This window comes from Ovis aries, chromosome 8 (assembly GCF_016772045.2).
Source record: "Ovis aries strain OAR_USU_Benz2616 breed Rambouillet chromosome 8, ARS-UI_Ramb_v3.0, whole genome shotgun sequence".
In the NCBI taxonomy this organism is placed as follows: domain Eukaryota; kingdom Metazoa; phylum Chordata; class Mammalia; order Artiodactyla; family Bovidae; genus Ovis; species Ovis aries.
In genome coordinates, this window is record NC_056061.1 from 27,025,842 (window position 1) to 27,138,284 (window position 112,443).

At 43.2% G+C, this 112,443-nt stretch overlaps 2 protein-coding genes across 10 annotated transcripts; both read left to right on the plus strand.

Moving 5' to 3' along the window:
- Nucleotides 1-32,746: 32,746 nt before the first annotated feature.
- Nucleotides 32,747-66,051, plus strand: SLC22A16 (solute carrier family 22 member 16). 2 transcript variants are annotated; one of them, XM_042253315.2, is made up of 9 exons: nt 32,747-32,843; nt 37,484-37,963; nt 41,602-41,719; nt 46,661-47,012; nt 47,115-47,192; nt 51,372-51,499; nt 53,917-54,026; nt 55,353-55,452; nt 65,680-66,051. In XM_042253315.2, exons 1-9 carry the CDS (start codon nt 32,791-32,793, stop codon nt 65,875-65,877), a joined length of 1,617 nt encoding a protein of 538 aa, XP_042109249.1. In that variant the 5' UTR covers nt 32,747-32,790; the 3' UTR covers nt 65,878-66,051. The 2 variants fall into 2 exon arrangements, with proteins under 2 accessions (XP_042109249.1, XP_004011255.2); XM_004011206.6 differs by having other exon boundaries at nt 46,661-47,192.
- A 7,170-nt stretch (nt 66,052-73,221) lies between these two features.
- DDO (D-aspartate oxidase) lies at nt 73,222-91,212 on the plus strand. Of its 8 annotated transcripts, XM_027972372.3 has the most exons (7): nt 73,222-73,329; nt 73,730-73,930; nt 74,131-74,254; nt 75,311-75,486; nt 80,102-80,210; nt 82,000-82,176; nt 89,785-91,212. In XM_027972372.3, exons 4-7 carry the CDS (start codon nt 75,315-75,317, stop codon nt 90,350-90,352), a joined length of 1,026 nt encoding a protein of 341 aa, XP_027828173.2. In that variant the 5' UTR covers nt 73,222-73,329; nt 73,730-73,930; nt 74,131-74,254; nt 75,311-75,314; the 3' UTR covers nt 90,353-91,212. The 8 variants fall into 8 exon arrangements, with proteins under 8 accessions (XP_027828173.2, XP_042109251.1, XP_027828175.2 ...); XM_042253317.2 differs by lacking the exon at nt 75,311-75,486; XM_027972374.3 differs by lacking the exon at nt 74,131-74,254.
- Nucleotides 91,213-112,443: the final 21,231 nt, after the last annotated feature.

The following is a 112,443-nucleotide window of genomic DNA, read 5'->3' on the forward strand; positions in this document are numbered from 1 at the left end:
TACTCCCCATTCTTCAGGAATTTATGGCCTAAATAGGGGATTAAAAACATACATGGAAAAGAAGCCACCATACAATGCAGTGTACAAGGACCATCTATGTAGAACTATTTTTTAAACAAAGGATCGGTATGGTCATGTACATTTTCCCCATCAACTTCAACAGATTTTGCTTTGGGCCTTGAGTGTGAGCAGGACCTGTGGCTCACTTCTAACCAATAGAATATGGCAAAGTTGATGGGACACACATGAGTATGTGTGATCATATGTCTATGTTACTTCAGATTTCAGCAGCCACTTTGCTACAGTCTCTTTCTGGCTTTGAGGAAGCAAGTGATCATGCTGTGAAACCCTATGTGGTGAGTAATGAACTATGGGCATCATTTAGCAGCAGGGGGTGGCCTCTGGCCAATAGCTAGCAAGATACGAAATCCTCCGTCCTACCAGGAAATGAATTCTGTCAATAACTGTCCCCAGTGGAGCCATGAATGAGGTCACGGCCTGGAGGATACCTTGACTGCAGCCTTGTGAGCCTCTAAGCTGAGGTGTCACCCACCCATTCCTGGACTCCTGTGTTAGTCATTCAGTCATGGCCAACTCTGTGTGACTTCATGGGCTGTAGACCCCTAGATTCCTCTGCCCATGGAATTCTCCAGGCAAGAATATTGGAGTGAGTAACCACTCTCTTCTCCAGGGGATCTTCCCAACCCAGGAATAGAACCCAGGTTTCCTGCATTGCAAATGGATTCTTTACTGTCTGAGCTACCAGGACTCCTGACCCACAGAAATAGTGAGGTAACAAAATGTATGTTATTTTAAGCCCCTAAGTTGGTGTTTGGAGAAGGCAGCGGCACCCCACTCCAGTACTCTTGCCTGGAAAAACCCATGGACGGAGGAACCTGTTAGGCTGCAATCCATGGGGTCGCTAGGAGTCGGACACGACTGAGCAACTTCATTTTCACTTGTCACTTTCATGCATTGGAGAAGGAAATGGCAACCCACTCCAGTGTTCTTGCCTGGAGAATCCCAGGGATGGGGGAGCCTGGTGGGCTGCCGTCTCTGGGGTCACACAGAGTCAGACACGACTGAGGTGACTTAGAAGCAGCAGTAGCAAGTTGGTGTTAATGTTGTTGCTCTGCAATTGATAACTAGTACAATTATCTTTTAGAAGTTTTATAATTTTAACTCTTAGGTTTAGGTCTTCAATCTATTTGCAGTTAATTTTTATAGATGGTGCGAGGTAAGGATCTTTCTCTTTTTTCTTTCAATTTCTTTTTTTCATATGGCTAATCCAACTATTCTATCATCAATTGTTAAAAATACTATCCTCTGCCCACTGAATTGCCCTGGGATCTCTGTCAAAGGACACCTGACTGTACATATGAGAATCTATTTCTGAACTTTCTGTTCAGTTGTTCTAGTTACCTTTACACCAATGTACTCTGTCTTAATTCCTGTAGTTATATATTTTTTAAATTCCAGTATTTGTATAAATAATTCTTAAACTCCTTCAACTCTGTCTTTCAAAGACTTTTGGCTATTCTAAGTGCTTTGCGTTTCCATGTAAACTTTAGAAAGTAGGTTCATCACGATACAAGAGCACCTCCTTTTCTTGCCCTGTTGCCCCACAAGTACCACAGCCTCTGCCTTGAGCTTCCTCAGCCCTAAATTACTTACCTATGTCCCACGATTTCAGGGGACACTTATCAAGCTCTTTGAGAGATTTCCTGGACGTTCCTCTTCTTAGGGTCGTAAGAAGGTGCCATTACCTTCGGAAGATAGTAGCCATTCTTGCCAAGAAACCCTTTCCACCAGCCCACTCAGTGGAGCTCCAGGTGGAGAATCACCGGACTGCTTTATGTCTCCAGTGTGGGTTGTATTCCTGCCCTGCTGTGTTGAACATCTTCATCCTGGTCTGTCCCAAAACTTGATTGGTGTGCCAGACAGTTATCATATCTTTGCATCTTACTCAAACCCCCAATTTAACATTTTGTTATACATTTTAGATAAATTATAAAACATTTAAATAATTTCATCTGGCATTTTTTGTTTTATAGGCAGAGAGTCGTCCAGGGAATCAAGTGTGCAATACTGCCAGAGACAGGAAAGTGAAAGCGTTAGTTGCTCAATCGTGTCCGACTCTTTGTGACCCCAGGGACTGCAGGCCGCCAGGCTCCACTGTCCGTGGAATTCTTACTTGGAGAGGTAGGAGAAATAGAGGAGGACTTTGCCTTCTGAATATATTGGAAGGAAGAGAAATAAGTGCTCAGAACCCAATAAACCTGAATTTTTCCAAGTTCTTTTCAACCCTTAAAGGTAGCTCTTGTTAGGGCTAAGCCCCAGCTCCCAGCTGGGCAGTGTTATGCAGCAGCATTTAAATGAGAGATGAGCAGTCCTAACCACATGCTGGTTCTGAGGCAGTTTCATACAAAATGACTACATAAATCCAGGTGAGTGCTTGTTAAACACACAGTTACACACCCACAGAGCTGGGCTGAACACACGTAGGCAGGAAGAAGCACAACAGGCATGGTTTCTTAGGATTAATAACACGGCTATCAAAGAAACAGAGGATCTCCCCTCTTGTCATTTTTAAGTTTTCTTAAAAAACCAATTGGTCTTTTCTTAAAAGACCAATATTTATGCTGAAATGTCTTCACAGATTGGGGCACATTTTTATTAAAACAAATTAATACACCACAGATGTAGTACATATACGTATGTACCCTGATTTGGGCCAGTATTATGTTCTATAAGCATGTAGCACAGATCCAAGGAAAAAATTCTGAACTAGTAATTTACTTGAGTTTTTAAAACTTGCTGATGGGGGAAATAATGAAAATAGTAGCAACAGAAATGTAGATAGTAAAGGTAGCATTTGGTCAGTGGAGGAAAAAAATGCATTAGTCAGTAGATGGGCTTGAGACAATTGGCAGTCATTTGGAAGAATGTAGTATCCCTAACCTCACTCTTCATTACCAATAAAGATTTCCAGTAAAGTTTTATATATGAGTAAAATCATAAACCAACCAGCAAAGCTTAAGATGCCAGAAGGAAACATGTATGTAAGTATGTGTGTGTCTTTTTGCATGAACACATACATATAATCATGATCAAAATTTTGCAGCACCCAAGAATGTTAGGTGAAAAATAAACATCTCCTTTCTGACCTAAACCCCATGTTCTATTTCTCAGGAGAAACCAATCTGTCAGTTTCTTGTGTAAATATTCTGTATATGTTTAGGCAGACGTATTCGGGCTTCCCTGAGGGCTCAGCGGTAAAGACTCTGCCTGCAATGCAGGAGACACAGGAGATGTGGGTTTCATCCCTGGGTCGGGAAGATCCCCTAGAGGAGAAAATGGCAACCCACTTCTGCATTCTTGCCTGAAATATCCCATGGACAGAGGAGCCTGGTGGACTGCAGTCTAAAAGGATCTCAAAGAGTCAGACATGGCTGAGCGCATACATGTATACCTTTTATTAAAAGACATTCATATTAGACAAAAAGAATCCTATCCACTTTTTCACATTATATCTTGAACTTCTATTTAGTACATATTGTTCTACTTATTCATTATTAATGACTGCCTAATATTCCCTTGACTAGATGCACCATAACTTATTTAAGTCCTTTCCTAAATTGCTTTTTTCTCATAGCAAAATGTTTTCAAGGTCTCTCCATATCTCCTACATTAATCTAATTCACTTCCCTCCTGTTGCATAGTTTTCCACAGCAGGAATATGACACAGTTTACCCACTGACAGGTTGCTTCCAATTTTTCTCTGTAACAAACAATAGAATTTCTAGTCCATGTCCTCGTGTGAGAGTTTCTCGAGGGCAGCAGTCCTCGTATTTTCAAAAGATCACACTGGCTGTTGTGCTAAGAACAGACTTGGGTCTAAAAGCAGGGAGACTGGTTGGGAGGCCACTGTGATAGTCCAGATGAGTGGTTAAGTGGCTTAGTGCCACCAAGAATGGTGAATGGTGGTGACAAGTGTTTGGAATGAGGTACACTTTGGAGGTAAAGGTAACATGACCTGCTGATGTTCAGACATAGAATATGAGAGGAAAAGAAAAGTCAACTAAACAACTAAGAGATTAAAGGTATCATTCACTAAGATACTGATCACTGGGGGATGAGCAGCTTTAGGGAGAAGATCAGTATTACAAAATCTGTTTCGGAAATATTAAGGTGGTCCATCAGACTTCCCAGTGGAGATGTCAAGAAGTTGGAGTTCAGGTAAAAGCTCGGCACCAGAGATACTGACTCGTGAGTCGTCAGTGTGTGGATGCAATTCATAAGGATGATATCTAAAACCAAGATAGCAAGACAGAGTGAGTGCAGACAGAGAGGAGGTTCGTGGCTCTTCTTAGAGCTTTCCAGTATTAGAAACTGGAAAGAGGAACAAGATCTAGAGAAGGATACATGAAGGAACAGTCATCAAGACGGGAGGCGACCTGGTTTCCAGTTCGATAAATGCTGCTAGTAATGATCCAGTAATATCAAGACTTGACAATTGCCTATAGGATTGACACAGAGGAGCTCACTGAAGTGGGCAAAAGCTTGACAGGATTGGTATCAAGAGAGAAAGGGAGAAGAACTGAAGACTCCTGGAGGAATTTTTCCTTAAAAGGGAGCAGGGGAAAAAAGGGACATTAGCCTGAAGGGATGTGAGACCAAGTGAGGATGCTAAAATCAAGATATCACAACTTCTTATAAAAAGCAGACAGGAGATCCCAAGTAGAGAAGGAGATGGGTACCTCCCACACACACTGCCAGGCTGCCCAAGTTAGAAAAGTTTGTCCTTCACGTGGTGGAAAAGCAGAGTATGTGGGATAAATGAATAAAAGGAGAGAGATTATATGTGGTGCAGGGAGTGAACATTCTCTATTAATTTTTCTCTGTTATGGTCTCAGTGCAATAAGAATATCGAGTCAGCTGAGACTGAGGCTGGTTGCTTGAAGACAGTCACCCAAGAGGAGAGTGAGAAGTGTTGCCTGCAACAGAGGGCAGCTGGTCAAACTGTGCCATTAAAGATAAGGGAATCTGCAAGTCAAGACCATCATGCCTACCAGCCAGGCCAGGCAGGCTGGTATGGCATCTTAGGAAACGAAAGAAGTTTAAGGCCAGCTGAGTGGGAAGGGGTTGGGGTGGCTTTACTGAGCAACTCAGCTACCTTCTGTGGTACACATTTCCTCAACAAACACTGACGGAGAGCCCACATCAGACCAGGAGGTCAAGACAGACCCCTTATGGATCATACGGCCTATGAGGTATACTTTTCTGTAAGAATAGGTCTCAGTTTTACCCTTGCTCTAAAAGGGAGATAATGCGATAGTCTCAGGTACCTGGTGGGGGTAGGTGGAGGGAAGCGAGGCTGTGAGAACTGATGAGTTCATGTGCAGGGGGATGGGAGGCAGCATGCATTTTACAACTTGGAACAGACTTCCTCCTTAGGCTCCACTATCTTTTTTATCAAAGTTATGCAGCCATCAACTTGCTGGTGCGGTCTTCAACAGGTGTCTTAATTTACGGGCAAAGTGCATCCTGGATGAGGTGCTCTTTGAGGCCCCGACAACAGTGCCATGATTCTGCCATGGAACCTATTTTTCCATTATGAGCAGCAACTAGGGAAAGTGTTTTGAGAAACTGCTGAAATGAAAACCCACCCCAAATAGTAACTGTTTTTGTATGCTTCTCAATTTGAGGAAGGAGACAAATGAGCTCCAGTTAGACAATTTGCCTCCTGTTTATGTTTTGAGACAAAGATTACAACAGGAATATGACAAGCAGCTTGAGTTTGTCACCTCTAGATGCTTCAAGATAACAAAACTAGCAGGAACAGAGAGGGGTAAGCCCAGTATTGGGAAAAGATAGAGAGTCCACCTATTTCTCATCCTCAGGGTCAAGGAGACCTCCCAGACTATATAGGCACAGGGGGGTTCCTCAGGGGAGGGAACATTAGGCTATCAGATGTTTTGTTAACCTCCCAGACACCCTCACACTGGAACCCATCTTGGCTAAAAGATGAACATGCACACGGGGAGGGCCCTTAGTCAGAACAAATATGGACCCGGAGCCAGACAGACAGAGCAAGATGACTGGCTGGAGGAACCCCGGAAAACTGTCTCCATTTAAGTGATTTAAGTCCCCCCAAAGGTGCGACTCTCTGAGACCGCCCAGGTGCCTATCTGCATGTATCTTTCTCAGATAAACACTTTATCTGTTTCTATGTTCCATCTCTTAGCTAAAAAAAAAAATTTTTTTAAGAGAAGACAAGGGCTCTGCTTCTAGCCACCAGCAGCTAGAATTTGGCATTCTCCCCGTCACAAGTCTGGCTCTGCTTCCCACTCAGGGAGCTGAGATCCTGTTTCAAACTGCCACACACAATGCCCACCCCCAAGATCAAAGTCATCCTGCCTCCTTCCTCCTTTATGGTTCCAGGTAAATCCTGGAAGGTCATCACTGAATGAACCACAACTGTAAAGGATACACTAAAGCTTAGTGGGCTTGGCCTTTTCAGCTTTTTAGGTGGCAAAAACAAAAGACTGCATTGGATTCTGCTCTAAAGCAATTCAATTCCAAATGCAGCTATTCTGGGGGCTTCTTTCTGTCTCATTCCCACCAGAACCACACTGACCTCACACACTTTGAAAATGACCGTTTGTTTCTCTACGCTACAGACAGAATTTTCTATTTCAGATCTATTATTGCTTTCCCATGGCACATTTACGCCTCAAAGCTACATTACCGAATGCTTATCGCAAGCTAGGGTTTCTGCTTACTTCTTTGAAATGCCCTTTCTTAATGGATTTTAAGTAAACACAGCTTTTAGTTAATTAAGCCTTTCCCTACCATTTTTTCATCTTTACACAGATTATTTCCTGATTCCACTGTAAACAAAGCAGTACTAGGTAATGATTAATTTTAGGCAACCACATCAAAGGAGCCATGTAACCTTTTCCCACTAAGGGCTAATTATTAAACACTTGTTAAAAGCAGTAACAATCTTTTTGTTGTATTCCGACATAACAAATTTTTTTTTTCCCCATATCCTTCTATGGCTCAATTATATTCATCACACAGTGCTAGAAGTTAAGAAATGACTCTAAGTTCCTTCTGCTAATGGAGGTGTAAAAATGTTACCAGCCATATCGGTACAAGGGGTGTTGCAGCCCTCAGGCAGCTCCTGCGGCTCGGACAGTGAGCCATGAGGGAACTGACCATGGAGACAAACGGGCTGTCTATTGCCAAGCCCTCAGCCACTGAAGCCACCCCCCAGCGGTGCACCCTGCAGGCACACAGGATGGGAAAGAACAGGATACTGGCCTGGAAAGCTAAAGTGTCAATCAAAGCAATGATTTCAGTGAACCCAGACTCTTACATCTTTTCATACATTAAAAAAATACCAAATTCATTAACTTGAGCTATCTTGGTTTTCTTTAATTAACAGTAATATTTTGATGTACTGACTACTTGGTCTTTGTTGCAAAAACTCCTATACACCCTGGCTTCTCCCTTACCTCTTTGGTGCAGTCCCTCAGAGCTATCTTCAGAGGTTACCTCCTGGGCTTGAAGTCCTCAGAAAGTCTGTCTCATAAAATACAATTCTAAACTTTTAGGCTGTGCAATTTTTTTTTTTTTTCAGTCGACAGAGGGAATGTCTGTGTGACCACACAAACCACTCTATATTTTGCAAGCTGGGATAAACCCTTGAGCGATTTTCTTCCTCAGCTGAGGTCCACCTATCCTTAAAGCTTATTATGAGCTTTTCTTATATCTCTGTATAAATCAGGATTCTATGTCCCCAATAATTCAAAGTAGCTTAAATAATAAAGAGAAATATCAGGTTATATAACAGAAGAGTCCAGAGATAGTTGGCTTCAGATAAGGTTTGGTCCCACAAACAATGTCATGAGGAGAAAAGGATTTTAGAGAGTGTCAGAACATTCAGGGGGAAAAAAAAGTTTAGTTTGCAGATTTCATGAGTTTTTTTTTTTTTTTTAATTAGTCAGCTTTTTGAAAATTATAAGGTATTGTGACTTCTTTTCTTACTCTAAATATTAGAATTTTGTATTTGTAACCTTTGTCCTCTAAAGTGGTTTCTGCAAACTGTATAAACTTCAAGCTTCACAAAACTTGAATCTGGCCTTCTTGAAGAGAGGGCAGAAGATTGCTTTCAGAAGAAAAACTTTTATTAAAATGAAGGTGAAAGGACATTTAATGACAAAAACATGATCATTGAAGTTTTAAATCCGTTTTCAATTTTCTTTTTCTCTTCTTTAAAAAAGTTTTTGGCTGCACTGAGCAGCGTGTGGGATCTTAGTTCCCTGACCAGGGATGGAACTGCACACCCTGAAGTGGAAGGTGGAGTCTTAACCACTGGGTTGCCAGGGAAGTCCTTGTTTTCAACTTACTTAGCTTTCAGTTCTGCCTGTGTGAGTCTGATAAATGTTTTTACTGGTAATGAAGCTATTTAAAAGCAGGGACTATGTTTTAAGACCTTGTCTGGCTGTGCCTCCAGTGATCAGTGAACTAATCTGTATGTAAAAACATATTGGCTTGCCATTTCCTTCTCCAGTGGACCACGCTTTCTCAGAACTCTCCACCATGAACCGTCTGTCGTGGGTGGCCCTACAAGGCATGGCTCCTAGTTTTATTGAGTTAGATAAGGCCGTGATCCATGTGATTAGTTTGGTTAGTTTTCTGTGATTGTGGTTTTCATCCTGTCATCTGAGTGCCAAAGAATTGATGCTTTTGAACTGTGGTGTTGGGAAAGACTCTTGACAGTCCCTTGGACTGCAAGGAGATCCAACCAGTCCATCCTAAAGGAAATCAGTCCTGGGTGTTCTTTGGAAGGACTGGTGTTGAAGCTGAAACTCCAATACTTTGGTCACCTGATGCAAAGAGCTGACTCATTGGAAAAGACCCTGATGCTGGGAAAGGCTGAAAGCAGGAGAAGAGGATGACAGTGTCTGAGATGGTTGGATGGCATCACCGACTCAATGGACATGAGTTTGAGCAGGCTCTGGGAGATGGTGATGGACAGGGAAGCCTGGCATGCTGCAGTCCATGGGGTTGCAAAGTGTTGGACATGACTGAGTGACTGAACAACAACAAAAACATTGACTTGCTAATGTTTCTTTCCAGTACTCTGATTCCAAAATAATTATACTTTCTTTTTATTTGAACTAACACAAAAGTCCAGGCTGGAGGAGTTAAACTATATAGACTTACTGGTTTATAGTACGTCTATGTTTATAGTAAAACTATATAGATATACAGTATGTTTATAGCATAACACAATGACCTAAGCCTTGTCCATGGACTTACTTATTTTGAATAATTATTATCTATTTGTTGAAACAGAGCTTTAAATAAAGTAAGAAACCTTGCCTGAGGTAAGACTCTTAGTAATGTAAGAAGTGTTAAATGCAACCATGTTTTCTACATCCTTAAGAGTATATGTTTATTTTAGAGGTTGCTCTAGGAAAAATGCATTCTAGGAAAGAGTTCATGTAAAATTACTCAGGAAGGAAATACTTGAATTATACTGTTCATGCTGGCCTTTCCAGGAGAGATTTGGGATTCATGTTGTTTCGTCACTAACTGAAATTCATCCTCAGTGAGAAAGTCTGTCAAAATGAATTTGGCCAGCTTTGTCTAGAGATCATTGTTATTGCTCTGAGGAAAGAAGATCCTGTGGCCTCTATGGCTTCTTCTAGAACTTCATTTTTCACTTATGTGTGACACTTTTAGTTCAGTTCAGTCACTCAGTTGTGTCCGACTCTTTGCAGCCCCAGGGACTGCAGCACACCAGGCCTCCTTGTCCATCACCAGCTCCCACAGTTTACTCAAACTCATGTCCATTGAGTCAATGATGCCATCCAACCATCTCATCCTCTGTCGTCCCTTTCTCCTCCTGCCTGCAATCTTTCCCAGTGTCAGGGTCTTTTCAAATGAGTCAGTTCTTCGCATCAGGTGGCCAAAGTATTGGAGTTTCAGCTTTAGCATCGGTCCTTCCAATGAATATTCAGGACTGGTTTCCTTTAGGATGGACTGGTTGTATCTCTTTGCTGTCCAAGGGACTCTCAAGAATCTTCTCCAACACTACAGCTCAAAAGCAATGCTTTGTTACATTATTAAATAACACAGTTTTAGGCTTCTTGGGGTCTATGGGGACAAACGCAAATAAACCTGCCTTTATCTTTTGTACTTTTCCTATTTGCCAAGTCACCTCTCTCAGCACAGCATCTTCACTGGTGAAAACAAGAGTATTGTTCCAGAATGATCTCGGAGGTCTAAGTAGTTGTGACATTCTGTTATTCTAGGATCCAACTCTCTATATTTTCAGACAAATGTTAAAGTCTTGACTAAATGGGAAATAGTTTCCTGAAACTGAGGGATCTTCTTAAACTTATGTGAAGGTTCTGACTTGAAACATTTCTGGGAATTTTCTGGGAAGAAGTAATGTTTTCCAAGATTTCTTAGAAAGGAGGAGACTTTTCTTTCCTCCCAGCAGTTACACCTTGCCTCAGAAGTCATCTTGGATTGGAAATATTTCTAGAAGTGGTTGAAAGGCCTCAGAACCACTTCAGTTCAGTTCAGTTGCTCAGTCGTGTCCGACTCTTTGCAACCCCATGAACCGCAGCACGCCAGGCCTCCCTGTCCATCACCAACTCCCGGTGTTCACTCAAACTCACATCCATTGAGTCAGTGATGCCATCCAGGCATCTCATCCTCAGTCGTCCCCTTCTCCTGCTCCCAATCCCTCCCAGCATCAGAGTCTTTTCCAATGAGTCAGCTATTCCCATGAGGTGGCCAAAGTACTGGAGTTTCAGCTTCAGCATCAGTCCTTCCAATGAACACCCAGGACTGATCTCCTTTAGAATGGACTGGTTGGATCTCCTTGCAGACCAAGGGACTCTCAAGAGTCTTCTCCAACACCACAGTCCAAAAGCATCAATTCTTCGGTGCTCAGATTTCTTCACAGTCCAACTCTCACATCCATACATGACTACTGGAAAACCATAGCCTTGACTAGACGGACCTTTGTTGGCAAAGTAATGTCTCTGCTTTTGAATATGCTATCTAGGTTGGTCATAACTTTCCTTCCAAGGAGTAAGCGTCTTTTAATTTCATGGCTGCAGTCACCATCTGCAGTGATTTTGGAGCCCGAAAAAATAAAGCCTGACACTGTTTCCACTGTTTCCCCATCTACTTCCCATGAAGTGATGGGGCCAGATGCCATGATTTTCATTTTCTGAATGTTGAGCTTTAAGCCAACTTTTTCACTCTCCTCCTTCACTTTCATCAAGAGGCTTTTTAGTTCCTCTTCACTTTCTGCCATAAGGGTGGTGTCATCTGCATATCTGAGGTTATTGACATTTCTCCCAGGAATCTTGATTCCAGCTTGTGCTTCTTCCAGTCCAGCGTTTCTCATGATGTACTCTGCATATAAGTTAAATAAGCAAGGTGACAATATACAGCCTCGACGTACTCCTTTTCCTATTTGGAACCAGTCTGTTGTCCCACATCCAGTTCTAACTGTTGCACCCTGACCTTCATACAGGTTTCTCAAGAGGCAGGTCAGGTGGTCTGGTATTCCCATCTCTTTCAGAACTTGGGGGTTTACTAAACACAGACTGCTGGTTCCCACTTGCATGCTGTTGTTCAGCTAGTTTAGGGCCTAAGAATGTGAGTATCCCACAGGTTTCTAGGTAATGCTGATGCTGCTGGTCTGGGGCCAAACTTAGAGAACCAATGGTTCACAGCATTCAAATTTAAGGTCTCTGGCCATTAAGTAGAATGAGGTCTACATATTCTTGACTCTATAAGAACACCTCCTCTCTCCCTGCACTGTGCCTCCCACCGACCCAGGCCAGAGGGAAAGCTGTAGTACTAGGCAGCCCAGCCAGATGGCAGATGCAGTTTCCACTCACTTGCCTGAAGTATGGGTGGGGACTAGACAATACTTTGTTTTCACCAGTGGTTTATACTGGGAAATTTCTAATTTTAGTGGGCTGAAGTCAGGTAGCATTCCTGACCTTCCATCCAGTTAATCATAAAAAAGATTCTTTTTTAATCCCCTAATATGGAAAGAGATGGGAATACCAGACTACCTGACCTGCCTCTTGAGAAACCTATATGCAGGTCAGGAAGCAACAGTTAGAACTGGACATGGAACAACAGATTGGTTCCAAATAGGAAAAGGAGTACGTCAAGGCTGTATATTGTCACCCTGCTTATTTAACTTATATGTAGAGTACATCATGAGAAACGCTGGACTGGAAGAAACACAAGCTGGAATCAAGATTGCCAGGAGAAATATCAATAACCTCAGATATGCAGATGACACCACCCTTATGGCAGAAAGTGAAGAAGAGCTAAAAAGCCTCTTGATGAAAGTGAAAGAGGAGAGTAAAATAGTTGGCTTAAAGCTCAACATTCAGAAAACGAAGTTCATGGCATCCGGTCCCATCACTTCATGGGAAATAGATGGGAAACAGTGGAAACAGTGTCAGACTTTATTTTGGGGGGCTCCAAAATCACTGCAGATGGTGACTGCAGCCATGAAATTAAAAGACGCTTACTCCTTGGAAGAAAAGTTATGACCAACCTAGATAGTATATTCCTAAGCAGAGACATTACTTTGCCGACTAAGGTCCGCCTAGTCAAGGCTATGCTTTTTCCAGTGGTCAGGTATGGATGTGAGAGTTGGACTGTGAAGAAAGCTGAGCGCTGAAGAATTGATGCTTTTGAACTGTGGTGTTGGAGAAGACTCTTGAGAGTCCCTTGGACTGCAAGGACATCCAACCAGTCCATTCTGAAGGAGATCAACCCTGGGATTTCTTTGGAAGGAATGATGCTAAAGCTGAAGCTCCAGTACTTTGGCCACCTCATGCGAAGAGTTGACTCATTGGAAAAGACTCTGATGCTGGGAGAGATTGGGGCAGGAGGAGAAGGGGATGACTCAGGATGAGATGGCTGGATGGCATCACAGACTCGATGGACGTGAGTCTGAGTGATCTCCGGGAGTTGGTGATGGACTGGGAGGCCTGGCGTGCTGCAGTTCATGGGGTCACAAAGAGTCGGACACGACTGAGCGACTGAACTGAACTGAACTGAACAAAACAATAAGAAAGCTACCTACCTAAATACCTAAAAAAGAATGTGAATTGTTGAAGGAAAACATCGAAGATTCTTAAGTATATGAAAAGATACTCAATTTCACACATAAGAAAATTAAAAAAAAGAAGAGAACCTTAAATAACTAAAATTTTATAGGTCAGTTTGGCCAGTCTCATAAATTTGCTAACATACTGTGTAACTGAAAGTGAGGGAAAATAAGCATTATTACACATACTGAATGGAGTGTAAATTGGCACAATGACTATGAAGGACAGTTTGGCAATGTCTATTAAGATTATAGATATGAGTATACTTCCACCTAGTAATCACTTCTAGGCATTTAGCCCACAAATAGATCTCATACGTGCAAATGATTCATTGCAGCATAATCTGTAATTATGAAAAACAGGAAACAATCTAGTGTTCAGCAACAGAAGTGTGGTTAAATGAACTATGGTATAGTCCTGTAACAGGAAAAGATGTCAAGCAACTATTGAAAAGAAGAGATATAGTGACTTGGATTATTCTTCAAGATAAAGTATGGCAAGGTACAGAACCATTTGTGTGAAAAAAGTAAGGAAACTAATAGAAATGTATTTATTGTTGATTGTTTACCCATAAGATATTTCTGAGTGGATTCTCGGTATCTTATGACTAGACTAGATGACATAGCCTAGATGGTTTAAATAAGAGAAATGAATTTTCTCACTGTTCTGGAGGCTGAAAGTATGGGGATCAGGGTGCTGGTAGTCAGGTTTTGGTGGGACTCTCTTTCTGGCTCTAGATGGCTCTCTTCTCCCAGCAGGCTCACAAGGCTGAGAGAGGGTAAGCTCTCTGGTGTGTCTTCTTATAAGGGCACTAATCCCAATATGGGGGGCTCTATTTTCCTTATCTCATCAAAACCCAATTATCTCCCAAGGGCTCTATCTGTAAATACTGTTACATTGAGATGGAGGTAATTAAGGTTTCAACATATGAATTTGGGGAGATACAATTCAGTATTTGATAATAATTACAACTAAGTAATTGATAATAGTTGTCTCTGGGCCCAAGGAGGGAAACAAGAGCTAAGGAATAGGACTATAAAGGTGATTTTTCACTGTTTTTTATACCTCTGTAATTCTCCAAGACCAACTGGGTGTCCACCAATTCCATTCAATTCTGATACTATTAATATTTGCCTAGAGTTAGCATCAGATCCCACAAGTTCAAGGGCTCAGTTCCACAAACCTGCCCTGACTTCAGATGCCAATCACAAGTCCCAGGCCACTAGAACTTCTGGCCAACCAGCTATAAATCGGAGGTTCCCATGACCCCCTCCTTGGGTACAATAATTTGCTAAAATGGCTCACAGAACTCAGGAAAACATTTACTAGCTTAGTGTAAAAGATGCAAATGAACAGCCAAATGAAGAGGCACACAGGCGAGGTCCAGAAAGGTCCTGAGTGCAAAAGCATCTGTCCTCATGGAGTTGGGGTGCTAGGTGCTTGTGTGTGTGCTTAGTCACTTCAGTCATATCCAACTCTTTGTGACTCTATGGACTGTAGCCTGCCAGGCTCCTCTATCCATGGGATTCTCCAGGCAAGGGTACTGGAGTGGGTTGCCACCGTCTCCTCCAGGAGATCTTCCTGACCTAGGGATTGAACTCACAGTTCTTACATCTCCTGCAGTGGCAGGCAGGTTCTTTACCACTAGTGCCACCTGGGAAGCTCTGGGTGCTAGGTGGCTCAGTGGTAAAGAACCCTCCTGCAATGCAGGAGACACAGTTTCAATCCCTGAATGTGGGAAGATCCCCTGGAGGAGGAAATGGCAACTCACTCCAGTATTCTTGCCTGAGAAATTCTGCGGACAGGGAGCCTGGTGGGCTACAGTCCATGGGGTCCCAAAGAGTCAGACACAGCTGAGCACACAGTGCATCCTCCCAGCATGTGGATGTGTTCACCAACCTGGAAGCTCTCCAAGCCCTGTTTAGGGATTTTTATGGTGATTTCATTGCAAGGGTATTATTGATCAAATCACTGGCCATTGGTGATTGAACTCCATCTCTAGCCCGTCTCCTCAACCCTCTGCAGAGGCTGAGGCGGGTGGGGTGGGAGTGAAGTTCCAACCCTCTAATCAAGGCTCCGTCTTTCTGGAGGCCACTCCTGATCCTGAAGCCATCCAGAGGTTCATGAAGAGTCACCTGATGAGCACAAACTCGGTTACGGTTGAAAGGGGCTTGTAATGAATAACAAAAGACACTCTCTGTCACTCAGAAAATTCCAAGGGTTTTAGGAGCTCTGTGCCAAGAGTGTGTGGAGAAGGACACAAAGACCAAACATATACTTCCTATAGTATCATAATACCTTTTGAATTTTGATCTACGTATACCCAGGCACATACACACTAAATAGTCTTAAAATATTGGAGAGGGGGGAATGCTCAAGAAGCCTGAGTTAACCAAGTTCACATAACTTGTGAGGGTTAGACCTGGGCCTCAGATTTCCTTACTTCTATTTAAAGATGCTTTACAATATGTCATGATTATTTTTAATTTCTTTGGAGATGTTTACTGCTTTTGTGACTTCAAGATTCTGACATTTCTAGTTTTCATGTTTTAAAAAGATGAGTCCTCCAGACTTTAGAGAAATGGGACACTTGAGGGAGATCAACATTCATGCAGTTTTTCTCCAACGATCAGTGCAAGACATAGTATACAGAGACAGCTATTTATATTATGCAGATTGGAAAAGACTTGGAAACTGTCCCATCCAAAATACCTCTTTACTACTCTGTTCAAAGACCTGAAATAAATCCTATTACCGTAAACCTCTTAAGAGCAATGCAGATATTTCTAAGGGAGGTACGTCCACACTCTGAATAATCATTACTAACTCTTGAAAAAATGAATTTATTAGGTTCCTCCCTCCAGGTCAGATTTTAAGAGCAAGTTCCTACAGGAATAGGACTAAGCATAATAAATTTTGGTAAAAAAGAAACTTCTAAGAATCAGTTTAATCATCTGTAAAATGAGTGAGCTGGACTGGTGTGTCCTCAGACTTTCTTCCTACAGGGCTCTGCTAAATACCTTATTTCATCTATTCCATGGAAAAACTGGGATATGTGGGAAAGGGAAGGTTGCTTTTCTCACTCATCAGATAATGAAACTGAGGCTCGAAAGAGGTGAATCTCTTGTCCAAGATCACCAGCCAAGGATTCTGTTTCGCATGATCATTTAACTCCAGGTTCAGTGACCTTTCCACTGTATCATACTTATTCCTCCATCTTTTGAGCCATATTACACGGTATGGTGCTGGGATTAAAAACTGAAAGATGAGGCTCCTGCCCTGTTGGGGTCTGCAGCCATTAGAGAAGACAAATACTTAGCCACATTGTCAGCTCCCTGCTAGAGAGAGAGGGAGAGAGAGAAAAGGGGGAGAGAGAGAGAAAAGGAGAGGGAGAGGAGGATGGAGAGTTGGGAGCGGGGATCTGCAAAAGCGTCACAGAAGAGGTATATCACTGCAGCTGAATTAGGAAGGATGAGCAGGTGTTTGGTATAAAGAAAGGTTGCCCCAGTGCTCTCAGGTGAAAAGACTTCAACTTAAAATGGAACACAAGGTGCTCCGTCAGTTGTCTGCCACGGATAGGCAGAGAGAAACTGTGGGGGCAGAGGGGCCTTTCAACCCCTTTTGGATAACATCATTTGTCATCCCCTTGTTCAGCTCTGTGCCAGACTGTTGAGGGTCATAGGCTCCTTCTAACTGGCTCCTCTGCCACCACTGTGCTTAGTTGCTCAGTCCTGTCTGACTCTTTGCGACCCCATGGACTGTAGCCCGCCAGGCTCCTCTGTCCTCGGGGATTCTCCAGGCAAGAATACTGGAGTGGGGTGCCATACCCTTCTCCAGGTGATCTTCCGAACACAGGGATCAAACCCAAGTCTCCCACATTGCAGGCAGATTCTTTACCATCTGAGCCACCGGGGAAGCCTCCTCTTCCATCCCTGTGTGGTCCTTTATTTAAAGGGCTATATTATGAAAGAAGATGGAAAGTGACAGACAACTAACAGACCATGCCATAACTTTTTCAGTTGCTTTACACTTAGTTTTACTTCCCAGATTATGAGGTAGGGGATTGGAAGCCCTCTTGAAGTCTTCACAAGACGCAGTAACACACCCAGATAACAAGTGCAAGACAAGAACAAGTTTTCATCATTGATCAAAAAAAGAAATCCATCATGGCTACTGCCTGGACCAGCTGGAGCTTTGGGTGAGAGCTTCTGGAACAGGTTGCTACCTGATGGTTTTGAGACATCTCATTGTGCAACTCTCCCTTTAATATCCCATTCTCATAAGAAACATGCTTCAGAAGCATAACTAAGAAGCATCTTTCTTCCCTCCCTCAGACTTGCTTCAAAAAACAAGTTTTGACCACTTTGGTTAGTATCATGCTGACATACAACTGCCTCCAAGGTGTCAGTGGTTCTCTAGCTCACTTACAGACCTGAAAACACACACACACACACACACACACACACACACACACCTCTTGCACCTCCTTGAACGAAATCCATCTTCTGCTACACTCTTTACATTTCTAACACAGATAAAATACTCAGGGTTCCTGGTCAAAACTCCAATTCATTTCATGCTTTTAAAAGAGACACAGGTTATTCCAAATCTTCTGCAGGCTCTACAAATGCCGTTTGTTTGCTTGCTTGCTTTTATGGCAAGAGGGGAACATTGCATTCACCAGAATCTTTAACACATTTCGATTGTTTATAAATCAGTACTTTTATTTATTTATTTATTTTTTTAGTTTTTTATTTTTAAAATTTTAAAATCTTTAATTCTTACATGTGTTCCCAAACATGAACCCCCCTCCCACCTCCCTCCCCATAACATCTCTCTGGGTCATCCCCATGCACCAGCCCCAAGCATGCTGTATCCTGCGTCAGACATAGACTGGCGATTCAATTCTTACATGGTAGTATACATGTTAGAATGCCATTCTCCCAAATCATCCCACCCTCTCCCTCTCCCTCTGAGTCCAAAAGTCCGTTATACACATCTGTGTCTTTTTTCCTGTCTTGCATACAGGGTCGTCATTGCCATCTTCCTAAATTCCATATATATGTGTTAGTATACTGTATTGGTGTTTTTCTTTCTGGCTTACTTCACTTGTATAATCGGCTCCAGTTTCATCCATCTCATCAGAACTGATTCAAATGAATTCTTTTTAATGGCTGAGTAATACTCCATTGTGTATATGTACCACAGCTTTCTTATCCATTCATCTGCTGATGGACATCTAGGTTGTTTCCATGTCCTGGCTATTATAAACAGTGCTGCGATGAACATTGGGGTACATGTGTCTCTTTCCATTCTGGTTTCCTTGGTGTGTATGCCCAGCAGTGGGATTGCTGGGTCATAAGGTAGTTCTATTTGCAATTTTTAAGGAATCTCCACACTGTTCTCCATAGTGGCTGTACTAGTTTGCATTCCCACCAACAGTGTAGGAGGGTTCCCTTTTCTCCACACCCTCTCCAGCATTTATTGCTTGCAGATTTTTGGATCGCAGCCATTCTGACTGGTGTGAAGTGGTACCTCATTGTGGTTTTGATTTGCATTTCTCTAATAATGAGTGATGTTGAGCATCTTTTCATGTGTTTGTTAGCCATTCGTATGTCTTCTTTGGAGAAATGTCTATTTAGTTCTTTGGCCCATTTTTTGATTGGGTCGTTTATTTTTCTGGAATTGAGCTGCATAAGTTGCTTGTATATTTTTGAGATTAGTTGTTTGTCAGTTGCTTCATTTGCTATTATTTTCTCCCATTCAGAAGGCTGTCTTTTCACCTTGCTTATATTTTCCTTTTGTTGTGCAGAAGCTTTTAATTTTAATTAGATCCCATTTGTTTATTTTTGCTTTTATTTCCAGAATTCTGGGAGGTGGATCATAGAGGATCCTGCTGTGATTTATGTCTGAGAGTGTTTTGCCTATGTTCTCCTCTAGGAGTTTTATAGTTTCTGATCTTACATTTAGATCTTTAATCCATTTTGAGTTTATTTTTGTGTGCGGTGTTAGAAAGTGATCTGGTTTCATTCTTTTACAAGTGGTTGACCAGTTTTCCCAGCACCACTTGTTAAAGAGATTGTCTTTACTCCATTGTATATTCTTGCCTCCTTTGTCAAAGATAAGGTGTCCATATGTGTGTGGATTTATCTCTGGGCTTTCTATTTTGTTCCATTGATCTATATGTCTGTCTTTGTGCCAGTACCATACTGTCTTGATGACTGTGGCTTTGTAGTAGAGCCTGAAGTCAGGCAAGTTGATTCCTCCAGTTCCATTCTTCTTTCTCAAGATTGCTTTGGCTATTCGAGGTTTTTTGTATTTCCATACAAATCTTGAAATTATTTGTTCTAGTTCTGTGAAAAATGTGGCTGGTAGCTTGATAGGGATTGCATTGAATTTGTAAATTGCTTTGGGTAGTATACTCATTTTCACTATATTGATTCTTCCGATCCATGAACATGGTATATTTCTCCATCTATTAGTGTCCTCTTTGATTTCTTTCATCAGTGTTTTATAGTTTTCTATATATAGGTCTTTAGTTTCTTTAGGTAGATATATTCCTAAGTATTTTATTCTTTTCGTTGCAATGGTGAATGGAATTGTTTCCTTAAAAATCAGTACTTTTAAAGCTACTCCAGAAAGAGTCCTTGGTGGGTGTGCGAGTGACATATACCCAAGAAAGACTGTGCTGTCTAGGTTAAGAGAAAATTACATAGCTCTCGAAAGAGAGCGGGGAGGGAGGGTTAAGGCAAAAAAGAGGAAGGAAGAAAAGAGAGGAATCTGAGTGGCCAGGCCACCATCTTCCCTGTCACGCAGGTTTATAACCTCAGGGACTGCTCACCTCCTGACATTGATGTGCCCTCCGCAGGCAGTCAAACCTGCCATTCTTCCTTCTCTGCCATTTAAATGGGAATTCCCTTCATTCTGTTCCTACTATCACATCTGTAACCTGGATCCTCAACACTGAACTCAGAATTTATCAGCTTCCTGGCTGACCTTCCTATCACCAAATTTTCTACCCTCTGTCACACTCCCACTATCAGACCAATCTTCCCAAAACATTTTGTTTACCACATTGGACAAAGCCGTCAGTGGCTCACCACTGCCCTTTAACTGCCGTTTTAGCCTAGAATTCAAGGCCTCATGCGTGTGGCCCTAACTTGTCCTTTTTAGCCTATTTCATAGCATTAACTTTTAGTAAACACTTACCAAGGGTCAGGCACTCTGTTAAAAACTTCTAAATGTTACTTGTCCTGTTGGAACCCCCTTCCAGGCAAGGCATTATGACCCCCATGTTTGTGAGATCCTGTCGGGTGGCCATTGTGGGGGGCTGAACATGTGATGCAGCCCAGCCAATCAGAGCATTCCCTGCCCCTAGCAGGCCAACCAATCAGAACATTCTACTCGCCGTTTTTCCCCCCCTCCCCCCATCTCCAAACCCAGCTGTAGGAAATTTGACTTTTAGGTGTGGGAGGGAGTGGCTGCTTTCTTCTGGGGTTAGATCTACACAGAAAAGCAGAAAAGAGAAGAGATAAAGAATGAGAGAAGGGGGGAAGCCTGATGATATTGTTTGTCCCTCTGGATCCCACCACACTGGCAGCTAGTTTTATATCCTGACTTTTCCCATAAGGAGTCAAAAAGTCCCTTCTTTACTTAAGCTTGTTTGAGTTAGGTTTGCTGTGAGAGATGTGACTTGCTGGAGGTCTCACAATTTTTAGTGTGGAGATATTTTCAACCAGGCCTTTAATGGTGTCTTCTAAGACCCTTCAGGAAGACATGCCCAGTGCTTCTGTGTGCCAGGAACCAGGCTGAGCACCACACACTTCTGCCATCCAATCTGCTGCTATGCTGCACACTAGGACCTCACACAGGTCCTGACTTTTTACACCCGGGTCTTTACTCAGGCTATTTTCTCCACTTCAGATATGCAGATGACACCACCCTTATGGCAGAAAGTGAAGAACTAAAGAGCCTCTTGATGAAAGTGAAAGAGGAGAGTGAAAAAGTTGGCTTAAAGCTCAACATTCAGAAAATGAAGATCATGGCATCCTGTCCCATCACTTCATGGCAAATAGATGGAGAAACAGTGGAAACAGTGGCTGACTTTATTTTGGGGGGCTCCAAAGTCACTGCAGATGGTGATGGCAGCCATGAAATTAAAAGATGCTTACTCCTTGGAAGGAAAGTTATGACCAACCTAGATAGCATATTCAAAAGCAAAGACATTACTTTGCCAACAAAGGTCCGTCTTAGTCAAGGCTATGGTTTTCCAGTGGTCATGTATGGATGTGAGAGTTGGACTATAAAGAAAGCTGAGTGCCAAAGAAGTGATGCTTTTGAACTGTGGTGTTGGAGAAGACTCTTGAGAGTCCCTTGGACTGCAACGAGATCCACCCAGTCCATTCTAAAGGAGATCAGTCCTGGGTGTTCATTGGAAGGACTGATGTTGAAGCTGTAACTCCAATACTTTGGCCACCTGATGCAAAGAGCTGACTCATTTGAAAAGACCCTGATGCTGGAAAAGATTGAAGGCAGGAGGAGAAGGGGACGACAGAGGTTGAGATGGTTGGATGGCATCACCGACTCAATGGACATGAGTTTGGGTAAATTCCAGAGGTTGGTGATGGATAGGGAGGTCGGGCGTACTGTGGTTCATGGGGTTGCAAAGAGTCGGACACGACTGAGTGACTGAACTGAACTGAGCCTGGTCCAACTCTGCCTGGCTATATTTACTTATCCTTCAAATTTGAAATCAGATGTCAGATCCTTCTGGAAGTCTTTGAGGTTACCCCACCTGGAAGAAATTACTTCCTCCTTTGAGTTTTAAAGACTTTGACTTGAACGGGGGGCAAATGGGTGTCTTCCGGAGCTTACTGCCTAGTAACTTGTGGGCATTTCTTATGGAGGTTCAAGGACTGGTGGTTTGAAGTCACCAGATTTCCACTCCAGTCATTTCAACGGTAACTCTGCAAAAACCACACTTTTTAAAAAACAAGTAGCGCCAGTGCTGTCATGAGCAGTAGCTTTAGAGTAAAACCGGGCTACACTGGAACCTGGCTCTGCAACTCTCAAGCTTGGGCAACCTTAAACAGATTGCTTATTCTCTGGGAGTCACATTTTTCTTACCTGAGTATGAGGATGAGAACAACTTTGATCTTTGAAAGATATGAGAAGTAAATGAGATAACCAACATTAAGTTCTTAGCATAGTGTCTGGCATATAGCATATATATCTATTCCTATATCTATCAAATTTTTATGTAAGGGATCATACCTTCTACTCATGTTGCCTCCACACACAGAGCAGACAAATAAAACACATATTTACTAAATGAAGGACCAGTCTTACAAATAGCCGCTCCCTTAGAACTTCTCCCAGGCTTCTACCGAAAATGACCAATAGCAGGTGCTTGAGGAAATGAAAAAGAATTGGAAGAAGCAAGCTGGGATAGAGGTCGGGGGAAGGAAGAGGGAAATGGTGGTCAGGAAATGAAAGCCCCTTCTAAGAAAGAGTATCCTAAGAGCAGTGAAGGTAATCAGGGTGAGCAAAAACCAGAATTATTTTTGTTCCTTAGACTACCCCCTCCATCTCTTACTTGTCTTCTCTCAGTGGATATCAGGTGAGATAGCCAGTGACATAGGCTCTAGTATCTTTTGAAATTGTGCAGCATTCCCCCTTCAGTCCTCCTCTTGTAAGTGGGCACAAGGCAGCTGTGCTGCAGTGGTTACAGCTTACAGTGCTTGCAGCTGCAGCAACTTCCTGATCTCTGGACTGCAACTAGGGTGGTGTGACCTTGAAACAAATATTCAGGTTGTGGCCCCTGTGTTCTCCTCCAGCCCTTCAAACAATATTGAAAGTATATAGTCTCTTATTGTATCCCTCCCTTCTTGAAATACCTAGAGAGGTTTCTGTTTCCAGCACTAACTTCTGCTCAATACATGTAATATATTTTTAAAAAGCATATTAAAATTAGTTTTAAATGTTAGTCAATTTAAAGTTTATTTTAAAATATGTTTATAAAATTATGATATATAGATAAATGGTCACCAATGGCTGGATACTAAAGAAAGGACTTGGAGCTTCATTTTATTGTCCTCAAGAATCTGACATCGAGAAGTAGCTGAGCTGTGTCCTGAAGAATTATATTGATTTGGCCAGAAAGTGGGGTACTGGGGTGAGGTCAGCTTGAACATATACATTTGGGAGTCATCAGTATTAAGTTTTGAAAGCCAGAAGACTAGATCATGGGTTTGCAAACCCATGCAAACTTTTTTCTGTAAAGGGCCAGATAGTAAATATTTTAGGCCTTGTGGGCCAGTCTGTCACAACTACTTAGGTCAGCCATTGTTGTTTGAAAGCAGTTATAGACAATCTGAATGAATGAACGTGACTATGTTCCAATAAAACTTCATTTGTAGAAGCAGGTGGCAGGCCAGATTTGACCTGTGGACTATAGCTTACCAGCTCTTGGACAACACGATGCTACTAAGGAAAGTGTAAAAAGAGATGAGAGCTCAGAGTCCTGGGGTTCTCCAACACTTAGAGAAAATTGGAAGAGGAAAATAAAGAGGTTAGGACGGCATAGAAGCAAAGGAAGATGTTTCAAGGACAGTATGATACTGTGGTGCTAGTAAACATTCTGAAAGATTTTGAAATGTCCTCTCAAAAAAAAAAAAAAAAAGAAGGATATCTATTTAATACCCTTTCTTAGGGTTATCTTCATATTTCATAGTCTTTGAGCTTTTTATAACTTTGTAAGTTGTCAATAACTTACAAAAACTTAATAATGCAGTAATTCTTGTCCATTGAAATGAATTGTTTCCTGTGGAATGCATTGATCGTGTTGGTGGTAATGGAGAAATGCAGTTACTCTTTGGAAAGACCATTTCTGCATCTATTTGTAAACTTGTTAGAGTATTCCTTATTGCTTTAAAACATGGACTTTATTGAATTCTTCTTTGAACTGATTGTAATATCTTATTAATTTCCTTATTAAATAATGAGTAAAATAAAATCATTGATAAGTATTCATTGTATATTTGTATGTGAGCCATGGTTTTAATAATTATTTTTTAGCAGTGGAGATTGGGTAAAATAAGGATTGAAAATTGACCATTGAATTTGGCAACACAGGTCATGGTGACTTTAATAAGTTACTTTGGAGGAAGGAGTAGTAAAAGATTGGAGTAGATTGCATAAAACTGTAAAAATAAAGACACAGGCACAGGAAAAATAAATAGACCAACGGAACAGACTTAGAGATTACAGAATAAACCCACAGGTGAATAGAAACTTTATAGGTGACAGAGGTGGAAATGTAGCAAAAAGGATGGACTATATTCAATAAATGGTGCTGGGACAATATTTTACCAGTATGGAGAAGCCAAAATTGAAACTCTGTGTGTGTGTGCTACGTGGCTCTAGTTGTGTCTGACTCTTTGCAACCCTATAGACCATAGCCCACCAGACTCCTCTTTACATGGGAAAACTGAATCTTTACCTCAAATCAAATAATCTGTTCTAGTGGCTTTAAGACTTACCTAAGAAAAGCCAAAGGCTAAAACTTTCAGAAGAAAATATAACAGAATATTTTTTGATTTCATGGTAAAGCCAAAAATTTAAAACAAGGTGCAAAATCACAAAGTATAAAGGAAAATATTTATGAATTTGACTTCATTAAAATAAAAAATACCACTTCTGATCGCCAAAAAACCATAAAGAGATCGAAAATACAATTATTTCCAGTGCTTAACTGACAAGGGTATCTGGACTATGCAAAGAACTCTTACAAATCAAAATAAATAAAATGAATCTGGTAGAAAAATGTGCAAAAATATGAATAGGCAATTCTCAGGAAAAAAAATCCAAATGATCAATGAACATATGAAAAGATGTACAACCTCAGTACTAATAGAGGAACTGCAGATTAAAACTGCATACTGGATGCTTGGGGCTGGTTACTGAGATGACCCAGAGGGATGGTACAGGGAGGGAGGAGGGAGGGGGGTTCAGGATGGGGAACCTGTGTATACCTGTGGCAGATTCATGTTGATGTATGGCAAAACCAATACAATATTGTAAAAGTAATTAACCTCCAATTAAAATAAATTTATATTAAAAAAATAAAAAAGAAATAAACAAAAACAAACAAAATTACAGCAATGCATCTAAGCACAGTGTACACACTTTTGTATTAATAATTTTATAATAATTTTATATGAGAAACACAAATTAATATGTATATTAAAATATGTTGTCCATTTAAAAAAAACTGCAGTGCAATACCATTTCACATCTCTGAAACTGACTAATATTTAAGAATTTAAGAGTCTGATGAGCCAAGTAAGGTAAAGGTACAGGGAAATTAGAATTTTTATACCCTTCTGATTGGAAGTGAAGTTGGTGAAACCACTTTAGAGAGCAGTTTGGCGATAGTTGCTAGTTGATGCATGTGCTTCACTACACAACTCCATTCCTAAGAATATACTTTGGAAAAACTCCAGTATATGCACATAGGGACTCTGTACAGCAGCATTGCTGTAGTAAAAATCAGAATGCAATCTTCAAGTCCATCAATTAGAAAACTGTTAAGTAAATTGTGATCTGTTGAAACAATGGAGTAGTAAATAGCAATGAAAACAAAATGAACTAGTTGTTGTTTAGTCATTAAGTTGTGTTTGACTCTTTTGCAACCCCATGGACTGTAGCTCACCAGGCTTCTCTTTCCATAGGATTTTCCAGGCAAGAATACTGGAGTGGGTTGTCATTTCCTTTTTCAGGGGAACTTCCTGACCCAGGGATCTAACCTGAGTTTTCTGCATTGGCAGGTGGATTCTTTATCATTGAGCCACCAGAGAAGCCCATATTTAGGTAACCGAGTTGGTATTTGCAGAGTTGGAGAATTAGATGCTGGTATGAGGAAAACACCCACACATTTCATGTCAGAAGTGTTCTATGATATATAGAAAACTATACAACACTGATGAAAGAAATCAAAGGTGACACGAATAGATGGAGAAAATACCATGTTCATGGATTGGAAGACTCAATATAGTGAAAATGAGTATACTACCCAAAGCAATCTATAGATTCAATACAATCTCTATCAAGCTACCAATGGCATTTTTCACAGAACTAGAACAGACAATTTCCATAATTTGTGTGGAAACACACACACAGAAAAAACCTTGAATAGCCAAAGCAATCTTGAGAAAGAAGAATGGAATGGGAGGAATCAACCTGCCTGATTTCAGACAGTACTACAAAGCTACAGTCATCAAGACAGTATGGTAGTGGCACAAAGATAGAAATATAGATCAATGAAGCAAAATAGAAAGCCCAGAGATGAATCCAAGCACCTGTGGACACCTTATCTTTGACAAAGGAGGCAAAGATATACAATGGAGAATAGACAATCTCTTTAGCAAGTGGTGCTGGGAAAAGTGGTCAACTACCTGTAAAAGAATGAAACCAGAACACTTTCTAACACCATGCACAAAAATAAACTAAAAATGGATTATAGATCTAAATGTAAGACCAGAAACTATAAAACTTCTAGAGGAAAACATAGGCAGAACACTCTCTGACATAAATCACAGCAAGATCCTCTATGACCCACCTCCCAGAGTAATGGAAATAAAAGCAAAAATAAACAAATGAGACCTAATTAAGCTTAAAGCTTTTACACAATGAAGGAAACTATAAGGAAGGTTAAAAGACAGCCTTCAGAATGGGAGAAAATAATAGCAAATGAAACAACTGACAAAGAATTAATCTCAAAATATACAAGCAGCTCATGCAGCTCAATACCAGAAAAATAAATGACCCAATCAAAACATGTGCCAAAGAACTAAACAGACATTTCTCCAAAGAAGACATACGAATGGCTAACAAACACATGAAAAGATGCTCAACATCACTCATTACCAGAGAAATGCAAATCAAAACCACAATGAGGTATCATCTTAAGCCAGTCAGAATATCTGCCATCAAAAAGTCTACAGACAATAAATGTTGGAGAGGATGTGGAGAAAAGGGAACACTCTTACACTGTTGATGGGAATGCAAACTAGTACAGCCACTATGGAGAACAGTGTGGAAATTCCTTAAAAAGCTGGAAATAGAACAACCATATGACCCAGAATGACCATCCCCATGGAATAGACCATCCCCATGGAAAAGAAATGCAAAAAAGCAAAATGGCTGTCTGGGGAGGCCTTACAAATAGCTGTGAAAAGAAGAGAAGTGAAAAGCAAAGGAGAAAAAGAAAGATATAAGCATCTGAATGCAGAGTTCCAAAGAATAGCAAGAAGAGATAAGAAAGCCTTCCTTAGCGATCAATGCAAAGAAATAGAGGAAAAGAACAGAATGGGAAAGACTAGAGATCTCTTCAAGAAAATTAGAGATACCAAGGGAACATTTCATGCAAAGATGGGCTCAATAAAGGGCAGAAATGGTATGGACCTAACAGAAGCATAAGATATTATGAAGAGGTGGCAAGAATACACAGAAGAACTGTACAAAAAAGATCTTCACGACCAAGGTAATCACGATGGTATGATCACTCACCTCGAGCCAGACATGTGAATGTCAAGTGGGCCTTAGAAAGCATCACTACAAACAAAGCTAGTGGAGGTGAGTTGGAATTCCAGTTGAGCTATTTCAAATCCTAAAAGATGATTCTGTGAAAGTGCTGCACTCAATATGCCAGCAAGTTTGGAAAACTCAGCAGTGGCCACAGGACTAGAAAAGGTCAGTTTTCATTCCAATCCCAAAGAAAGGCAATGCCAAAGAATGCTCAAACTACCACACAATTGCACTCATCTCACACGCTGGTAAAGTAATGCCCAAAATTCTCCAAGCCAGGGTTCAGCAATACGTGAACCGTGAACTTCCAGATGTTCAAGCTGGTTTTAGAAAAGGCAGAGGAACAAGAGATCAAATTGACAACATCCACTGAATCATCAAAAAAGCAAGAGAGTTCCAGAAAAACATTTATTTCTGCTTTATTGACTATGCCAAAGCCTTTGACTGCATGGATCACAATAAACTATGGAAAATTCTGAAAGAGATGGGAATACCAGACCCCCTGACCTGCCTCCTGAGAAACCTGTATGCAGGTCAGGAAGCAACAGTTAGAACTGGACATGGAACAACAGACTGGTTCCAAATAGGAAAAGGAATACATCAAGGCTGTATATTGTCACCCTGCTTATGTAACTTATATGCAGAGTACATCATGAGAAATGCTGGGCTGGAAGAAGTACAAGCTGGAATCAAGATTGCTGGGAGAAATATCAATAACCTCAGATATGTAGATGACACCACCCTTATGGCAGAAAGTGAAGAGGAACTAAAAGCCTCTTGATGAAAGTGAAAGTGGAGAGCGAAAAAGTTGGCTTCAAGCTCAACATTCAGAAAACGAAGATCATGGCATCCAGTCCCATCACTTCATGGGAAATAGATGGGGAAACAGTGGAAACAGTGTCAGGCTTTATTTCTTTGGGCTCCAAAATCACTGCAGATGGTGACTGCAGCCATGAAATTAAAAGACGCTTACTCCTTGGAAGGAAAGTTATGACCAACCTAGATAGCATATTCAAAAGCAGAGACGTTACTTTGCCGACTAAGGTCCATCTAGTCAAGGCTATGGTTTTTCCAGTAGTCATGTATGGATGTGAGAGTTGGACTGTGAAGAAAGCTGAGCGCTGACGAATTGATGCTTTTGAACTGTGGTGTTGGAGAAGACTCTTGAGAGTCTCTTGGACTGCAAAGAGATCCAACTGCAAAGAGATCCAACTAGTCCATCCTAAAGATCAGTCCTGGGTGTTCATTGGAAGGACTGATGCTGAAGCTGAAACTCCAATACTTTGGCCACCTCATGCGAAGAGTTGAATCATTGGAAAAGTCTCTGATGCTGGGAGGGATTGAGGTCAGGAGGAGAAGGGGACAACAGAGGATGAGATGGCTGGATTTCATCTCCAACTCAATGGACGTGAGTCTGAGTGAACTCCGGGAGTTGGTGATGGACAGGGAGGCCTGGAGTGTTGCAATTTATGGGGTTGCAAAGAGTCGGACACAACTGAGCAATTGAACTGAACTGACTGGTTCAGCAATCCCACTGCTGGTCATACACACTGAGGAAACCAGAATTGAAAGAGACACTTGTGCCCCAGTGTTCATTGCAGCACTGTTTACAATAGCTAGGACATGGAAGCAACTTAGATGTCCATCGACAGATGAATAGGTAAGAAAGTTGTGGTACATATACACAATGGAGTATTGCTCAGCTATTAAAAAGAATGAATTTGGCTGGGCATACACACCAAGGAAACCAGAATGGAAAGAGACACATGTACCCCAATGTTCATCGCAGCACTGTTTATAATAGCCAGGACATGGAAACAACCTAGATGTCCATCAGCAAATGAATGGATAAGAAAGCTGTGGTACATATACACAATGGAGTATTACTCAGCCGTTAAAAAGAATTCATTTGAATCAGTTCTGATGAGATGGATGAAACTGGAGCCGATTATACAAGTGAAGTAAGCCAGAAAGAAAAACACCAATACAGTATACTAACACATATATATGGAATTTAGGAAGATGGCAATGACGACCCTGTATGCAAGACAGGAAAAAAGACACAGATGTGTATAACGGACTTTTTGGACTCAGAGGGAGAGGGAGAGGGTGGGATGATTTGGGAGAATGGCATTCTAACATGTATACTATCATGTAAGAATTGAATCGCCAGTCTATGCCTGACGCAGGATACAGCATGCTTGGGGCTGGTGCATGGGGATGACCCAGAGAGATGTTATGGGGAGGGAGGTGGGAGGGGAGTTCATGTTTGGGAACGCATGTAAGAATTAAAGATTTTAAAATTAAAAAAATAAAAAACTAAAAAAAAAAAAAGAACGCATTTGAGTCAGTTCTAATGAAGTGGATGAAACTGGAGCCTATTATAAAGAGTGAAGTAAGTCAGAAAGAAAAACACCAATACAGTATGTTAATGCATATATGTGGAATTTAGAAAGATGGTAACAATGACCCTATATGCAAGACAGCAAAGGAGACAAAGATGTAAGAAATAGACTTTTGGACTCTGTGGAAGAAGGCAAGCCTGGGATGATTTGAGAGAATAGCAGTGAAACATGTATATCACCATATGTAAAGTTTGATGCATGAAATAGGGCACTCAAAGCCGGTGCACTGGGACAACCAGAGGGATGGGATAGGGAGGGAGGTGAGAGGAGAGTTTGGGACAGGGGAATACATGTACACCCATGGCTGATTCATGTTGATGTGTGGCTGAAACCACCACAATATTGTAAAGTAATTAGCCTCCAATGAAAATAAATACATTAATTTAAAAAAGAGAAGTGTTCTATGGGCGGAAACAGATCATAATACCTTCTATTCCTAGTTTGCTGAGTGTTTTTATTATGAAAGGGTGTTCGGGTTTTTGCCAAATTCTTTCTTTTGGTATCTATTGAGATGATTATATGGTTTTTCCTTTTTAGTTTGTCAGTATGGTGAATTTTATTGATTGATTTTTCAGACGTTAAATGACTTTTGCTTTCTTGGGATAAACCTTACTTGGTCAGGATGTATTGTCCTTTTTATATAAAGATGCATTCAATTTGCTAAAATTTTGTTAAGAATATTTTATAATCTATGCTCATGAGGTATATTGGTCTGTAGTTTTCTTATGTCCTTGCCTGGTTCTGCTATCAGGGTAATACTGGCTTACAGAATGAGTTGGGAGGTATTCCCTACTCTTCAGTTTTCTTGAAGAGTGTGTGTGTGCAGAGTAAGTATTGTTTCTTTCTTAAATGTTTGGGCCTGGGGTTTTCTTTGTGGAGAGTTTTATTTGTTTATTTATTTATTCATTTTCGCCTGTGCTGGGTCTTGGCTGCAGCGCATGAGCTTTCCCTAGTTGCAGTGCAAGGTCTCCAGAATGCGAGGGCTCAGTAGCTGAGTCTTAGCTGTGGCTTAGTCCCACGGCATGTGGGATCTTAGTTCCCCTACCTGGGGACTGAACCCATGTCTCCTGCTGCTGCTGCTGCTAAGTCACTTCAGTTGTGTCCGACTCTATGCGACCCCATAGACAGCAGCCCACCAGGCTCCACTGTCCCTGGGATTCTCCAGGCAAGAACACTGGAGTGGGTTGCCATTTCCTTCTCCAATGCATGAAAGTGAAAAGTGAAAATCAAGTCACTCAGTCGTGGCCGACTCTTAGTGACCCCATGGACTGCAGCCTACTAGGCTCCTCTGTCCATGGGATTTCCCAGGCAAGAGTACTGGAGTGGGGTGCCATTGCCTCATGTCTCCTGTGTTGGAAGGCAAATTCTCAACCACTGGATCACCAGAGAAGTCCCTGAAGGAAGGTTTTTAACGACACATACAATTTCTTTAATAAATACAGAGCTGTTTTGGTTATCTTTTTTTTTGTTTGTTTTTCTTGAGTGGGTGTTTATAGTTTGTGTCTTTCTAGGAATTTGTCCTTTTTATCTATGTTGTGCTATTTTTATTTGCTGTAATCAGAACAGCAGAGCTATTTCCCCATAGTTCTCCTCGCCCCCAACCCCCCATATCTTTTCCAGGTAAATCTCCTTTGGGTGCTTTGAAACAATATAAGGTCTTGACTGGGCCCTGTGGTTCCCATCTTTCCCTCCTAGGGTCAGCTTTTGCCCAAACTTCTCACTCTTACTCTCTCCCCCTCTCCCCACCACTTGAACCTCCCAAGCAATCTTTGCAATCTTAAGACTTTCTGGTTAGCAAGAATCTACCCAATTATAAAAAAAAAAACCATTCCAAATTGTTTATTATTTAATGGATTAATCATTCCAGTAGTATTTGGATTTCAAAAGAAAATAGAATTGTTCATAGCAAAAATAAATCTTTAATGGTGTTATTTTCGGCTCTGTGGCAAGTAGGTGAGGCAAATACTCTGGGTGATGGGCTTTCCTCTCTTTCAAATCCTCTTCTAGTGTAAGTTTGCTGTTTTCTCTATTCTTCTTGTTTCTACCCAGGGAGTTCCCTTTGCCCTTCGGTTAATACACGCTGTTTCACACAGCTCTGCAGGATCCTGCCACTTCTCAGGGTCATCAGAATCCATTCTTTGTGCTCTGCTCTTGTAGGCCCCAGACGGGCGGACTTCTCTGAGAAAACGGTGTTTGTGCCCAAGAGTGGAATCTGCGTTCCCCACCTTGGGCTGCCGGGTGGACCACCCCTCCCAGGCACCAGCGCGCCTCTCGGGAGCGGCGACCGAAACGGACGCGGTGTCAAGGGTCTGATGGGGCGGCGGGGAGGGAGCGGGAAGTGGCGGGGCTTGGGATGGGCGCACGCTGCCGCCGCGGGCTCCGGGAGCACGGCGCGCCGCGCAAAAGGCCGCGACGGCGGGGACTCGCTAGAGGAGAAGAAAGAGGAACAGAGCCTGGCCCCGCGCGCGGCCCGAGCCCTTTGACGCGCGGGAGATGCCAAAGCGGCGGCGGGCGGGCCGCGGGGGCCGGGCGGGGCGGGGCAGGGCACCGCTGTGCCCGCAGTCCCCTGCACTAGGCGAGCGTCGCGCGTCCCGCTTCGGAGCGTGGTGCACGGCGGCACCATGGGGTCCAGCAACTTGGAGCTGATTTTTGACAGCGTGGGGCACTTCGGCAGGTAGGGAGATGGGGTAGGGGTGGGGAGGGAGGACGGTGCCCGGGGAGCCGGAGCCACGTGGGTGGAGGCGCCGGTGGGGTCTGTTTCTTTCCGTTGCGGTGGGGTTCTTGCGCGAGCAGAGCTCGCGATCCGAACACATCTCCCCACCCCTCCTTTCCGGGAAAAGTCCGGAGGCCTGAGTCCTGACTCCTGGCCCTGGACTGATCCTCTCGAACTCTGGCGGCCGGACGGCCCCAGAGCGAGCAGCGGGCGCTGGGGGCTCGCTTCGGGAGCGGTGGGTGTGGGGTCCCCCGGCGCGCCCTCTGCCGGTGCCGGAGTCCAAAGCCCCGGCTGCAGAGGCCAAGGCACAGCAGGAATGCCTGTTCTTGGCAGCTCGTTTCTCTGACCTGCCAAACGGGCTCCTCTTTCACTTCCCCAGACGACTGCTGTCCCGCCCCAACCCGTGGTAGAGTCTCCTTCAGTGCCTGGCAGGTATTGAATTGCTCTAGGAACAACCGTTTAAAGTTTGTTCGTTCTTTGTGTGTGTGTTTTCGGTTTATGGAAACCTAATATGTGGTGGCTCAGACCAGTGTTCTTGCCTGGAGAATCCCAGAGACAGTGGGCCCCCGTCTCTGGGGTCGCACAGAGTTGGACACGACTGAAGCGACTTAGCAGCAGCAGCAACAGACGGTAAAACGTCTGCCTACAATGCGGAAGACCTGGGTTCAATCCCTGGGTCGGGAAGATCCTCTGGAGAAGGAAATGGCAAGCCACTCTAGTACTCTTGCCTGGAAAATCCCATGGACAGAGGAGCGTGGTAGGCTACTACAGTCCATCGGGACGCAAAGAGTCGGACACGACCGAGCGACTTCACTCACTCAATATGTGCCAACTACACAGTGCGGAATTTTACAAAGGGGTGGGGATGAATCCTTATTTTCATGATTGGGAAACTGAGGCTGGGTCGAGGACCCACAGCTACTGCAGGGTGGGACCTAGGTTTGACCTTTGTATGGTTGTCACTCTCTTTTCATTTGTCAAATTAATTTTAAAAATTTAAAGTGTATTCATTCATTTATTTATTCATTCATTCGTGGAGAAATACTACTTTGACCCAGAACGTTTTGGGAGAAGGGGTAGCTGGGCGAGGAGCCATAGAAAGTGTGGATCCAGAGCTTTGGGCTCAGTCTGAATCCTGGCCTGCCACTCACTGCTAAGGTGACCCTGGGAATACTGTGTCTCAGTTTCCTATGCACAGAATGAGAATTATAATCATTCCTGCCTTAAGCTCCCTTCCAGGCTTGTGATGAAGAGCTGATGCTGTGCTCTTCTCCAGGGTGAAAAGTTGCACAGATGTTGGTTATGATTCCCAGTGTCCACAAGAAAGGAGTGGTGAAGCAGGCGGGGAAGGGGCAGGAGGCCCCAACTCTCCCCTGCTTCCTCCTGATACCTGCATTAGTGAATGCTCAGTTGTGCCCAGCTCTGTCCTAAGTTTTTTTGTACATGTTACCTTCTTTTACCTTCACTGCAGCCCTTTGAGACTAGTGGTATCACTCTCATTTTACACATGAGGAAACCAGGTCTTGCACCTAAATCACAAATCTCTTAGTAGCAGAGCAGGATTCGATGTCATTGGATGTCCATTGGCCTCCACAGTCCATGCTGTCAACTAAATGCTCTCCTGAGTGCAACCCTGGGATTCAGCCAGGTCCTTCATTTATTATCTCATCTTATCTTCCTTGAAGCAGAATAGCATAGAGGTTACAAAATCAGCTCTGGGAATGGATGTCCAAGTTCCAATCCTGGCTTACCAAGTATTAACTATATGGTCTTGAGCATTTGACTTACCACTTACTCATCTGTAAAATGGGGGTAATAATAGTACTGCACATGTTGGTTATAAGGACTCCACATGCAGCTCTCATTTCATCCTCATGATAAGAGGTAGTAGTTACTAATGCCATTCTTTCCCCATGTATTTTAGGGATTAATCACCATACTTAGGAGCTGTAACAAAGAGACCCCTCAATTGGATTTTGTCTCTGGTCACTGTCCAGGGCAGCTGTGCTCCATGGTGTCTCCAGGGACCCAAGTGGGTGAGGCAACTCCACCATCCACAGCATTTGGGGCAGCTGCTCCATGTCCTCACCTGCATGGTCAGGTGTGGCTCGGTGTGGTGGGAGAAAGGGAGAATGGGTTTGGGGAGACAGCTCTTAGCCAGTCACAGTGGAGTATGCAAAATCTTATCATTCTGTAAGTTATCAATAAATCGTGACTATTATTGTCACCTGAGTCCCCATTCTGGTAGGAAAGGTAGATTGTGAAAGCTAGGAAGGGAAAGGGTAACATGTCAATGCTTACAGCAAAAGGTGAAAATAGTGTGACCATATCATAGTAGCCCATATTTTCTCTGGCATTCGCTCTCATTGGTCTCTTTATTGGCTATAAATAGAGAGGGAGGTTATTGTGTATCGTTATCTAGTCTTAAGGAAACCTAGTGACAGTGTTAAGTAGAAGGCCCTAATTGTCTCTCATTTCTCCTTGGTCATTTCTAAGGTGAGGAAACACTGTCCAAATCACCTTTAAAAGAGGAAAGCAGGACACCTAAGAAGAATTAGGTGTTGTTCAATACAAAATACAAGTTTGTATTGAAGTTACAAACACTTCACGGTTTAACCCCCATGTCAGAGGGAATTGAGGAAACAGATTCAGGAGGAACTAAGAGCCTGGATCTTTGAGTTATCTTGGAATAAAGACAGAGAGAGTTTAAAATTTCAGAGGTGGAATGATGAGCCTGTGGCTGACATAGATGTATGGGTATAGGTGGTAGTTGTTGTTTTTTTTTTTTTTTTCGGTCAGTATATGACCCTTTTAAGCTCTTTTTTGACTTCAGCTTATGAACATCATAGTATCTAACACTTAAATGTACCTACAGTATGCCATAGTGCTTTACATGTAGTAACTCTGCATTCCCATAACAACTCATTTTTCAGATGAGAAAAGATCCTTACATAAAGGGTAAGGATCTTGCCCAAAAGACCCAGGTGGTAAGTCACCAGAGACAAGCTTCAGATCTTGGTAGTCTGGTTCTGGAGTCCATGCTGTTAGCCACAGTGGTATGATACTAATTATGTTTTATTATGGGCTACCCAGGTAGTGCTAGTGGTAAAGAGCCTGCCTGCCAGTGCAGGAGACATCAGAGACACAGGTTCAATCCCTTGGTGCAGAAGATACTGAAGGAGGGCATGGCAGCCCACTCCAGTATTCTTGCCTAGAGAATCCCCATGGACAGAGGAGCCTGGCGGCTACGGTCCATGGGGTCACAAAGAGTTAGACACGACTGAAGTGACTTAGCACATACGCAGGCATGTTCTATTCTATAGAATGATATCAATCTAGGACTGAATGTAATCTTCTTTACCTGTCACCCAGACAGCATAGGTCTGTTTCCTGGAGGTTCTGGTCATCTTTGCTTTTACTTACCTCTGGTTTTCCGGTCTGTTCTGTTTCCATTAGTGTTTCTCTTGGCTGTGGGCGTAGTGATGTGTTGTGTCTAAGTCTGTCGTTCTGAAGGAGCCTTGGGCTGGGTAGACACTTGGTGGACAGCAATCTTTATAAGGGAGAGAATGATTTGTTAGAATGTGAGACACCTAGTGAAGTAGGATTTTGTTTGTTTGTTTGTTTGTTTTTGAGGCAGTTATCCTTGTGACTTCCCTGGTGGCTCAGCTGGTAAAGAATCCTCCTGTAATGCGGGAGACCTGGGCTCGATCCCTGGGTTGGGAAGATCCCCTGGAGAAGGGAATGGCAACCCACTCCAGTACTTTGCCTGGAAAATCCCATGGACAGAGGAGGCTTTTGGGCTACAGTCCATGGAGTCACAAAGAGTCAGACGTGACTGAGAGACTAAGTACGGCACATCCTTGTGACAGGAAAAGGGAAATTTGAACTGGAAGTGTGCTTAAGACCTTCTCAGCACCTGTGGGTGGGGCAGAGAAGACAGATCCTAGCTTCAGAGGCCTGCCAGGGGAGGTGTTATTTTGAGGGGACTGGGTGTGAACTGAGAACATGAATAGAGAACTTGTGTGACTCTGTGGAAAAAACTAGTGATAACTGTGGGGTTCAGGCTGGCTGGGGAAGGAGTGGGGCCAGGAAGGTGGCAGTAAACTCGAGAAGCTGGTGGGCGCCAAAGGCTGGAGCCCCAAACAGTGCAGGGGATGGGGTCAATGGGAGGGACAGGGGGAGCTGGGAGGATGGGAAGCTGTGGTCAGACAATGTGAGTTTTGCAGCAGTGGAGCCTCTCCAGGTGATGAGACTACTTAGGTACCAAACCCAAACGCCTCAAGGGGCAGGCAGGTAAACTTCACACAAACAAAATCTGTCTGCTCTTTGTGGAGACTGTGTCAAGTTTGAGCATTGGAATTTGTGAAGCGGGGAAGAGTCGAAGTATAAAAATGTATGTCATGTATGATGTATGTTACCTTCTCAGTGATATTCATAGGGTTGTCGTTATGCGATGCCTCTTAGGTCCCTAACAGGATTTGGTTGTGTTTATCCCTTTATTCAAGCTAAGCATAATGGAGACCTTTCATGTTTGCCTATGTCTTTTTTTTTTTAGCCCATAGGTCAGCTATAATAACTTTTCTTTTCCTCTCTCTTTGCAGATACCAAATATTCCTCTATTTTATATGTGCCTTCCAGAATATCTCTTGTGGTATCCACTACTTGGCTTCTGTGTTCTTGTCAGTGTCCCCCCAGCATACCTGTAGGCCCCCAGGCAATGTAAGTCAGGTTCTTTTCCAAGACCTCTCTACTTGGCAGTTGGAGGACATCTGGACCCAGGTCTCCGTGGGCCGTGAGGATCACATCCTCGTGCAGCTGCAGGACGGGGAGGTCTGGGAGCTCACCAGCTGTCAGAGGTTCCGGAGGGATGATCAGTCGAGTCTGGACTATGAGTACAGTGGCCGGAAGAGCAGCTTCCCTTGCTTGGATGGCTACATCTACGACAGAAGCAAGTGGCTCAGCACTGTGGTGACCCAGTGGGATCTGGTGTGTAACCGAGAGTGGCTCGGAAGGCTGATCCAGCCCACGTTTATGTTTGGAGTCCTGCTGGGAGCAGTGATCTTTGGCTACCTCTCCGACAGGTAACATGAAGTCTTTTGTACTGTCTCATCCATCAGTGTAGGGTTCGTTTTCCCATCTCATTGTCTTAGGGGACAGGGAATTATGTTCAAAGCTTTAGTCATTTTCATACTTCCTGCATAATACGTACTTCTTTGCTGATCTGTTATTTAGGGACACAAAATAACATTAAGGGGATGGGTTCTGAAGACAGTCTGCCTGTGTTCTGCCATTTATTAGCTGTGGACCTTGGCACATTGCCTGACCTGCATTGCAGAATCTTGTGTGTAAGCTGGCAATGAAAATAACAATACTCATCTCAGAGGGTTATTGCAAAATTAACGCAGAAAAAGTACCTTGGACATATAACCACTCAGTAGCTACTGGTTATTACTTTGAATATTTTTTCTTTAAATAGACTTGCTTTTTAGGAGGATAGTCTGGCCCTATGCAGTGATATCTATGAAATTGTGTGATGTACCAATCAAATTAAAAAATATATATACTTTAAAATGAACGTATAGCTCTTAAAATAAGGCAAAGTTCATCCGTGTATGGATATGGACCACACTTTTAGTGCCTGACCCAGAGCACAGAGATAAACTTATTTATTTGGCCCCATAGTTGTGAATTTTACAGGCATGTCTTGGGCACCGGGAACCTAAAGACAACTGCTTAGGTCAGAAATCCCTGCCTTCAGTGTGTGCTAGTCACATGGGACCAAGAATCACATCAAAAGAAATATTATAGGGCTTTGTTGTGTCTGGGGCCATATTAGAAGCAAAGGCCATGGAGACAAAGCCTATGGAAGCCTAAAGGGAGGAGGACCCAGGTCTTTCCCTCCACCTCCCACAGCCCCTCCAGGAGGTGGGGTTTGAATAATGAAATTGCAACAGAAGTGGAGTCTATTAGTAAAATAGTTATTATTTGGTGACTGAAGTTACCATCTCAGTGTTTAAGAATCTTCTGCTTCATAAGCTTCCTGGGAAGGATGAAAGTTGAGTTGTCATTGGTGAGAGGAGTAAAACAGGAGTCGAGGAGGTAGATACTCCCTTTTGGAAAGTCCATCAGTGGAGGAAATGCAAGGTGCAAGGTGGTTACAGGAATGATGGGGATCCAGAGAAGGTTATTGTCTTTGGCTGAAAGAGACTTCAACTGAAAGGGAGGAGTCAGAAGAGTGGGAGGGATAGAGGGGAAAGAAATAATTGGTAGAATAAGACCTCAGAAGAGTTGGGAAGAGACATGAACCAATACAAAGACTGCAGAATGGTATTTGAAGAGAAAAGGGTGTGTGTCTCTGGACAGGAGGGAAGAAAAAAAGGCTGCAGGCAGAGGCAGGTCTTGTTGGCGATTGGGCAGAGTAGGAAATTGCAGAGCTTTCTCTTTGGTGTTCTTTGTTCTCTGCTCATCATCAAGAGCGTTGCTCATCTGTTACAGAGAATGAAAACGTTGTGGGTAGAAGAGGGATGGATGAAAATAGTTTAAAATGACATTCAGGGCTCAAATGAGATTGGGAAACCTTTAAATGTAGGGCCAACAATCCCTACTAGTGCCCGTGGGAGCAGAGCAGGCTGAGGCTGTGAATTTGACAGTTTCCAATTTGCTTACATACTCTCTGCTACAATGGGCAAACCTGTTGCTTGGAATCTCAGGACTGTATTCTTTTGCCTTAAAATGATCTGTCAGGGACATCTCATAGGGAGAAAATATTTGCAAATCATATAGCTAATGACAGTCTAGTATCTAGAAAAAAACTCATAACTCAATAATAAAAAGACAAATAACCCAATTCAAAAATGGACAAGTGATTTGGATGGATATTTTGCCAAAGAATATATACAAATGGCCAATAAGCACATATAAAAATGTTCAACATCAATAATCATTAGGGAAATGTAAATCAATACTATAGTGAAATACCCCTGGTCACTAGAATGGCTGTAATCAAAAAGACAGATAATAAGTGTTGTCCATAACAAGTGTTGTCAATAACAAGCGTGGATATGGAGAAATTGTTGGGATGGTAGAATTGGGGCAGCCACCCTGGAAAACAGTTTGGCAGCTTCTTAAAAATTAAACATAAAGTTAGCATATGACCCAGCAATTCCACCTCCAGGTACATATCCAAGAGAATTGAAAACATAACTTGACATAAAATCTTGTTCACAAATGTTCGTGGCAGCATTATTCATTATAGCCAAAAAAGTGGAAACAATGTCCAAATGTCCATCTAGGGATGAATGGATGAACAAAACGTGGTATAGCCACGCAATGGAATGTTGTGTGTGTTAGTTGCTCTTGCTCAGTCATCTCCAACTCTTTTGTGACCCCGTGGACTGTAGACCACCAGGCTCCTCTGTCCATGGAATTCTCCAGGCAAGAATACAGGAGTGGGTTGCCATTCCCTTCTCCAAGGAAATGTTATTGAGTCATAAAAAGGAATGAAGTACAGTAACATGGATGAACTTTGAAAGCATAATAAAATAAGCCAGGCCTTATGGTGTGCGATTCCATTTATATAGAATGTCCAGAAGAGGCAACTCTATAAAGACAGAAAGTAGATTGTGGCTTTCAGGGGACAGAGGGAACAGAGAATAAGAAATGATTCCTGGGTGCAGAATTTCTTTTTGGAAGGGAGTTGCACAATTCCTTTTTGGAAGGGAGTTGCACAATTCTGTGAATCCACTTGGAGAAGGCAATGGCACCCCACTCCAGTACTCTTGCCTGGAAAATCCCATGGACAGAGGAGCCTGGTAGGCTACAGTCCATGGGGTTGTGAAGAGTCTGACATGACTGAGCGACTTCACTTTCACTTTTCACTTTCACACATTGGAGGAGGAAATGGCAACCCACTTCAATATTTTTGCCTGGAGAATCCACTAAAAAGCCACTGAATTGTATACTTTAAAACTGTGGTCCCCAGCCTTTTTGACATCAGGAACTGGTTTCATGGAAGACAAGTTTTCCATGGACTGGGGCAGGTGGGGGATGGTTTCAGGATGATTCAAGTACATTACATTTATTGTGCACTTTATTTCTATTCTAATGCTGCTGCTGATCTGATCTGACAGGAGGTACAGGTCTGCAGCCTGAAGGTTGGGGATCCCTGCTTTAAAAGACTGGATTTTGTATCATATGAATTACATCTCACTTTTTAAATCCGTAGGCATGTAATTGTTACTTGTTTGCTTTTTAAAGAAGGAAATTCCCTTCCCAATTATGAAAATATAGGGCAAATAGGCAACTTATTCTACTAGCAGAATGTCACTGTTTTTAGAGGGGCTTATTAAGAGTTGCCTCCCCCTTTGTGGGCAGAGCCAGTCCAACAGGGAAGATGATCCAGCAGGTGACAGAGCAGGTGCTGACAGGGAAAGGACAGATCTTCCCTCTCCTTCCTCCTAATCCCAGGTTAGGAGGTCCTTTGGGGACCACCCAGAGTGATTGTGTGTGTATATTAGCAGCTCAGGTGGAGACTTGGCCACTGAAAAACTGGCCTTTTGAGAAAATTGTGTGTTAACTCATGATTTACCCAAAATAAATAAGTCAAATACATAAGCTACTAAAAATATAGGTAAAATTTATCTTTCTTGAATTAGAGTGGATGTTTTAAACTGTTGCAGCCACACCTTGCTCCTTCCACTGTGTGATTCTTATTTTTCAGGGCAGGAAGACGCCTTGTTTTGTGGGCCTCAAGCACCGGTGTATTTTTGTTTGGCATAGCGGTGGCATTCACATTTGATTATTACAGCTTCATAGTCGCACGCTTTCTTCTTGCTATCGTGAGTTGGGTTGTTGTTGGGGTTTGTGTGTGTTTGTTTGTTTTTGCCTCTTTAATTCCACTGCAGTATTTTTATATTAAACCTTAACTCTGTTAGTTGTGCTTATTTGAATCTAGTGAGATAGCGATCAAGGACTAATCTTTGTTCACTGCCCAAGTCTTTCTGTAGAATATTAGTGCCTTATGCTTAGAATGAAGGCTGTTAAATGAAAAATTGTGGCTTAGTAGGCTGAAACGTTTCACTGGACTCTGTGCCTGACACGTGATCCACATTCCACCATTACTAGCAGCAGGGATCTGTGAGACATCACTTCCAGTTGGCATTTTATTGGGGATTCTGGCCAACTGTTGTTGTTGTTTAGTTGCTCAGTCATGTTCGACTCTTTTGCAACTCCATGGACTGTAGCCCACCAGGCTCCTCTGTCCATGAGAATCCCATGGATTCTCCAGGCAAGAATACTGGAGTGGATTGCCGTTTCCTCCTCCAGGGGATCTTCCTGACCCAGGCACCAAACCCTTGTCTCCTGCATTGGCAGGTGTATTCTTTACCTCTGAGCCACCAGGGAAGCCCATTCGAGCCAATACTGTAAGGCAAAAGATAGAGAAGAGACAGGAAGAACAAGAGGGAGAGAGGAAGGCACAAGGGGACAGAAATTAAAAAGTCATTATTTATACCCATTACAAATAATAGCTCCAATTATTTTACTTCTGAGCAGTTATGTCAGTCTAGATGTATGCATGAACCAGACAGTTAAGGCATATTGTTAAGAATGTCATTTGTATAATGTGCAGGAAGGGTAAAAACAAAGCTTCAGACCTTTTTGTTTTGGGGAACAGGGGAGGATAGTGGAAAGGGCATGTGTTTGAATCCCAGCATTGTCATATATTGGCTTCTCAGCTGTGTGACCTTGGGCAAATGCCTTATCCTCTTCGAACCTTAACTTCTGATCTGTAAACTGTAGAAAAGAATACCTATTTCACTGGGTTGTTACCAGGACTCACTTGAGATTCAGGGAAATGTCTGCAGTTCAGTACCTGGCACAGAGTAAAGCTGACTGTTGCTGGAAGTGGACCAGGGAGTTTCCACACTCAGTGAGGCTTCCGGACAGGCTCCATACTACCTCACAGCGGCAACAGCGGCTCTTTGGAGGTCACTGTTCAAGGATAACAGAGTGAAGTTTTCTCTTCGGGAAGAGCTTGTGATCTTGCTGAACACAGAGCAGGGCATACATCCCCTGTCACTGGAGCAGATGACCTAAGGGTGTAGGGAGAAGCCAAGGACTTCAGCCTCAGAAGAAGAGGTCACTGTGCCCCCTCCAAGGGCAAGGTGGTATATTCTCTTTTGGAGTCTTCATCAACAGCTAAGAAGGGTCCCTAAGAAGCCACTCATAGATGGTCAAGGATAGAAGGATGCATTAAAAACAATTTAGGAGAACCAAAGGTGTTGTATCTTTAAAAAGTATAATATTTTGGGGAATGCAGAGAGTTTTTAACACAAGAGATAACAACCAGCAGTTCTGTCTCCACTAAGGACAGAATAAGAGGAAATGACTCTGTAGCTGCAGGGTGAGGTTTGATAATAGACCTTCTGGTGGGAATGATTGTACAACAGAGGCAAAGAGAGGTCTTGAGAGAGGGTGGAGTCCTCTTTTGGAATAATTGAGAGAATAATTCTAAAATTATCTTTTTTGGTCTTGCGAAATACCTTGAGCTGATTTCCAGAGCCAAGAAAATCAGACAGCCACCCATAGAATACTTCTGTAAAATGTGGTATTGATTTTCTGTGCCTCTTTCCTTTGGTTTTTATGGGAAATATATTTGTGATGCAATTCTGCTTAGGGAAGATGCAGGCAGATTCATTTACTCAGCACATTTATTGATCTACCTACAGACTGTCATGCTAAGTAAACCTGACCAGGATGCTTCAATAACCCTATAGTGTAGCAGGAAGGCAAGATGCTGACGGACCATTGTAAAAAATCCGTACAGTGTTGAACATAAGGACCAGCAGTGGGGGGAGGGGCTCCACACAGTGGGGGATGGGATGGGGAGTCTAGAGAGTCAGGGTCTTTTTAGTCTGAGGGATGGGTGAGAGAAGAACCTTATAGGCAGAGGGAGTAGCAAGTGAGAAGGCCTAGAGGTGTGAAGAAACTGAAGGTCTAGATACCAGGAGAATAGAGAGGCGGTGAAATGCACCGTGAGGCTGAAGGAGAGAGAGATGGCTAGGCAGACCTTGTAAGATGACAAAGGGTTTGCCTGGTTTCCTAAAGGTAATGAGAATCCTCTGAAGGGGTTCAGTGAATTCAGGGGTGAAGTGGTCATTCTGACTGCTGTGCCAGGGGTGGGGTCAGGGTAGATGTGAGGAACTGAGTATTATTACTGGAGGTGACAGGTGCGAATGGGATCAAGGAGACTTTTTGGAATTATTCAGGCAGTTGTGCATGGATTGTTTGAACCCAGTGACAGAAGTAACTGGTAGAAGTGGGAGGGAACTCCAAAACAACTGGCCTTGGAAAAAACATCTTGAGGACTGATGTTATAGCTTACCTTGATGGGGAATTAAAGGGGAAATTTGTAGTGTTTGAAGGTTTAAATTTACCAAACCACTGGATTCTTCAATATGGGAAGCCTCATTATCAGGCTTCATTATCTGAGTCTTGCAATTACAAGGTTGCATGGGGAAATAAAAGCTCAAAATGTGAGACTGACCAAAATGTGAGACTGAGTCATCCCTATCAAGCACCTCTCTGCTTGCTGCTACTGGGCTAGCCTCTTTCCAACTCTGATGCAAAATGAAATTGCAGATCTTACAAAAGATGCTAAACGACAAAGAGTCTTTGAAAGCAGTGGGAGAAAACTGCCTTAATGCTACACAGATCCCTTGACCAATTGGGACCTGGCAGAGATAGACCAATTAACTTTTGAAGAAATGAATATCCATAAAGATAATGACAAGACAAGCCTTCAAAAGAGCATGATTTGAATATCAAAGGATTAAGAGAGGGCTTTGGGGAAGTCAGTGGTGCCCCAGAATAATTTTTCAAAAGTTAATTTTACAATTTAATTTATATTAATAAAAGTCAAATGTGAAATAATTTTGTAGAACTTCTAGTCCTTTTGCCTCCACCCTCCTCCACAAAAAAATCCATTTGTGTCATTCTTTGTTTATTCCCTGAGTAGTCACATAGTGTTATTATAATCTGAATTTTGTTAAATTTAATATAGGCCTGCTTTTAAAATAAAGTTTTTCCTCCATTCTTTTTATTGTGCTAAAATGCACATTACATTATTTACCATCATAACTATTTTTAAGTATCTACAGTTCAGTGATATTAAATGCATTCATACTGTTGTACAACCATCCCTGCCATCCATCTCCAGAATTCTTTTTGTCTTGCAAATCTGAAAGTCTATATTCATAAAACAGTAGCTCCCCATACTCCTTTCCCCTCAACCCCTAGCAACCACCATTCTACTTTCTGTCTCTCTGAATTTGACTACTCTAGATACTATGCCTGATATGAATGGAATCATACAATATCTGTCTTTTTGGGATTAGCTTATTTCACTTAGTGTAATGTCCTCAGAGTTAATTCATGTTGGAGCATATGTCAGAATATTCTTTTCTTAGGGCTAAATAATACTCCATTGTGTATTATCTATTCATCTGTTGATGGATTGCTGTTGATGGGAGCTTGGATTGCTTCCGTATTTTAGCTACTGTGAATAATGCTGTTATGAACATAAGTGTAAAAATATTTCTTTGAGATCCCACCTTAAATTCTTTTGGGTATATTCCCAAAATGGGATTGCTGGATCATAAGGCAATTATATTTTTAGTGTTTTGAGGACTCTCCATACTGTTTTCCTTAGTGGCTGTACCGTTTTACATTTCTGCCAACAGTGCATAAGGGTTCTGATTTCTCCATATCATCACCAACACTTAATTTTATTTTATACTAGCCATCCTAATGTCCCTGAGGTGGCATATCAAATCGTGGTTCTGATTCGCATTTCCCTAATGATTAGTGATGCTGAGCATCTTTTCATTGCTTATTGGCCATTCCAGTATTTTCTTTGGAGGAATCCGAGCCCATTTTTGAATTTGATTTTTTGTTTGGTTAACAGATATTTGGTCCTATCCAAACCATCCATAAGACATTTGGTCCATGCCAAAAGGTAGCTGATATCTGGTCTTATCCAAAACCATTTGGCTTGGACCAAATATGCTTATAGGTCTTTTGGGTAGGACCAAATTTCCAGGACCTTTTGGTGTGGACTGAATGTTTTATGGATGTTTCTGACAGGACCAAATATCATGTAAGGTTTTGTTTTATTTTTGAGTTTTAGAAGTTCTCTGTGTATTCTGGATATTAGTCTCTTATCAGATATATGATTTGCATATCTCTTGTTCCATAAGTTGCCTCTTCACTCCAGTGATAGTGTCTTTTGATGCATAGATGTTTTAAATTTCCCTGAAGTCCAATTTGTCTGTTTTTGTTGTTGTTATTGCATGTCAAAATGAAATTTTAATCAAATCTTTTTCTTTTCACTAATTACTATAAATGGTTTGTTCCCATTTAGAATTTAGGATTTAATAAAAAAGGCTCTTCTCTATATAGATAAATGAATACACATATTTGCAAGGAACTGAGATGTAAATTCACACTGTAAAGCAATATTTAAATGAAGCAAAAGGCAGTGTCTAACATCATGCAAAACCACTCAAACTTTGCCTTTTGGGGTAGACAGGGTGTGGGAAGATGAGAGGACACATTTGAAGAAGGATGGATTGGATTAAATTCCATTGTATGAATGTGACATGGGTTTTGAGAAAACAAAGCTTTCTTTTCTTTCTGGTGTGATTTGCAGAGGGTCAAACTCCTTAGTAGTTGTGTGTGTGACCTTAAATCTGGCCCACCCTCCCTGCTTTGTTTTGCAGTCTGGAAGTGGCTATCTCGTGGTGGTGTTTGTCTATGTGACAGAATTTGCCGGCATGAAGTCTCGGACATGGGCATCCATCCACTTGCATTCCTTTTTTGCCTTTGGAACCATGGTGGTGGCTTTGACGGGCTACTTCGTCAGGACCTGGTGGATCTATCAGATAGTGCTCTCCTCCGTGACTCTCCCCTTTATCCTGTGCTGTTGGATGCTCCCAGAGACACCTTTTTGGCTTATCTCAGGGGGAAAATATGAAGAAGCACAAAAAGTAATTGATACGATGGCCAAGTGGAATAGGACGAGATCCTGTAAACTGTCAGAACTTTTATCACTGGATCACGATGGTTCTGCTGGTAATAAGCCCTCTCAAGTTGAGAAGCACACCCTGTCAGAACTGTTTTATGACTGGAGTATTGGAGCAAGGACACTTATTCTTTGGCTGATTTGGTTCACAGGGTGTTTGGGGTTCTACACCTTCTCCTTGAATTCTGTTCATTTGGGAGGCAGTGAATATTTAAATCTCTTCCTTATGGGTAAGTGGTTAAACTATATTAAGTGTAGCTGCGAAGTGAAATTTCTACCAGGTTTTGAGAATGTTTCTATTGTCTTTATTTCTACCAGGAACAACACTGCTGGCTAAGTCATTATGGTCTTTTTTAGTGTGTGTGTGTGTGTGTGTGTGTGTCGGTAGCTCAGTCATGTCCGACTCTTTGCGACCCCATGGACTGTAGCCCTCCAGATACCTCTGTCCAGAATTCTCCAGGCAAGAATACTGGAGTGGGTAACCATTTCTTCTCCAGGAGCTCTTCCTGACCCAGGGATTGAACCTGGGTCTCCTGCATTGCAGACAAATTCTTTACCATCTGAGACACCAGGGAAGCCCCTTTTAGTGAAAGTCAAAGACTTGAGTCCCTCCTTCCTTTCCTGCCTCTTCCCCTTGCTTGCTTCCTTCCTTTAAGCCCATTGCCATCTCAGAACTGCAGTTCAGAGGTACCTTCTATAACCTTTGGCCTGTACTTTCAGATTTCTTTTTATGCATCTCCATACATTTGTACAGATAAATGTTTTATATTTTAACATAAATGAGATTATTCACTACATATTTTTTTTTGCAAGTTGCATTCCTTTTAAAATTTAGCATGTCTTGGAGCTCTTCTGGCATCTTTCTACCCTCTAATTTAGGAATTTTAGTCAGTAAAATAACCTAAACACATGCAACTATAGTTCATGATGTCATGCTTCTTTTAGTTCAGTGGCAGGTTAAAATAGCTCTGAAGCTGTGATAGCCTGAGGTGTGACTCCTAACCAAATTCACACCAGACATGAGAGAATTATCAGAAATGCATTTGTGCAGAATTATCAGAAATGCATTTGTTTCTGTGTAGGCTACTTGCATTTGATATTATCCCCAGAAGACTTTGCTTTAAAATTGTTATATATAAATGTCATCCCTTCTCATTAAAGTGCTCTGATGAGACACCTGTTTTTGTTGATTATAGCACAAAGGAATTATAAGTCATTTTAAGAAAAAAAGAACTACTCTTTTTTTTTAGGGGGGACAGACCAACAAGTTTATAAAAAGAGCCCATCTTGACTTCAAACACATTTTATAAACAAATGAACAAGTGAACGCATTCTACGTGTCAGTTTGAGAAACAGGGACTGAACCCGGGTCTCCCACATTGTAGGCAGATGCTTTACTGTCTGAGCCACCAGGGGAGGCCAGGATTTCTAGAACAGAGCAGCAAATGGTAGCAGAATCAAGTGGGGTGGGGTGTGACCTCGGGAAGTTTAGGAATGCTGGGGTTTTGGATCTTTATGCTATAGTCTGTTAAATTTGATGGAGATGTATTACTTCTCAAGGAAACAGGCCATCTCATAAATATAAAAATGTTTCCAAGACAAATAGCATTGTTTTATAGCCACTGGGCTTCCCCGATGGCTCAGCAGTAAAAAACCTGCCGACAATGCAGGAGACGGGGGTTTGATCCCTGGGTCGGCAAGATCCCCTGGAGGAGGGCCTTGCAACCCACTCCAGTATTCTTGCCTGGAGAATCCCATAGACAGAGGAGCCTGGGGGGCTACAGTCTATGGGGTTGCAAAGAGTCAGACAGGACCGAAGCGACTGAGCACACACATAGTCTCCACTGCCTTTGATCTTTTCATGTCATGACCCTTGCCAGTAGCCCCCCTGCTTGTTAAGCTCTTCTAGTCAGTGCTTTTGTGCTGTGCAAATTTTGAACAAGTTTTCAGCTCCTGAGATGGTCTGAGGTTGGTGGGGATTTCAGTTCAGGTTTTGTGCCACTTGTAGGTGATGAATGCTACAGTAGCCTCAGGACACACCTTTGGGGTTATATGGAGATAGGATCAAAATGGGGTCTGAGTGATTAGAGAGATTAGACATCATAAAAGTGAAGAAAAAAATGGCACATTATCCTAATCCCAGAAGGGTTCGTTGGTTGCACCATTTCTAAACCAGACATAGTCAAGTCAAAAATATAGATGCGGCATCGCTACAGCTCAAGAAGAATCAAGGTGAAATATACTTGAAAAGGTCTCTTCAGCTTTCCCAGTAGCTGTGCAGCTTTGCTAGGCTCCAGGAATTCAGCTGGTGGCCTTGCACACAGTGCTAGAGAAAGGAGAGCCCAGAGTCAGACTTGGAGGGAATCAGACATGAGGGAGGGAGGTGGCAGGAAAGGTTTGGCTCCCAAAGACCAGTCCCTGCCTGAGCTGTCACTTACTCATTTGGCTCAAGACATTTAGTGTTGGGAATGATTGAAGGTGGGAGGAGAAGGGGACGACAGAGGATGAGATGGTTGGATGGCATCACCGACACAATGGACATGGGTTTGGATGGACTCCGGGAGTTGGTGATGGACAGGGAGGCTTGGTGTGCTGCAGTTCATGGGGTCGCAAAGAGTTGGACAAAACTGAGTGACTGAACTAAACTGACTGATTTAGTGTTAGTTGGAAAGTAGAGGTGGTAATCCAGGTATTCCCAGGAGGTTCTTTTGAGAATCATTGTTTTATTTCATCTTGAAAAGTCCTTAAAAAAATAAAAGAGTAGGGTAATGGATGAACCTACTGTTTTGGTCCAGAGGCACCAGACCTACAGCAGGGTCTGTGAAGGGGAGGCTTTTTCTCTGGAGTTGTTTATTTTTCATGTTAATGAAGAGAAGGTCAAGGCTATGGTTTTTCCAGTAGTCATGTATGCATGTGAGAGTTGGACTGTGAAGAAAGCTGAGCGCCCAAGAATTAATGCTTTTGAACTGTAGTGTTGGAGAAGACTCTTGAGAATGCCTTGGACTGCAAGGAGATCCATCCAGTCCATTCTAAAGGAGATCAGTCTTTGGAAGGACTGATGCTAAAGCTGAAACTCCAGTACTTTGGATACCTCATGCAAAGAGTTGACTCATTGGAAAAGACTCTGATGCTGGGAGGGACTGGGGACAGGAGGAGACGGGGATGACAGAGGATGAGATGGCTGTATGGCATCAGCGACTCAATGGACGTGAGTTTGAGTGAAGTCCGGGAGTTGGTGATGGACAGGGAGGCCTGGCATGCTGCAATTTATGGGGTCGCAAAGAGTTGGACACGACTGAGCAACTAAACTGAACTGAACTGAACTGAAGAGAAGGGAGACTCGTCTCTCCAGCAGGGCTCAGAATGTTATGTTTTGTCTTTGTCCAGCCTTTTCTTTTCTGAGCAGCTGCAGCAGAGTTTAATTTCTGATATACTGCTAAGAATGTTAACTCAGGAAATATGTATCCACCTGCAGTGATATGTTCCCCAAACCACAGAAGACATGTAGACCCAGACCTGCCAGGCCAGGTGCTAATAGCATTCTGTAGTTAAACAGGCAAGTGTACACCAGTCCTCAAAGGCAGTGATGGGTAGCGTCCTGAGGTTAGGCAAGCTGCAGAGAGTCGAAAGAAGAGACCTTTCACTTACATGGACAATCTAGGCTAATAAGCAGTGACAGTTTCTCAGAGGCTACTGGGTTTGCTCAGTTTTGCTGAGAAATCTTGCTTGCTCCCTGTTGTGTTCTGGGTGATAGATGTAAAGCTTTTTGGTTCTGGATCTAAGATTCAAACTTTGGTTCTTCAACGGAAGGGCTTTTAAGTCAGTTCCAGACTTTGTTTTTTGTTGAGGAGGAGTAAAAGGAGATCCAAGACAAGGTCCTTGCTCAGTGGGGGATTCATAGTAGCTTAACTTTTAGGTTTAAAATCCATCAAACAATTATCATTACTATGGACCTAGCTGCACTGAATTTTCTACCTTAATTTCTAAGTTCGAAGTTACTGACACAAACATTTCCCCATAGTTCTGTCAAGCAGAAGAAGCCAAAGATCAGAAAAGATCAGTGTTGTCTATTAACTTATGTATTTGTTCATTCCACCGGCCTGCCCTCCAGGCACTGTGCTGTGTGTCCTGGGAGCTTCCAGCCTCACTGGGGATTAAGATTCTGAGGAGAGATGATAAGTGCTAAGCAGATTATGTGAGCATCAGTGCACATCTCAGTAAACTTTCTCCCCAGTCCAGTGAGTTTAAAAGTCACAGGCCTTTCTGCCTCTTAGGCAGTTGTTAGATGGTTCTTAGAAGTCCGTGAGATCAGAGAGAGGGCTGACCGTTCCATGGGGTTAGAAGGCGGGGTCCCCCTGTTCAGCTGGATGCTCTGGCTTATAGAGATGTGTCCTTTTGCTTCATGACAGGGGTAGTGGAAATTCCTGCCTATGTCTTTGTGTGCTTGGGGATGGACCGTGTGGGGAGAAGAAACATTCTGATTTTCTCCCTTCTGTCAAGCGCAGTGACCAATGGTGTGATTATGGTGATCCCCAAGGTGAGTTCTTTTATGTTTTACTTAGGGAATGGTTAGTTATACTGTGACAGTTTGATGGGGACATTTTCAGCTTATGAATACGCAGATGAAAGAAGACATAGGGGTAGATTATATTCATAATATTTTAAATGTTTTCTTAAAAAAACCCATTCCTTCTCTGTTATAATAAATAGTAGAAAATTTAAGGGAAAAAGAAATGTGGGAGGTGGGGGCAAAGGCCCAAATCCCACTTCTCAGAGATGGTCAGTGTTGTACTGTGTAAACACGGTAATCTTGAGTGAGGAGAGTAGACTGCACTTTCCAGTGAGTATCACCAGCTTAAACTTTTATTCATTCATGAAAGTTCTATCCGGCATCTAGTATGTGCCAGGTTCTTTTCTAGGTACTGAAGACATGCAGTAAGTCAAGTTTCTCTGAGTAAAATGAAGAAAAACAAAATTGAATGAGGGATGGAGAGTGACTGTGTTTGGAGGGGGAATGCACATGTGTACTGTTACTTTATCTAAGGTGGTTGAGGATGGTGTGCCTCTCAGAGAATGTGACATTTGGTCAGAAATCTGAAGGAGCAAGGGAGTCATGGGGACAGATGAAAGATACTATGAGTCTTATGTTCAGAATTGTCCCAGTTTAAACAGCCTTATTTTTCACTGTGGTAGGTTAGTAGTTTCCAATTTCTATTGTGCATCTATTTCCCAAGAATTTTGTTTCTAAGAATGCAATTTCTTAGTGAGAAACAGTGCCATAAACTACTGAAATGGCTTCCTCATTCCTGTATTTTGGCAAACTCTTTGGCCTAGGATACCTCTTGCACCCAGAAGAACTCTTCCTTTCTTCACCTCAAATGTTACTAGAACCTGTATTTTCATTCTCAATTTAGAAAATACAGTCACTATAACAATACTTTAAAATAATTTATATTTTATATTATATAATTATAGTGATTATATAATTATAAAGCAATAGTATCTCAACATTTAGATCAAGGCATTTTAAGTTTTGTATATTGTTTGAAATTAGATTTCAAACAATTGTTTGAAAGCTAACCAGTGACTTCCTTTTATGCTTCACTTAATTATCAGTGAATAATTGGTAAATCAAATGTTTTATGGATTGAAATTTCCAGGTGATTGATACATGCAACTGATTCACATTAGTTAAAACTACTTAAGACTTGGAGGTCTCTGCCACTTTGAAGGAGCTTCATCCATACCTTTTTTGCATGTGTTTTTAAGTAGCTTGCAGTTCTATTAGTTGAGTTGATGGCAATTGTCTTTGAGCCAGTGAGGATTTAGGGGAACCCTGGCCACCTCATGCAAAGAGTTGACTCATTGGAAAAGACTCTGATGCTGGGAGGGATTGGAGGCAGGAGGAGAAAGGGACGACAGAGGATGAGATGGCTGGATGGCATCACTGACTCTATGGCATCACTGACTTGATGGCATCACTGACTCGATGGACATGAGTCTGAGTGAACTCTGGGAGTTGGTGATGGACAGGGAGGCCTGGCGTGCTGTGATTCATGGGGTTGCAAAGAGTCGGACACGACTGAGCGACTGAGCTGAACTGAACTGAACTGAGAGCTTTTCACCTCTACGGTAGTTAAGCCCCAGCAGTAATGCGGAAGACTGGAAAGTGGCTGATGGCATTTCTAGAAATAGAGTACTAACCCCTGATCACAAAAATTGCCTCTCTAATAAAACTTCTCTCCAAATGGTAACGTCAACACAATACAATTTTTCTGAGTTCCATTAATTCATTCAGCAAACACTGAATGCAAAGTAATGAAGGTGTTGGGTGACACTGGCTGCCTTAATACAGGCACCCCCAAATCTCAGTGACTTCACATCATAGACGTTTATTTCTTGCTCACAGAAAGTTTGAGGTGGCTCTTCGCTGGTGGGTGTAGGGGTGGTGAAGGGGGTGTTTGGCTCCCTGGAGTCACTCAGGGATGCAAGTTGACAGAAATGCTGCCACCCCTAATGCATGAACTCCATGGTCACCTGGGTCTCAACACCCAGCTGGCAGACAAGGGAGGAGAGAAAAAATGGACTATGAGACGTCTCTGAGAACTACTACAGGAAGTAGAATACGTCAAGGATGACCGCAGAAGCTATCTGGGAGGGTCTTATTCCACAGTGTCTCTTCCCAAATGTCTCTTCTTAGTTGGTAATTTGAAATCTCCTAGCAGAGGAGGCACTGTAAAACTTTTCTCTAAATCTCATAAAGAGGGAAAGCTTTTGCAGACCGTGAGCAGAATTTACAAAATAGATTCAAACAAAAATGAAACTTACTGTTCTGAAAGACACTGGAGGATTAGAAAGTTTTAAGTAATAATTTAAAGGATTTTCTCTTTTTCTGTTAAAAATATTACTTGATGACAAAATGATGGTCTATTTTGCCAATATATGCATTTTCAGGAATACCATTTTTGGCTAGTGGTGGCAACTATGGCTGGAAAATTTTTCATAGGGGCAGCGTTTGGCCTTATATACCTTTATACAGCGGAGCTGTATCCAACCATTGTAAGGTAAGAGTTACTTATTTTTGTGTTGTTTTCTTATTATCTTTCACTTGTGTGTCATAGCCTTACATTTAGTCTCTGAGTATAAATGCCTTCTTTTTGAGGAAGTATGGGAACTCCGAGATGTGGGAAGATTGCATGATGATGCTAATTCTGAATCAGAGGCTTTGTCTATACATCATTAGCAAGGATATTAGAGAATTTGTTTTGAAATAGTGCTGTATTGTCCTAAAACCATTTAAAATCTCAAACACGATTGACTTACACCGACTCAGGGCTAATGTTCTAAGGATGTGTCTCTTGACGTCCTGGGGCTGCCATGACAAAACAGCGCAGATTGAGGGCTTCAAACAATAGGAGTGTGTTTTCTCATGGTTGTGAAGATTAGAAGTCTGAGATCAAGGAGCCTGGCATGTTTGGTTTCTCCTGGGGCCTCTCTTAATAAGAGGCTTAATAAGAGATACTTGCTCAGGTTGAAGGGCTTCCCTGGTAGCTCAGACAGTAAAGAATCTGCCTGCAATACGGGAGACCTAGGTTTGATCCCTAGGTTGGGAAGATCCCCTAGAGGAGGGCCTGGCAACTCACTCCAGTATTCTTGCCTGAAGAATCCCCATGAACAGAGGTGCCTGGTGGGCTACAGTCCATAGGGTTGCAAAGAATCGGATATGACTGAGTGAGTAAGCACAGCACACCCATGTTGGAAGCACATTCTTTGCTTCCTGCTAGAGATTCTGTAAGGTTTCTGTAAATAAGTTTTAAAGGCAAGTATATTAAGATGTTGCTTGACTTTAAAAAATTGAAATAGAGTGATCCATAGATATAAATCTTTTGGTTTCCCAAATCCCCACTTCCTATTCTAAATAAACTTCTAAATAAGCTTATTCTAAATAAGCTATAGAAGACTGATGTTATCCTCAATGTTAGGCTGAATGAGTATCGTAAGAGCTTCATCTGCATAGCTGAAGACTGATTTACCTTTCTTTTGTCCTGAATTATCTGCGTGTTTGTAGACACTGATATTTCACAGAATGTGAATATAAATCATGCTCAGCTGTGTCCGACTCTTTGTGACCTCATGGACTGTAGCCTGCTAGGCTCCTCTGTCCATGGGATTTTCCAGGCAAGGATACTGGAGTAGGTTGCCATTTCCTCCTCCAGGGGAAATCATGAACAATTCCTGAAAAATTAAAGTTAATTTCCAAGTATGTTAAGCTGACTTAAGTTTTAGTATTTATTCTCTGTGGGGAGGGTGGACGGGGACCTGGGCAGCTGTTCCCTCAATGTCCCTGTCTTCTGTTCCTGCTGCTGTCCTAATTCTCTCTGTGTTTCCAGGTCGCTGGCCGTAGGGAGTGGCAGCACGGTGGGCCGTGTGGGAAGCATCGTGGCCCCGCTGTGCATTTATCTCTCCAGCATTTGGATCTTCATGCCACAGGTGTTCATCAATTTCTAGAACTTGACTGAGATAGTGGTGAGACAGAGCAGCTGACTGCCTTCTATGTTTTGATTTATTAGGCTCCAATTTATAATTTGGCTTGGGGGTTTCTAGCAGCCTTGTTAATAGCTCATCAATTGTGAAGTAGGGTGGTGGTTGCTGTTTCTCTTGTTTGTTGATTGCCTTCCCCCCTCTCCCCACTGTCAGCGGTTAATTGCAACTTGATCAGCTCAAGTAGGTCCTCTCCTCAGCACATCATGAAGCCAGGAGCTCTGGTTTCTGGTCTCTGAGCCTGTGCTCCTCCATCGGGATCAGCCGGCTTCCTCCCACCCCCAGCCTTTGTGATGTCTGATCAAGGCCAGTTCTGGAGGCTGCTGCTCCTGGAAGAATCTGGTGGTATCTGGTGGAAAGGTGTAGGGGTGTGTGGTTCGCAGCTTCTCTGAAACTTGAGGGGCTTTTCATGGGCGGGGCTACCTGTGTGCCTCCTCCGGACGTTGGCAGTGTGAGCTGTTCACCTGTTTATGAAGCCTGAGGGCGCTTCTGCTCAGTTTGCAGATTTCCTCCTGGCCCGGCTGTGAGTTTGGGAAGGCATACGGAGCACTGTTACACAACTGGGGCAGGAGGAAGATGGGTGATGGGAGGTGGGGGGCAGGGAGGTGGGGATGGTAGGGGTGGCTGGAGGTGCTGCAGTGATTCACGGGGAGCCCCAGGGGTGCTGGCCCTCTCCCTCCTCCTCCAGGCTCCCTTTTTGGAACCTCCTGCTTGGAGCTCTCTCTAGGCTGTTTGTTCTCTGTCGTCTCTGTTTCTGATTGCCTCACTCTCCAAGAGCCATCCTGGCTGTCTCTCCCAGTCGCTGTGTGGATAGCTGCTCCTGAGTGCTAACTTGACTTCCAAGCTGCAGTCTCACTAGCCCTGTGGATATCCTCCCTGAGCATCTTATAACTTCTCCAGTTCCCAAACCCAGCTGGCTTATGTTCCCTCCTCCTTCTGTCTCCACCGTGGGGTGGGAGTCCTTGGCCTCCCACATGACACTGGAACGCCAGCTTTTATTCCCCCCGCCCCACTCCTCTCAATCCACGACACCAAATCCTCCTCACTCAAAACCTCCCTATTCACCTGCTTCCAGTCCAGCTCCTCATCACTGCCTGCCTCCCAGGTTCCCTCCCCTCACTCTACCCCCACCTCACCCCCAAACCCACCCCATCAGGGTTGTTTGCTGAACCTACAGCTCCAGTCCAGCTGCCCCTCACCTTCAGAACAAACCCCAGCTCTGCCTGATCCTCCTGTCCTTTCCAGATTGACCCCTCCCCATCTTCCCTATTTTGTTTCTTCACACACTTCCTGCGCCTTTCCACACCCACCCTGCTCTGGCTGATACCCTGCGCCACCTCCTCTGCTGGAACATCCCCTCTGCAGAGAATGCTTCTTGCCCACCTCCCCCAAGCTTTCATGTACCTTTTTATTTCCTTAAGAGAAAGAGACCCCTTTTCCTCAGACTTTCTGCAACAATACATGTTAAAACCAGGAAAACTGATGGGGCTAATTGACTAAACCAGGACCCCCTCCTGTGGAAGAGGGAGGGACAGGCTTCTGGGGTGCAAGCAGGGTTTCCTTGTGGGTGATCAAGACCATGATAATTATTTCTTTTCTTTTCAAACTTTAAACTTTTGTAATAGGGTATAGCCTATTAACAATGTTATGGTAGTTTCAGGTGAACAGTGAAGGGACTCTGCGTACATATATGTGTATCCATTCTCCCCCAAAATCCCCTCTCATCCAGGCTGCCTCATAACACTGAGAAGAGTTCTATGTGCCGTACAATAGGTCCTTGCTGGTTATCCATTTTAAATATAGCAATGTGTACTATCAGTTCAGTTCAGTTCAGTCGTTCAGTCGTGTCTGACTCTTTGCGACCCCATGAATCGCAGCATGCCAGGCCTCCCTGTCCATCACCAACTCCCAGAGTTCACTCAAACTCACGTCCATCGAGTTGGTGATACCATCCAGCCATCTCATCCTCTGGCGTCCCCTTCTCTTCCTGCCCCCAATCCCTCCCAGCATCAGAGTCTTTTCCAATGAGTCAACTCTTCGCATCAGGTGGCCAAAGTACTGGAGTTTCAGCTTCAGCATCATTCCTTCCAAAGAATACCCAGGACTGATCTCCTTTAGGATGGACCGGTTGGATCTCCTTGCAGTCCAAGGGACCCTCAAGAGTCTTCTCCAACACCATAGTTCAAAAGCATCAATTCTTCGGCACTCAGCTTTCTTCACAGTCCAACTCTCACATCCATACATGACCACTGGAAAAACCATAGCCTTGACTAGATGGACTTTTGTTGGCAAAGCAATGTCTCTGCTTTTGAATATGCTATCTAGGTGGGTCATAACTTTCCTTCCAAGGAGTAAGCATCTTTTAATTTCATGGCTGCAGTCACCATCTGCAGTGATTTTGGAGCCCCCAAAAGTAAAGTCAGCCACTGTTTCCACTTGTTTCTTAAACTGTACATTTGTTTTATGCATTTAAAACTTACATTTTATGGTAGATAGATAAAGACCTTTTTTTTTTTTTTTCCTTAAGAAGTAAATCCAAGAACCGTTAGGACCCAGGCTTCCTCAGAAGCTGGCAGTGCATCTGGGTCAGAACCGTGAAGGGCTCCCAGAACTGGAAGATGCATTATGGCTGCAATTTCTCTCCAGTACTCCTATGAGGTCCCTTCCACAGCATCTTTCCAGGTTTGCCGGAGAGCAGTTTTCCTGGATGATGGTGTCCTGGAGCTTTAAGTGGCTGTGACTTACACAGCTGGGGAGCTGAGACCAGAACTGGACCCACTTGCCTTGTTTCCAGTTTGTCCTCCTGCTCTGACTCTGCTGGATGACTAGTGGGGGCTGAATGCTCTAGAGGTGTAGATGAGGCAGCCCCTGTGTATTGATAGCTTTTAAGACATGGAGCAAACCCCACTTCTTCAAGAAGGCCACCCAGACCCAGTGACCCAATCTCCCTCTCTCCCAGGTCTGCATAGCATTTCGTGTGTACCCTTTCCACAGCCCGCTGTGGCAGTCTGGCTGTAACATTTGCACATGTCTTTGTCTCCCAGTTAAACCGTTGAACTCTTGCAGAACAGGGCATTTTGTATCACCATAATTGGGTCCAGTAAAGCATTTCTCTTACTTTGTGTGCCGTTCATGTTATAATTTATAATATTTAACATTTTAAATCAGATACACTGGCTTTTATAATTTAGATTTGCTCTAAGCAACAATAACAGTGAAATCATGGGTGTTATACTAGTTACATGGAGAAGGAAATGGCAAATCACTCCAGTATTCTTGCCTGGGAAATCCCATGGACAGGGGAGTCTGGTGGGCTACAGCCCATGGGGTTGCAAAGGGTCAGATACTATTGAGCAACTAACACACATGCATACTAGTTATATGTCTTATACACTAGCAAAATCCTACAAGTAATAAATTATTTGAGATGACCTTAAAGAAAAAATCACTGTGCACCCACAGGTGGTATGCATCTGCTTTTTGGGAATCATTGGTTCAATGTGTTTCTCTCTTATGTCCCAGCAACAGGCACCCAGTCAAGTGTGCTTAATTGGGGGAGTTGGGTCTGGCCTACACAAGAAAAGATTTTTGAGAGCTCACTACTCTCTTTTAGGGCATGGACTTTTCCAGAAGCATCTCCTTTGTGCTAGAACTTTCAGTTCAGTTCAGTTCAGTCACTCAGTCATGTCTGACTCTGTGACCCCATGAACCACAGCACACCAGGCTTGCCTGTCCATCATCAACTCCTGGGGTTCACCCAAACCCATGTCCATTGAGTTGGTGATGCCATCCAGCCATCTCATCCTCTGTCATCCCCTTCTCCTCCTGCCCTCAATCTTTCCCAGCATCAGGGTCTTTTCAAGTGAATCAGCTCTTCACATCAGGTGGTCAAAATACTGGAGTTTCAACTTCAACATCAGTCCTTCCAATGAACACCCAAGACTGATCTCCTTTAGGATGGACTGGTTGGATCTCCTTGCAGTTCAAGGGACTCTCAAGAGTCTTCTCCAACACCACAGTTCAAAAGCATCAATTCTCCAGCACTCAGCTTTCTTTATAGTTCAACTCTCACATCCATACATGACCACTGGAAAAACCATAGCCTTGACTAGACGGACCTTTGTTGACAAAGTAATGTCTCTGCTTTTTAATATGCTGTCTAGGTTGGTCACAACTTTCCTTCCAAGGAGTCAGCATCTTTTAATTTCATGGCTGCAGTCACCATCTGCAGTGATTTTGGAGCCCCCCAAAATAAAGTCAGCCACTGTTTCTCCACCTATAGCCATGAAGTGATGGGACCAGATGCCATGATCTTAATTTTCTGAATGTTGAGCTTTAAGCCAACTTTTTCACTCTCCTCTTTCATTTTCTTCAAGAGGCTCTTTAGTGCTTCTTCACTTTCTGCCATAAGGGTGGTGTCATCTGCATATCTGAGGTTATTGATATTTCTCCCAGCAATCTTGATTCCAGCTTGTGCTTCATCCAGCCCAGCATTTCTCATGATGTATTCTGCATAGAAGTTAAATAAGCAAGGTGACAATATACAGCCTCGACTTACTCCTTTTCCTATTTGGAACCAGTCTGTTGTTCCATGTCCAGTTCTAATTGTTGCTTCCTGACCTGCATACAGGTTTCTCAGGAGACAGGTCAGGGGGCCTGGTATTCCCATCTCTTTCAGAATTTTCCACAGTTTATTGTGATCCACACAGTCAAAGCTTTGGCATAGATAATAAAGCAGAAATAGACGTTTTTCTGGAACTCTCTTGCTTTTTCTATGATCCAGTGGATGTTGGCAATTTGATCTCTGGTTCCTCTGCCTTTTCTAAAACCAGCTTGAACATATGGAAGTTCATGGTTCATGTATTGCTGAAGCCTGGCTTGGAGAATTTTGAGCATTGCTTTACTAGCATGTGAGATGAGTTCAATTGTGCGGTAGTTTGAGCATTTTTTGGTATTGCCTTTCTTTGGGATTGGAATGAAAACTGACCTTTTCTAGTCCTGTGGCCACTGCTGAGTTTTCCAAATTTGCTGACATATTGAATGCAGCACTTTCACAGCATCATCCTTTAGGATTTGAAATAGCTCAACTGGAATTCCATCACCTTCGCAAGCTTTGTTCATAGTGATGCTTCCTAAGGCCCACTTGACTTCACATTCCAGGATGTCTGGCTCTAGGTGAGTGATCACACCATCATGATTATCTGGGTCATGAAGATCTTTTTTGTACAGTTCTTCTGTGTATTCTTGCCACCTCTTCTTTATATCTTCTGCTTCTGTTAGGTCCATACCATTTCTGCCCTTTATTGAGCCCATCTTTGCATGAAGTGTTCCCTTAGTATCTATAATTTTCTTGAAGAGATCTCTAGTCTTTCCCATTCTATTGTTTTCCTCTATTTCTTTTAATTGATCACTGAGGAAGGCTTTCTCATCTCTCCTTGCTATTCTTTGGAACTCTGAATTCAGATGCTTATATCTTTCCTTTTCTCCTTTGCTTTTCACTTCTCTTCTTTATGTTCCTCATTAATAGAAGATGAAAGTGGAAAAAATGTTTTTAAAAAGGAAGCCAAGACACACAGAAGAAGATAGATAAATCTATAAAAGCAAACTGCTATAAAGTCACTAAAACCAAATAAAGATTTTTTAAAGGATATCCATAAAGATCCATTACAGACTACAAAGTTAAAAGGGATTTTTAATTTTATATAACAGCTACTCTAATAGTGCTTGTTATATGACAAGCTCTCTTTTACTTGCTTTACGAAAAGCAGTCTTCATAGAATGTTGTTTTTGTTCAGTTGCTCAGTTGTGTCCAACTCTTTGGGACCTCATGGACTGCAGTACACCAGGTTTCCCTGTCCTTCACTATCTCCCGGAGTTTGCTCAAACTCATGTCCACTGAGTCAGTGATACCATCCAACCATCTTTTCCTCTGTAGCCTACTTCTTCTCCTGCCCTCAAGCTTTCCCAGCATCAGGGTCTTTTCCATTCATAGAATGTAGGTGCTGTTTTTGCTATCACTATTAAATGACATGTTCTGTGCTGTGCTTAGTCACTTAGTCATGTCTGACTCTTTGTGACTCCATGGACTATAGCCCACCAGGCTCCTCTGTCCATGGGGATTCTCCAGACAAGAATACTGGAGTGGGTTGCCATGCCCTCCTCCAGAGGATCTTCCCAACCCAGGGATCGAACCCATGTCTCTTACATTGTAGGTGGATTCTTTACCGTCTGAGCCACCAGGGAAGCCCTTAGATGACATACTTGGGTTCAAATCCAAATACCATGCCTTTTTCGTAGGTTAAACAAACAGTCCTAAAGGGGATGCAGAGAAACAAGTTCTTCCACCTTGACCCTCATCCCCCCTTCCCTGGGACCACCTCTGTCATCCGGGTCTTGTGTGTATTTGCAAAAATATTCTGTGAATGTGCTTCCTTTGGAAGTAGCAGATGTTGCTTATTATTTTTAATGAGTAAAAAAATAAATTATTAAATTTCTCATTAAGCTTATTTATGGATGTTAAACTGCCCAGGGAGCCAGTATTTTCCTTTTGAGGACTAGACATAATCGTCTAGAAGATAAGTTTATATTTTTTCTTTCCAAAACAACCGCATGAGCATCATTCCTTCTGTTGCTTTTATTTTCAACCATTATTTTTTAGTAATCTAAGGGAAAAAGTGGACATCTAATTCACATAATCTTTGTATTTGTGAACTCATTTGGCAAAAGTTGAGTGTTGATTTTGAATTAGGTGATAAGGAGCAGGGATGAAAGAGACAGCATTTGTCCTGAAAGATGTCCAGACTGGTGTGGAAGGCAGAGGTCCCAGAGAAGAGGGCTGGGGTAGGGAATGTTGGGGTTATGGGGTTGCAGGAGAGGGCTACCAACCCAGCTAGGGCCAGAGGAGAAGTTTCCTGCAGGAGGGGCCTTTCATCTGTGTCTGGAGGGGCCGGTGAGAGTCAGCCAGGTGGAAGAGGAGATAAGGGAATTCCATGCAGAGGTAACAGAAAGGCAAAAACTTAGAGGGGAAAAGAAACATGGCCAGTTTGGATCTGGGTGCTGGCATTGCTGCTAACACCCAGGGTGGGTTGTGGGTGTCAGGAGGTAAGGGTGAAAGGATGCAGGGATCTCAAAGGAGGTCAGAATATCAGACTAAAGGCAGGTTGGAGCAGACAGGATGGAAAAGTGTTACCCTCTGGACCCGTGACAAGTTGGGTATGGTGGAGGGTAGGCAGCAGGAGGGGTGGAAGGTTGTTCTCAGGGCTGTAGGGGACTCTAGGAGGAGCAATCAGGCTGAGGTGGGGAGGAACGGTGCACTTGAATTTGGGTAAGGAGTGGGAGGTGCCTGCTTGATGGCTGGAGAGGGGGCAGCGGGGTGGGGGCCGGGGGAGGCTGGTGCCTTTACAGGTCTGGAACTCCGAGGGGCACAGGCTTGAGAGTCAGCTAATGAAGAGTGAGGGGAAAGGGAGGGCGACTGAAGAGCAGAAGCCTGGAAACAGTGGCGTTTAGCGCCTGATGGGAAGAGGGGTTCAGGGCGGAAACTGAGGGGCAGCAAGGGAGGTGACCAGGGCCCCAAAGGAGGCGGGGAGGCGAGGAAGGCAGAACAGGCAAACGGCTGTCAGATTTGGCAGCTAGGAATCTGGCCTGGGAAGAAGCGTCCATGGGCATTGGGGGAGGGCCATGCTGCTGGGGGGCGGGCAGCATGGAAGGAGAAGCAGGGACTGCTGTGGAGAAGATGGGCGGGGGCTGCAGTGGATGTGGGCTGAGGCGGAGAGTCTCTTGCTTGTTTCCGAAGATAGAGTGCAGTAATGGCAGCTACCGCTTATTGGCTCCTCAACTGTTACTGTTTTAAGTGCCCTAAATGTGTTATTTAATTTAATCCTTTCAACAGTCCTTTGGGGGCAGGTAGTATTATTATTTCCATTTTACAGATAAGGAAACTGAGGAGCAGAAAAATTAAGTCACCTGCCTAGGGCTACATAGGTAGCAAGTACAAGTTCCCAGGCAGAGTGGGTACAGAGATTGTAAGAGGCTCAAGAAATTTATTTTTACTGAGGGAAACTAGCCAGTGGAAAGGAAAAGATCAAAAGTTTGTGAGAAAGAAGGGAGATCTATTGATGCAGGAAGACCCCACCCCTCCACAGCCCACCCCCAGGAGAAGGTAAGAGGGGACAAAGGCTCCTCCTGGCCAGGGGGAGGGAGAGGTGGGATGGAGGGGGTTGTTGGGGTGCTTGTGTGGGGTAGCGAGGACTGGCCAAGGGGGTGGAGGACCTGCTTGGAGTGAAAGGAGAGATGCAAGGTTCTGAGTTTATTCAGTGCCTGGCTATTCTCACTACTCACTACTACTCTTGCTCCTTGGAAGAAAAGTTATGACCAACCTAGACAGTGTATTCAAAAGCAGAGACATTACTTTGCCAACAAAGGTCCATCTAGTCAAAGCTATGGTTTTTCCAGTGGTCATGTATAGATATGAGAGTTGGACTATAAAGAAAGCTGAGTGCTGAAGAATTGATGCTTTTGAACTATGGTGTTGGAGAAGACTCTTGACAGTCCTGTGGGCTGCAAGGAGATACAGCCAGTCCATCCTAAAGATCAGTCCTGAATATTCATTGGAAGGACTGATGTTGAAGCTGAAACTCCAATACTTTGGCCACCTGATGCAAAGAGCTGACTCATTTGAAAAGACCCTGATGCTGGGAAAGATTGAAGGCAGGGGGAGAAGGGGACAACAGAGGATGAGATGGCTGGATGACATCACCGACTCAATGGACATGAGTTTGAGTAAACTGGGAGTTGGTGATGGACAGGGAGGCCTGGCATGCTGCAGTCCATGGGGTCACAAAGAGTCAGACACAACTGAGTGACTGAACTGAACTGATTCTCACTACCAAGTTAAAAAAGAAAATCCACTCTTGTCTTGAATTGTCCATTTGATTCTATTTCTTGTTTAGACTTGTTCAGTGTTTTTCAGACCCTGACAGAGGTCTCTCTTGGGATTTCTACGTCCTTTGCAATATCACTTTAAATTCTGTTACTGTTTCTTGGCTTACTCATGCATTTCTGGAATTAGGTTATCAGTGTTTTGCAAAACAAGTCAAGAACTGTCTTCCCAGGTCACATCTGTACCTGATGTGGCCTCACGTCGTGTCTCAGTTTGCACTGTACCTCAGAGACTATAAAAGCACCAAATATGCAGATTTATCAGAAAGCCCATGCCTTAATTTATTTTTATGGGCTCTTCTCAGTACTTTTTGCTAAAGGAGTTTAAATTATGCAAAGGCAAAGTTTCTACAGACTATATTCAGATTTAGTTCTAAAACCCACCCATATCTTCATAGTGATCAACAGAGAAGAGATATGCAGACTTTAGTTTTTTAATGTGATTTGCATTTTTGAAAGCAAACACCTTGGTGGTAGTCTAAAAGGTTACCTTTCATGTGTCAAAACCTGGAAGATAAAGAAATACTGAATTTTTATAGGAAATCACTTGGAAACTGTCTTTCCCCCCACACAAAGTAGCAGCTAGTTTCCATTGCCTCTGTTTTGTTTCCCCCAAATGCTGCAGATTTTGGTTCATTGAACTGTTCATTCGTGCATGCATGCATTTATTCAGTCCCCACCATTTACTGAATGCTGATAGCGTGTCCATTTTTGGGGGCAGGAGCAGGGTTAACTAAGACAGTCCCTGACCATCAGGTCCAAAGCCAAGATGCTGGGCTCTCCCACGAGACTCTAGAGCCTGGCAAGACAGGGCAGGGATTTTTTTTTTTTCCTTCAGTGTAGCTCCTAGGACTGTGCCTCAGTTCAGTTCAGTTCAGTCACTCAGTCGTGTCCGACTCTTTGCGACCCCATGAATCACAGCACGCCAGGCCTCCCTGTCCATCTCCAACTCCCGGAGTTCACTCAGACTCACGTCAGTGGAGTCACCTACAAGAGTAATAATGCAGGCAGTAACTGGGATTTATTGAGTAGGTGCTCCACGGTGGATAATGAATGATCAGATTAAGCTTAGTCAACTAATTAAAAGTAACCCAAAAAGTCTTACTACTGAGAAACAAAAATGCCAGCTGTTATGTCAATTTCAATTCTATTGCCCTCTGAACAAGGTTCAGAAATGATTATTCTCTGAAGGGTACATTTCTTTCTTGATGTGTCACTTTTTTTTTTGCTTCCTTCTAGTTGCTTGTTGGGACTTTGGCCTTAGTGAGTGGAGTTCTAACATTCTTGCTTCCGGAAACCCTCAGGAGGCCTCTGACAACTACTTGGGAGGAGACTGAGAAAGAGAGCAGTTCAGGCAAATTACTTTCCACAACCAGTAATACTGTGTTAGAAAATGTCGCAGTGGAGAACTCTGAGGATTCTAGTCTTAATAAATAAATGGGCCAGAAGTGCTGTGTCCAGCACCCGAAATGTTGTTTAATGCTTTTGTGTTAGAGGAACATTATTCTCATCTCCTGCATGTCATGTATATGTGTCTTTGTAAAGTTTTTGTAAGAAAGTTTTGAAACGGTTGTTTTGTAAAAGTAGAAGAAATAAAACGCAAGATGAGAATTCTCTCTTTTTTTATACTGCTTTCTTATTGCCACAAAATATTTTTCCGTGTTTGTTCTTCTGAGTCACTAATTCTTGCAGGACTGAGGGACTGGTACACAGCTCCCTTCAGTACTGGGGCCCCCTCCCCCCAGCACCTGGACTGTTGACTGGGAGGAAGAGGCATGTGAGAGTGTGTTTCTTTTGACAAAGCCACTTGCCGATTCTATTTATGATATTCCTTCCTCTCTTAGGAGAATCATAGCTCTAAATTCAAGTCTTTTTAAAAAATGTGCCATCAAAAAACACTTTAACTATAAAAACTGTAGTTATCTTGCTTTCCAGCACGCCGAGGACTTGAATGTACGGACAAATGTACTTATGTTTGGTCTACTTAAGGGACTCACACTTGGTAAGGGCCAGGAGTGAGTTTTTTTGTCTGAATTTCCTATTTTTCCTAAATTTACCGAATTCTCCCCATACATCTCATTCCTTGTGCATAGAAGCTGTGGCATTTTGGTGTTGCAAAAATATTGCAAATTTTTTTAACTTTGTAGATCATTTAGGAAATTGACATCTGGATGTGTTTCCAATATAAAATAACTTTTTAGTATTGTTACCTTTTAAAAATAATTTATAGAAAGGTTTTACTTTCTTTTAAAGTAATAAATTTTGTTTCCTCAGCTTCACTTATATTTTGCAAAACAGTGTAAGATCCTAAACATTTCAACTGCAGAAATATGGCATATGGTATTATCTGTTATAGAAGTATGCATTCCATATAAGTTGCACATAGGTTTTGGGTATTTTCTTTACTTGGATTTCATCAGAAGTTCATTATTTTTTTTTCTTTGCTCTTGAAATTTAGCTATTGGATACATCTTATGTCCAGTATATTAAAATTAAGGAAGCATTAGTGTTATCTGTAAAGGCAAGTGAAAGAAAGATTAAGACAATTGTACAGGAGTACATCAAGGCTGTATATTGTCACCCTACTTATTTAACTTCTATGCAGAGTACATCATGAGAAATGCTGGGCTGGAGGAAGCACAGGCTGGAATCAAGATTGCTGGGAGAAATATCAGTAACCTCAGATATGCAGATGACACCACCCTTATGGCAGAAAGTGAAGAGGAGCTAAAGAGCCTCTTTTATTTTTTTTTTAAGATAGTTTTCTTTTTAATTGATATATAATGATGGTTACTATTTTATTTTATTTTTTTAAGTTTAAATCTATAATATATTTTTTCTTTTTTTAATTTAAAAATCTTTAATTCTTACATGTGTTCCCAAACATGAACCCCCTCCCACCTCCCTCCCCATAACAGAGCTAAAGAGCCTCTTGATGAAAGTGAAAGAGGAGAGTGAAAAGGTTGGCTTAAAGCTCAACATTCAGAAAAGAAAGATCATGGCATCCAGTCCTATCACTTCATGGAAATAGATGGGGAAACAGTGGCTGACTTTATTTTGGGGGGCTCCAAAATCACTGTAGATGGTGATTGCAGCCATGAAATTAAGAGATGCTTACTCCTTGGAAAGAAAGTTATGACCAACCTAGACAGCGTATTAAAAAGCAGAGACATTACTTTGTAAACAAAGGTCCGTCTAGTCAAGGCTATGGTTTTTCCAGTGGTCATGTATGGATGTGAGAGTTGGACTATAAAGAAATCTGAATGCAGAAGAATTCATGCTTTTGAACTGTGGTGTTGGAGAAGACTCTTGAGAGTCCCTTGGACTGCAAAGAGATCCAACCAGTCCATCCTAAAGGAGATCAGTCCTGGGTGTTCATTGGAAGGACTGATGCTGAAGCTGAAACTCCAATACTTTGGCCACCTGCTGTCAAGAGCTGACTCACTGGAAAAGACCCTGATGCTGGGAAAGATTGAGGGCAGGAGAAGAAGGGGACAACAGAGGATGAGATGGTTGGATGGCATCACCGACTCAATGGACATGGGTTTGGGTGGACTCTGGGAGTTGGTGATGGACAGGGAGGCCTGGCATGCTGGGGTTCATGGGGTCGCAAAGAGTCGGACACCACTGAGCAACTGAACTGAACTGAACTGAACTGAGAGATACTGTAGCTTGAAAAAAGGGGTTTTGACTTGAGTTATTTAGACTTTTTATATTAATTCAGTTCCCTGGATAATCACTCAATTCTTCACTTGGTCTTTCTGCTTGTAAAATAAGAATGAAAAACTTTTTTCCTTTTGTAAAAGAAAAGAAAAAAAATAGGAGGATATGAGAAGAAAGGAGAAAGACATTTTAAAATCCTTTCTGTCATCTTATTTTGTCTCCCTTTCTTTTGTTCCTTCAAACTCAGCCTGTTCTACTGTCATTTAGAGTTTTCATTTTAGTTAATATTTGATATTTTATTGACTTTCTTTTTATGTTCTGGGTTAGTTTGCTAGGTAAAGTACCATAGACAAGGTGATTTATACAATGGAAACTTATTTCTCACAGTTTTAGCGGTTGGAACTCCAAGGTTAAGGTGTTGGCAAGGTAGATGTTGCTCTGAGGCTTCTTCTCTTAGCTTGCAGGCCGCCACCATCTTGCTGTGTGCTCCTATGACCTCTTTTGCTTATGCAGGGAAGAGTGACAGAGGCTGGTTGGGGAGATGAGAGAGCAGGTGTTTTGTTGCCCCTTCTTATAAGGGTACTAATCCCCACTCTCATTACCTCATTGCATTCTACATTTAGTCCATAATACTCATGTGTGTGTTTGGTGTATGCACACGAAGTCACTTCAGTGATGTCCGGCCCTGCGTCCCTATGGAATGTAGCCCCACCAGGCTCCTCTGTCCATGGGATTCTCTAGGCAAGAATACTGGAGTGGGTAGCCATGCCCTCCTCTATGGGATCTTCCAGACCTAGGGATCGAACCTGTGGCTCCTGCACGTCCTGCATTGCAGGCAGATTCTTTACCTTTGAGCCACCAGTGTCCAGTCAAAAAACAAACAAACAAACAAAAAAAACCATCACATTTTGCACTGGCAGTGGAAGCAGGAAATACAGGCTTGGGACTCCCAGCCCAGTGATGGCAGTGACTGATCTCTAGGTAATTCCTCCTCCATTGATTCTACCAATCCTTCCTATACTTTTGTAACTAATGCCCCGTATTAAATTTCTCCTTACTTGAAATATCTCAGAGTTTTATGTTTTCCTATTAAGTTTCTAATTATTTTCTACTGCTTATTGCTAACACAAAGGAAGATGCTTGATTTTTGTATGTTACTGTCTCAACCTTCATAAAAAGTGTTATTAACTCCAAAGGAAAAGAAAAAATACAGCATAACAATTCACAAATATTAGTCATAGAGAAAGCCAAACACACTTTGTTCCTCTAGCATTTCTTAATATGTACAGCTTTCTGATTTTATACTTGAAAAAGAGTAATGTTGTTTATCTGTAATAACGTGTGCTCAGTTGTGTCCGACTCTTTGTGACCCCATGAAGTGTAGCCCACCAGGCTCCTCTGTGCATGGGATTTTCCAGGCAAGAATACTAGAGTGGGTTGCCATTTCCTATTTTAGATATTGATAATCGTTGGAACCTGGTCATGTATGAGGCACATCACATCTATCTCTGGTTGTAAGCATTTCAAGGAGCACTTTACCACAGAATTGGAAAGCTCAGAGGAGAGCCCACATACTAGTAGGTAAACTTCAGGCAGGTGGCCTTATTACCAGTGGAGGCATGTGGATAAAACACAAAACAAAGTAAACCTGGCCATCAGCCTTCTCACCTGGGCAAATCAATTTCTCTCTGCTTCAGTATTTTCATTAGAAAATTCAGGATCATATTAAAACGTCACTTCTTTATCCACATATCTCCACTGCCCCTTATACTTCTTTGCCCCTTGAGGTCAAGTCGATGCATGGACCACAGTTACGCTGAACTGGTAATAAGGTCACCAGAGATACTATATATTTACATCATTTAATGCCACACTGCACAGCCCAGATACTGTACTGTGCCGTTTCTCCACGCGCTTTGTATGATTCCACCATGCTGTCAAGGAGATTGTGGCGGGCGTCCTGTCCAGCCTTGGTCTTGGCCAGTCAGCATTTAGAGCCTGTCATGCTGTCCCTGTTCTGAATCAATTGTGTCCTACAATATACGTTTCTCCCTTGAGGACTCTGCAGCTTAGATGGTTCTGGTGGCGGTTTCGGCCCATAATAGCTGCAGTGAAGACTTGCGAGCTCAGTCACTTCAATTGTGTCCAACTTTTTGCGACCCTGTGGACTGTAGCCCACCAGGTTCCTCTGTCCATGGGATTTTCCAGGCAAGAATACTGGAGTGGGGTGACATTTCCTTCTCCAGGAGATTTTCCTGACTGGAGGATTGAACCTGCATCTCCTGCATTGCAGACAGGTTCTTTACCCACTAAGCTGGGAAGCTGGCAGGGAAGATTTGCTGTGAGGTTAATAAAGCACAAATTTCAGACTTACTTCCCTTACTTGCACATGCTTTTGAGAAAGACCTTAGCAATCATTTGGTCATAAATCTTGGTAAATTTTATAAATTTTGCAAAAGTGATATATAGTAACTGCGATCAGTGAAGACAGCTATCTCTTTCCACTCTTTTCCTTCTGTAACAGGTCATCTCTATCAGACGGCATCAAAGTGTTCGCGGACATTTTTTTCTTTAATGATTTTGTGTATAGACATAAAAGAGAGCTTTTAAAACTGTAGAACTTCAGACCCCCTAAAAGCTGAATCTGTCCTCCACCCCCCACCTCTCCAGTCTTTGTTAAAAGCTATGTTGTTAGGTTTAAGTTCATATTAAAAATATACTCTGAATGTATTTAATTGAATGGTTAGTTCTGAGGGACTGACTTGTCCCCTTTTGATCACTCTTATCAAGTATTTACTTACCACATACTCAATACAAAGAGTTCATTCTATAAAATGGCAATATGCAAAGAGGGGTACCTAGATTCTTGTGGGTGGTTAAGAGAAACTTTTTTTATTTAAGATTGTGAATGCTGACTTAGGAGCCATGGTAACTATGGCTAACGATGGTTACTCCTCCAACTGAGTGCCTGGGAGTTGTAGGTGTTCATTCTTATCTGAATTTGCCAGAAGTCAGTAACGGCTGCTCATTTTATCTCTGAAGTCCACACTGCACCTGTATATAATGACAGTTTCTGTTCCCTAAAGTAACTCCATCCTCTTCATTCATTCCCTGCCTCTCTCTGAGCCCACCTACCCCATTAGGGACCAAATGCCAGAGATTTTCTTGGATGTACAGTTAAGTCTTAAAAATCTTATTTATAAGGAAGAAAGAGTTCAATCATAGACTCTGCTTTCCTTCTGTGTCCAAGTCAAAGCTAAACCAATGTATCAGAGGCTTCAGTCTCCCTAAACTCACCCCTTCCATGCTTTCCTGCCATAATCTGCAGCCATACAAGGCTGAATCCCTGGTCCCATGAGCCTCATATCCTCAATAGCCTTCAAAGAATGGAAGTTCTCTCGGCTTAAAGGCCTTGATTTCCTGGCAAACTAACACACCAGCAGGGCTAACATGTCTCGAGCAGTGCAGGAGGAGCTGGTGGGCAGGGCGGCCCCCAACACACTGCACAGATAGAGCTCTGGGGACCTCCAGAGCCCAAAGTAAATTTGGGCTGAAAAACTCTTGGAGAGGAGCGTGAAGCTGACCTCACCTACAGTCTCAGGGAGATCACATCAACTCCTGGGCCTCAGCCCCTTGGCATCCACACGTCTGTGAGTCTATTTCTGCTCTGTAGATAAGTTCCTTTGTGTCGTGCTTTAGATTCCACACGTAAGTCATTTGTATGATGTTTGTCTTTTCCTGACTGACTTTGTTTGGTATGATGATCTCTAGGTCAATCCATGTTGCTGCAGATGGTGTTATTTCATTCTTTGGCCAACTGGTATTCCATGGTATATATGTCCCGCCTCTTGTTTATTCATTCCTCTGTCATTGGACATTTAGGTTGCTTCCCTGTCTTGGCTATTGAAAATAGTGCTGCTATGAATACAGGCATGAATGTCTCTCTTTAAATTATAGTTTGTCTGGATATATGCCCAGGAGTGGGATTGCTGGATCCTAAGGCAACTCTACTCTTAGGGTTTAGAGGCACTTCCATACTGTTCTCCCTAGTGGCTGCACCAATTTACATTCTTGTCAATGTAGGGTCAGTGTAGGAGGGTTCCCCTTTTCCCACACCCTCTCCAGCATCGGTTATTTGTAGAAGGAATTTTGAGCAGGTGCTCAAAAGATTTATTTCATTCCTGATTTCAGATGAGGAAACTGAATCTCGGAAGTAAGGTGGCTTGTTCAAAGTAAAACAGACAGGTCTCCTGATACCAAAGTACGTGCTTTCGTTAAATCAAGTACTTTGAGCCTTGGAATTTGAGCCTTGGAATCTAACACTCATATGAAATTTTGCCACTAAAGAGACTTTGGGCCTGTCCTTAGTCGTTTGGAGCCTCTATTTGCTCATCTATAGAATGGGAATAATATCAATAATAATAGTACCTACCTCATAGGCTGATTGTGTTATATGGTGTCATGCATGTGTCTGGCAAAAGGTTAGTGCTAAATACATATTAGTTACAACATTATTATCACTATTTGGACACTTCAAACTGCTTCCCTGTAAACAAACTTGTTGACTGTAAAGTGTCTACTGCACATGGACGCTCAGCAAATATTTGAATACACGGGCAAAAACAATCATTTGATTCTTATCCTAGATTACCTTCTGAATCATTTTTCCAGCCGCAATCAGGTCATCAACTTAATGATCAACAAGCATTATTCTGCCCTCACGCTCCCCCCTCCCCTAACTGCCCCCTGCACCAGCTGACCCAGCAGAGCCAGGCACCAGTGGGAGAGGGCAGCCAACACTGGGCAGCAAACGGGGAAAACAGTGTCTGCTTCTAGTCAGGACTTGCTGGAATTTGAACAGGTTCACCCCTTATTTGCCATGCTTACAAATCAGCTGGAGGAATACCAGACATGTGGCAAGGCAGAGGGTTTGTAAACTAGAAAGAGAAGGGCTGCCAAGCGTGGGCCAGCCAGGGGACCGGCAGAGCTGCCGTTCCACGGGCGAGAGGAGGTCAGCTGCTCATTTCTCTGGAGAATAAATGACAGAGACACAGGCGAATGGGCCAATGGAGGTTAAGCGCAGAGGGAATGTCCTTAATAAACTCCCCAATGGGAAGCAGTTTTGCTTTTCCTGGCCCTCAGGGCGCTAGACCAGCCACTAGCTGGGAAAACAAGTGCTGGTGCCAGAGCCTTCTGTGGGTTCCAAGGCTGCTTTTTCAGAGACAGGTACTTGACTCCTCCCTGCTTTCGGCTCAGGGGTGGTTCTGGACCTACTCCATGAGTTTGGGGTATGTCTCCGTGGGGTCAGGTGACAGTGATTCACAGGTCACTGAGCCAGAAAGTACCAACCTTGCTGGGTCATTTTTTCTTTCCTGGTAGCTGGATATTCTCAGCCACGGGTTACTTCCCCTCTCAATTTATTTGAGCTATTTTAAGAAAGTTAAGTTTCTGGGAAGGGGAGGCCATTGTGAAATAAGAAAGCTGGTAAGGGGACAGGTGTCTGCTTTCTGCCTCTGGGGGACATGCACGGGGCTACACTCCAAAAGCTTGCCCCTCACAAGCCTGCTGCTTCCCCGGGACCCTTCCTGTCTCTTCTCTCTGCCCTGGCAATCCTGTTCTTTCTCAGCTAACCAGCCCACTGGGGAGCAATCAGATAAACGTATGGCTGATGAAACCGCATAGTGCCTGAGAAACCGAAATAACTTGCAACCATATTGGAAGACTCTGAAATATCTCAGTGTCAGAGACCTTCAGAGAGAGAAGCGAGCACTGACTGCCTTTGCCCTGCTCACAGTGAAGGAGCCACCCTGCCCCCTCCTGAGAAAAGGTGAATTTTATGCGCAGGTGGCCATGATTTGTACCACGTGACCTGATGCCCTGGCTATTGCTGATTGGATAAGGACGGGCAATTATGCCAAGGAAGATTTAGAGGCTCTCTCAGCCCGATAAACTGGGCTTGGGCTAGAGCTTTGTTTAATAGGGGTGATGACGACCAACTGGACTAACTGCATTTTTTTCTCTCTGGAGGTTCCACTTGAGACCTATTTAGGGGAAGTTAGCAAGAACCAGAAGTGGAAAGATACGCAGGGAAGCATTGGGGGACTCAGGAGCTGACAGTGGACAGGGCTCAGTGGACTCCTGCTGCTCACAGGTGAGGGGATGGGAGGGCTTTGAGCCCTCATCTAATCCTCTGGTTTCTACCCTGGGAAGACAGTATCAGGATGCCCAGCCCAGGCCCTGGACGTCTGTCTCCTGCATTTCCATATGGACTCTCAGAAGAAGTCTCCTTTATGAGACCACCTCAGTGCATCCCTTATGTACCACCTGCAAGAGCTAATAAAAAACTCACGTGGCCTGGCTTAGACATGAGGAGTTGAGGCGAGGAGCCCATGGTCGTGCCCCAGGTTATAGAATCAGAACTCAACTCTGTGAAGGAATCCAGGCTCCTTACCTGGAAAGCCTGCTCTTAGAGGTTTGAGGACTGGAATGCTGGGGAGAGTGGAGTGTTGGGGTGTGGGTGACGGGGGTTGGTCTCCCGTTAAGAGTGAAGAGCAGGAGAGGAGATGCTAGGTTCGGTGGTTCAGACCTTGTGTCACATCGTTACAGTTAGAAAGCGGTTTGTAAACAGTTTCTAAATTGCCTGTGAGCCATGCCCTCTCAGTGGCTGCTCCTCAGGAGGTCTCTGGGAGCAGTGTAGCCTTCCTGCTGCTCTTGTCCACCTCGCTGACTTCACCAACCTTCCCTTGGCTGTGCCCATAGGGAAGGTGCTGTAGGAATCAGCAGAAATCTTCTCCCAGATGCAGACCAACTTGCCTGTCCTGTGTTCTCAAGACAGTTCCAGGCCGGTTTGGGACTAATGTCTAAACTCCATGGAGACCTGCTTGCCCTCACTTATAATGGGAAGAGAGCTCATAGGAGCTTTCTTTATCTGATGAGAAACGCTGGCAGGAAAGTCAGATTTGAAGAGGCTGTGGACCTAGGGAAAGAACTCTCAGGGCCAAACTTTGTTCTGGATAGAGTAATTTTTTTTTTTTCTTTTTTGGCCATGCTGCATGGCTTGCAGCATCTTAGCTCCACAACTATGAATTGAACCTACATTCTCAGCAAGGGAAATATGGAGTCCTAACCACTGGACAATCAGGGAATTCCCAAGGATGGACTAATTCTCAAAACAAGGTTTTGCAGCTCATACTTTGCCTCCTCACAGGCCCATGGATACAGTACGGATTGCAGTGGTGGGGGCTGGCGTGATGGGGCTTTCTACTGCTGTGTGCATTTCCAAAATGGTCCCAGGATGCTCCATTACAGTCATTTCAGACAAATTCACTCCTGAGACCACGAGTGATGTGGCAGCTGGAATGCTTATTCCTCCTACTTATCCAGGTGAGAGAGGGATTTTTGCTCCTCTGTCAGATATGATAGATGTGAGATAGAATGGTGTTGATGTTGGTGGACTGCCGTTGACAAAGACAGCTGGACGTCTGTGTAAGTGTAACGTGTGCCTTTGGCATCTTGTTGGTTCATCTGTTAGGAAAGATTCAGTTATGTTGCAGGACAGAAAGAACCTCCAAATCTTAGCAGCTTAAAAAGCAAAGGTTTATTTTTCGCTCATACTATATGTGGGTTAAATATCAGCAAGGGTTCTGTTCAGCACCCAGGGGCCTAAAGCTGATGAAGCAGCCACAGCCTTGAAGGTGATCAATGCCTGTAGCTGGGTGGGTGAGAGCTCTGGGGCTCCTGCCTTAGCAATTAAAGGCTCTGACCAGGAAGCAACATTCATCACTTATGATGACAGCTCATTGGCCAATGCTAGTCACATGCTCCCACTCTTCAGGAGGAAGCCAGGAAGTACCATTCTATAAGGCTCCTAGAAGGCAGACAGACAGAAGCATTTGGTGAATGGCACTAATGGCTACCACAGCTGGTAACTCTAAATTTTTCCACTGGTAACAGTAATGACCATCAAGTCAGAAAATACTTGTAATGGGACTAACATTATCCTCACTTCTAAGGCAGTATAAAAAAAATTGGTCAATATGTATTCAGGACTAAAAATGCATTGATTTTTAAAAACATGTCCATGCATCTTTTCCATTTTGTATTCTTCAAAAGAAATGGGGGGAGGAGGAGGAAACAGAATTTAATAGGAAACAAAATCACTTTGCAACTAATGAAGTTTATACCCACTGTCTCCATTTCCTCATTTCCATTCTCTTTTCTCCCCTTTAATTTTTGTTTCTGTTTTTGCAATAAGGTTATACAAGCACATAGTCTAAGTAGTCAAATGGTTATAAGTTATTACGACCACCACCCCCCAACTGCCCCAGCAATCTGGACTATGATTGCTGTGTCCATTTAATCCAGAAACTTGTGTCTCCAGTTCAAGGTACAGTCTCTGAGTTACCCAACTGCTGACTCCTCCCTCCTGCTGTCTCTGCCTCTCTTTCTGGAATTGCTGTTATGCTGGGCCTCCTGGTCGGATGCTTCCATACTCTTAGCTTTTTTCTCTTCCTATTTCTCTTCCTCTTTTTATTTACTTTCTGAGAGGTTTTTCTCAGTTTTTTCTTTTCCCTTGCTGTTGGATTTATTATTTCTCCCATAGCATTTTAATATTCCAAAGCTCTTTTTTAGTCTCTAAATTTCCCTGTGTTCTAACATACTATTTATGTTGTGTGGTTGCCATCTTATCTTTCTGAAGACACTAGTCATGGTCTTAAGAAAGTTTCTTCTCCCTGCACAGTTTCTGTTGTCTCCAAGTTGTGTTTTTTATTTGACGCGCTCATTTTTCATGTTACAGGTTTTCCTTGGCTTTGTGGTCATCTTTACCTGTCTGTTGACATTTAGGAGCAGGGTCCGGACAGGAGTTTCTAAGCCTTGTGTAGTACTTGTTATCTTGAGGCTCATTGCACTGGGATAGGGGGCCTGTTTGGTTGGGGAACCTCTGATGTCATGGTATTTAGTCTTTCTTCTTGTGTAGGTCACGTTCTCCAGAGAAGAGGCTTTCTGTCCCCTGGCTGGGGTGGGTGAAGGCCTGGCTGGCAGCATTCTAGAAGGAGGAGGAGAAGCGGTCTGGGGTCTTAGCATCCAGTTTGCATGTGTTCCCTTAACACTCTTGTTTTTACTATGGTATCCTGACCTTTGACTGTGCTTAGGGTTTCCTACCCATAAGACCCCCCTGTTTCACCTAACAGAGAATAAACCCACCTTCTGCCAGCGTAGGAAGGGCTGTGGCCCCAGCACTGTCATCCAGGAACTTGGCTTTGTCAGCAGCAGGTGCTGGTGTACCTCCTAGGAGCTGCCTTTCAGGAAACAAGCACAGGAGCCTGGTTTGTGTACAGAATGCTAGTTTACTCTGGACACCTTTCTTGTGACCAGAGTCCTGGTGTCCATTTTCCAGGCATTTCCTGGCTGCGTCAGGCCCAGGTGAGTGATGTGAAGGCTGCCCAATAATTATGGAATCATTTTCAAAGAAGGAGGCTCACCTGGGAGTTCATCCAGTCCATGGAGGCCCAGCTTACCCTTTGACTGGGTGGTCAGGGCCCCTGGATCAGGGTCTTTTTCTCTAGTGCTGCTGATAGACTTAGGTTTTCTCCCTGAGCTTCTTTTGGATCAGCCCCAGTGATGTCAATACCGTATGGGGACCATCCTGTTCCATAGGGTTTTTATAGAGATTAAATGGGTTAATACTTGTAAAGCATTTAGAACAGTGCTGGGACATAGTAAGTGTTATGTTGACATTTTCTTTTTTTAAATTAATTTATTTTAATTGGAGGCTAGCTACTTTACAATATTGTGGTGGTTTTTGCTATACATCAACATGAATCAGTCATGGGGGCACATGCGTCCCCCCATCCTGAACCCATCTTCCTCTTCCATCCACCCTCCTCCCTCCCCTCTCCCCACCCCATCCCTCTGGATTGTCCCAGAGCACTGGCTTTGAGTGCTCTGCTTCAGGCATCGAGCTTGCACTGGTCATCTATTTTACATATGGTGATACAGGTTTCAATGCTGTTCTCTCAAATCATCCCACCGTCGCCTTCTCCCACAGAGTCCAAAAGTCTGTTCTTTACATCTGTGTCTCTTTTGCTGTCTTGCATATAGGGTCATCATTACCATCTTTCTAAATTCCATACATACGCGTTAATATACTGTATTGGTGATTTTCTTTCTGACTTACTTCACTCTGTATAATAGGCTCCAATTTCATTCACCTCATTAGAACTGACTCAAATGCATTCTTTTTAATAGATGAGTAATATTCCGTTGTGAATATGTACCACAACTTTCTTATCCATTCATACGTCGATGGACGTTTAGGTTGCTTCCATGACCTGGCTATTGTAAACAGTGCTGCAATGAACATTGGGGCACATGTGTCTCTTTCTATTCTGGTTTCCTCGGTGTGTATGCCCAGCAGTGGGATTCCTGGGTCATATGGCAGTTCTATTTCCAGTGACATTTTCTACTGTTACTACTGATAGTCTGGCTATAGTTTTCTTTTACCAGCACTTGAACATGAATTAGGTCACCAGATTTGCTTTACTCACGGTTGAACTGGGATTGTCTGTTCTTTTGAGATGACTTTCGCAGTGTGTGAGCAGCAGTCACTATTTTGTGTCTTCAAGTTTGGAGTGGGAAAGGAGGGTACATTTCAACATATCCTCAGGCACTGGCTTAGATTGTTGGGGTGTAATCCATATGAGGTCTAATTCAGTCCTTTGTGGTTTATTTTTTTATTTCCTCCTTATTTCTGAACCAGTTGATCCAGTCTGCAGTTTTGAGAATGCATTCACATGGGCACTTGTTTAAAGACAATAGCAGAGATCCACTAGTAAAGAAACATTTCCTGGCTCCTGAACAAGTGAATTGCTTTAAAGCCTACTCAGGAAATGCCCCCATTCACTTGGAAGCAGGATGCCTCCAAGGGCTTTTCAGCTCTACTTTCAGTGAGCTCTAGGGACTTCGCTCCAAGCAAAGCTGACCCAGGATCCTCTGCTCTGCTGCCCCTGTCTGCTCTGTGGCTCCCCCACATTTTAGTCCCTCAGGATTACTGTTCCTCAGTCCCTGTCCTGCCCCTGGACTCTCTTTCGTGACCCTCCCTCAGGGGTCAGATGGCCAAATACTCCATCCATAGATTTGTCTACGCTTCTGGGTCAGGCTTGCTCTCTGTGCCTACACTGGGCACTATTATTTTGAGGCTTGAACCCTGATCCTGATTTCCTCCCTGGCAGGCCTGGAATCCTTCTGGAAGCTGTGTCCAGGTCCAATCCCTTGTGCAGTGGCAAGGATGTCTGGGGGGTAGGGGACACTGGTCCGCAGGACTCTGACAGAGAGGAGCTTCCTGGTGTGGTCCCTGCACACCCCTGGTGACCCCAGGAATGCTGCTCCAAGCTGGTCTGTGATTCCATGGAGGGAGATGGAGGTAATGGCAGCCTTGGATGGGGCTTCAGGGAGCTCAGTTTCACAATGCAGGCCTCCTTTCCTTGTATCAGGAGGGTGAGCAACCTGAGTTTCCCACTCATATGCCTTCTGTTCTTCGACCTGGTTGACCTGGGCTCCAAAGATCTCCCCTTGTCTCCTGCTGTGTTTTCAGCTTCCAGGAAAGAGGCCCTAGGTTATTTCTCTCATCATCTCAACTGTGTAGCCAGCTGCTTGCCTCAGCCAGATCAGCTAACATGGCTCAGGTTGGTTATGGACATTTCTAGGGCCTCTGGAATACGCTGAGTGCCAAAGACCGCTTTGCAGGTGGCCTGTGTATTAGACTTTTCCCTCATTGGTTGATTTCCCCTCTGTTGATTAGTCATTATATGAACTGACTCTGGTAGAGCACATCAGCATTCAAAACTTCGGTCATCGTTCACCAAGATGTGGTACTTTATCTAAATCTTTCTCCCTGCCTTTTTAGTTTTTGCCAGTTTGTAGGAAGAAGCTTCTCTGAAGCACAGTCATTGTCATAATTTCCCTTTTTGTTCTGCTTTGCTTTTCTCCACCATCACAGACACACCTATTCAGAAGCAGAAGCAGTGGTTCAAAGAGACATTTGATCACCTGTTTGCAATAGTCAATTCTGCAGAAGCTGAAGATGCTGGTGTTATTCTGGTGTCTGGGTAAGAGAGGAAATCGGAAATTACTTTGGAATTTAGAATGATCTTAACATACTTTAGAGTTTAACAGAAAATATTACTGAGTACCTGCTGTGAGCATGGGGTAAATGTCCGAGACACAGAAGTAGACTTATCCGATAGGGAGTAGGCAACGTGGGTCTGGATCTGGTTTTGGAGTTTAGGAGAGAGAAGAGGGCTGGAGATGTAGCCTTCTGAATGTTTGGCCTGTAGATGAAAAGAGGGAAGTGGGTGATCTAGTACAGGAGAGTGTGCAGAATGAGACAGAAAGAAAGCCTGGTATTGAGGCCAGCAGCAAACAATCTTTACATCTTCCATGGGACCTGTGTTGAATGAATCACTTAGAGATATAAATTCAAGTACCTTAGTGGCCGCACCATTAGCAACCATGTATAGCACTCAAATGATTTTCCTTGCTATTTTAGAGCAGCCATGCTTCACAACGTTTATTCCTATTGATGTAAAGAACCCAATACTTATAAATCCAAAGATATGCCTAGCAGCTATTGGTAGTAGTATAGGCTTCTTATTAACAGCTGATGCCATTCCAGCCTCATCAGCTCCAAGCATGACTTAACGATACAGGGTATGACCCAGCAATCCCACTGCTGGACATTCACACAGAGGAAACCAGAACTGAAAGAGACACGTGTACCCCAATGTTCATGGCAGCACCGTTGACAATAGCCAGGACATGGAAGCAACCTAGATGTCCATCAGCAGATGAATGGATAAGAAAGTTGTGGTACATATACACAATGGAATATTACTCAGCTATTAAAAAGAATGCATTTGAATCAGTTCTAATGAGGTGGATAAAACTGGAGTCTATTATACAGAGTGAAGTAAGTCAGAAAGAAAAACACCGATACAGTATATTAATGCATGTATATGGAATTTAGAAAGATGGTAAGGATGACCCTACACATGAGACAATAAAAGAAATACATATATAAAGAACAGACTTTTGGACTCTGTGGGAGAAAGCAAGGGTGGGATGATTTGAGAGAATAGCATTGAAACATGTATATTATCATATGTGAAATAGATGACCAGTCCAAGTTCAATGCATGAAACAGGGCACTCAAAGCCAATGCACTGGGACAACCCAGAGGGATGGGGTGGGGGGGGGAAGTGGGAGGAGGCTCGGGATGGGGGACGCATGTACACCTGTGGATGATTCACGTCAGTGAATGGCAAAAACCACCACAATACTGTAAAGTAATTAGCCTCCAATTAAAAAAAAAAGGATACAGGGCTTCACCTGACAAATCCTGGCCTTTCTTATCAAGGACTCAATGTGACCATCTACAGTTTCACTCCTAATTCACACCCCTGTCTCCTGCACTCCCCTCATTGCTTATTCTAACTTATATATTTTGTTTGAAATTGAGGCCAACATTTAAACTTTTGATGATTTGTTTATAGTTTATGTAAAGCGTTATGCAAAACAGAAAAATCTTTCCCCCCAGGTGCATCATCATAAATAAAGAAAAGCTGGGCAAGAGCTTTGTAGAAAAAGAGAGTTAAATTCAATATTTAAAAGACACACAGCTTTTTAAATGTCTTATTCCAATGCCTGCCCTCCCCCTACCCCGAACATTTTAAATTTAGCTACTGAATTATATGAAGCTAAGTGAACAGAAAAATAGATTTTTTTTTTCTCTGTACAGGCATAAGAAGTGTGTTTGTAAAATGCTTTAGAGAATGTTACATGGGTTTTGCTAGAAATCTCATAAAACTTCAGGAAATTTTTCCACTTAATGTGTTTGAGTTGGCAGATATTTCGGAGTATTCCTACTGAAGAAGTGCCATACTGGGCTGATGTGGTGCTAGGATTTCGAAAGATGACCAAGGATGAGCTGAAGAAATTCCCCCAACATGTGTTTGGTCATGCTTTTACGACACTCAAATGTGAAGGCCCTACCTACCTCCCGTGGTTGCAGAAAAGGTTGGTTGAAGTGCACTTTGCTGCTTCCTTTGTCTGTCCTACCCACAAATACCTTCATACCTTCTCATAACATAGAGACTGAAAATTCTCTGTTGTGCCTCAGAGCTTCTGTGCACTGTGCCTTGGTGTGCATTAACAGCTGCTGCTGCTGCTAAGTCACTTCAGTTGTGTCCGACTCTGTGCGACCCCATAGACAGCAGCCCATCAGGCTCCCCCGTCCCTGGGATTCTCCAGGCAAGAACACTGGAGTGGGTTGCCATTTCCTTCTCCAATGCATGAAAGTGAAAAGTGAAAGTGAAGTCGCTCAGTCATGTCCAACTCTTAGCAACCCCATGGACTGCAGCCTACCAGGCTCCTCTGTCCATAAGATTTTCCAGGCAAGAGTAGGGCTTAGTAAATAGTCTGTGAGACCCTGTGTCACAAGGAGTGAGACACGCCCAAGTTAGTAACACGTCCATTTCCTGCTTCCCTGTGCACCCTGATGCAGAGGTTGGTCCCTGTCTCCCCACCACTGAGACCCCCTTGCTGAAACAGAACCTTAGTTTCCTCATCTATAAAGTGAGATATTTGGAGAATAGGCTTCCAGCTATAAAATGATAGGATTTCCTCTAGTTCTTTAGAGAATCTTAGGTTTATTATACAGTATTTTAGAATTTTTTTCTCATTAATTAAAAAGAAAATAACTCCATTATTTTATTTTGTTATTAACAAGGACCTTAAAACTGAGGGCTTATCTAAATTAGGTAATGTCTTCCTTACCAAGTTCAGCCCAAATTCCAAGAACTTGTATTTTGGCTTGGTTTTCAGGACTTCCTGTTCCAGTTGGTTAGGAAACACAACAAGGGTATCATTATTTAAGACACATTAATAAATCTCTCTTGTTTCATCAGAAATTGCAAGCATGTTGAGGGTTGTGAAACTTTGGCCCTTTCAGTGCCTGAATCTGTATAGGAATAAAGCAAATTATTATATAAAAGTTGGAAAAGTGACTTGAGGTAAGCAGTGGCAACAATGACTTAGTTCCAGATGTAGGATATAGGATAATTAAATGGAATAATTAATTCCACAATTCTTTGTTGAGCTTCTGTGTATACCTAGCACTGTACTAGAAGCTAGTCAATTCTACTGAGGGTGATGGCGTATGTGTGTGTATGTGTATCGATATACATGTTAATTAACAATTACAGTTACATGTATGCTGAGTGTTAAATACAAATTTATGAGGGTGGATTGGGAGCGCAGAGGAGGGAACCTAAGTCTGTTAGGCACGTGTTGGGAACATCATGATATGTTTTTGTAGCTTTGTAAGTGCTCGTCTCACTTTTACCTCTTAGCAATTTATATGGGACTTTCTTTTTTTTTTTTTTTAAGTTCCAGTTTTATAAAGCCTACACTTTTGTGCCTTGTTTGCTGGCCCATAAACCCCTGTTTAAATGTGAAATTTAAACCACTGTATATCAGGTGATAAATGAATATTTGAGCCCTCATGTGATGGAGTTACTCATCAGCCAACATTCCAGTTTTCAGGGCATCACCATCTTTTCTGAGTGGCAAGGTTATATGGTGTTGCACTTTTGTCTTTATAAGAATGCCTAGAAAAAGAACTTTGGAAGTACCAATGCTATTGATACCTAGTTAAGGTATTATTTATCTTACCTTAATAAAATTAAGGGGAAATTATTAGGCAAGCCAGAAGTTACAGAGCTTTACTGTCAATATATGCATATTTATTTTGCGCCACCCTCAACTAGTTTCACATGAGAACGTATATTACCCGAACAATTTGTTCTGCCTGCTTCTAAAGTATCACCTCCTAGAAAACTGACCCCTTATTTTCAGTACTAACTGTGGGATCTGAAGGCCTGGGGAAAATCCTGATATCCTCTCATTAGTTGGAAGCCTGCTGTCAGCATTTTGCTTTACTTAAAATAAAAGTGGTACTTTGTGCCAGTGGGAGCCACCTCCTGACTGCAACACCATCGGGCCTGGTGACCAGCCAGCTGAGGTTCGTGCCTTGGAGCACGCTTCTTCCTGTCTGGCTTTAGGTGACAGAGTCAAGGAGAAGAGGGCCAAGGGGCTGCTCTTGCCCCCGAGAGTCCTGGGGAGGCCTTTTAAGGTCTATTTGTTTGATGCACACCTCAACCATGACAGTGGGTGGGAACATGAGTGCCTCGGGCAGACAGTGCACACTGTCTGCTGCAGGGAAGCCATGAGGAGACCCTTGTCCTAGCTGTCCACCCCCCCACCACTTTGACCCCTCTAGGCCTGTAATACCTCAGGCTTCCATATACCCCCCCACCGCAGTGAGGGGGCATGTAGGGGCCTCCTCTCTGTAAGATTAGCTGTCCCCGCTTCCCTCAGGCCCTGGCATCTGACCAGAAGGCCAGTGTAGAGGAGGAGGAGGAGTGTCATACCCGAGGCAGACTTTGTAGGGCTGGGACTCCTCTAAGCCCAAGGCAAGCCTCTCAGATCAAGGACCTCAGGCCAAGAGGGAGCCTGGCCGTGTTGTGGTAAGGGCGTGGGATCCTGGGGCTCACTCTGTAGGCTGCCACCCACTCTCCACCATGGGGATGACCCAACTGGGGAGCCACACAATCCCTGCTTGTTCCTCACGCCCAGGGTCTGTTCTATTGCCTCCTACACCCCTGCCACATAATGCAAGTGTTCAGCCTAAAGCATTCTGACTCAAAAATGGGCATTTCACTCAGCAAGCCACACAACAATGCCTTCAATCTAAGCTCTATCCTTCTGAAACAATATTAATTTCTAGGAAAGAAAAAAATTGTTCTTAACAACAAATTAAATCTGTAGTGTTTTTCAAAGAACAGAAGAAATCCTCTCCTCAAAAAAAAAAAAAAAAAGTATGCCCAGTAATACCCAGAACAAACAAATGAACAAAACCCCCTGAAGGTTAGTCAGCCATGCAGATCATGTTTTATATCGTTGGCCAGTGGAGTCATATTCTGCTGCTTTGTACTTGCCCTTCCAGGAAATGAATCATAGGGGCAGTATGTCAACTAAACCTGTCTCTTCTCCAGGCATCCTACCTGAATAAATCATCCCAGCTGGAGCAGGATGGTCCTGTCTTGGGCGGCATTCAGAAAGTGGGTGCCCCATTTCAGTGCTGGGTGCCCTGTGATTCTGGTGCATTGCCTCCTTTCCAGGGGGCCCAGCACTGAGCACAGCACTGACTACACTGAGCTGCTTCCTTCTCTCTCCTCTATGGAGTTTTCTCTGTTACTTTTCAGTCTCACGTCGCCTACAGCTTCTGTTCTCTTGCTTGGCCTGACTGACAGCAGAGCCTACAGCACTCCCTCGGCAGATGGACAGAAATATGGATTGTACATCAGGCGGGAGACAGGTCGTCTCTGCCTTACAAATGTCCACCTTGCAAAGGTCCCTTCCTGTGCACAGTGGACTCCTATTTCCCCACATCCAACATACCCTGTGCCGGCTACAGCACAGTCTTCCTTTTCCAGGGCCCTAGAGAATTCCTCCTTCACCCAGCATTGGCTGCTGGCCCCTAACCAGACAAGCCACGGGCAAAAATTGGCCTCAGATACAGGTCTAATGTGAGCACGTTTCACCCTGCCCCCTGCCCGCCCCGCAGGCTTTCTGCCTGGTTATGCAAAGATGAGGTGGAAGGGCACTGGCCAGGAAAGTGGAAAATGATGTTTATTTTTTCTGACGATGGCAACAAGGTTATTAGGGAAGAGATGTGGGGCAATGGCCTTGGGGGCTTCCACTGGGCCTCCAGTCGCTGCCCTAAGACAGTTACAGGAGGAAAACCCCGCCTGCTGGACTGACAAAGGGTGCCCAGCTGCTCCCTCTGGACCACTCTGCCCACAGAAACAGGTCTCCTCTATAAAGGGACCAGAAGCTGCTCTGTGCCTGAACAGCGCTTAGCTCAATTAAAACAGACAAGTTCATGGCATGGCCAAGGCAGAGATGGATCTTCTGAGAAGTGGGAGATAGAATTTATTTCCCACTTATCACAGTTTATTTTATTAGAATATGTATTGTAACAGAATGAGTGAGCAGTAGGGATGGTCATTGGATGAGGTTAAAACTTTCAGGTTAAAATTAGAGTATATAAATAGAGTTATATGCTATATATTTAATTGCTTTGTAAACCTAAAATGCATTTAAAAAATTCTAACTGTGATAAGTTATTTTAAATATATTTATAATATATTAAATATATTTATAAATAATATATTTATATTACTGACACCAGAATATATTTATATTATATATCATATCATATATATAATGTATAATTTATATAATATAATGTATATTATATATATTATAAACATAATATATAATGTATATGATATATTATAATATATAATATATGATATATTATAAATATATAATATATATGATATATCATAGACATAATATATGATGTATATGATATAGACATAATATATAACATATATGATATATTATAGATATAATATATAACATATATGATATATTATAGATATAATATATAATGTATATTATAAATATATTAATAGCTACATTGCATTTCTAAGAATAAACAGTGGATTTTCCCCATGAATCTATATGCATAGCATTATTTGTCAACTGAGATTTTCCATTAGTTTTTTCTCCTCATCTTCATACAAATGGACTGAAAATAGTTAATTTTCTGATTGCTGTTAATAAAACATCCTGTTTCAGGCTTGAAGCAAGGATGCCAGTGTGGTACCATTCTCAATCTGTTAAGATTCTTCAAAGAAGCAGAACCAATAGACAATATATATATATATAAATATATATATAAAGAGATTTATCATAAGGAATTGGTTCACACAGTTATGGAGGCTGAAAGTCCTGAGATCTACAGGGTGAGTTGGCAAGCTGGGGGCCTAGGAGAGCCAACACTGTATGGTTCCAGTCTGAAGGCTGGCAAACACTGGACCCAGGAAAAGCCAGTGTTTTAGCCTGAGTCTGAAGACAGGAAAAAGCTGATATCCCAGTCTGAACGCAGTCCAGCAGAAGGAAGGTCAGCCTTTTTGTTCTGTTTAAGCCTTCAACTGGTGGGTTGAAACCCACGTGAAGGAGGGCAATCTACTCTATTCAGTCTAACATGTAAATGTTAATTTTATCCAAAATATAGTCATAGAAACACCCAAAAGAATGTTTGGGTAAGTATCTGGATACCTCCATGATGCAGGCAAGCCAAAAAATAGAATTAGTCATCATATACCCCAACTAGGATTTGGGTACTGTCTTCAGTATTACCCAACATTCATGTCAAGTTCACTAGGTATTGGGTGCTGAGCTGGGTCATAGGTGTAGTGAGAAGCGTGACATTGTCTCTCCTCTTGAGAAATTTTTAGTCTATTGGTATGGGTCTCCTATATCTTGTGAAGCATGTACATGCTCAGTCGCTCAGTCGTGTCTGACTCTTTGTGGCCCCATGCACCGTAGCCCACCTGGCTCTTCTGTCCATGGGATTCTCCAGGCAAGAATACCAGTGCTGGTTGCCTTTTCCTTCTCTAGGGGATCTTCCCAACCCAGGGGTTGAACCTGAGTCTCTGTGTTTCCTGCATCGGCAGGCAAAGCTGATTCTTTACCAGCTGAGCCACCAGGGAAAGCCCCTGTGAAGCACTGTCATGCCCATTATTTCATCTGAACTTCACAACCATCTCTGAAGCAGGCAAGGGAGGTGTCACCCCTATAACCCAGATAAGGAAACTGAGGGTCAGAGAAGTGAGATGAGTTGGCCAAGACCTCAAAGCTAAGCTAATGTGAGGCAACTGGGACCTAAATCCCCTTGTTTCTGATTCTACATCACCTCTCATATGGAACTTCCTTCATTCCGCCAAGCACTTACACTTCTGTCTCCCACCTCCTTTGTCACTCTTGAGGAAGGGCGTTTTGCCTCTAAGCAGTACCTTGCACACAGGCATTCAGCCTGCACCTGTTGTACAGAGCTGCTGACAGTCTTCCTCTCATATTAAGTGGGTCCACTGGAGAAGGGAATGGCAAGCCACTTCAGTATTCTTGCCTTGAGGACCCCATGAACAGTATGAAAAGGCAAAATGATAGGATACCAAAGAGGAACTCCCCAGGTCATTAGGTGCCCAATATGCTACTGGAGACCAGTGGAGAAATAACTCCAGAAAGAATGAAGGGATGGAGCCAAAGCAAAAACAATACCCAGTTGTGGATGTGACTGGTGATAGAAGCAAGGTCTGATGCTGTAAAGAGCAATATTGCATAGGAACCTGGAATGTCAGGTCCATGAATCAAGGCAAATTGGAAGTGGTTAAACAAGAGATGGCAAGGGTGAACGTCGACATTCTAGGAATCAGAGAACTAAAATGGACTGGAATGGGTGAATTTAACTCAGATGCTGGGAGGGATTGGGGGCAGGAGGAAAAGGGGACGACCGAGGATGAGATAGCTGGATGGCATCACGGACTCGATGGACGTGAGTCTGAGTGAACTCCAGGAGATGGTGATGGACAGGGAGGCCTGGCGTGCTGCGTTTCATGGGGTCGCAAAGAGTCGGACACGACTGAGCGACTGCACTGCACTGAACTGATGCTCTACAAGTGGCCTATGAGTAAGGTTGTTATTGTTTCATAGGTGCGTAGTTTCAGTTTTGCAAGATGAAGAAAGTTCTGGAGTTGGATGATGGTGGTGGTTGCACACCAATGTGAATGTATTAAACTTAACACCATTGAATTGTACACTTCGAAATGGTTAAAATGTGAATTTTGTGTTATGTGTATTTTACCACTGTTGAAAAAGATCACAGAACCTAGATAAACTATTTTCATTATTGACGACCTGGTCTGAAAAGTCATTACCACGCACAGCTGTTACTTAGTCCATCAGCTGCAAATATTTTGTGTTCCTCTCATGTTGGCATCCCTGCAGGAGATGTAAGTGGGGGACGGTTCACGTGAGCCTAACCATCTTGTTAGGGAGATAAGGGTATCACAAAGGAACATGCAAGAGTTAACAATATGAGACAAAAATGTTGGAGGCAGTAAATCTAAGAGCTAAATAAGTGGCATAAACCAAAAGTGCTTGGGTTTTTTAAAAAAATACATCAGGTTAGCCTGATATTTATTTAGCATCTAGAATAATATAGGGCTTCCCAGGTAGTGCAGTGGTAAGAACCTGCCTGCCAATGCAAGAAACACAAGTTGGATCCCTGGGTCAGGAAGATCCCCTAGAGTAGGAAACGGCAACCCACTCCTGTATTCCTGCCTGGAAAATTCCTTGGACTGAGGAGCCTGGCGGGCTACAGTCCATGGGGTCTCAGAGTAGAACATGGCTGAGCACACACGAGCATGAGAATGATATAGGAACTCCATTGAACGTAAAAAGAATGAATAATCTATTTGCTTTGAGTTTCTGAAATAGGTTTTTATTTAGGTTCAGCTTTAGGAATCTCTGGTTTGCAAGGATGTGAGACACTCAGATAGAATGTCACCTGCTCGGGCCCTGGAAGCGCTGGAGGTATTTGCTCCTTGGACGGTCACCTCAGTTTTGTTTCTGAATTCCTGTCTGTCACTTCTGTAAGGGGTTGAGCAGGACACTGGTAAGGCTCGCCTCATGGCCTCTTATTCTCCTTAGGCTGAAAGGAAGCGGGGGCCTGATACTCACCCGACGAATAGAAGACCTATGGGAGCTTCACCCGTCCTTCGACATCGTGGTCAACTGTTCAGGTCTTGGAAGCAGGCAGCTCGCAGGAGACTCACAGATTTTCCCAGTGAGGGGCCAAGTACTCAAAGTGCAGGCTCCCTGGGTGAAGCACTTCATCCGAGATAGCAGTGGGCTGACATATATTTACCCTGGTGTATCCAATGTAACCCTGGGTGGCACTAGGCAAAAAGGAGACTGGAATTTGTCCCCAGATGCAGAAATTAGCAAAGAGATTCTTTCCCGATGCTGTGCCCTAGAGCCCTCTCTCCATGGAGCCTATGACCTAAGAGAGAAAGTGGGTTTGAGGCCCTCTAGGCCAGGCGTACGCCTGGAGAAAGAGCTATTAGCTCAGGGCAGCCGGAGGCTGCCTGTGGTCCATCACTACGGTCATGGCAGTGGGGGCATTGCCATGCACTGGGGCACTGCTCTGGAGGCCACCAGGCTGGTGAACGAGTGTGTCCAAGTCCTTAGGACTCCTGCTCCCAAATCAAAGCTGTAGGTGACCCGAATGACCCCAGAATTTATTAATCAAAGTGTAACTTAAGTACCAGAAGAGATTCAAGTAACTTTTCTGTTGAATGAAAGTTTAATTGGACATGATTTTGTTTTCAAAATTAGAATTGATGCAGTAGGTATCAGTAGACTTAAACCTACTACTGATCTAACTTAGTACTACTTAGTACTAGCTATGACATAGGGCATTAAGCTCTATTTTTGTTTAAAAAAAAATACTTGCTATAAAGATTTCTTTTAAATCTCAGGTCCAAGGATCTAAGCTAATTCAGATGGATGCAAGAATTTTGACATATTTTTTGGCTTATAAATCCACAGGAGGAGATAATGTATGGAAAACACTTAACTCACTGTCAGTGGCAGAGTTGCTGTGATGCTCATAGGTTGTAGTCAGTGAACACTATAATCCTTTAAAATTACACGGCGATATACAATTCAGGCTCATTCCATTTAGTGGAAGACAAAGGATGATTTCTGCTAGTATTAATGGCAACCTCTACTTCCCTTCAGCTGGCAGATGGTAGAAGCTAGTGATGACGTGTTGCTTACAGGTGTGGCATCAACTCAATTGCTGTCTGGGGTCAGCCACCTAAGGGGTGTACTTTCCATTACCACAAATAATTGAGAGGTGGCTCACTGGGTGGTTGACTTTGCCTAAGCATTTTTGAAGATTGAATTTCATGTGCAGCCAAAGAGCTAATTTGCTAATTAAGATGGAACAATCACTCTGAATGAAATATAACCAAAGAGTTTTCTGCAAGTTGTTAAAAAGTACTGGGAAGGAGTGGGAGTATGTCTCATGACACAGTGATTTTGGAATTACTGAATTAATAAATCTAATCTGAATTCTTGGCTTGGTCTTTAATCCGTTCATATGTGTTGTGAATACTCATGAGGGTTTTTGCCTGAGTGAATGGTAAAGGAGATGCTATTCATTAAGGTAAGGAAGCTTAGAAGAAATAGATGAAATTTTTTTTTTTAAGTGAGAATAGTCTGTTTTATTTATTTTTTAACATCAGAGAATCTCAAAGTTTGACTATATCTAATTTAAATATAGGGCCTAAATAGTTGTAATAAGATGTAATGTGTATGGTGTTTATGCTATAGTTATTGTTGAAAAGGTGTATGAAAAATGTATACATGAGGATCAAAAAATATATGTAATTCTATTTTTAATTTTGGGGGTATATTTCTCATGTTTAGTAATAATAAGTTCTATTTTAGACATCTTGGGGGGAGTGTGGGGTTGGCAAACAGAATGGGAAAGAGCCCCCAGCACAGCTCCTTTCTTGTTGTTTTGTTCATTGAACTTTTGTATGTAATTTTGTGTGGGGAAAACAAAGCAAAACAAAGCCTGTGCTGGAAGAGACAAAGATGGGGACAGAGAGCATGCCGCCATGCTCTTGATCACCCTTGCAGTAATGAAATTCCCAAGTTAAATCAAGGGTGGATTCTTTTCTATGTATTTCCATCAGGGGGCGGTGTTGTATCAAGTTCAGATATACTGGTACATTTGAAAATTTAGAAATGGTTAGAAATAAAAATTGGATATGGAGGTGTGGGGAGTATGTGGATGATTCTTCTGAGGTTTTACAGTTTATACGCTCAAACTTCAATTTTTTAAAAATTTTGTTTAGAGTATTTGAGAAATGTACGAGCTCAGATAGACTGAAAATAGACACATACACACACACCCATCCATACACACACGCACTCACTACACATGATCTGTGAGAAATAATATGTTATGATAAAGCGGCATTTTGAAGAGGGCATGTAACAACTTTTTAGTGGTTAAAAATGAAAATGATGGGACCTCCCTGGTGGTGCAGTGACTAAGACTCCGTGCTCCCAATGCAGGGGGCTCAGGTTCGATCCCTGGTCAGGGAACTAGATCCTACATGCTGCAACTAGGAGTTCCCAAGCCACAGCCAAGACCCAATGCAGCCAAATAAATAAATAAATAGAAATATTTTTTAAAAATGAAAATGCTTGGAGCAGGTGGATTTTGGTCATTTTTACAGCAGTCTTAAGTGTACTCAGCTGTTCCTTATGCCCACCGTTTAGATCCTGCAGCATTTTCATTTCCTGTAGGTAGGTTCATATGCTATGGCTATTGCCTATTTGCAACAGTCGAAGCAATTACTCTAATTTAACTCTTCATTTTATATTTCTAAAGCCTAACATTACAAGACTGAAAAATTAGAGGCTTCTGGAGAAAGTGATCATGGCTACATGCCCTGATATCATTTTTACTAACTGTTAAATATGCGATTCTTCTCTTAAGTGTTTGTTTATTTTGATCAGTTGCTGGGTTGCGTGTTATAGTCATCTGAGAAATTTTGAAAAACTAATGATTCAAGCCCTTTTCTAATAAATTAGCATCGCTGGGGTTGGGTGGAGCCCTGGCATCAGCATTTATTCGTAACCCACAGAGTTCTGTCCAACAGCTGGGACAGAAGGTTATGAACACTGCTTCATTCCCCTCCTCACTGCGCTCTGTCGCTCCTGTAACCACTCTTCTCTCCTTTCTTCCTCTGCACCTTGGGGCACTGAGCTAAGAGTGATGTGCTCACATAAGCAGGTATGTCCTTAGACACTCCTGGGCAAGGTAGCAGGAATTATCTGTTTCTCAAAGTGGCTCTCTAGAAATTCTGGGAACCATCTTGTTTGCTGTAGCTCAGCTGCTCAGAGACAGCCACCTCTCTTAATGAGAGACTAAGTATACAGATGAACAATGGCCAGACTATATACAAAGGAACTCTGATCCATGGCCTGCAGCAGCTGGCCCGGGAAGCCACCCCCTTCTTTATAATCACCAGCGAGGGAGCCAGTCTGCTACAGGTCAGATTTGTAAGATGCTAAATTGCTGTCTCTAGTAATGATCCAGAAAGCTTAACAATCATTTCTGGAACAATTGGCCCCAAATGGTCAGTACTTGGTTAATAACTGACAGTTTCCCTAAAATTTGTCCTGTTTCCAACTTAGGACCAACCAGAGAAAGCTGAATACACCCCTATCCGATCACGCAGGATGCCCCACTTTTTTGGAGAAAGGCATATGTTTAAAACCTTTTTATTATGTATCGGAGAATAGCCAATTAACAATGCTGTGATAGTTCAGATGAACAGGGAAGGGATTCAGCCATACATATACATATATCCATTCTCTCTCAAACTCCCCTCCCATCCAGGCTGCCACTTAATATTGAGCAGCATTCCATGTCCTGTACGGTAGGTCCTTGTTGGTTATCCATTTAAAATGTGGCAGTGTGTACGTGTCTATTCCAAACTCCCTAACTATCCCTCCCCTGCATTCTTTCCCCCAGCAATCATAAGTTCTTCTCTAAGCTTGTGAGTCTCTTTCTGTTTTGTGAGTAAGTTCCTTTGTATCATTTCTTTTTAGATCCTACAGGTAAGGGATGTCATATGATATTTCTCCTCTGACTTACTTCACTCAGTATGACAATCTCTGGATTCATCTATGTTGCTATAAATGGCATTATTTCATTCTTTCTAATGCTTTTTTTTTTTTTCATTGCTGCGCAGGCTTTTCTCTAGCTGCAGTGAGCAGGAGCACCATAACTCTGTACTTATGGGGCACACGCTTCTCCCTGTGGTGACTTCTCTTGTGTAGTATGGGCTCTAGGGCAGCTGTTGCAATGCCTGGGCTCAGTAGTTGCGGTTCCAGGGCTCTAGAGCACAGGCTCAGTAGTTGTGCCTGGGGTTATTTGCCCTGTAGAATGTCAGATCTTCCTTGATTAGAGATCAGATCCATTTCTCCTGCATTGGCAGGCAGATTCTTTACCACTGAGTCACCAGGCAGGACCTGAGGATGCCCCACTTCTTAATAGCCTGCCAACAGCTTCCCCATGCCTCCATTCAGGGGATACCTGAAGTCTTCTTTTTAGTGACAAGCCTTTTGTCACTAAAAGGCTTTCCCACGCTTCTGCCTTCCTTGGAGAGACGGTGACTGACTCCCTTGCTATAGCAAGCTCTGAATAAATAGTCATTGTTTTTCTCTTTTGGTTGGCCTTTTTAACTGTTTGTTTCCACAAAGATTTCCTGTTTTGTAAGCTGAAGTCTTAGATCACTATGCTAAGGCCAAGAATGGGCCCCCATTCTCTATTACAGTCCATTTAAAACTTTTTCTGAACATAGAGAACAACAGATTTCCCTCTCAAAACTCATTCTTCAAGTGTCTGACATTTGTGGCTGAGCCAGGACCTGCTTTGCCTGTGACCCTGAGGGATACAGCAGCTTTGAGGGTACTAGCATGCACGTATGATACGTCTTCAGCAGACAGAGGTTATGTACAGACTTTGAGGATTTTATTTGCTTTGGAAGAAAAGAAGTTAAACAGAAAGACCATAGTCCAATAGGACATGGTTATATAGAAGAAAGGCTATTTTAAAAAATGATATAGATTGTTCCTTTTATTGAATGTTTAAGTGTTAGTCAGTCATGTTCGGCTCTTGGGGACTGCAGGGACTGGGGCCCACCAGGCTCTTCTGTCCTTGGAATTCTCCAGGCAAGAATACTGGAATGGGTTGCCATTTTCTCCTCCAGGGGCTCTTCCTGACCCAGGGATTCAACTCACATTTCCTGCATTGCAGGTAGATTGTTTACCATCTGAGCCACCAGGGAAAGTGAAAGTGAAGTCGCTCAGTTGTGTCCAGCTCTTTGAGACCCCATGGACTGTAGCCTACCAGGCTCCTCCATCCATGGGATTTTCCAGACAAGAGTGCTCCAGTACTCTTGCCATTTCCTTCTTGAGCCACCAGGGAAGCCACAGATAAACTCACCCTCTTGGCCTGGAGATGCTGGGGATTGAAGCTGGGGCCTCATGCACTCTACCACTGAGCTACATCCCTGTTTATGCATTCAAACCAACTGATAGTCGAACCATCTTTTTTCTCAATCCATTAAGAGCTTTTAGCCAAAAGGAAGAAAATGATGGTGGGACCTGTGTCCTCTGGGAGTTGTAGTTCTGGGAAACCTGTTTCAGGACTCTGAAACAGATAGTTGAAATGAATGTAGCAACACTTAGACTAGTTTTCTTGATTCCTCTCATCTTTCTTCTTGAGGATGTAAATGATGGAGGCACATTTGAAACCTATTTCCTCTGGGTATCATTCACTTATGAAAAGCCAGTGGAGATGTTTAAGTGGTCTCTTTCTTCCTGAAAAATCTCTGTGGTTTGCCACCAGGCCTGGGGGCTTTATTATCCTGAGCAACTTTGCCATCTATAACTCACTGCCCTAAGTAGCTAAAGGGAATAAGTTAGACAGAGCTCTGAAAAAATGTAACCAGTGTTTCTTCAATATTAGCAGAACAATTGACTTCTGCCTGGGCAGGCCACCTGCAGACCTGGCTTGCAGTCATGTTACCCACAACTCCACCACTCAGAGCCTAAATTTCCCTTGAATTACAGTTTTTACTCTGATGGTGTCACAACACAGACACCAGTCTGATACCTGATTCTAAGGTATCAGTCTACCCTAAAACTTCTCATGCATCCTAGTATTTCTCTCCCATATAAAGCCAAGTGGTCTGACAATGGAACTAAGCTAATGGAATATTGTGATGAATATTCTAAATGGTTTGCTTGCTCTAGCCAGGTCCCCTTTTCTGGGAAATCTACTCAAACCTGAGAGTTCACTGTCTGGGCAGAATCCCTGTTACCGTCTCTCTGGTTATAGTTAATGGATCAGAGGAAACTTTTGATTATGTTTAGGTTCAGTTGCAAGTAACAGAAACTCCCCCAAAGCGAAAGCGAAAGTGAAGTCGCTCAGTCGTGTCTGACTCTTTGCTACCCTGTGGACTGTAGCCCACCAGGCTCCTCAATCCATGGAATTTTCCAGGCAAGAATATTGGAGTGGGTTGCCATTTCCTTCTCCAACCAAGTAGTTGCTTAAATAAGATGGGCATGCATTTCTCTGTCACTTGGTAGAAACCTGGATTTAGATAGTCCTGGGCTGCTGTGGGAACTTTATCAGTGATCCAGGCTCTTCCTGCTCACATTCTGCTGTTTCAAGGGTGTGGCTCCAAGATGTCAGTTGGAGCTCCAGTTCTCCCATCATCACATCCACCCCCAAACTTTCCAGAAGACTCACAATAGTTTTGCTGTATCTCATTGCATAACCCTACACTAGATTCAAGTGAATCTGGGGGTGTAGTCTTTTGATTTGGTGAGCAATGTAAAAGTCAAGTTTTCAGCAGGCTCTGTGAAAAGTATCAAACTATAAATTGGATTAAGCTAGTCAGATTCTTAAGAATTGTACCAAGGGATTCTAAATCCTGATAACGGCAGGCTCTGGAGACTCATAGACTTGGACCAACAGTGCAGATTATTCAGGTTTATGTAGAGGAAGCCAGGCAAGAGAGAGGAGGCAGATACAAGCAGAAAAGGTGAGAAGGAAGCCCAAGAGGACATGTGCTTCTAGGGAAGCATCAGGAATGACCCAGGTCCTGACCTAGTTCCATTTCTCATGAAGTCTGACTGGACAGTCAGTTCTGTACTCCTCAGAAACCTCACGTTTTTAAAAACTGATTTTCAAACATTATTGTATTGAAAAGAGAAAGTGGGGACTTCCCTGGAAGTCCGGGGGTTAAGACTCTATGTTTCCATTGCAGGGGGCACTGGATTGATTGCTGCTTGGGGAATTAAGATCCCACGTGCCCTGCAGCAAAGCCAAAAAGAAAAAAAGATGAGAAAAGGGATGGAGGCTGGAGGGTTTCAGATTCCTCCCAGAAGAAGTTATTTTTCCTGGAGCAATTAAGGATACATTTTATAGCTATAACAGTAAGATCTGAATATAATGAAGCAAATCCAACATTTGCTGAATTCTATCTCTTACTTAAAATTTTTGTCTTCTTTTCCCAAACAGGGACATTTTACATATCCTTATATCCTTACCTCCTTTACAGTTGTCGTCACCCATTGTTAGGATAGACAAAGTCGAAACTACTCAAACAAAGCTCTTGTTTTCTTACATTGGTGCTCTCTTACCTCCTGAATATATTATCAATCCCCGGTCAAGATCATATTGTAACCAATGGTGTTCTTGTTGTACTGTGCTTAGTTGCTCAGCCATGCCCAACTCTTTGTGACCCCATAGACTATAGGCTACCAGGCTCCTCTGTCCATGGGGATTCTCCAGGCAAGAATACTGGAGTTCTTAGTGATGTTTATTTTTTCCTTTAGTTAATATAATTGAATTAAGGCCAATTTGTATGACTGTAGGAGTAATACCTGTATTCCATTTCCTGTCCATGGATTCTGTGGGGAAATAGTTTACCATAATCTGCCTTTCCCCTTGAACCCATTAAGTAGATTCTTTCCTTTCAACCAAAAACTTTTATCTAAGTTTTCTTATTTAAAAAAAAAATGAGTGGATCTCTGGGATAAGAAAACAGATTTATACTAGCCACTAGACCAGGGGTGGCAAAATGCTTTGGTAAAGGGCTCAATAGTGAATATTCTAGGGTTCGCTGGCCATGCAGTCTATATTGCAGCTTCCTCAACTTTGCCACTATAACCTTGGAGTAGTCAGATTATGTGTAAGCAATGGTCATGACTACATTCCCATAAAATGCTATCTAAAAAAAACAGGAAGAGGGCCTGATTTGACGTAAAGGCTGTAGTTTGCACGGTGGCAGCAAAATGGCACAGAAATACAGCCGAGAGGAGCTACCTCACGTCCAAGACCAGGGGCGGTGGCCAAGAGGAGCTACCCCATGTCTAAGGTAAGGAGCAGACGCTGTGGTTTGCTGGAGCAGCCGTGAAGAGATACCCCATGTCCAAGGAAAAAGAAACCCAAGTAAGACGGTAGGCACTGAGAGAGGGCATCAGAGGGCAGACAGACAGAAACCACAATTACAGACAACAGGCCAATCTGATCACATGGACCACAACCTTGTCTATCTCAGTGAAACTAAGCCATGCCATGTGGGGCCACCCAAGACGGCCGGGTCATGGTGGAGAGGTCTGACAGAATGTGGTCCACTGGAGAAGGGAATGGCAAACCACTTCAGTATTCTTGCCTTGAGAACCCCATGAACACTATGAAAAGGCAAAATGATAGGACATGAAAGAGGAACCCCACAGGTTGGTAGGTGCCCAATATGCTACTGGAGATCAGTGGAGAAATAACTCCGGAAAGAATGAAGGGATGGAGCCAAAGCAAAAACAACACATAGTTGTGGATGTGACCGGTGATAGAAGCAAGGTTCAATGCTATGAAGAGCAATATTGCATAGAAACCTGAAATGTTAGGTCCATGAATCAAGGCAAATTGGAAGTGGTCAACAGGAGATGACAAGAGTGAACATTGACATTCTAGGAATCAGCACACTAAGATGGACTGGAATGGGTGAATTTAACTCAGATGACCATTATATCTACTACTGTGGGCAGAAATCCCTTAGAAGAAATGGAGTAGCCATCATGGTCAACAAAAGAGTCCAAAATGCAGTACTTGGATGCAATCTCAAAAACGACAGAATGACCTCTGTTCGTTTCCAAGGCAAACCATTCAATATCACAGTAATCCAAGTCTATGCCCCAACCAGTAACACTGAAGAAGCTGAAGTTGAATGGTTCTATCAAGACCTACAAGACCTTTTAGAACTAACACCCAAAAAAGATGTCCTTTTCATTATAGAGGACTGGAATGCAAAAGTAGGAAGTCAAGAAACACCTGGGGTAACAGGCAAATTTGGCCTTGGAATGCGGAATGAAGCAGGGCAAAGGCTAATCGAGTTTTGCCAAGAGAACACACTGGTCATAGCAAACACCCTCTTCCAACAACACAAGAGAAGACTCTACACATGGACATCACCAGATGGTCAACACCAAAATCAGATTGATTATATTCTTTGCAGCCAAAGATGGAGAGGCTCTATACAGTCAGCAAAAACAAGACTGGGAGCTGACTGTGGCTCAGATCATGAACTCCTTATTATCAAATTCAGACTTAAATTGAAGAAAGTGGAGAAAACCACTGGACCATGCAGGTATGACCTCAATCAAATCCCTTATGAGTGTACAGTGGAAGTGAGAAATAGATTTAAGGGACTAGATCTGATAGATAGAGTGCCTGATGAACTATGGACGGAGGTTCGTGACATTGTAGAGGACACAGGAATCAAGACCATCTCCAAGAAAAAGAAACGCAAAACAGCAAAATGGCTGTCTGAGGAAGCCTTACAAATAGCTCTGAAAAGAAGGGAAGCAAAAAGCAAAGGAGAAAAGGACAGGTATACCCATTTGAATGCAGAGTTCCAAAGAATAGCAAGGAGAGATAAGAAAGCCTTCCTCAGCGATCAATGCAAAGAAATAGAGGAAAACAATAGAATGGGAAAGACTAGAGATCTCTTCAAGAAAATCAGAGATACCAAGGGAACATTTTCTGCAAAGATGGGCTCAATAAAGGGCAGAAATGGTATGGACCTAACAGAAGCAGAAGATATTAAGAAGAGATGGCAAGAATACACAGAAGAGCTGTACAGAAAAAATCTTCATGACCCAGATAATCATGATGTTGTGATCACTTACCTAGAGCCAGAAATTCTGGAATGTGAAGTCAAGTGGGCCTTAGGAAGCATCACTATGAACAAAGCTAGTGGAGGTGATGGAATTCCAGTTAAGCTATTTCAAATCCTGAAAGATGATGCTGTGAAAGTGCTGCACTCAATATGTCAGCAAATTTGGAAAACTCAGCAGAGCCAACCAGTCCATCCTAAAGGAGATCAGTTCTGGGTGTTCATTGTCAGGTCTGATGTTGAAGCCGCAACTCCAATACTTTGGCCACCTGATGCGAAGAGCTGACCCATTTGAAAAGAGCCTGATGCTGGGTAAGATTGAGGGCAGGAGGAGAAGGGGACAACAGAGGATGAGATGGTTGGAAGGCATCACCGACTCGATGGACATGGGTTTGGGTGGACTCCAGGAGCTGGTGATGGACAGGGAGGCCTGGTGTGATGCAGTTCATGGGGTCGCAAAGACTGAGTGACTAAACTGAACTGTAGTTTGCTCTGCACTAAACTATAAACTCCATTTGGGCAGGGACATATGTGATTTGTTTAAGAGTTTATACCCAGCTCTAAATACCAGGTCTCTTACTTGGTAAACATTTGACTTGATGAGTAAACTATCAATGTAACAGCAAAGGACAGATTATTCCAGCTTAAAATTGAAAACCAAACACACAAACAAACAAAACAGTCTCTCCTGTTGGCTTTCTGACAGATTTTCCTTAAAAATTGTGAAAATCTATGTACTACTAAAATCTCACAATTTGAGAATACCGCAGAGAATACATTCATGGCCTGGATTCTCAGGTGACTGAACTATGTAACCAGCTATAAAGACTAGGATGAAGAAAATTTTCTTAGGAGCAAAGCCATAATGTTTGTGCTCTAATGAAGTCTGTATATCTCACTGGTGTCATTCTACTGGACAAGGGTCTGGTCATTACGGAGCTTACACTCAATTGGAAATGGTATATATGTGGTTGATCCAGTTCAGTTCAGTCCAGTCGCTCAGTCGTGTCCAACTCTTTGTGACCCCATGAATCACAGCACGCCAGGTCTCCCCGTCCATCACCAACTCCCGGAGTTCACCGAAACTCACATCCATCGAGTCGGTAATGCCATCCAGCCATCTCATCCTCTGTCGTCCCCTTTTCCTCCTGCCCCCAATCCCTCCCAGCATCAGAGTCTTTTCCAATGAGTCAACTCGTCACATGAGGTGGCCAAAGTATTGGAATTTCAGCTTTAGCATCAGTCCTTCCAATGAACACCCTGGACTGGTCTCTTTTAGAATGGACTGGTTGGATCTCCTTGCAGACCAAGGGACCCTCAAGAGTCCTCTCCAACACCACAGTCCAAAAGCATCAATTCTTCGGCGCTCAGCTTTCTTCACAGTCCAACTCTCACATCCGTACCTGACCACTGGAAAAATCATAGCCTTGACTAGACGGACCTTTGTTGGCAAAGTAATGTCTCTGCTTTTGAATATGCTGTCTAGGTTGGTCATAACTTTCCTTCCAAGGAGTAAGCATCTTTTAATTTCATGGCTGCAATCACCATCTGCAGTGATTTTGGAGCCCCCAAAAATAAAGTCTGACACTGTTTCCACTGTTTCCCATCTATTTCCCATGAAGTGATGGGACCGGATGCCATGATCTTCCTTTTCTGAATGTTGAGCTTTAAGCCAACTTTTTCACTCTCCACTTTCACTTTCATCAAGAGGCTGTTTAGTTCTTCTTCACTTTCTGCCATAAGGGTGGTGTCATCTGCATATCTGGAGTTATTGACATTTCTCCTGGCAATCTTGATTCCAGCTTGTGCTTCTTTCAGCCCAGAGTTTCTCATGATGTACTCTGTATATAAGCTAAATAAGCAGGGTGACAATATACAGCCTTGACATACTCCTTTTCCTATTTGGAACCAGTCTGTTGTTCCATGTCCAGTTCTAACTGTTTCTTCTTGACCTGCATATAGACTTCTCAAGAGGCAGGTCAGGTAGTCTGGTATTCCCATCTCTTTCAGAATTTTCCACAGTTTATTGTGATCCACACAGTCAAAGGCTTTGGCATAGTCAATAAAGCAGAAATAGATGTTTTCCTGGAACTCTCTTGCTTTTTTGATGATCCAGAGGATGTTGGTAATTTGATCTCTGGTTTCTCTGCCATTTCTAAAACTGGCTTGAACATCTGGAAGTTCACAGTTCACGTATTGCTGAAGTCTGGCTTGGAAATTTTGAGCATTATTTTACTAGCATGTGAGATAAGTGCAATTGTGTGGTAGTTTGAGCATTCTTTGGCATTGCCTTTCTTTGGGATTGGAATGAAAACTGACCTTTTCCAGTGCTGTGGCCAGTGCTGAGTTTTCCAAATTTGCTGACGTATTGAGTGCAGCACTTTCACAGCATCATCTTTCAGGATTTGAAACAGCTCAACTGGAATTCCATCACCTCCACTAGCTTTGTTCATAGTGATGCTTCCTAAGGCCCACTTGACTTCACATTCTAGAATGTCTGGCTCTAAGTGAGTGATCACACCATCGTGATTACCTTGGTCATGAAGATCTTTTTGTACAGCTCTTCTGTGTATTCTTGCCATCTCTTCTTAATATCTTCTGCTTCTGTTAGGTCCCTACCATTTCTGTCCTTTATCGAGCCCATCTTTGCATGAAATGTTCCCTTGGTATCTCTGATTTTCTTGAAGAGATCTCTAGTCTTTCCCATTCTATTGTTTTCCTCCATTTCTTTGCATTGATCGCTGAGGAAAGCTTCCTTATCTCTCCTTGCTATTCTTTGGAACTCTGCATTCAGATGGGCATATCTTCCCTTTTCTCCTTTGCTTTTTGCTTCTCTTCTTTTCACAGCTATTTGTAAGGGCTCCTCAGACAGCCATTTTGCTGTTTTGCATTTCTTTTCCATGGGAATGGTCTTGATCCCTGTCTCCTGTACAATGTCACGAACCTCCGTCCATAGTTCATCAGGCACTCTATGAGATATAGTCCCTTAAATCTATTACTCACTTCCACTGTATAATCATAAGGGATTTGATATAGGTCATACCTGCATGGTCTAGTGGTTTTCCCTACTTTCTTCAATTTAAGTCTGAATTTGGTAATAAGGAGTTCATGATCTGAGCCACAGTCAGCTCCCAGTCTTGTTTTTGCTGACTGTATAGAGCTTCTCCATCTTTGGCTGCAAAGAATATAATCAATCTGATTTTGGTGTTGACCATCTGGTGATGTCCATGTGTAGAGTCTTCTCTTGTGTTGTTGGAAGAGGGTGTTTGCTATGACCAGTGTGTTCTCTTGGCAAAACTCGATTAGCCTTTGCCCTGCTTCATTCCGCATTCCAAGGCCAAATTTGCCTGTTACCCCAGGTGTTTCTTAACTTCCTACTTTTGCATTCCAGTCCTCTATAATGAAAAGGACATCTTTTTTGGGTGTTAGTCCTAGAGGGTCTTGTTGGTCTTGATAGAACCATTCAACTTCAGCTTCTTCAGCATTACTGGTTGGGGCATAGACTTGGATTACTGTGATATTGAATGGTTTGCCTTGGAAACAAACAGAGGTCATTCTGTCATTTTTGAGATTGCATCCAAGTACTGCATTTCGCACTCTTTTGTTGACCATGATGGCTACCCCATTTCTTCTAATGGATTTCTGCCCACAGTAGTAGATATAATGGTCATCTGAGTTAAATTCACCCATTCCAGTCCATCTTAGTGTGCTGATTCCTAGAATGTCAATGTTCACTCTTGTCATCTCCTGTTGACCACTTCCAATTTGCCTTGATCCATGGACCTAATATACCCCACGTCCAAGGTCAGGGGAGGTGGCTGAGAGGAGCTACCCCACATCCAAGGAGTGATGGCTGTGCAGGTGCAGGAGGGCCGAGAGGAGCTACTCCACTTTCAAGGTCATTTGGGGCCGCCGTGAGAAGATACCATTGTCCAAGTTAAGGAGCAGTGGCTGCGCTTTGCTGGAGCAGCCATGAAGAGATACCTACGTCCAAGGTAAGAGAAACCCAAGTAAGACGGTAGGCACTGAGAGAGGGCATCAGAGGGCAGACACACTGAAACTATAATCACAGAAAACTAGTCAATTTGATCATACAGACCACAGCCTTGTCTAACTCAATGAAACTAAGCCATGCCATGTGGCGCCACCCAAGATGGGCGGGTCATGGTGGAGCGGTCTGACAGAATCTGGTCCACTGGAGAAGCGAATGGCAAACCACTTCAGTATTCTTGCCTTGAGAACCCCATGAACAGTATGAAAAGGTAAAATGATAGGATACTGAAAGAGGAACTCCCTGGGGCAGTAGGTGCCCAATATGCTACTGAGATCAGTGGAGAAAGAATGAAAGGATGGAGCCAAATGAAAAACAATACCCAGTTGTGGATGTGACTGGTGATAGAAGCAAGGTCCGATGCTGTGAAGAGCAAAATTGCATAGGTTGGATCCAAGCAGACTCTAAACACGCAAGAAGCCCATGTGCCAATGCAGGTAGATGAAGAGACACAAGTTCAATCCCTGGGTTGGGAAGATCCCCTGGAGGAGGGCAACCCATTTCAGTATTTTTGCCTGGAGAATCTCATGGACAGAGGAGCCTGGTGGGGCCACCGTCCATAGGGACACAGAGTTGGACACGACTGAAGTGGCTTAGCATTCAGCAAGCTTCATGAAGAAGCGGCCCAGGTGCCCATGGTCTCCACTCCTGCTACACTGCCTTCTCTCTCCCAGGCTGCACCTGTGAACTCAGATGGAGTTCTGTATGATCAGTGGAAGAGAAGACTCGGGTGTGGTTTGCAGATGGTTCTGTACAATATGCAGGCACCATCCAAAAGTGATAGTTGCAGCTCTACAGCACATCCTTGGAACAGCCCTGAAGGACAGTGGTGAAGTGAAGCTCTCTCAGTGGGCACAGGTTTGGGCAGTGCCCCTGGTGGCATACTTCACTTGGAAGTACCACCTGCTTTGGGCCCCTCAAGCCTCTGAATCAACAAGGCAAATAAGGGAGTTCTGGTGTGGACTGCGGTGACTGAGCCTGACTACTATGGGGAAATTGGGCTTCACGGTGGAGGTAAGGAAGTACAGGGGATCCCTAGGGCAGGTCTTGGTATCAATATCACCACACCCTGTGATTAAAGTCAATGGAAAACTATTAATTCAACAACCCAAGCAAGGCAGGACTACTAATGGCCTAGATACTTCAGGAATGAAGGTTTGGGTCATGCCAGCAGGTGAAGAACCACAACCAGCTGAGGTGCTGCTGAAGGTAAAGGGAGCACAGAATGGGTAGCCAAAGAAGGCAGTTATAAATTCCACGTGACCAGTTAATAGAAACCAGGACTGTAATTAGCATCAGTATTCCTCTTTATTTTGTTATGAATAGGTATGTGAGTACGTGTGTGTGCTATTTTCTTGAGAGCCCCTTGGACTGCAAGGAGATCCAACCAGTCCATTCTGAAGGAGATCAACCCTGGGATTTCTTTGGAAGGATGATGCTAAAGCTGAAGCTCCAGTACCTTGGCCACCTGCAAAGAGTTGACTCCTTGGAAAAGACTCTGATGCTGGGAGGGATTGGGGGCAGGAGGAGAAGGGGACGACCGAGGACGAGATGGCTGGGTGGCATCACAGACTCGATGGACGTGAGTCTGAGTGAACTCCGGGAGTTGGTGATGGACAGGGAGGCCTGGCGTGCTGCGATTCATGGGGTTGCAAAGAGTCGGACACGACTGAGCGACTGAACTGAACTGAACTGAATTAATGTTTATGGTTATTTTGGGGGGTCACTGATAAAAAATAAACTGCATTTAGTCTTTATTTTTTTGAGGCTGGGAAAAGTGGACAAAATGTTTCACAGAGAATAGTTAAGAGAAATGTGTTTTAATACTTCAAGATTGGCCTTCAGTTTAATTGGAACTTCACTAGTCAGGAATACAATGTAGTAGACTCATTAAAGCCCTTTTGAGCCAGGCCCCAACATGAGCCCTTCTGCCCACTGTCACTGGAGCCAATAGAACAGGACTGAGTTCTGTTCAGAAGTAAAGGAAAGCTGCGAACAGAGAATGGAGGGATGCAAAGGTGTACTGAAGCACAAGCTCCTGCCATGAGCCATGGGCGGGGCTGTGGGGAGGGGAAGGGGCAGAGCTCTCCAGGGAGGGCGCAGCTCCAGGTCATACCCATGGCTGCACTCTGGCAGCCACTGACATCTTGGATTCAGGTGGTGTGTGCGGCCGCGTAGCTGAGGTGTTTGGGGCAGACATTTTACACTAGGAACTTGATTCTGAAGTGACGAGTGTGAAGTCTCTGCACACCGTACTCTGTGAGCAAATGAAACTAGACAAAGCACAAAGCGGGGTGGGGGGGTGGGGAGGGGGGTGTGTGGAGAAAGGTTAGACTTTATTCAGTTTAGTTCAGTTCAGTTGCCCAGTTGTGTCCGACTCTTTGCGACCCTATGAATTGCAGCACGCCAGGCCTCCCTGTCCATCACCAATTATCAATATTCTAATTTTGGGGAATTGTTATCGGGCTTTCACAGATTCCATGAATTGGTCAAAACTCATTCTGTGTCCTTATAATGTGTTTTTCTGTGAAATAGTCTTGAAAGTTAAAAACTACATTTCCAGGGAGAACAAGATGGTGGAGGAGTAGGTGGACGTGGAGTATATGTCTCTCCATGGATACATCAGGAATACATCTTCAGACACAGAAGTGCATGCAGAACGCTAGCTGAGAGTGGACAGGAGTACCTAACCAGCAGGAAAGAATATATAGAACCATGCAAAACTCAGTAGGACAAAGGAACTAGGGGAAAAAACAGGAGTGTTAGAAGGACTGGACCTGCCCTTGGCGGGTGGGGGAACTGAAGCAGGGGTATGATCCCCACATGGGGGCAATCGTCTGAGTCAGAGGAGAAACATTGAGGACTGAGAATGAAACAGCTGATCTGTGGCGGCCTAAATGGAATGAGAATCAGTCCTTGCCTCAGCCATACATACCCTGGACAGTGATGCAGGTACCCTAGAAGGTGAAATGGCTAGGGGCTGGAGTGTAGGGATTGTGGAGCAATCACAGGGCAAGGACTGCTGTGGAGAGACAGACCGAGGGGACATGAGGGAGGAGATTGAGGTGGGAAATGCCTGTGGAGGAAAGCCAGGCAGCCCTGGAAGCAAGGCAACACTGCTGAGTCATGCATAGAGGTGGAGCTATTACCATAGCCTCTCTCTCCCCACATGCCAGCATCAGCAGCTGAACAGTAGAGAGCCTGGCCCATCAAGTGCCTGAGGTAGGGAACAACAGAGTAGGACCCCACCCAGGGTGCCCCTTTAAGTGGCTGACGTGCTGATATACAAAGTAGGATCCCAGCCAGGGGCGCCCCTCTCCCTGCCTGATGTGTTGAACAACAGACAAGGACCCCAGGCAAGGGAGCCCTCTAAGTGCCTGAATGGGCGGAGCTACAGAGGAAGACTAGCCAAAGAGGCCTTCTGATCGCCAGCTACCAGAAGCCCCAAAAAAGACTGTTAGGGCCATAACTCCTGTAGCTGAGGCAGTCCATGTCCCTGAACACTTGCTCCCCGTGACCCAAGCATGTGTGCCACCATCACACTCAACCCTCACTGGGGCAGAGCTTCCACAGGCGAAAAAAAAGTCTTGCATCTGTGCATGTGGGGTCGTTTTGGTTGTGTCCAACTCTTTGTGACCCTGTGGACTGTGGCCTGCCAGTCTTCTCTGTCAGGGGTGTTCTCTAGGCAAGAATACTGAAGTGTATTGGCCAATGCTTGTTGCCATATCTTTCTAGAGCACTATATTTCCTGCTGCCCTAGCTGCCAACTCTCCTGAGTACCTGGTGTTGCCAGAACCCTTGTGACCCAAGCAGCTGTACCACTCTGCACCTGGCCCTCACTGGGGCAGACCCAAGTCCTCCAGGGCAGCCTCAGGAGCAAACCCCAGTGGACAACCCACATGCTGTGAAAGTGAAGTCCCTCAGTCATGTCCAACTCTATGTGACCCCATGGACTGTAGTCTGCACCAGGCTTCTCTATCCATGGGATTTTCCAGGCAAGAGTACCAGAGTGGGTTGCCATTTCCTTCTCCCACATGCAGAGGTGGAAATAAAACCACAATTGAAACTCAGGGGGCAGTGCAGCCAAGGAAGAAGACCCAAAACCTTCCCACCAGCTGTACAAGCTGCAGATTAAATCCACATGATCAACTAGACAGACTCTGTGTCTACGAAATATATGAAAGGACATTGAGAGCTCCTACAAAATAAAACCCACTAGTTCTGATAGTTGTGGACATTGGAGGCAAGAACACACAGGAGTCTGACCAGATTAGAATCTGAGCTGCCCCCACAGAAGGTCCAGAGACCAGTGCAGTGTTGGAGGGCATCCTAGGGAGGTAAGGTGGACTGTGACTCTTAGTGAGGGAAAGCATCCTGACAGCAGTGACTCAAGAAAAACATTTATTATTCTTATGTTTTGACTTATTCTGTAGTTTCTTTCGGATTTTTTTCCCTTCTCTTTCTCCTTCCCACCCTGCCCCTCCCCTACTATTGTAGTTGTCCATTTTATTGGCACTATGAAATCTAATTAAGCTTTTGAATTCTTTTTTTAATCACACTTTTTATTGTTGCTATAAACTTCTGCCTCTATGCTGGGCTTTTGCAGTTCTGTGGAGTTTTCCTTTTTTTTCTTTCTTTCCCCTTCCTTTCTTATTTCTTTAAAAAAATTTTTTAAATCTATTATTATTGTTTCTACATTCCTTTGTTTGGCTTTCCTACAGTTCTTTTCCCCTTGCAGTTAATTTTTAATGTATATAAACCTTATTTATCTACCTCTGTTTAACTTTGCATATCTATTCTTTCTTTCCTTTCCTCTCAACATATTTGTTAGCTTTGTTTTCATTGCTTTATTCCCCAGTTGGCACCTTGCTCTAGTTTTGTTTTCCAGGTGGGCTTTAGTTAGTTTTGTTCTTTACTGGTAGATATAATTTTTGGTTTCCTTTGTTCACTGGGTCAACCTACTGTACTTTATTTTTGTTGGACTGTTTTGGTTTTGCTATGGATATGTATGTATATGTGTATATTCCATATTTTAATTATTATTTGCCTGATTTTTAAACTGCCATCTGTCTGGGGTTCATCTTTGGTTTCTCGTTTTTGGGTATGTGTTTTAATCTCACTTAATGCCATAACAAACCACTTGTGGAATCTTCATTCCTGACCAGAGATCAAACCCTGAGCCTTTGGAGTGGGAGCACTGACTCAAAACCCTAGGCTACCAGAGAACTAACCCTGATGCTGCTGCTGCTGCTGCTGCTAAGTCGCTTCAGTCGTGTCCAACTCTGTGTGACCCCATAGACGGCAGCCCACCAGGCTCCCCCGTCCCTGGGATTCTCCAGGCAAGAACTCTGCAGTGGGCTGCCATTTCCTTCTCCAATGCATGCAAGTGAAAAGTGAAAGTGAAGTCGCTCAGTCGTGTCCGACTGTTAGCGACCCCATGGACTGCAGCCTACCAGGCTCCTCCATCCATAGGGTTCTCCAGGCAAGAGTACTGGAGTGGGATGCCATTGCCTTCACTAACCCTAGGAAGTATCAAATAATGATAGCTCCCACAAAGGAAACCACTTGAATACAAGACCCAGCATCACCCAGTCACCAGTAGTACCCTCTGCAGGATGCTCCATCCAAACAGCAAACAAAAAAAAAATACAAACCCAATCACCAGCAGACAGGATTACCACCTCACTCAGCCTTACCCATCACAGGAAAAACAAACAAACAAACAAACAAACAAAAAAACTCAGCATAAATCTCACCTTATATGAAGGTTAAACAAACCACTGCACAAAACTTAGCAGGGCAGAAACCAAAAGGAAGAAAGAATACAACCTTGAAGACTGCAAAAAGGAGATCTCAAACACAATAAGTTTAAAAGAAAATAATGAAAAGGCAGAGAAATACCACACAAATGAAGGAACAAACCAGAAACACAGAACTCCAAATAAATGGAAAGGAAATAGGCAAACTACCTGAAAAATAATTCAGAATAATGATAGTAAAGATGATCAAAAACCTTGAAAACAGAAGGGAGAAAGTGCATGAATCAATTAACGAAGACCTAGAAAAATTAAAGAATAAACATACAGAGACAAACAACACAATTACTGAAATTAAAAATACTCTAGAAGGAATCTAGAAGGAATGATTATTCCCTGGAGGCTCAGATGGTAAAGCGTCTGCCTGCAATGTGGGAGACCCAGGTTCGATCCCTGGGTTGGGAAGATCCCCTGGAGAAGGAAATGGCAACCCACTCCAGTATTCTTGCCTGGAAAATTGCACGGATGGAGGAGCCTGGTGGGCTACAGTCCATGGGGTCGCAAAGAGTCAGACATGACTGAACGACTTCACTCACTCATTAGAAGGAATCAATAGCAGAATATCTAAGGAGAAGAATGAATCAGAGAGCTGGAAGATAAAATGGTGGAAATAACTTCTGAAGAGAATAATAAAGTAAAAAGAATGAAAAGAAGTGAGGATAGTCTCAGAGACCTCTGGGACAATATCAAATGCTCCAACATTCAAATTATAGGGGTCCCAGAGAAGAGAAAGAGTATGAGAAAATTTTTGAAGAGATTATAGTTGAAAATTTCCCCAACATGAAAAAGGAAATAGGTAATCAAGTCCAAGAGGTGCAAAGAATCCCATACAGGATAAACCCAAGGAGACACATACTCAGTTCAGTTCAGTTCAGTTCAGTCACTCAGTCGTGTCCGACTCTTTGCGATCCCATGAATCACAGCACGCCAGGCCTCCCTGTCCATCACCAACTCCCAGAGTTCACTCAGATTCATGTCCATCGAGTCCGTGATGCCATCCAGCCATCTCGTCCTCGGTCGTCCCCTTCTCCTCCTGCCCCCAATCCCTCCCAGCATCAGAGTCTTTTCCAAGGAGTCAACTCTTCGCATGAGGTGGCCAAAGTACTGGAGTTTCAGCTTTAGCATCATTCCTTCCAAAGAAATCCCAGGGCTGATCTCCTGCAGAATGGACTGGTTGGATCTCCTTGCAGTCCAAAGGACTCTCAAGAGTCTTCTCCAACACCACAGTTCAAAAGCATCAATTCTTCGGCGCTCAGCTTTCTTCACAGTCCAACTCTCACATCCATACATGACCACTGGAAAAACCATAGCCTTGAGGGCAGGAGGAGAAGGGGACAACAGAGGATGAGATGGTTGGATGGCATCACCAACTCAATGCACTGAGTTTGGGTGAACTCTGGGAGTTGGTGATGGACAGGGAGGCCTGGCGTGCTGCGATTCATGGGGTCACCAAGAGTCGGACATGACTGAGCGACTGAACTGAGCTGAACTGAACATGCAAGGGAAATCCCATAATTTAACAGCTGATCTTTTAGCAGAAACTCTGCAGGCCATAAGGAATGGCAGGATACATTTAAAGTACTGAAAGGGAAAAGTCTACAAGCAAGATTACTCTAGCCGGTATGGATCTCATTCAAAATTGATGGAGAAATCAAAAGCTTTCAGACAAGCAAAAGTTAAGAGACCACCAAAGCAACTTTACAACAAATGTTAAAGGGACTTATATAGTCAAGAAATACAAGAGAAGAAAGAGATCTACAGAGTCAAACCCCAAACAATTAAGAAAATAGCAATAGGAACATATATATCTATAATTACTTTAAATGTAAACAGATTAAATGCTTCAACCAAAAAACACAGACTGGCTGAATGGATACAAACTACTGAGGTGGCTCAATCGTGTTCTACTCTGTGCAACCCCATGGACTGTAGCCTACCAGGCTCCTCCCTCCATGGGATTTTCCAGGCAAGAGTACTGGAGTGGGTTGCCATTTCCTTCTCCAGGGGATTTTCCCAACCCAAGGATTGAACCCAGGTCTCTTACATTCCAGGCAGATGCTTTAAGACCCAAATATATGTTGTCTACAAGAAACCTACTTCAGACCTAAAGACACATACAGACTGAAAGTGAGAGGATGGAAAAATATATTCCATGCAAATGGAAAACAAAAGAAAGCTGGAGTAGCAATCCTGATATCAAACAAAATAGACCTTAAAGAATATTACAAGAGATAAAGAAGGACACTACATAATTATTAAGGGATCAATCCAAGAGGAAGACACAACAATTGTAAATATCAATGCACCCAGCATAGGAAGACCTCAATACATAAGACAAACACTAACAGACATAAAAGGAGGAATTGACAGTAACACAATAATAGTAGGAAACTTTAACACCCCACTCACACCAATGGACAGATCATCAAAACAGAAAATTAATAAGGAAACACAAGTCTTAAATGATACATTAGATGAGATGGATCTCTTTGGTATCTTCAGGACATTCCATCCAAATGCAGGAGAATATACCTTATTTTCAAGTGCACACGGAATGTTCTCCAGGACAGACCACATCTTGGGTCACAAATCAAACCTCAGTAAATTTAAGAAAACTGAAATCATATCAAGCACCTTTTCTGACCACAATGCCATGAGACTAGAT

What these genes read in the sequence shown, in the direction of transcription:
- SLC22A16 (XM_004011206.6), top strand. Translation starts at nt 32,791, where the DNA reads ATGGGGTCCAGCAACTTGGAGCTGATTTTTGACAGCGTGGGGCACTTC. An exon ending in TTTGGCTACCTCTCCGACAG is followed by an intron (nt 37,964 to 41,601) that starts GTAACATGAAGT and finishes CTTATTTTTCAG; the next exon opens with GGCAGGAAGACGCCTTGTTT. An exon ending in TGATTATGGTGATCCCCAAG is followed by an intron (nt 51,500 to 53,916) that starts GTGAGTTCTTTT and finishes ATGCATTTTCAG; the next exon opens with GAATACCATTTTTGGCTAGT.
- DDO (XM_027972372.3), top strand. Translation starts at nt 75,315, where the DNA reads ATGGATACAGTACGGATTGCAGTGGTGGGGGCTGGCGTGATGGGGCTT. An exon ending in TATTCCTCCTACTTATCCAG is followed by an intron (nt 75,487 to 80,101) that starts GTGAGAGAGGGA and finishes CCACCATCACAG; the next exon opens with ACACACCTATTCAGAAGCAG. An exon ending in CTCCCGTGGTTGCAGAAAAG is followed by an intron (nt 82,177 to 89,784) that starts GTTGGTTGAAGT and finishes TATTCTCCTTAG; the next exon opens with GCTGAAAGGAAGCGGGGGCC.